At 44.3% G+C, this 144,179-nt stretch overlaps 2 protein-coding genes across 3 annotated transcripts; both read right to left on the bottom strand.

Moving 5' to 3' along the window:
• Positions 1–26,380: 26,380 nt before the first annotated feature.
• On the bottom strand, positions 26,381–30,984 carry TNFSF14 (TNF superfamily member 14; the record flags this gene model as incomplete). 2 transcript variants are annotated; one of them, XM_080673399.1, is made up of 4 exons in its annotated part: positions 26,381–27,731; positions 28,961–29,002; positions 29,250–29,286; positions 30,764–30,984. In XM_080673399.1, the coding sequence occupies 4 exons, from the start codon at positions 30,980–30,982 to the stop codon at positions 27,304–27,306; spliced, it is 726 nt and encodes a 241-aa protein (XP_080529525.1). The 2 variants fall into 2 exon arrangements, with proteins under 2 accessions (XP_080529525.1, XP_080529526.1); XM_080673400.1 differs by having other exon boundaries at positions 27,304–27,731; positions 30,872–30,982.
• A 14,832-nt stretch (positions 30,985–45,816) lies between these two features.
• On the bottom strand, positions 45,817–116,499 carry LOC308251570 (complement C3-like). Its single transcript, XM_080675226.1, has 41 exons — positions 116,360–116,499; positions 115,439–115,631; positions 114,443–114,608; positions 114,276–114,346; positions 109,369–109,463; positions 109,186–109,268; positions 108,994–109,084; positions 108,616–108,718; positions 108,367–108,496; positions 108,028–108,143; positions 107,788–107,937; positions 107,135–107,344; positions 106,802–107,005; positions 106,278–106,439; positions 105,763–105,892; positions 105,447–105,518; positions 105,106–105,306; positions 94,937–95,045; positions 94,605–94,690; positions 81,121–81,263; positions 80,819–81,031; positions 63,976–64,042; positions 63,795–63,881; positions 62,901–63,104; positions 62,338–62,413; positions 61,871–62,030; positions 60,751–60,849; positions 59,312–59,468; positions 53,527–53,690; positions 51,242–51,400; positions 51,037–51,096; positions 50,842–50,929; positions 50,679–50,730; positions 48,922–49,009; positions 48,725–48,817; positions 47,718–47,823; positions 47,411–47,500; positions 47,112–47,195; positions 46,338–46,421; positions 46,112–46,247; positions 45,817–46,023 (listed from the first exon to the last, which is right to left on the bottom strand). The coding sequence occupies exons 1-41, from the start codon at positions 116,434–116,436 to the stop codon at positions 45,882–45,884; spliced, it is 5,001 nt and encodes a 1,666-aa protein (XP_080531352.1). The 5' UTR covers positions 116,437–116,499; the 3' UTR covers positions 45,817–45,881.
• Positions 116,500–144,179: the final 27,680 nt, after the last annotated feature.

Consider the following 144,179-nt stretch of genomic DNA (forward strand, 5'->3'; position numbering starts at 1 on the left):
CAAAATAAAAACAATACAAAAGATCAATAGAACCAAGAGTTGGTTCATTGAAAGGATAAACAAGATTGATGAACCTTTAGCCAGGCTCACCAAGAAACAAAGAGAGAGGACCCAAATAAAATCAGAAATGAAAGAGGTGAAGTAACAACCAACCCCACAGACATACAAAGGACTGTAAAAAAAAAATACTACGAACAACTGTATTCCAACAAACTGGACAACCTAGACAAAATGTACATATTTCTAGAGAAATACAATCTTCTAAAACTCAATCAGGAAGAATAAAAAAAACCTGAATAGGCGGATCACTACCAAGGAAATTAAAGCAGTAATCAAAAAACTTCTAGCAAACAAAAGCCCTGGTCTGAACGATTTCACAGGGGAGTTTTACCAAGTATTCAAAGCAGAACTAAAACCTATCCTCCTCAGACTATTCCAAAAAATACAAAAGGAAGGCACACTTCCAAGCTCTTTCTATGAAGCCAGCATTACCCTAATCTCAAAACCAGATAAAGACACATTCAATTATATTAGTTCCAGGTGTACAGCATAGTGGTTAGACATTTATAAACTTACAAAGTGATCGCCTCAATAAGTGTAGTACCCATCTGACACCACACACAGGTATTACATATTATTGACTATATTTCTTGTGCCAAACTTTACATCCCTGTGGCTATTTTGTAGCTGTCAGTTGTGCTTTTTAATCCATTCATTTCCCCGATCCCTAGCTTCCAACCCCCTTCTCTCTGGTTACTATCAGTTTGTTCTCTGTACCTATGAGTTTGTTTATTTTGTTCTTTAGATTCCACATATAAGTAAAATCATATGGTATTTTTCTCTCTGACTTATTTCACTTAGCATAATACCCTATAGCTCCATCCATGTTGTTGTAAATGGTAAGAATCCATTCTTTTTTTTAAAAAAATGTATTTTATTGATTTTTTTTACAGAGAGGAAGGGAGAGGGATAGAGAGTTAGAAACATCGATGAGAGAGAAACATTGATCAGCTGCCTCCTGCACACCTCCTACTGGGGATGTGCCCACAACCACAGTACATGCCCTTGACCGGAATCGAACCTGGGACCTTTCAGTCTGCAGGCTGATGCTCTATCCACTGAGCCAAACCGGTTAGGGCAGATTCCATTCTTTTTATGGGTGAGTAATATTCTATTGCATACACACTTTAACAGCTGATATTGCAGTTTTGAAAGTGAAATTTTAGTAAGCACTCTGCCTTTATAATTATTCAAAGTGTGTGTATACATATTTTGGGAACACCCTATATATGTACCACATCTTCTTTATCCAGTCACCTATTGATGGACTCTTAGGCTGCTTCCGTATCTTGGCTATTGTTCATGAAATGTCCTTCTTTGTTTCTCTTTTAAAAAATATTTATTTATTGAACGGAAAACTCACAGGAAAGAACCCTGATACCTAAGGACCGAAGGTGGAGACCGCATAGAGACTGGTAGGAGGGGCGGAGGCGCAAAAGGGCTGGCCAGGCACCCACAGACAGCAACTGAAATCCCGGAGAGATATCTCAGCTGTGTGTGTGTGTGTGGGGGGTGGTTTGACAATGGGAACTCTGGAATCTAATCCCGAGGCTGGGCTCCCCAGCAGAGAGCACCAAACCGAGGAGGGTACCTATATAACATCTAGCTGTGAAAAGCAGTGGGGTGCTGTCTGCCAGGAAGTGGCAGCTGAAAGTTTGGGCACTCTCTTAAAGGGCCAACACACAAAAATTCCCTGTGGAGCCACCCACCTTGTGCTCTGGTAGAGGGCGGGCGAAGTGGACTGGAGCTGTGAGAGCAGAACCCAGGACTGGGGATTCGGCAGGGCGGGGGGTGGAGATCAGAAGGCAGACACCCCAAGTTTCCTGGGCTGAGTCATGTCCTCACACAGCAGAGGACATCTTTCCCACATAGACATCTGCCTTGCCTGGGGGGCAGGGAGGGAAGACAGTTGACATACCCCATTGGAAAACACCTTGCCCTGAGGCCACTTAAGAGATTAAAAGTAACAATTAGCCTCCAGGCAGAAGCAACAGCCCCATCCTGTTGAAAAAACTCTCAAAACACCTGAGGGTGATTGCCTAGGGGCAATTCAAGTCAGAATCCTATTAGTCTGTAAACAGAGACAGTCTCTGGAGGCTTTGAGTCTTTGCCTAATTCAATTAGTCAGAAACAGCCTTTAACACTGTCCTGCACTACAGATTGAGAGCTGTAGAGGATCTACCTAAAACATAGTCACAAACCCAAACAGAAAACCAAAATGAGGAAACAAAGAAACAACCCCCAAATGAAAGAACTAGCAAATTCTCCAGAAGAAGAGATAAATGAAGCAGAGATAAGAAATGTATCTGAAAAAGAGTTCAGAGTAATGATGTTAAAAATGCTCAAAAGTATGAAAAAAGATATAGTAACTATGAAAAAAAGAACAGTGTGAGATAAAGAATGACATAACACAAATGAAGAACACATTGAAAGGAATACACAGCAGATTATGGGAAGCTGAGGATAGAATCAGTGAATTAGAAGACAGAGTTGAAAAATATTATTCAACTAGAGAACCAAAAAGAAAAACCAATTAAAAACCAGGAGGACAGCTTATGGGAGCTGTGGGACAATGTGAAATGTAACAATATTAGAATAGTAGGTGTGCCAGAGGAGGCAGAAAGGGAGACAGGAATAGAGAAGATGTTTGAAGAAATAATGGTAGAAAAGTTCCCTAACCTGGTAAAGGAAAAAGTCACACAAGTTAAGGAAGCACAGAGAACCCCAACAAGAAGAACACTAACAGACCCACGTCCAGACACATCATAATTAAAATGCCAAAAATTAAAGACAAAGAGAGAATTTTAAAGGCAGCGAGAGAAAAGAAAACTGTTACCTACAAAGGAGTTCCCATAAGGCTGACACCTGATTTCTCATCAGAAACTACAGGCCAGAAGGGAACTGTAGTTTGGAAAGTACTACAAGGTAATGGAAGGCAAGGATCTGAGACCAAGATTACTATAGGCAGCAAGGCTATCATTCAAAATAGATGGTCAAAAGAAGAGCTTCCCAGACAAAAAAATGGCTAAAGGAGTTAATCATCACCAAGCCAGCATTATAAGAAACTAGAAGCCCGATGCACAAAGATTCGTGCTAGAATGGTCTTTCCTTTCCCTGGCTGCCGGCACTGCCTTTCCACTCAGGCCCCGGAGCTGCCTCTTTCTGCTTCGGCCCCGCCTTCCCACACTGCCCAGAGGCCCTGAGAGACTGGGGTTGGAGCAGAATGCCTGTGTTGTTGCCATGGCGATGACGCAAGCGTTCCACCCCCATCACTTGGCGCCTGTGTATGCAAATTAACCGCCATCTTTGTTGGGTTAATTTGCATATCACTCCTGATTGGCTGGTGGCGTAGCAGAGGTACAGTCAATTTACATGTTTGTCTATTATTAGGTAAGATGCTATAAGGGATTGCTGAGAAGAAGAAACAGAGAGAGAAACCTAGCCATACAGAATTAAAATGGCTATAAATAAGTACCTCCCAATAATAACCCTATATGTAAATGGATTAAATGCTCCAATCAAAAGGTGTAGGGTAGCTGAATGGATACAAAAATATGACCCAACTATATGCTGTCTACAAGAGACCCACCTCAAAACAAAAGACACACAGGATGAAAGTGAAGGGATGGAAAAAAGTTTTCCATGAAAATGGAAAAGAAAAAAAAGCTGGAGTAGCAATACTCATATTTGACAAAATAGACTTTAAAAGCATCATGCTAAGAAAAATAAGCCAGTTGGAGAAAGATAAATATCAACTGATCTCACTCATTTGTGGAATATAATTAACAACATAAACTGATAAACAAAAATAGAGCCAGAGCGAAAAACAATATTCTAGAATATAATAGAAGTAATCCTGTTATTTGCATATTTTTAATATTTCCTACAACTTTTGTGATATCATACTATGTTAGTACAGTTTTGGTAATATTATTATACTTAAAATCCTCTTATTCTTGAAATATTAATGTTTATTGCATGTAATATTATTATATGTAAGATAATTTTTCTTGAACAATTGGTGTTTATTGCATGTAACATTATCATATTTAAAATAGTTTTTCTTGAAATAAAAAAACTGAAAAAAAGAAAGAAAAGAAAATAGAAATAATTACTGATTTAGAGATAAATTTTTACCAATGACTAATTAAGGTCAAAGACTTTAAAGATTTAAATAAGATTTGCTAAAGCATACTTCAGAAGCATAACCTGAATAATCTATATTATCACTGAAGACTGATAATAATGAATAAATAAAAGATAGTTTCTTCTAGCTCAAAAAATTTATTTATTAAATTGATTGGGGTGACGTTGGTCAATATGAACATATAGGTTTCAGGTGTGGGTTTCTATGTTATAAGATCTGTATATTGCACCATGTGCCCATCACCCAAAGTCAAATTTTCTCCTGCCATCTTACATTAGGACTACCTCCTCCCCCCAGCCCTTTCCCTCTGGCAACCACCATTTCTTTGTCTCTTGTTATAGGCTTTGTTTTAAAGTCTATTTTGTCTAATATAAATATTGCTAATCCAGATTTTTTCATTTCCATTTGCATGAAATATCTTTTTCCATCCTTTTATTTTTGGTCTGTGTCATTCAATATGAAGTAGATTCTTGTGGGCAGCATATATATGGGTCTTATTTTCTCCATTCAGTCATCCTATGTCTTTTGATTAGAGCATTTATCCATTTACATTTGAAGTAAATATTAATAATTAATATTTTATTATTACTCATATTTTGAATTTTTCCCCCTTCTTCTTAAAGAAGTCCCCTTTAACATTTCTTGTAATACTTGTTTGGTGGAGATGAACTCTAGCTTTTTCTTGTCTGGGATGACACATAGTGGATATAGAAGTCTTTCAGATCTGAATGTCACCACATAATTAGAGTTTAAAGAATTTATAACATATTTTTTTGTTCCTGTTGCCAAACTTAGCTTTCAAGACTTTTCTGTATGTGTGTCTAATGGGTTTTTATTTGTTTTTCTTGTTTATTCATTTGTTGCCTTCAGTTTTATATCCCAGATATGAGTGAAATCATATAGTTCTTAACTTATTCTGCCTGACTTATTTTGTTTAACATGATATTCTCAAGGCTCATTCATGTTGTTACAAGCTTGGCTAGTCAGTAATGTGTATTTAAGACCTAGTTTTCTTACATAGGCAACAAAATCTCTGGTATTTCTCATAGCAATTTTTTCCTGACATATCTCCTCAGGCAAAGGAAACAAAACAACAACAACAAAAAATGGGACCACATCAAACTAAAAAGCATCTGCACAGCAAAGGAAACCATCAATAAATGAAAAGACAAAACATACTGAATGGGTGAAGACATTCGCCAGTGATACACCTGACAAGGGCTAATATGCAAAATCTGTAAAGAACTCATACATCTCAATGCCCAAAAAATACAATCCAATTTAAAAATGGACAGAGGACCCAGACAGACTCTTCTCCAAAGAGGACACACAGACAGCCAATAGACACACGAAAAGATGCTCAACGTCACCAACCATCAGAGAAATGCAAATCAAAACTACAAAGAGATATCACCCCACACCCATCAGAATGGCTGTCATCAACAAATCCACAAACAACAAGCATTGGCTAAGATGCAGAGAAAGGGAGCCCCCATGCACTGCTAGTGGGAATGCAGATTGGTGCAGCCACTTTGTAAAACAGCATGAAGAGTCCTCAGAGAGTTAAAAATAGAACTGCCCCATGACCCAGCAACTCCACCTTTGGGCATATAGCTGAAGAAACCCAAAACACCAACTTGAAAGCATAAATGCACCCCCATGCTCATCGCAGCACCACTTATAACAGCCAAGGTATAGAAGTAACCCAAGTGCCCATCAATGGACAAGTGGATAAGAAAGTGGTGGTGCATTTATGTAATTGAATATTACTTGGCCATAACAAAATGAAATCCTACCATTTGTGATAGCATGGATGGATCTAGAAGGCATTATGTTAAATGAAATAAATCAGTCAGAGAAAGAAAAATACCACATGATTTCATTTATATGTGGAATCTAGAGAACAATATGAATGAACAAACAAAACAGAAACAAACTCATAGATACAGAGAATAGACTGATGGTTGCCAGAGGGAGGGTGGTTGGGTGACTGAGTGAAAGAGGTGAAGGGATTGAGAAGTACAAATTAGTGGTTACAGAGATGTAAAGTACAGCATAGGAATCCTATATAATAAGAGCCTAATATGCAAATTGACTGAACGGCAGAATGACAGGTGGAACAACTGCTCACTATGATGTGCACTGACCACCAGGGGGCAGATGCTCAATGCAGGAGCTGCCTCCAGCCCACAGGCTCCAGGCCAGCCAAGGCGGGTGCCAGTGGCCTCTCCTCCCTGTCCCCGCTCACCCTGCCTTGGTCATCCACTGGGAGCAGCCCAAGAAGGATGGCCTTGCTGTAGACATGGTGATGGATTTTGGAGCATAGCAGTTGGGTCTCCAGGCCAGTAATGTTCCCTGTGGGTAGAGGTCTGTGAGAAGCAGCATTCTCATGGCTGCTACAATAAAGGACTCTGTGGATTAAGTATGCAACTGCCTGCACATAAGTAGAACTATTTCTACCAAGGTTGGAGAAGAGAGATGCTAGGTTTCTGGCACAATGGAAGAGGGGCTTTTTCCCGTCAAATGAAAGAGAAGGCAGTCTCATCTTCCAGAACTTTCTGCTTGGGAACAAAATACAGCATTGGATGCTGAGCTCCAGGAAATGGGAAAGGGGTAAGGAACACACTGAGTAAGGGAAGCTTTCTCCCAGCACCCAGCACAGAGCCAGCAGAGCAAGCATATCAAACTCAAAGGCTAACACGGGCCAAATAAACAAGGTTTAAGTTTATGTGGGCCGCAAAAAAAAAAAAAAAAGCTTGAATTTTCATAGAAACGTAGGTTTATTTCAATAGAGACATGCTGAATACAAAGGGCTGGAACAAATGAGTAATCTACACTAATAAAAGAGAAAGATGCAAATTGACCGTACCTTCGTGATGCCCACCAGCCAATCAGGAGTGAGTATGCAAATTAACCCAACAAAGATGGAAGGTTAGTTTGCATACTCAGGCACTGAGCCATGGTTACTACGCAGCAGGCGTTCTGCCCCGCCCCCAGTCGCTCAGGGCCTCTGGGCAGCATGGAAAGGCGGGGCTGGAGTGGAAAGAGGCAGCTCCCGGCTGGAGCGGAAAGATGGTGCCGGCAGCCAGGGAAAGGAAGGCCCATTCTAGCATGAATCTTCGTGCATTGGGCTTTTAGTTGTTAACATAAAATAATAGAACATTTTAATAAAAATTAATATTTTTTCTTGAACATGAACTTACCAGACACTTAATAACTACACAAATTAATAAGCATCACACAAATAAACCTATTTTTCTTGTTCTCCAAAAGTGAAATATTTCCTGTTGCACACACGAAACAAGTCAGTTCAAAACTAATGATGTGGCAATTGGCTGCTAAAATATTCGCTGCTAGTATTAGTGGAGAGATATGGTGCACCTGCGTGTAAGATGCATAAGGGAAATTAATGCAACACGATTATAGTAATTAGTCATTAGCGAATGTTGTAGTTCCTTATTAATAATGATGTATACAGGATATTGTAAAAATTAAGTTACAAAATGTTTATTAAAATGTTTCCTACATACCGTTATATTGTCTGGGCCACAAAATTATTCATTGTGGGCTGCATGCGGCCCACAGGCCGTGAGTTTGACACGCTTGCAGCAGAGAATAGCAACAAACCAGTACTGGGCTTGGTAGTAGCAAAGCCACAATGGAAAAGATAATGGATGGAAGAGGTGATTGCCCTTCTTCTTCTCCTCCTTCTCCTCCTTCCTCTCCTCACCCAAGGATATGTTTCCCATTGATTCTTTTTTTCTTTCTCCTTGGACTCTTGCAGAGGGAAGGCTGAGTGGACTGGAGCTGTGTGAGCAGAAGCCTGTATTGAGTAATTCCTCCACACCGCCAGCTTTTAAGATGATTGCCTTGAGCCTGACTGGTGTGACTTGGTGGTTGAGCATGACCTATGAACCAGGAGTTCGCAGGCTCAATTCCTAGTAGGGGGTGTGCAGGAGGCAGCTGATCAATGATTCTTTGTCATCATTGATGTATCTCTCTCTCTCTCCCTCTCCATACCACTCTGAAATATATATATATATATATATATATATATATATATATATATATATATATATAGAGAGAGAGAGAGAGAGAGAGAGAGAGAGAGAGAGAGAGACTACTGCCTTGATAGGAGCTAAAAAATCTTGAATTTCAGTGTCAAAGCTGATATTTTCTCCTTCTCCTGAAGCTTGTGTGCTGGTCAGGGTGGGCTAGGATAGGTTATGCCGTAATAACAACCATCCCTGAAATGTACTCATGCAATACATGTTTATTACTTGCTCCTGCTATGTGCAGATCAGTGAGGGGCTCAGATCTGCTTATGGTAGCTGAAATGTCAGTATCATTCACTTTCCACTGGCCAAGGCATGTTGTGCTGCTCGTCCAGCTTTGGAGAACGCAGGGAAGTGGCACACTTCCATAAGCCTAGAAGAAGAAAAGCTGAAAATATTAGGTGGGAAACACCAACCACTATCAAAATCCACCCATCAAGTCACCAAAAACTTAGCTCATTCTTCCTGCATGCAAAATGCAGTCACCACTCCCTGAGAGAGATGGCCCCAAAGCCCTGCCTGTTACAGCAGCAAGCTGTAAAGTCAGGATACCTGAGTGAGGTGGAATAGTCTCTGCATCTGGGGTAAAGTGTAGATCTCAGTAGCAAGCCCATAGAACCAAAGACTGGAATGATCTGCCTCCTTCCATGTCTAACCTAGTGTGGCTCCTCAGGGACCTCCTCTGGGAAGGGGAAGACTAGCAATTTTGAACTCCGATCTGGGAGTGAGGGTGGACTCTAATTCCAGTGTTTATAACAGTGCCTGGAACACAGTAGGTGCTTAATAAATAGTTATTGACTGAATGTCCATGAAGACAAGATTTGTCCATCACACTCTAACTCACAGGAACTCTTACTTGCAGGCCCTGTGCTTACCACCAGTTGTACCCCTTTATTCAGATACAAGCTCCTCTGCTCTATCTTAATTATATGTGCACAGACCCTATTTCCAAAGAAGGTTATGTTCACAAGTACTAGGGCTCAGAACTCTGTTCTGTTCTCTCTTCCCATCTTCAGGTTCCTAGTCTCTGGTCTACAGAATATCAGAGGCCGCCCGCTGTGATATTGTGATTTAATAAGGAATCTATATTTGATCTTCATCACTGGTTCTTAGCACAAGAGCTAAAACCATTGGAATTTCTTGGTGATGGGGGTGAGAGGAGTATCTTTTGTTATTCAGGACAATTCTCTTTCAAACATCCCTGAGTTTATGCATTGAGGCGACTCTTGGTGGGCCCATGGATAACTTCAGGCTAGGGGCTATCCCAGAAAAAACAACATGTGATTGCAGGGTTGGAACTTTCAGCCCTCCCGCCCCCCTCCCCTCTGATTTCAAGTGAGGGGGGAAGAGATTGAGTTCATCACCAATGGCCAAGGATTTAAATCAGTTACATTGATGTCAGCCTAAAAATAAAAGCTCTTTCAAAGTGAGAGGCAAACAAGCGTTCATCGGAGAGAATAAGAATAGCTATTTGGGTGAGCAGTGATTCAGGCAGAAGCTCAAATAGTGTTCCAAATAGGAGACAAAGGCAAAGGGTATTTGTGAGAAAGGGAAGGGGAACAATTCTATCAATAGAAGGAAGGCATTTCTATTGATGCAGATAACATAGCGATGCTAATTCTAAAGAATGTTTTTAACTTTCAGTCTGGTCATCATCATTGCAAACAGTTGTTTGGGACACAGGTTGCTGTAGTCCCAGTCCAACGGTTATTTTGCCCTGCTATAACCTTCCAAAGGCCTGAAGCATAAGATGTGCAAAGCAGTTCCTCTGGGATGGCAGCTCCAGCTCCATTTATAATATTTATTATTATTGTTGATTTTTAGAGAGAGAGGAAAGGAGATGGAGAAAGATGGATGTGAGAGCAAAATATTGATTAGCTGCTTCCTGCACACCCCCTACTGGGGATCAAGCTCACAACCCTGGCCTGGGCCCTTCCCAGAATTGAACCTGCAACCTTTTTTAAATTTTTGTTTATCCTCACCTGAGGATATTTTTCCCATTGATTTTCAGAGAGAGAGAGAGAGAGAGAGAGAGAGAGAGAGAGAGAGAGGGATGGGGGAGGGAGAGGAAGGGAAGGAGGGAGGGGGAGAGAAAGAGAGAGAGAAACATTGATGTGAGAGAGACCCATCAATTGGTTGCCTTCAGCCCACGCCCTAACCGGGGCCAGGGAGCAAACCCACAACCGCGGTACATGTCCTCGACAGGGAATTGAACCTGGGACCTTTCAATGCATGGGCTGATGCTTCAACCACGGAGCCAACCGGCCAGGGCTCCAGCTTCATTTTAAAGTGGTTCCATTTATATTATTGTTTATACCTATGTAATGAAACGTGCACAAAAGCTTCCATTCCCAGACCCTGAGAGCCACTAACCTACTTTGTCTCTATGGGTTTACCTATTCTGGACATTTCGTACAAACGGAATCATGCAATATGTGGCCTTTTGTGTCTGCCTTCTTTCAGTAAGAATCATGTTTTCAAAGCCCATCATGTTGTAGTGTGTGTCAGGACATTATTCATTTTCATATGTATGTCAGGAGTCATTATCAGGCTCTTTATGAAAAGTCCTCCAAAGAAGGGAGGCACCTTGGCTACAAATGCAGCTATGCACAGGAGTGTGGCCGGCCAGGGGCGTCTCCACTGCAACATCCTTGAACAACTGCAATGCACTGGCTGTGCACCAAGTGTGGTGTGAAGAGGGCAACTTTCCCCATGAAGCCACTTCTGCTCAGCTGTTTTTTGGACATCTAATCACTGGTGCGGGTGATTACTATGATTCCTTACTTTGCGTGCTGTGAGAGTATAGATCACTTCAATTGCTTGTAGCTTCAGTATCCTTCCAAATTTAGGGTAAACTGTGAATAACCAAACCAATGCATATTAGTTAGACATAGATGACCTCCCAAAATAGTAAGTTTTAGAATTAATTAAATTAAAAAAAATTTTTTTAAAGTTCACCCATTTCTCCCACCCCATGCCCTTTTTTTGAAATAACCAATCTCTTTTCCGTATCTATGAGCTTTTTTTTTTTTTTTAAAGATTCCACATATAAGAGTGATCAGACGGTATTTGTCTTTCTCTATCTGACTTATTTTACTTAGCATGTGAATATGGTTTTGAATTTTGTCAAAAGCTTTTGCTGCACTAAGTGGAATGATAATATGTTTTATCCCTTTATTTTCTTAATGTGGTGTATTACATTTTAAAATCATTTTTATTTTTCTATTACAATTGACATATAATATTATACTAGTTTCAGGTGTACACTCCAGTGATTAGACATTAAATAACTTACTAAGTGATCATCCTGATAAATCTCATACCCATCTGACATCATACATAGTTATTAGAATATTATGGACTATATTCTCTATGCTGTACTTTACATCCCCATGACTATTTTGTAACTACCAATTTGTACTTCTTTTTAAAAATATATATTTTTATTGATTTCAGAGAGGGAGGGAGAGGGAGAGATAGAAATCAATGATGAGAGAAAATCATTAATTGGCTGCCTCCTGCATGACTCCCAGTGGAGAATGAGCCCACAACCCAGGCATGTGCCCTGACTGGGAATCAAACCATGACCTCCTGGTTTATAGGTCAATGCTCAATCATTGAACCACACTGGTCCAGCTAATTTATACTTATTGATCCCTTCACCTTTTATAACCATACTCAACTCCCTTCCCATCTGGCAACCATCAAAATGTTTTCTGTATCTATGAATCTGTTTCTGTTCTGCTTATTTGTTTATCTTAATTTTTAAATTCAATTGTTGACATATATGTATTTATTGTCATTTTATTGTTCATATTTTTTCTTTCCTTCTTCTTCTTCTTAAACAAGACCATTTAACATTTCATGTAATTCTGGTTTGGTGGTGATGAACGTTAGCTTTTTCTTGTCTGGGAAGCTCTTTACCTGTCCTTTAAGTCTAAATGATAGCTTTGCTGGGTAGAGTAATCTTGGTTGTAGGTCCTTGCTTTTCATCACTTTGAATATTTCTTGCCACTCCCTCTGACGTGCAAAGTTTCTGTTGAGAAATCAGCTGACAGTTTTATGGGAGCTCCCATTGTAGGTAACTAATTGCTTTTCTCTTGCTGCTTTTAAGATTCTCACCCTGTTTTTAACCTTTGTCATTTTAATTATGATGTATATTTGTGTGGGCTTGTTTGGGACTCTCTGTGCTTCCTGGATTTGTATGTCTATTTTCTTCCCCAAAATAAGGGACATTTTCTGTCGTTATTTTTTCAAAAAGGTTTCCAATTTCTCTCTCTCTCTCTCTCTCTCTCTCTCTCTCTCTCTCTCTCTCCTTCTGGCACCCTCATGATGAGAATGTTGGTACGCTTGAAGCTGTCTCAGAGGTTCCTTACACTATCTTCATATTTTTTGGATTCTTTTTTTCTTTTTGCTGTTCTGTTTGGGTGTTTTTTGCTTCCTTATATTCCAAATCACCGATTTGATTCTCAGTGTCATCTACTCTATTGTTGATTCCTTTTTTTAAAAAAAAATATTTTTATTGATTTCAGAAAGGAAAGGAGAGGGAGAGAGAGATAGAAACATCAATGATGAGAGAGAATCATTGATCGGCTGCCTCCTGCACACCCCCTACTGGGGGTCGAGCCTGCAACCCAGGCATGTGCCCTTGACTGGAATCGAATCTGGGACCCTTCAGTCCACAGGCCAACGCTCTATCCACTGAGCCAAACCAGCTAGGGCTGTTGATTCCTTTTTGATGCTGTTGAAATTCTTACTAAATTCCTTGAACATCCTTATAAGCATTGTTTTGAACTCTGTATCTGGTGGTTTGCTAGCCTCCATTTCATTTAGTTCTTTTTTTGGATATTACTCCTGTTCTTTCATTTGGAACCTGGCTTTTTGTCTTTGCATTTTGGCTGCTTCCCTATGTTTGTTTGTATGCATTAATTAGAGCTGCTACATCTCCCAGTCTTGGTACAGTGGCCTTGTGTAATAGGTGTCTTGTAGGGCCCAGTGGCACAGCCTCCCCAGTCACCTGAGCTGTGTGCTCCAGGTGTGCCCCTGTGTGGACTGTGTACACTGTCCTGTTGTAGTTGAGCCTTGATTTCTGTTGGCACTGCTCGGAGGGATTGACCTCCCAGGCCAACTGGTTATGAGGATTAACTGCAATTATAGCAAAGGAGTGGCTGTTCAGTAGTCCACCCTACAGAGCAGGATTTGTTTCAGTGGGGCTTTGGTGCTCACTGAGTCTTCCCCTTGAATATATTGCTCATGGAGGTGGTAGGGTTGTAATCTGGCATGGTCTGAAGCTGTCCACTGGGTGCACTGGCTCTGGGGCCTCCTGGGAGGTGCAAAGTCAGCCACTGCCTAAGTGCTGCCTGGAGTCAACTGGCATGAGCTACAGAGCAATCTGCAGATGGCTGCTACTTATGTTGGGCTTGGAGGTGCCCAGGAGAGGCCAAGCTGTGAACCAAGGTGGGCTGCTGCTAATGCTGGGCCTGGGGCCACTTATCAGGAAGTAGGGGTTACACAGTGTCCAGATGCTGCTTGTTTGAGAGATTTTAGGAAAGTATGAAGCATGAGGCAAGAGAGGGCAGTTGGGTAAAGCCTTTGGAAAAAGGTTGGATGAGCCCAGAAGTTGGGTGAGGTGGGGTCTTAGGGAATCACCAGGGTGGGTCAAATAGTGTAAGCCAGGTTGATGGAGACTTAGATATGGTGCCTGCTTGTCAGATGTGTGTGTGCGTGTGTGTGTGTGTGTGTGTGCACGTGTGTGTGTGTGTGTGCACGTGTGTGTCTGAAAAGGAACAATTACCTCTGCCAGCACTTCTGTCTGGCTTTAAGCTGCTCCCCCAGCTCTCAACCTGATGCCAGACAAATCAATTTCTCCCTGTATGTCCTTGGTTCCTTTCAAGCTGCTGCCCCAGCACTGGAACTGAGGGAGTGAGTCCAAGTAAGTCTATGCATGGGCCCTTTAAGAGGAACTACCTGGGACTCCAGCACCCTCTGTCTCACTCAGCCACAATACACACTGTTTTTTATAGCCAGAAGTTATGTGGATTTCTCTTCCTAGCACTGGAACCCTGGGCTGGGAGGTCTGGTGTGGGGCTGACACCCCTCACTCTCTGGGGGAACCTCTGCAGCCAAGATATCCCTCCTGATTTTAAACTGCCACACATGGTCCTGGGACTAGCCCATTCCTCCTCTCTGCCCCTCCTACCAGTCTGGATGTGGCTTCTTTAAACCCAGAGCTGTAGGATTGCCATTCAGCTAGATTTCAGGCAGTTCTGAAGGATGGTTGTTCTGTAGTTTCATTGTCTTTTTTGATGTGGTTGTAGGAGGATTCGAGTCCTGCATTTACCACCACCATCTTGACTGGAAGTCAATGTGGTGTATTATATTGACTGACTTTTGTATGTTGAACCATCCTTGCATTCTATCTCAAGCAGTCATGATATGTGACCCTTTTCACATATTGCTGGACTGGGCTTCCTAGTATTTTGTTGGCAGATTTCTGCATCTATATTCATAAGTGATATTTACCTGTAGTTTTCTTGTGATGCCATTGTCTTGCTTTGGCAACAAGGTAACATTGTCCTCAGAACTAGTTAGAAGTGTTCCTTCCTATTCGGTATTTTTTTTGGGGGGTGGGGGGAGGAAAGAGTTCAAGAGAGATTGGTGTTAATTCTTCATTAAATCTTTGGGGAAATCACCATAGAAGCCATCTATCCTGGGCTTTTCTTTCTTGGGAGCTTTTTTGATTAGTGCTTTACTCTTCTTCCTTATTATAAGTCTATTCAAATTTTTTATTTCATCTTGAATCAGTTTTGGTAGATTTTGTATTTTTTAAGAATTCGTCCTTTTATCTAGATTATCTAATTTGTTGGCATAGAACTTTTTAAAAAATAAATCTTTATTGTTCAGATTATTACAGATGTTTTTCTCCCCCCCCCCCCCATAGCTCCCCTCCACCCGGTTCCCTTCCCCCATCCCATGCCCTTACCCCTCACCACTGTCCTAATCCATAGGTGTAAGATTTTTGTCCAATCTCTTCCCACACCCCTCACATCCCCTTCCCCCCGAGAATTGTCAGTCCACTCCCTTTCTATGCCCCAATTCTATTATATTCACCAGTTTATTCTGTTCATCAGATTTTTTATTCACTTGATTTTTAGATTCACTTGTTGATAGATAGGTATTTGTTGTCACTTTGTTGTTTATAATTTTTATCTTTACCTTTTTCTTCTTCTTCTCTTCTTAAAGAATACCCTTCAGCATTTCATATAATCCTGGTTTGGTGGCAATGAACTCCTTTAGCTTTTTCTTGTCTGTGAAGCTCTTTATCTGAACTTCAATTCTAAATGATAGCTTTGCTGGATAGAGTAATCTTGGTTGTAGGTTCTTGCTATTCATCAATTTGAATATTTCTTGCCACTCCCTTCTGACCTGCATAGTTTCTGTTGAGAAATCAGCTGACAGTCATATGGGTACTTTCTTATAGGTAACTAACTGTTTTTCTCTTGCTGCTTTTAAGATTCTCTCTTTGTCTTTTGCCCTTGGCATTTTAATTATGATGTGTCTTGGTGTGGTCCTCTTTGGATTCCTCTTGTTTGGTGTTCTCTGTGCTTCCTGGACTTGTAAGTATATTTCTTTTACCATGTAGGGGAAGTTTTCTGTCATTATTTCTTCAAATAGGTTTTCAATATCTTGCTCTCTCTCTTCTTCTGGCACCCCCATAATTCAGATGTTGGTACATTTGAAGTTGTCCCAGAGGCTCCTTATACTATCTTCATATTTTTGGATTCTTTTTGCTTTTCTGATTGGGTGTTTTTTTGCTTCTTTGTATTTCAAATCTTTGATTTGATTCTTGGGATCCTCTAGTCTACTGTTGAATTTCTGTATATTATTCTTTATTTCAGACAGTGTATGCTTAATTTCTGACTGGTCCTTTTCCATTTTTTTTTTTGGCATTCTCATTAAGATCCTTGAAGGTCTCACTAAGTTTCTCGGAGGTTTCTAGAAGATTCTTGAGTAACCTTATAATTGTAGTTTTGAACTCTATATCCAGTAGTTTGCTTTCCTCCATTTCTTTCATTCGTGACATGTTTCTTTGTCTCTGCATTTTGGCTGCTTCCCTGTGTTGATAGAGTGGTCTTGTGTGGTAGGTGTCCTATAGGGCCCAGTGGTTCAGCCTCCCCAATTATCTGAGGTAGACACTCTTGGTGCACCCCTTTGTGGGCTGGGTGCACATTCTTGTTGTAGTTAAGCCAGGATTGCTGTTGGTATCACTGGGAGGAATTGACTCCAGGCCAATTGGCTGTGAGGATCCACTATATCTATAATGGAAGAACTGCTGTGCTGGAGACACCCTTATGGGGCAGAACTTGCTTCAGTGGGGCTTTGGTGCTCACTGAGTCTGCCTCTTGAGTGTGTCACATATGGATGTGAGGAGTTGAAATCTGGTATCGTCTCACACTGACCACTAGGTACACTGGCTCCTGGATCTCCAAGGAGGTGCAAAGCCAACCACTGCCTGAGGCCACCCAGCAGGAGCTACAGTGAGATCTGCAAATTTCTCCACTTTGTTTGGGGTTTGGAAGTTTTGGAGCTCTCTGACCCAGCTGCAGTTTGTTAGGTTAGGCTGCGAAAGGACAGGCCATTCATATGCAAAAGCTGCTGTGCACTGCTTGGGTGGAGTTGTAAATTGGGTGGAGCGGGGTCTCAGGGAATCACCAGGGTAGAGCAAACAGCAATGGCTGCCAGTCAGCCGTCTCCGTGTCTCCGTGTCTCCGTGTCTCCACGTCCCACGTCCCGCGCCCCCAGGCAGTAACAATGATCTCTGTGAATACCTCTGTGAGAAAGCCACCCTCGCTTTCCAACCTGATGCCAGACAGTCCAGTTTCTCCCCATAGGAGTTTGGGTCCCCAGAATCTTCCTGGAAACTGGAGTTCAGAGCAGTTGGGAGCTTGTATCTCCCTTCCGATTGGAAAAAAACAGCGTACCCAGTTACCAGCCTGTTTCGTGCATCTCAGTACCTCTGCTCTTCATGCCTCTGCACCTCCTACCCAGTCTCAATGCGCTTTTTTCTTTCCTTCTTGTTGTAGAACTTCTACTCAGCCAGCTTTCCCGTGGTTCTGGATGATAGCTGTTTTGTCTTTTAGTTGTAGTTTTGGTGTGGTTGTGAGAGGCAGCACGTACAGGTGTATACCTTATTCCGCCATCTTGGTTTCTCCGGCATAGAACTTTTAATAGTATTTGAAAGATCAGACAGAGGCCGAAAACCAGGACTACAGGCTTTATTAGAGGAGAAGGACCTGCCGGGCTGTCTCGCAAGGGGAGAACAGCAACACGTGCAGAGGTGAACACACCTTTTGAGGGGAGGAATGGGAAGGGATGGGGCTTAGGGTACTTGGTGGGCTGATTGGTGGTTTCATATAAGGCACATGGTTAGGCACTTAGGTACTTAGGAATCAAGGGCTTAGGGTATTTGGCAGGTGCTGATTGGCGGTTCAATATATAGTCCATATAAGGTGCCTGGTTAGGTACTCAGGTATGTCCAGGCCACAGGTTATGTTATACTCTGCCCACCAGTTAGGGGAAGGGAGCATCTATCAGTATTCTCTTATAATCCATTTTTGTTTTTTTTTAAAAAAATCATTAGTAATGTCCTCATTTTCATTTCTGATTTTAGTAATTTGAGTTCTCTCTCTTTCTGCCCCCACATCTTTCTTTCTCTCTTGCTTTCTCCCACCCTCCCTCTCTTTATTAGATACTACCAGTTTCCAAAGCAGTTGTCATGATCTCATCTCCACAAGTCAAACATGAGAATTTCTGTTGCTCTATTTTATAGCAGTCTTAAATTTTAGCTGTTCTATAATGAGATCCCCATGTGATTTTAATTGCATTTTCTTGATGGTTAGTATGGTTGAGCACTCTTTCATGTTTGCTGTTTGCTTATTGTTTTATGTGAAGTATTGTTTTGCATTTTTTCCTTTTTGATTTATAGAAATTCTTTTTTAAAAATATATTTTTATTGATTTCTGAGAAGAAGGGAGAGGGAGATAGAAAACATTAATGATGAGAGAGAGTCATTGATAGTCTGTCTCCTGCACCCGTCCCCCCCCCCCCCCCCCCCCCGGGATTAGGTCCGAAACCTGGGCATGTGCCCTGACCAGGAATCAAATCGTGACCAGGGAGGAAGGTCGATGCTCAACCACTGAGACATGCCAGCCAGGCTATAGAAATTCTTTATATACTCTGGAAGTGAGCCCTTTGTCATTTATATTTTTGCAAAATATCTTCTCTCATCCTGTGGATTACTTTTTCATTCACTGAACTGGTGCCTTTTGTAAAACAGATCTTAATTTTAATGTAATCTAGCAATAATATTTAATTTAATAATATGTTTCTTTATATTTAGTATTTTTATGATAAAATATTTGTTTACCATAACATAAATAAATATTCTCTTATCTTTCATTTGTACATTTACATTCTAAAACCACACTTTCTAAATTACTGTATATAACAGGTCTTCACATCTCGAAGAGTAACTATATTTTTTATTTTATTTTTTTGTTAATCATCACCTGAGGATATTTTTTCCATTGATTTTTAGAGAGACTGGAAGGGAGGGAAGGGGAGGGGCGGAGAGAGAGGGAAACTTCTATTTGAGAGACACAGCGATTGGTTACCTTCTGTATGCTTCCCGACCAGAGTCAGGGATCGTCCTTGCAACCCAGGTACGTGCCCTTGATTGGGAATCAAACCCGCGACCTTTCAGTGTGTAGATCGACACTCTAACCATTGAGCAACAACAGCCAGTGCAAGAGTAACTCTGTTTTGTCCTTCTTCTTGAAGATTGAACGTAGGCAAATGCACCCCTAGATATATACCCAACATAAATGCACTGTCAGATGCAGAGGGGAGGAGGTGGAGGTGGGGAAAATGGGAAGAGATTAACCAAAAAACATATATGCATATACACACAACCAATGAACACAGACAATAATATGATGAAGGCCTGGGATGAGGTGGGGTCTGAGTGGAACAGGGCAAAGTGTGTGTGTGTGGGACATTTGTAATACTGTCAACACTTTAAAAATTATTAGGAAGCCTTGCAGTTTTCAAGGATGTGAGGCCATTTTGTTCATTGGCACCAAGAGATAATAAACAGGCACGAGAAACTCAAGATTTATACTATGGAAAAGGAAAAAGACAGATAAAATTCATTAACAAAGCAGAACACAGGAATGCAATGTTTTAATCTCTAGAACTGAAAATCATTACATATCAAACTTCTAACGTGTAACTAGAGTAACACTTAGCGGGAAATTTATAGCCTTAAATGAAAATCAATGAGCCAGGTATTGAATTCTGGGTATTCAAAAAGAATAACAGAGTAAAGCCATATATAGAAAACATAAGGAAGGAAATAGTCAATATAAGGGCAGAAAATTTAGAAAAAAAATACATTATAAGAAGGGCAAGTATAGTTTTCTTGAAAAGAAGAAAAAAGATAAACTTCTAGTGACATTGGTCAAGGAAAAACAAAGAGAAGGTGAAAATTAGAAATATCAATGATGAAAAGGGGAGCATAATTATGGAGCCTGCAAAGGTTGAAATAACAATACATAAAAAATGATTTTTTTCAGGCCGATGTGGCTCAGTGGTTGAATGTTGACTCATGCACCAATAGGTCACAGGTTTGATTCCTGGTCTGGGCACATGCCCAATTGTGGCTTGATCCCCTGTAGGGTCATGCAGGAGGTAGACGATAGACGTTTCTATCTCTTTCTCCCTCTCCCTTCCTCTCTATCTAAAATGAATAAAAACGTATTTTAAAAAAGAATGATTTTATTCAGCAATGTGGCATCTATTCGCCCATAATTGTGAAAATGTAGTTAAAATATTCAAACTTCTAGAAAAATGTAGTTTAAAAACCCAAATCAAGAAAAAACACAGTCTGAACAATTTAAAACTCATTAAAGAAATTGAATAATAACTTAAAAACCTTCCTCCACAAAAAAAAAACAACCCTTCCCACAAATAAGACACCAGATCTAGATGTGTTTACCAATGAATTCTACTAAATATCTGCTAACCATATACAAACTGTTTCTGAATATAGAAAACTAGAGGCCCGGTGCACGAAATTTGTGCACAGGGGAGGTGTCCCTCAGCCCAGCCTGCACCCTCTCCAATCTGGGACCCCTTCAGGGATGTCCGACTGCCCATTTAGGCCTGATCCCACCTAAACATGCAGTTGGACATCCCTCTCACAATCCAGGACTGGTGGCTCCCAACTACTCACCTGCCTGCCAGCCTGATCACCCCTAACCACTCCCCTGCCAGCCTAATTGACGCCTAACCGCTCTCCTGCCAGCCTGGTTGCCCCTAACTGTCCTCCTCTGCAGGCCTGGTCGCCTCCAACTGCCCTCCCTGCAGGCCTGGTTTTCCCCAACTGCCATCTCCTGCAGGCCTGGTCCTCCCAGCTGCCCTCCCCTGCAGGCCTGGTTGCCCCTAACTGCCCTCCCTTGCCATCCTGGTTGCCCCTAACTGCCCTCCCCTGCAGGCCTGGTTGCCCCCAACTGCCCTCCCCTGCAGGCCTGGTTCCCCCCAACTGCCATCCCCTGCAGGCCTGGTCCTCCCAGCTGCCCTTCCCTGCAGGCCTGGTCACCCCTAACTGCCCCCTCCCTTCTGGCCTGGTTGCCCCCAACTGCCCTCCCCTGCAGGCCTGGTTCCCCCCAACTGCCATCCCCTGCAGGCCTGGTCCTCCCAGCTGCCATCCCCTGCAGGCCTGGTCCTCCCAGCTGCCCTTCCCTGCAGGCCTGGTCACCCCTAACTGCCCTCCCCTTCTGGCCTGGTCACCCCTAACTCCTCTCCCCTGCTGGCCTGGTTCCCCCCAGCTGCCTTCCCCTGCAGGCCTGGTCCCCTCCAACTGCCCTCCCCTGCAGGCCTGGTCCTCCCCAACTGCCCTCCCCTGCAGGCCTGGTCCCCCCTAACTGCCCTCCCCTGCAGGCCTGGTTCCCCCCCAACTGCCGTCCCCTGCTGGCCTGATCGCCCACAACAGCCCTCCCTTGCTGGCTGTCTTGTGGCGGCCATCTTTGACCACATGGGGGTGGCCATCTTATGTGTTGGAGTGATGGTCAATTTGCATATTACTCTTTTATTAGATAGGATAGTATCCACACCCAGTTCCTTTCATGAAGCCTGCACTGCCTTAATACCAAACCCTGAAATAAAGACTATGAGTCAGAAAAACCTTCCTCCAAAACACAAATGCAAACATCAGCAAATCAAATATGGTAATCTATTAAAAAATACATCATGATCAAATTGGATTTATTCCAGGAATAAAGGCTGAATTAACATTAGAATATTGAGGAACATAATTTACCACATTATCAGTCTAAGGGAGGGGGATCATGCAATACTCTTAAGAGATACAGAGAAACTATTTAATAACATACAGCACATTCATGATTTAAAAAAATTGCTTAGCAAACTAGGACTGGAGGGGACTTCCTTAATCTGATAAGGATTACCTAAAAATCTTATCACAGATTCATCTTAATGGTGAAACATTGAAAGCCTTCACTTAAAGATCAGAAACAAGAGAAGAATGTCCATTTCTAACATCTGTTGCTAGTGTATACAATGCAATAGATGTTTGTACAACATGTTTGCATTGTATACACTAGCAACAGATGTTAGAAAATATAATTTTAAAAAGATGCCATTTATAACAGCACCAGTACATGTAAAACACTTAGAAATAAATCTAAAAATGGTTCAAATTATTTGTGAAGAAAGGTATGAAACATTATTGAGACACATTAAAAGGAGAATCATACCATGTTCATTGACTGGAAGATTCAATGTTATAAAGATATCCATACCCTCCAATTTGACCTACAGATTCAATGCTCCTGTAACAAGTTACTGCAAACTTAGAAGCTTGAAACAACGCAAATCGGTTATCTTCCAGTCCTAGAGGTCAGAGTCCAAATCAGTTTTGTTGGGCTAACATCAAGGTGTCAGCAGGCTGTATTCTTTCCAGAAGATCTAGGGATGAGTCTATTTCCTTGCCTTTTCCAACTTCCAGAGGCCACCTGCATTCCTGGCCAGTGGATCCCCCTCCCTCGGCAATTGCATCTATCACTCCAACCTCTGCTTCCACTGCACAACTTCTCTGACTCTGCCTCTCTCTTTCGCTTATAAAGATCCCACTTCCAATGCCTCTCCCTACCCTCTCAGTCAAGAACAAGATGACCTGGGACTTGTGGAAAGAGGAGAAGTCTTGTATTATTTTGCTAGGGCTGCCATAGTAAAGTACCACAAACTAGAGGGCTTACACAAGAGAAATTAGCCTCTCACAGTTCCGGAGGCTGGAAGTCTGAGAACAAAGTGTGGGCAGGGCTGGTTCCTTCTGAAGTCTTGGCTTGTGGGTGGCCACCTTCTCCCTGAGTCTTTGCATGGCCTTCCCTCTGTGTGTGTGACCTAATCTCTTTTTATAAGGACACCAGTCATATTGGATTAGGGACAACTCTAATGACCTCATTTTATCTTAATTTTCCCTTTAAAGGCACTATTTCCAGCTACAGTCACATTCGGAGATATTGGGGCTTAGAGTTTCAATATATAAATTTTAGGGGGGCACAGTCCAGCACCCATAACAGGGAGGAAGTTCCCTGCATTTTTGGGGGGTCAGGGGGGAAAGAGCACTGGAAACATGGAAAGTTCCCCAGAGAAGTGCTAGGAGGGACCCCATTGCAGAGCCCAGAGGTGCTGCAGGTCCCCAAAAAGGAAATGACTCAATGGTTTCTCTGGGCAGTTGAAACCACAGGCTGCTTCAGTTTCCTGGCCCCAAATCAGCCTTATCATCAACTATAGCAGCGGTTCTCAACCTGTGGGTCGCGACCCCTTTGGGGGTCGAATGACCCTTTCACAGGGGTCGCCTAAGACTATCGGAAAACACAGATATTTATATAACGATTCATAACAGTAGCAAAATTACAGTTATGAAGTAGCAACGAAAATAATTTTATGGTTGGGGTCACCACAACATGAGGAACTGTATTAAAGGGTCGCGGCATTAGGAAGTTTGAGAACCACTGAACTATAGGGAGGAGCAGAAATTGCACCCTTCTTGACAGGTCACAAGTTCCAAGTGGAGGGCTGATGGATCAGAAGCAGGTTGAGCCCTAGCTGTCTTGGCTCAGTAGATAGATAGTCGGCCATGCAGACTGAAGGGTCCCGGCTCAAGGGCACATGCCTGGGTTGTGGGCTCCATCCCAGTAGAGGGCGCGCAGGAGGCAGCTGATCAATGATGCTCTCTCATCATTGATGTTTCTATCTCTCCCTGTCCCATTCCTCTCTGAAATCAATAATATATATACATTTTAAAAAAAGAAGAAGAAGCAGATTGATGCTGGGCACATGTGTGGATGTGTAGATCAGAGATCAGCTTGACCCCTCCTTCACCCTGAATGCCTTGGCATATCCTGAGCTCCCTGGAATTTTGACAGTCTTGGGAAAGGAAGATGTGGGAAGGGATGGTTCCCAGTTGACGGCTATCAACTTCCCAGCACCCTGGTGCAAAGGGATCTTTGCATAAATTAAATTATATTGGGAACAAAAAGAAAGTTACATTATTTGCATTCCTGGTTTGTTGAGATTTATGTGTCCTATACATGTGTCCATTGGGCTTCCACAGAATCAGACCCAGGAAAAAGATTTGGGGATAAATTTTTCCTGCCAACATCTCGTTTTTAATCCTATATACTCACGTCTGACTTCTGACTTCCAGAACTGTAAGATAATAAATTCGTATTGCTTTAAGTTACTAAGTTGGTGGGAATTTGTTACAGCAGCAATAGGAAACTAATACAACTATACACTCACATTTTCTTGAAACTCATGGTCATCTCAGGTTGCCATCTATTTTCTCACCTCTAAGTCTCATCTTTTCTAACATCTTTGTGTCTGGACTTCACCGTCCATAAAATAGGCATCATAACAGGGTGATTGTGAGAATGAAATGAGTTACTGCGAATTAATGCACTTAGCACAGTGTCTGGCACCCAGTGAGTACGTTAGAAGCGTGACCTATAATTAATGATCATTATTACTTTAAGAAAAACAACTGCACCTGGCTGGTGTTGCTCAGTTGGTTGGGCATCATTCACTGCACAGAAAGGTTGCCAGTTTGATTCCCAGTCAGGGCAAGTGCCCGGGTTGTAGGCTTGATCCCCAGCAAGGGGCATGCAGGAGGCAGCCAGTCCATGTCTTGCTCTCACATTGATGTTTCTCTCTCTCTCTCTCAAAAAAAAAAATCAATAAATAATTTTTAAAAAGAATAAGAAAAAGAAAACAACCTCATACCCTACTGAGGAAAGGCAACTGACATTCAGCCTCCATGTGAGAGACAACTGGGAGTGGTGGAGACTGCGGTGAGCTGGTGAGCTCATGACTTCTCCAAAGGGGACAGCCACCACCTGCCCCAACCGGGGTCATTGTCACAGTTTCCAACTTTCCAAGTAAATCCAGAAATCTGTATTTGTCCACTTGCCAAGTTTCGTAATGTTTAAATATCTGCTACCAATTCCCATTTTAAAAACACCCAATGACTACATGTGGCCTATGGGTGAAAGGTCACCTTTGACATAACAGCTGAAAAGAATTCAAAATGTAAATGTATGTGTGATTACAAGCATGCTTACAAAATCCTCAGTCTACCAAGAATTAAAGAGCTCCCTATGGGCCCAGCTCTGGAAAAATGCTTAAAGACTCAAGTCATTTCATCTCACAACAATCAGAGTAACGTATTTACTGTGCCTCCTGTTTTACAAACGAGGAAACTGAGGCCCAGAGAAGCCAAGAATAGATGCATTTCAAGATCACACAGCCCAGAAGTGTCAGAGTGGGGCTTTAAACCCCGGCGCTGTGGGTCTGGCCTAAGAACCATTCTGTCTCTCAAAGAAAAGGCATTTCCGTGTTTGACTGCAGTGATATGTAGCAGGAGGGGCACAGTCTTATAATAGGAAATTAATAAGTGATTTTATCATCATTATTTTCACTTCTACCACCTTTAAAATCTTGACAAGAGATGAAAAGAAGTGGGGGGGGGGGGAGGGTTTCCTGCCCAGGGGCTGAGAGGTCTTGAGGAAGAGTTTATTGGGGTGGAGGAGAGGTTGAAATTGATAAAGACCGGAGCCCAGGAGGTAAAAGCAGAAATCAAGATTAACTTCTACTGAAAAGTAGGTTAGTGGCTTGAGCTAGGGACTTCCTGCCCCCACACATTATCTGAAACTGGTCTAGGTGTCCTGCTGCAGCAGCCTGTGCACCCACAGGGCTGTCTCAGACTTTCCCTCCTCCTTCCCCTCGGTCCTTCCTTTTCCATATCCCTCCCACTCTTACCCATCCTCCTTACCCACCCTTTCTCTTCCTCTCCTTCACCTTAAGGCTGGGAGCCCCCTCCGAGGAATGATCTTTGGAGGTTAAATTTAGTGAGAGTTCCATCCCCAAGCGGAAGTTGGTGGCTGAGATAAATACATTGGCCCCACACCTTGGTCTCCTCACCAAAGCCACGGAAACAGAAAGACCATGATGAGAGTAAAGGAAACTCCAGCGGGGGCTGGGGCCCAGCATTTGGGGCTGTCCCACCTCCCACCAGCCCAGTAAGGGCAGAGAGGCATGAAGCCCTGCGTCCTTAATAGGAGTGGAGGTGGAGGTGGGGGCAGCATCCCTGCCTCTGTCTCTCCATCAGGAACATGGAGACAGCAATGGCTCCTGCCCAGGTATGTGACAGGAGATGTCTGGCGTAGGCAAAGTGCCCGAGAAATGCTCTTCGTATTTCTAACTCACTTACGGCACTCACCCACTTATGGAGCTCTGACTGTGTACCAGGCACCATACTAAATGGCTTCTTCTAAGCCTGATCTGGTTTCATCTTTACAACAAACCTAGGAGGCAAGGACTGCTGTGATCTCCCATTTTGCAGAAGAGAAAACTGAGGCACTGAGGGGTGATAGGACTTGCTCAAAGACACACAGCCAGGAAGTGGTGGAGTGAAATTGGAACCCAGGATTATCAGGTTGCAAAGCCTGTTTCCTTCACCCCTATACCAGACAACAATGACAATAACAATAATAATTTATTCACCTCTGGGTCCCAGCCCTCATCCTAGGGTCCTTGTAAATAAGATTTCCCTCCAATCACAACAAAGTATATGTTCATTTGCACAGACCATCTATGCGTATCATCACTTCCTCTTCCCGCACACTCTTCCCATGCCCCCAGTCACTCCGAGCTTCCACAATGCCGAGAGTATGCCACTCTGTACCGATGCCTGCAATAAGGGTGCTGGGCGGAAGGTAGTCTTCACATCCTCAGGAGTCGTGGATTGGAGGGCAAGGCAGACTCAGGCATGCGGTCTCTGCTTCTCCCAAGCTTCCTGCATGGAGCTGAGCCAGCTGGGTTCAGGGTTCTTATCCATAAAGTGACGTCTGTGAGTCATTCCATCGATTCCTCTGTCTCTACAAGCCACTCTTGCCTTACGACGAGGTTGACCAAGATGCAGCATTTGCCATTTATTCCAAGACCAGCGGTCAGGGGCCCAGGGTTACAGACAACATCTGGTCCTCACCCAGGATGTGTTCGTCTTGGCTGAGAGGAACCTCAGGCTGTGTGTGTGTGTGTGTGTGTGTGTGTGTGTGTGTGTGTGTGTGATCATGATGCTGTGTGTGTGTGTGATGAGTCTGACTGTGATGTGGCATGTGGAAGTCTGATGTGATTGATGATCATGTGTGTGACTGTACGGCCTGTGTGGGTGTCTGGGGTTGTGTTGATAACTTGTGTTGTGTCACACGTGGTTATCAGGCAATGTCTCCAGCCTCTAGGGGTGGCTGGATTTTTGGCCCCTTGTGGTGCCTGCTGACTCCCCAAGTGCTGAGTTCTGGGGTCCCTGGGATACTTCCAAGGTCTCCACTTGCTGAATTGTCTGTCTCCTGAGGCACCTCTCCAGTCAGACCCCCTGTCAATCGGACACTACTCTGTTCTTCACACCATGAAAGCCCCGAAGTAGGACCGTGTACCATCCCGAAGCCGGATCAGGCGCTCCTCCAGCACCCGGACGACCACCTCCTCCCCTGCGTCCAGGTGCACCACGCCGCCCAGGAAGCTGCTGTCCCACCAGATGCGGGAGCCGGTCCCTTGCTCACAGGGTGACTGCCTGCTGACCAGCAGCTCCAGCTCCTTGGGATAGCGAGGTGTGCGCTTGTAGAGGCCGTGGGTGATGGGCAGGCCTCTGGCCAGCCCCTGCGGGCAGCCCACACCCCCTAGCTGCACCTTGGAGTAGATGTAATAGTAGCCAGCTTGGACAACCACCAGGGCACCCTCTTGGTAGCGGAGGTTCCTCAAGAAGGCCAGGCCCAGCTTCGACTCCCATAGCAGTGGGCCCCCGCTGCTGGTCAAGCTGAAGTTGGCCCCTGGGGAGGGAGACGAAGGGAACTGCTCAGCACATGCCCCAAACTTGCTGTGTGAACTTAGGCCAGTCCCCGCCCTTCTCTGAGCCTCCGCCTCTGTGCTAGGCTGTTTGAGAACTTTCTGTGTATGAATTCACTTCATCCTCTCTGGCAGGCTGGGAAACCGAGGCATAGAGAAGTGAAGTCACTTGCTTCTTATACACATTAACTCATCTTGTTGCCCTCTGATAGGCAGGAAAACTGAGGTATGGAGCAATTACGTGACTTGAGAAAAGCACCAAAACGGTAGTGGTTGCCTTGGCAAGTGTTTCTCAGTGGTTAGAGCATCCACCCCAAGCACTGAAGGGTCATGGGTTCGATTCCCAGTCAAGGGCAGGTTGGGCCCCAGACCTGGTTGGTCTGGGCTCATGCAGGAGGCAACCAATTGATCTCTCTCTCTCTCTCCCTTCTGTCCTCCTTCTCCCCCTTCCTCCTTTCCTTGCACTCTCTCTAAAAATCAATGGGAAAAAATATCCTCTGGTGAGGATTACAAAAATAAATAAATAAATAAATAAATAAATAAATAAATAAAACACCACACACAGAAACCTTGTAGTGGCCTGGCCAGCGTAGCTCAGTGGTTGAGCATCGACCTATGAACCAGGAGGTCATGGTTTGCTTCCCAGTCAGGGCACATGCCTGGGTTGCGGGCTCGATCCCCAGTATGGGTGTGCAGGAGGCAGCCAATCAATGATGTTTCTATCTCTCTCTCCCTCTCCCTTCCTCTCTGAAATCAGTAAAAAAAATATAAAAAAAAACACCACAACAAAACACACGCACACACACACACACACACACACACAAACACAAGAGAAAACACCTTGTACTGGCAGAATTGGGGAATGGAGGCAGAACCCACCCTGGCCTAGCAGCCTTAAAACCTCTGTGTGTCTCAGTTTCTGTCTCAATAAAATGGAGTTGTGGAGAGTACCTGCTTAGGAGTTAACGAATTAATATGTATAAAGTGTATTATGGTGCATGACGTGTAATGAGCCCTGTTTACAGGTTTACTCAATGAATAAAATTAGAAATACATGGACCCAGGCAGTGCCTGTACTCTGGGCAACTCTGTGAATAAATATTGAGTGAATGAATGAATGAATGAATGAATACTCTGACATGTTGTGTGTCTGTCTGGTCTCCCCAGGACACCCTGACCCTCACCCCTTGCTAGGACTCGGGGTCCCCCTCACCTGTCAGATGTGCTGCCGGGTTGGCCTTGTGGGACCTTGGCTCTGGAGAGAGAGAGTCAGAGGTCAGAGGTGAAGGCAGGTAAGGGCCAGTCTCCCAGAGGTCATCAAGTCCACTTACTGGTGTCAACCCCACCCTTTCCGGAGTGACCCAAACTTCTGCTTCTCAGGGTTGGGGGAGGGGCACCTGTGGGACTTTCTGTCCCTTGTGCAAATCCCCTTGGGCAATGGGGGTGGGGACAGCGTGGGAACCATCCGATGCCCCTCCCCGGGGACCAGCACCCTGACTCACCTGGCATCAGCTGCTCCCAGGATCCTGCATCTCTCTCCTGAAAATGCAGAGGAGCCAAGAGTAAGGACCTGTGGGGCCCCTCCCCTGGCATCACTCAGACTCACATGCAGATCATGGGTCCAGCATCACCCTCAGATACTAGTACACACCCAGGGCCACATGCACACACCCCACAGGAACCTCATCACCACATGGTACCTCAGTTTTCCTCTCTGTAAATGGACATATGAAGAGTGCCTGCCAAGGATTCAATGAATTCGTATGTGTAAAGTGTATCACAGCCCCTGGCACGCAGTAAGCACTCTACAAGTGTTTATTCAATAAATAATGTTCAAGATACATAGACATGTGGACATAAATGCCAACCTGTGGATATGGGCACGTGACATTGGACACTTAGGTGTCACTGACAAGACACTCATGGATGCAGACACATGGATGCCTGGTTTATGGACCCAGGTGGGTCTGTGACACACAGAGACCCCAAAACAAAGACAATATCAACCCATGGGCTGTGGACCGGCAGGTGCATGGACATGTGGATGTGTGTGTGTACACAGGACAGCAGCACAGTCCACATGAACATGTGGCCACCAGATCCAGACACAAAGAGAAATGACCTGGAGACACAGGACACAAGGTCTTAACCACATGGGCATGACATAGGACACACAGACCTACAGGCATGGCCAGCAGACAGACAGTCACATCCACGCACGGCCAACTGGAAACTGATGCAGAGAGATTCTCAGCGATCTGGACAACTGGATTAGCGGCAATCCCAATAATAGTGATCAGGAATGGCTAATAAATAATATGCAAGTCATGTTGATTCCAGGGGCTACAGACAGCAAAACTGTTTTATAAACATTAAACTTGCTAAGAGACTAGATCTGAATTATTCCCAAACTAAGAGAAATGATAATGAAGTGACACCATACAGATGCTAGCTAACACCACAATAGCAATCATATTGTAATATAAACGTATCAAATCAATATGTTGTACACTTTAAACTTCCACAATGTGGTATATCAGTTATATCTTAATTTTATCTTTTAAAATATGTATTTATTGATTGTAGAGAGAGAGGAAGGGAGAGGGAGAGAGAGAGAAACATCGATCCACTGCAGCACGGGGATCGAGCCTGAAACCTGGGCATGTGCCCCTGACTGGGAATTGAACCAGCGACCTTTTGGTGCACGGGACAATGTTCAACCAAATGAGGCACACTGACCAGGGCAGTTATAGCTTACTTTTTTAAGAAAAGGAAGAATGGTTTCCATTGGTTGAACACTTGCTATATGCCAGCCACCAGCACGTATTTTATTCCCTCTGAGGTAGACACTCTTATTTTCATGCCCATTTCACAGATAAAGAAATTGAGGTTCAGGGAGATGAATGAACTTCCTTGGGCTGCTCTGAGTCTGTCCCCCACCCTGCACACCCATGCACAGAGAGATACACAGGGACATAGGAGACCTGCCTACCTCTGGCCCCTAGCCCCCACTCACCGGCAATGAGGTGACTATTTGTCCCAGGCGCCAGTGCAGGTGCAGCAGAAACCAGCCCTGTAGGGCCAGCCCGGCCATGAGCAGCAGCAGCAGGAGGACCAGACTCAGCCTGGCAGCACTGCAGGCCTGTCTCCGGGGCTTGCGCTCCAGCTTCCTGAACGGGATGTCCGTCTGTCCATCCACCACGAACACTGAGGGCCGCACCACTGTCTCCTCCATGCCTGTGTGGATGAGGCCCCAGATGCCCAGGCTAGGCTTGCACTGCTGGGTCCTGCGGACTGGGAGGAAAACCACAATTGCCCAATGCTCCTGGGCTTCGCACGCTACAGACAGGCACCCGTGGGTCCTGGGGCTGCCTTTAGAGCTGTGGTTCAGCCCCTCCTCTTTCCCCCTTGCCCTCCTCTCCTTCCTGTCACCCCACCCCCGCTGGCCCCATCTCACTCTCACTCATGCAGTCGCTCATACTTTCCAGAGGCAGCTGAAGATGTGACTCAGGTGGGGATCAGAGAACAGAGGTCCCAGCTTTCCCTTCTGGCTGCTTCATTCACTTGGTTGCCAAATATTAACTGAGCATCTCCTATGTGCCACTGTTCCAGGTGTCGGGCACCACCATGAACAAGACAGACAAAAGTCCCTGGTCCTACAGAGCTCCTATTATAGTCTTGTGAGAAAGACAGTGAGCCCAATAAATAAGAGAATAATATATAGTATTTTAGACCTTGATAAGAGACATGGAAAATACAAGAGTGGTTTTTGTGTGTGCACACGTAGATGGGTGTGTATATGCTTGAGTGTACATGCATATTGTGTGTGAGTGTGTGCATGTATGTGTATGCTATGTATATATGTACATGCATGAGTGCGGATGGAGGTGTGTGCAAGTGGAAGCACACATGTGTGTGCGTGTTCACACATGTGGGTGTTTGCATGTGTGTACATATGTGTGTGCAGGTGTGGTGTCTGCATGCGTGTATTTATGTGTGCGTTTTAAGTTTTAATTGGAATGCAAAGTCATGGGGTGGAACCACTGTCCATACAGTTAAATAAGCTCGTGGCCTGGGAGTCATTCTGGACCCTCCCTTTATCTTGTCCCCAAATCCCACCTTTCAGGGAGCCCTGACAATGCAACCTCCAACCAGGTCTCAGATTCAGCCACCTGTTTCCATCCCCACGGCTCCTGATACCAGCTAGAGAACGATGAGACCTCAGATCTTGTCTTCTTGAAGGAAAGATTTTGGCCAAGAGGCAAATATGGCAAAGCAAGCAAGCATTTATTGACTGCAGCAAAAGCATACTCAGGACAGTGAAACGTGGACGAGCTTAGCATGGGGGATGCATGCCTGTGAGGGACGGAGAGGAGGAGGCGAAGGCCCGGACCTGTTGCCCAGAAGGAGAGTGCACACTGGGTCCTTTGTATTGAGGGTATTTCTCTTTCTCTTGCAGGGAAATTTAAGGCAGGAGGGTCTTAGGGGAGGGTTAGCAGAATAGTCATCAGTTTTCCAGGTGTGCTCTTCCAGGGGCGTGCTCTCCACTGACGGTGCAGCTGGTCCCAAAGCAGCCACAGCGTCACTTGTCTGGTTGTGCTGCTTTTCTGGGCCTGGAGCTGAAACACAACTGAGTCCTAGATATTATCTTTTTTTTTTTAAAAAAATATTTTTTATTGATTTTTTACAGAAAGGAAGGGAGAGGGATAGAGAGTCAGAAACATCGATGAGAGAGAAACATCAATCAGCTGCCTCCTGCACTCCCCCCACTGGGGATGTGCCCGCAACCAAGGCACATGCCCTTGACTGGAATCGAACCTGGGACCTTTCAGGCCACAGGCCGATGCTCTATCCACTGAGCCAAACCGGTTAGGGCCTAGATGTTATCTTTAGGGAGGAAAGTCAGGGGTCTAAACTGCATGAATAATAATCTCTCTCAGACATGACATTCTAGTCAAAGTTTTGGTTAATAAAACTACAATTGGAAACTGGTCTTATTGAATTCATGCAAAGAAATGTATTACCATGGCTCACTCAATAAGAATTGCCAAATTCTGGAGGAATGAGGTAGGGAGAAAATATATAATTTACCAAACTGCTTTTAAAAATAAGTCTTCTTATATCTAGAAAGCAAGAGGAACATCCTTGTACTTTTAACAAAGTAGAAAAGAACAAAACTTTAATTCTGTATTAGTTTTCTTTTGATCTTTTTTTTTAAATTTAATAAATCTTTATTGTTCAGATTATTACAATTGTTCCTCTTTTTTCCCCATAGCTCCCCTCCACCCGGTTCCCACCCCATCTTCTGCTCTTACCCCCCCACCCCCACTGTCCTCATCCGTAGGTGTACGATTTTTGTCCAGTCTCTTCCCACCCCCCCACACCCCTTTCCCCCCAAGAATTGTCAGTCCACTCCCTTTCTATACCTCTGATTCTATTATATTCACCAGTTTATTCTGTTCATCAGAGTTTTTTATTCACTTGATTTTTAGATTCACTTGTTGATAGATATGTATTTGTTGTTCATAATTTTTATCTTTACCTTTTTCTTCTTCTTCCTCTTCTTAAAGAATACCTTTCAGCATTTCATATAATACTGGTTTGGTGGTGATGAACTCTTTTAGCTTTTTCTTATCTGTGAAGCTCTTTATCTGCCCTTCAATTCTGAATGATAGCTTTGCTGGGTAGAGTAATCTTGGTTGTAGGTTCTTGCTCTTCATCACTTTGAATATTTCTTGCCACTCCCGTCTGGCCTGCATTGTTTCTGTTGAGAAATCTGCTGACAGTATGGGTGCTCCCTTGTAGGTAACAAACTGTTTTTCTCTTGCTGCTTTTAATATTCTCTCTTTGTCTTTTGCTCTTGGCATTTTAATTATGATGTGTCTTGGTGTGGTCCTCTTTGGATTCCTTTTGTTTGGGGTTCTGTGCTCTTCCTGGACTTGTAAGTCTATTTCTTTCACCAGGTGGGGGAAGTTTTCGGTCATTATTTCTTCAAATATGTTTTCAGTATCTTGCTCTCTCTCTTCTGGCACCCCCATAATTCGGATGTTGGTACATTTGAAGTTGTCCCAGAGGCTCCTTACACTATCTTCATATTTTTTTTATTCTTTTTTCTTTTCTGGTTGAGTGTTTTTTGCTTCTTTGTATTTCAAATCTTTGACTTGTTTCTTGCAATCCTCTAGTCTGCTGTTAGGTCTCTGTATAATATTTTTTATTTCAGTCAGTGTATGCTTAATTTCTACTTGGTCCTTTTCATATCCTCAAGGGTCTTGCTAAATTTATCGGCCTTTTCTAGGAAATTCTTGAAAAAACCTTATAACTGTGGTTTTGAACTCTATATCCAGTAGTTTACTTTCCTCCATTTCTTTCATTTGTGACCTGTTTCTTTGTCTCCGCATTTTTATGCTTCCCTGTGTTGATAGAGTGGCTTTGTGTGCTAGGTGTCCTATAGGGCCCAGTGGCTCAGCCTCCCCAGTTCCCTGAGGAGGACACTCTTGGTGCACCCCTTTGTGGGCTGTGTGCACAGTCTTATTGTAGTTAAGCCTTGATTGTTGTTGGTATCACTGGGAGGAATTGACCTCCAGGCCAATTGGCTGTGAGGATCAGCTGTGTCTATACTGGGAGAACTTCTGTGCTGGAGACACCCTTATGAACAAGACTCGCAAAAGCCTCTGTGCTCAGCTTGGATGCGGTGGAGTCTCAGGGTGGAGCAGACAGCAATGGATTCCCATCATCCCTGCCCTAAGAGGCCCCTGGGTCTCAGTGTCCCATGGTAATTGCTACAAGCACCTCTGAGAGAAAGCCACCTTCGAGTTTTGCCCACTGCCAGACAGTCCAGTTTCTCCCCGAATGAGTCTGGGTCCCCAGAGTCTTGCCCGGAACTGGAGTTCAGTGCAGTCAGGAGCTTTTGTCTCCCTCCCAATTGAGAAAGCCAGCCGCGTACTCAGTTGCCTGCCCTCTCCGCACGCCTCTGTACCTCTGCTTTCCTCAGTTCCTCTGAGTCTCAGTGTGCTTTTCTCTTTCCTGACAGTCCAGTTTCACCCTGTATGAGTCTGGGTCCCCAGAGTCTCACCCGGAACTGGAGTTCAGTGCAGTTGGGAGCTTTTGTCTCCCTCCTGCTTGAGAAAGCCAGCCGCGCACTCAGTTGCCAGTCCTCTCCAGGTGCGTCTCAGTACCTCTGCCTCCTGCAGCTCCTCTGAGTCTCAGTGTGCTTTTCTCTTTCCTTCTAGTTGTAGAATTTCCACTCAGCCAGACTTCCTGTGGTTCTGGATGATGTTTGTTTTGTCTTTTAGTTGTAGTTTTGAAGTTGTTGTGCGAGGCAGCAGTTTAGGTGTTTACCTACCTACCATCTTGGTTTCTCCTCTTCTTTTGATCTTTAAATTCATTTATATAATTAAGTTCATCATTCAGCTTGCCTATATAATTTGTTTTCAAGATTTCTCTTCACAAACATTCTACAACTTTCACAAACCTTCTTACCCATTCAGAAATAACCAACTTTAGAACAACTAACTTTCTTCCTTTTCCTTCAAAATGTATCTCCATACTTTATACCTTCTATTATCAAACCATACAATTTCTTTCTAATTTAATTTGAATTATTAACTCTTAGGAAACTTAATTTGTAGTGATTACTAAAAAGTAAGCAATTGGCATTCTTTAAATTAGCAAATGTATTTCATATTGGACTTCTCCATTGGCAAACACACTCAAACTTTTTTAAAAGTATATTTTTATTGATTTCAGAGAGGAAGGGAGAGGGAGAAAGAGAATGATGAGAGAGATTCATTGATTATCTGCCTCTGCATACCCACAACTGGGGGCCGAGCCCGCAACCCAAACATGTGCCCCTGACCAGAAATGAACCCGGGACCTTTCAGTATGTAGGCAGATACTATCCACTGAGCCAAACCAGCTAGGGCCACACTCAAACTTTTAAGAGACATATTTCTAATCAAATATAAGATATTTATTAAAAACATCAAATCTATTTTCTAGCCTTTTTTGTAATAAAACACCAAAAGTAGGTGAAATTCAGACTTGTCTAGCAATTAATGTTTAACATCTGATATACATTAATTAGATCCACTCAAATGGCTAAGGTGGTTTCTTTTCCTTTCAATAAGGATTACCTCCCAGAAACTTGCATTTAAAAGATGGCTCAAATAAGATTTGGTGGGAGAAACCAAGATGGCGGCATAGGTAAACACCTAAACTGCTGCCTCGCACAACAATTTCAAAACTACAACTAAAAGACAGAACGGACACCATCCAGAACCACAGGAAAGCTGGCTGAGTGAAAATTCTACAACTAGAAGGAAAGAGGAAAGCTCACAGAGAATTGGAGGTACGGCAAAGGGGCTTTGTGCGCGCAGAGAGGAAGGGCGGCTGAGAGCCTGGCTGACTTTCTCTGGCGGAAGGGGGAAGGAAGCTTCTGACTGCACTGAACCGCAGTTCTGACAGCACTGAACCCCAGTTCCAGGTGAACCCCTGGGGAACCACGCTCTTACGGGGGGAGTCTGGACTCTCGGGCGGAGACTCGGGAGCCGGGGAAGGTGGAGGACTGAAAGTGCCCGCGAGCGCGCGCCAGTGAGCACAAAGGCTGCGGAAGTTGCCACAGGCTTTCCCTAGTGAAAGGGAGTCAGAGGCTCCTGACGGCACTGAGCCCCAGTTCTGACTGCAGTGAACCCCAGTTCCAGGCGAGCCCCTGGGGACCCACGCTCTTACGGGGGGAGTCTGGACTCTCGGGCGGAGACTCGGGAGCCGGGGAAGGCGGAGGACTGAAAGCGCGCGTGCGCGTGCCAGTGCTCACAAAGGCTGCGGAGGTTGCCACAGGCTTTCCCTAGTGAAAGGGAGTCAGAGGCTCCTGACGGCACTGAGCCCCAGTTCTGACTGCACTGAACCCCAGTTCCAGGCAAGCCCCTGGGGACCCACGCTCTTGTGGGGGGAGTCTGGAATCTCAGGCGGAGACTCGAGCTGGGGAAGGCGGAGGACTGAAAGCGCACATGCGCGCAAGGGCAAGGCTGACAGGAAGCCAAAACTGAGACTCCACCCCATCCAAGCTGAGCACAGAGGCTATTGCAATTTCGCAAGTCTAATCCTATAAGGCTGTCTCCAGCACCGGGCTTCTCCCAGCATAGACACAGCTGATCCTTACAGCCAACTGGCCCGGAGGTCAATTCTTCCCAGTGATACCAACAACAATAAAGACTTAATTACAACAAGGCTGTACACACAGTCCACAAAGGGGTGCACCAAGAGTGTCCACCTCAGGTTAACTGGGGAAGCAGACCCACTGGGCCATATTGGAAACCTAGCACAAATATCTACCTTACCAACTCAGGGAATCAGTGAAAATGCGGGGTCAAAGAATCAGATCACAAACGAAAGAAATGGAGGAAAACAAACGACTGGATATAGAATTCAAAACCACGGTTATAAGACTTTTTAAGAATATCCTAGAAAAGGCCGATAAATATAACGAGACCCTCGAAGATATGAAAAAGGACCAACTAGAAATTAAACATACACTGACTGAAATAAAAAATATTATACAGAGACCCAGAAACAGAATAGAGGAACCCAAGAATCAAGTCAAAGAATTGAAATACAAAGAAGCAAAAAACACTCAACCGAAAAAGCAAAAAGCAAAAAAAAAAATCCAAAAAGTTGAAGATAATGTAAGAAGACTCTGGGACAACTTCAAGCGTACCAACATCAGAATTATGGGGGTGCCAGAAGAAGAGAGAGAGCAAGATACTGAAAACCTATTGGAAGAAATAATGACCGAAAACTTCCCCCACCTGGTGAAAGAAATAGACTTACAAGTCCAGGAAGCCCACAGAACCCCAAACAAAAGGAATCCAAAGAGGACCACACCAAGACACATCATAATTAAAATGCCAAGAGCAAAAGACAAAGAGAGAATATTAAAAGCAGCAAGAGAAAAACAGTTAATTACCTACAAGGGAGCACCCATACGACTGTCAGCTGACTTCTCAACAGAAACTATGCAGGCCAGACGGGAGTGGCAAGAAATTTTCAATGTGATGAATAGCAAGAACCTACAACCAAGATTACTCTACCCAGCAAAGCTATCATTCAGAATTGAAGGGCAGATAAAGAGCTTCACAGATAAGAAAAAGCTGAAGGAGTTCATCACCACCAAACCAGTATTATATGAAATGCTGAAAGGTATTCTTAAAGAAGAGGAAGAAGAAAAAAGTAAAGAGAAAAATTATGAACAACAAATACATATCTATCAACAAGCGAACCTAAAAATCAAGTGAATTAAAAACCTGAGGAACAGAATAATCTGGTGAATATAATAGAATCAGGGGCATAGAAAGGGAGTGGACTGATAATTCTCAGGGGGAAAGGGGTATGGGGGGGTTCATGAAGAGAATGGACAAAAATCATACACCTATGGATGAGGACAGTGGGGGGGAGGTAAGGGCAGAAGGTGGGGTGGGAAATGGGTGGAGGGGAGCTATGGGGGGAAAAAGAAATAATTGTAATAATCTGAATAAAGATTTATTTAAAAAAAAAAAAAAAAAAAAGATTTGGTGGACTTTGAATTGTTTCTGGAACCATACTGCTGGCCCTGTAAAGATTTCTTTTGTTAAAAAAAAGGGAGAGTGATTCTTTTTTCTTTTTAAAATATATATTTTTATTGATTTCAGAGAGGAAGGGAGAGGGAGAGAGACACAGAAACATCAATGATGAGAGAGAATCATCTATCAGCTGCCTCCTGCACACCCTCACTGGGGATTGAGCCTGCACCCTGGGCATGTACCCTGACTGGAAATTGAACTTAGACCTCCTGATTTATTTATAGGTTGATGCTCAACCACTGAGCAACACTGGCTGGGGAGGACAGTAATTTTTAATATCTCAAGAATTGGGTTGCCAACCAATGTTGTCAAAAGACTGATAAAATAATCCACCCATTTTTTGCCTGGCCAGTGAGATGCCAGGTTTAATCCCCAGTCGGGGCACATGTGGGAGGCAACCAATTGATGTTTTTCTCTCACACATTGATGTTTCTCTCCTCCCCCTCCTCTTCCTCCTCCTCCTCCTCCTCCTCTTCTCTATTATCAATAAAAATAATTTTTGAAAAGCATTCCCCCATTTTTAGAATGTTTCCTTTTCATGTGGGTAGTTTTCTTCTGGCCTTGTAGCACTTACAGAGAGATCTAGTTTACAGGTAGTATATAACTTAGGGTCATCCCTGGGAGCCATAAGGACTTGGGTATAAGGGACCTTCATCCATTTCCCTGGGACCGGCAAAGCAGGTCTAGCTGCAAGTCTTACAAAGGTCTTGGTTGTTCCTTAAGGCCATAGAGGCTTGGACATATGGGACTTCAGTCCATTGGCTCTGGTGATGGCAGAAAAAATCTAGCTGGAGAATGGTGTTATAATGAAGGCTTCCATTCTTTGGCCAGGCCTCCTGGTTCCCAGTTTGTACTGGGGCCATGCTGTATTGCAAAAGAAGGCTAATCTCTTTTTCCTTAGGGTTTGGGGATCAAATTTTGACCAGTTCTTCAGGATCCATTCTAGGGGTGAGTCCTGGGGAATGGAATAGAATAGAGGGGGCAAATAGGAGAAACAAGCACCCCCATTCCTCCCCTCCACTCCCATAGTGGGCTTGAAAGAGAGCATCCTTCCCGCATTGTGCCCAGGTTTGGGGACTCAGCTAGCCTTATCATGTAACCTGCCCCACCCCCACTCACCTGTCTCATGCTAGAGCCCATCTATTCCTAAAGTCATCGATGGAATCTCTTTCCTCTCTGACCCCTTGTTGCTGGGGTTCAGGTGCACACACTAACTTGAACAACTGAGCTCACCAGTGCATCTCTTGTCTTTCCCATTTCATATGAGTTGCCAGCAAAGCAGATCTGAAAGAGGATATATGATCAATTGCTATTCTTGTGTTCATACAAATAATCAGGCCAAATGGAAACTGGACTTAATATGTAAATAAATTGGTCTTAATTTGGCTCCTTAATAAAAATAAGGATGATTTTAGAGGAAAAATTATATTTCAATAGCCTCCATAATACATAGTTGTGGATATCAGACTTTAGTTCAGTTAAAAGCTTTATTGTTCACCTGTGAACTAAACTGGATCCTGAATTTTTCTAGTATTCTCAAGTATTTGACTACAAGCCTCCAAACTCATGTTTTATTTTTCTCCCATTCTTTGACTTGGAATTATTGGGAACTAAAACTTTTTTATCCTATCAGACCATTCATTACAATTCTTGCCCCAATAATACTGAGATTTGTAACACAGTTTGTTTCCACTAGGTTACAAGCACTACTCTACTCAGGGAATACCGCCCCTAGACACCATCACAACCTCCTTCCCTGCCCAGGCCTCATCACCCCTCTGACAGAGATCAAGGATCTCTGGGCTCTGAAGGAAAGCCTCAGCTCTCTGCAGCAGAAGTAGCTACAGAAGCGACCCTGTGCCCCATTTCTCTGAAAGGATTCAGAGCCAAGATCCTTGAGGGGGGAATGTAATAGGCAGTTAGACAGACATGAGCAGAGCAAGGATGATGGGCCATTCAGAAGGTCACCAGGGCAGAAAGCTCCAGGTGCCTCCCAAGGAGCAAAACTGGGAAAACAAGGACCTTGACCCCAGGGTAACCTTTCCTCCCTAGCGTATTGCTGGTCATGCAGTTTGGATCTCCTGACTTTTCCTCCCTAAAGGTAACATATAGGCCTCAGTTATATTCTAGGCACAGAAAAGCAGCAAAAGCAGACAGGTGATGTTGTGGCTGCCTCAAGACCAGCTGCAATGACTAATGACTTCCTGCCCTGGCCCCTCCTCCTTTCCTTGTCCCACAGGCACGCATCCCTTAAACTCTAAGGGACCCCATGAGACTTGCAACCAGGGGAGCAATGGGCAGCAGCAGCTCATCCCAGGCTAATCCCTGGACCCTGACTCCAAGGCCCCCTTTTGTCTGACTTCACAGTCAGCTAAAGAAACCCAGCCTAGGCTCTCCTGTTGCTTCTTCTATGCGAGGCCTTTCCTTGTTTCACTGAGCGTGCTTTTGTTGAAGTCAATAAATTCTTTCTTGCTTTGCTGCCTTTGTCTCTTGGCTAAAACCTTTGCTTCAAGAAGACAAGAACCGAGGGCTTGTTGCCTCCTTGATAACATGACCACCTGAGCTACTAGTAAGTGCTATGGACTGAATGCTTGTGTCCCTTAAAATTCATATGTAGAAGTCTTAACTCCCCAATATGATGGTTATGGAAGTGGAACTTTTGGGAAGTTATTAGGTCATGAAGGTGAAATCCTAGCGATGGGATTAGTGCCTTTATAAGATGACACGCGAGAGAGATTCTCTCTCTCATGTGAGCACACAGTGAGCAGGTGCCATCTGCAAGCCAGGAAGAGAGCTCTCTCCAGAACCCCACCAAGCTGGCCCCCTCATCTTGGCTTCCAGCTCCCAGACTGTGCGAGATAAAGGTCTGTGGTTTAAACCATTCAGTCTAGGGTATCTTGTTCTAGTAGCCCGAAGGGATTGACACATTAAGGCACCCATCATTTCTTGCGTGGACGGTTGCAGTGGCTTTCCAGCTGGATGTCCTGCTTTACCTCCTGTCACCTTACAATTCACCCTCTATCCTCTAGTTAGTGTGACCTTCCTTAGTTATTTATATTTTATTTTATTGAGGTGAAATTCATATATCCTAAAACTAGTCATTTCAAAGCAGGCTGCTCAGTGGCATTTAATACATTGACAATGTTGTGCAACTCTATCTAGTTCCAAGACATTTTCAATGCCCCCAAAGGAAACCCCATAGCCATTAAGCAGTTACTTCCCATTCCCCAATCTTCCCAGCCCCGGGCAACCGCTACCTGTTCTGAATATTTCATAAAAATGGAAATATGCGATGTGTGGTCTTTGTTCTCTGAGTATAATGTTTTCAAGGTTCATCCACATGATACTGAGTGTCAGTGCTTTGATCCTCTGTTATGGCTGAATAGTATTCCATTGTGTGGAAGGACCACATTTGTGAATCCATTCATCTGTTGATGTGCATTAAGTTGTTTCCACCTCTTGGCTACTGTGCATCATGCTGCTGTGAGCCTGCATGCGCGTATATTTGTCAGGGTGCCAGGTTTCAATTCTTTGGGGGTACGTAACTAGAATGGAAATGGACTGCATTAGCTTTTCAAACACTTAAGGCAGCTCTCATCTCCTCCCTGATTAAAATCTTTCAATGGCCCTTCCGGCATGGCTCAGTGGTTGAGCATTGACCTATGAACCAGGAGGTTATGGTTCTATTCCCAGTCAACGTCACATGCCCGGGTTGCAGGCTCGATCCCCAGTGGGGGCGTGCTGGTGGCAGCCAGTCAATGATTCTCTCTCATTATTGATATTTTTATCCCTCTCTCCCTCTCTCTTCCTCTCTGAAATCAATAAAAATATATTTACAAAACTAAAAAATATATAAAATCTTTCAGTGGCCTCCCATGGAGCTTATTAGCAAAAATAAGCAGGCCAATCCGGTGGACCTCCTGCTTCTGACAGCTACAGGAGCAGTTCTCAGGGATGGGACTTTAGTGAGCTGTAGAGACACAGCTGGGTGTTCTCCTCTGCCCCTAAACCCACTCTGCCTCCTTGACCAGCAGCCCAAACCTGACCACTGTCCACACTCTGTGATGGTCACACTGACCACCCCAACATGTTGGAATGTCCTCTGTTGGTGACTGGAAGGCACTGAGTGGATGAATCTCATTCTGGGGGTGGGTCACTCAACATGTCGCCTTGCACCTGGCCAGCTATCCAGATGAGAGAGCTGGGCCTTGAAGGGACACGCTGGCTGAGATCTGGAGCAGAGAGAGAACCTGGCCTTGGGGGTCGCCTACCCCTGCTTAGATTGCCAAGCCTCAGATTGATCACTCTTCATCCAGAGAATGTCTCCAGCAGTGGGCTGCAAGTCACACCCATCACTCCAGCGGCCCATCCCAAGCAAACGGTGTGGCAGGGTGGAAGTATCTTAATAGTAGCTTCCATTTTATCTCTCACTCCTCAAAGCCTGAGATATTGACTATCTCGCCCTTTAGAGAAAAAGCTTGCCATCCCCTGAGCTTAGACACTAAGTGGGTGTCACTATCTTGAAGTCCTTGTACCCTTGCTCACATTGCAACAGGCATCTCAGGGCCTTTGCATGTACTGTTCCCTCTGCCTGAGATAGTCTTTCCCACATCTTCCTTGTTATCTATGTCTTGACTCAAGAACCCCCCTTTCACAGGAGACTTCCCTGATCCTCTGCATTAGGCAGGGGTTTCTGTATCTAATTTATATCTTTATTTAATCTGTATCATCTATCTATTTGTATATAGAAAGACAGAGAAACAGATGTTTATTTTAAGGAGTTGGCCCATGCAATTGTGTGGCTCAGCAAGTTTGAAATCTCCAGTGGGCTAGAGATTCAGTTGAGTTGATGCAGCCTTTTAGTCTGAAGGCTAGAATTTCTAGACTGCTGTCTTGAATCCCTTTTTCTTCAGGAAACTTGTTTTTTTTTCTCTTCATCCCTTCAGTAGATTGGATGAGACCCACCCACATTATCAAAGGTAAACTGCTTTTTCAAATATATATATTTTTATTTATTTCAGAGAGGAAGGGAGAAGGAGAAATAGAAACATCAAAGATGAGAATCACTGATCAGCTACTTCCCACACCACCCTACTGGGAATTGAGCTGCATGTGCCCTGACTGGAATCAAGCTGTGACTTCCTGGTTCAAAGGGCAATGCCCAAGCACTGAGCCACACTGGCTGGGCTAAGGTAAACTGCTTTTAAAGTCAACTGACAATAGATGTGAATCCCATTTTTAAAATACCTTCCTAGCTACATTTAGCTGGTGTTTCACCAAAGGGCTGGTCTCCATGGCCTGGCTAAGTTCACACAGGACATGAACCATCACTCATGTAAAGGACCTTTACTGGTGGCCCCATCACAGGCAGGCCTGCTCACGTTGCCCTGCTCTCCTTTCCTTGCTGTCTGAAATCAACCCTCTGCTGTCTTCAGAATGTTCACAGCCTAGAACCATAGGTGCTCAAGCAACACTCAACCCCAGGTGTTAAAGAAATGAGGACAGTGGACGCAGGGCAGGAGAAAGGGGAAACAGGCAAGAAAAGAAATGAGAAGATGGACATCGGGGGAGGGGGCAGCAGGCAGATGACAGCTGGGACACCTAGTGAGTGATGAGGGTCTTTGAGTCTCCCCTCCATGGAAGTCTCTGGCAAGTGGGGGTTGGAGGAAGCAGGGCTGGGCTGTGAATGTGTTCCCCCACAATCCTGGAACTGGGAGGTGGTTTCTAGGACCAGGGGCTCTAGGGCCAGGGGGCTGTGCTGGGGTGACTTCCAGGCTGTAGGGTTTTTTCCATGACGATCGGATCCAGAACCCTGCACTTGGGTCCCACCCTCAACAGTCTTCGAGGATCTAGAGACTAGGTGAGGCCTTTGGAGTCCCAGTTTCACTTTGCAACCAGTAGTTCCACTCAACCTGGTGGCTGTCATCCCCACCCGCCACCCCACTCACTTCTGGTGATGCTATGACCACAACAGCCCCAGCACTCTCTCCTCAACTGCTGACTCATGCCTTCCCCTCACTTGCTCCGGCTCCCCCAGCGGATATATCACCCTGCCTGCCCCTTACCGCCCCCTCCTGGGCACAGCCTCCCGACTGGGTCCTCCAGAAGCATAGAGGAGTCTGCTCAGGCCCATCTAGAAAGTGGTGACTGGGAGGGTGAGCCTAGAGAACAAAAGGGAATGCAGGTGAGAACGCCATTGGAGATAGTGAGCTGCGAATGAGGAGTATGAGAACAGGGGAGGCTGCAGGTGTGGATGCAGGTGAGAAAGGAGAGGAGACTGTAAGGTTATGATGCTGATGAGGACATAGGTAAAGATGCAGCAGAAGGTGCAGCTGAAAAGGCACGTAACTGAGTAGATAGAATGTAGGTAAGGATGCTGATAAGAAAACAGGAAGAGATCCAGATTAGGATTTAAAGATGCAGGTGAGGTACCCGATGAGGATGCAGGTGGAAAGACAGGTGAAAATATAAGTAAAGATACAGGTAAGTTTACGGACAGACATGTAGGTGGGGGGCCAGGTGAGGATGCAAAAATGCAGGTGGATGTAGTCAAGGATGCAGGGAAGAGAAGAGGTACAGATTCCAATGAGAATGTGGAAAAAATTTAGGATGCAGTAAGAAGGCAAGTAAGCAAGTAGGTGAGAACCCAGGTGAGGGGGAAAGGAGCTGCAGGTGAGGATGGTGAGGGCATCAGTGCACAGGAAAGAATGCAAGATTCTTGGGGATTTCAAGTAAGGATGGAGCTGAGATGCAGGTGAGGCAGCTAGGGACCATAACTGTTGCTTTCCCTCTGGCACAGACCTCCAGACTTTGGGAGATCACATGAAATACAACTTACGGATGAAAAAAAAAAAAGGTCACATGCTAACCTGACTAGTTCAGGGAAGACCTGCATGGCAGTTTTGCAAACTCAAAGACCTAACGTAGCCACAGAAGATGGTCTGAAATGAAACCTTTAACTAAAAGCAGTTGATAGTGAATAGTCATGTCCTAGGTCAGTATCTTCCCTGACAAAGGTCAATTTTTACCTTAAATGAGCTTATTGTCTTTTTACATCTACGATAATATATCGTTGGAATGTCAAAACAATTTCCCTTTCTCCCGGCCCCCTGAAAGCACAGGCACCACTCTGCGGAGACCAGAAATTCCCTCATTGTTACTGAGTTCATTGTTGACAGTTAATTATCTTGCACCGACTTAAGTAAAAGAAGTGTTTGTCTATCATTTTACTTTTTATCCAATCCCAGAGGTTCCCTGCTTTGCCTTCTCCCACCTCCCTAATCTATCACCCATGGATTTCATGTAACCCACTTATGTCTTCTCCTTCTGCTGTAAAGAATAAAACAAGGTGAAAAACGGCCATTCACTGGAGCATTATCCCAATACCCAGTACGATGAGATTCTGCTTCCCTGCAATTGTCAACAGTTCGGCTCAAATAAACTCACAAAATTTTTTTGCAGGTTTCAATGTTTTTATGTTAACAAATTGAAGCTTTATTGGGGGAGGGGCCCGATGAGGGCTCAGTTGGGACAACCAAAGACGACCATGTTCTCTGTGAAGCTGGCCAGGTCCCTGCACAGCTTCTTGTTCTCATCGTCTTGGCATTCGTCTGCTTCAGGCCACAGCTCTACCCAGGTGTCCTTCCCAATGATGTACTTAATGCTGGGGAGGAGGGACACATGGAAGGTCAGGAGGGGTCCTGGAAGGGTGGGTGGGGCGACTACACACAATGTGCAGGGTGGGCACTCACTTGGATTTCTCTCCCCACAGGTCCGAGGACAGGCCCCATATGAGGTAGTGTTTCCCCTCCTGCATCTGCAGGGCTGCTCTGCACTTGACGTGGCTGATGAACCTGCGCTCCTGTTCAGGCTGCACCTCGTCAGTGCCTGGAGGGGAGAGAAGGACGCTGAGCTGGGGTGGAGGAGGCAGGAGAAGGGAGGGGAAGGCAGCAAGACAGAAGGCAGCCCAGGGCTGACCTGATTTGATGATCTGCTTGATGACCATTATGTACTCGTCAAAATCATCTGACAGCTCCTTCCTGAGCAGGCTGGTCTTGTACACTGCGGGGGTAGGGGGGGGCAAAGGAGGGCCAGCATGGGTCATGGGCAGGCTGGACAGCGGGGCACCCTACCTGTAAGGGCACCTGGGCACATGGCTTCCCAAGCAGCCACATGCAGTCACACAGGGTCACACAACCACTATCTCACATAGTCACCCACAGCCATGTGCACAGTTACAGCCGCCCAAAACTCATCCCATTCACAAGGACAGTTACTCCTGTCCACTGTCACCCGCAACCACCATCTCTTACACACAGCCACATATGGTCACAGTCCCTCACAACACCATCTCACACATAGTCACCTACAGCCATGCACACAATTATAGCCACTCACAACTCATCATATACACAGGGACAGCTCTGCCTATCCACTGCCACCATCACACAATCATGGCTATTTACAAACACACTCTCAGAGACACACACAACGACATCTATTCACAACCACCTTTTTTCACACTCTTGTACATACCCAGCCCAGTCATAATCATGGTTCCCCAGCAATCATGGCCTCTAATAACACACACACTAGTCACCCACAACCATAGCCTGAAACACATGAACCTGTGGCCACTCACAGCCAGTCACACACCTGCCATCACATAGTCTCACCCACACAACCGCAGCCACACACACCATCACTCACACACAATCAACTTGCACATGCATCTCTGCACCCCCTCCTCACCATAGTCCACTCCTGGCTCACAGGCCTTGTCCAATCGGTCATCTGGGGTGACCTGGTCCTCTGAATGGTGCATGAAGCAGCTCTCTGCAGGGTGGGTGGGCAGGGGACATGATCTAAGCTCCAATTCTCACCCAGGGCCTGCCACCCATGGGTGTGGTCAGCCCCAGGCCCATCCCTCTTAGTGTCCCCTGAGTGTGGGCTTTGGGGCCCCTTGCATCACCATCATGGAAAGGGGTGGGTTGGGGGGACGGGGTATCAAGTGGGCGTGGCCTGCCACTTCCTGGCTCTTGTGCACCCACCCTCAGCACAGCGGCATATTTCATTGTGGCAGAGTTTGCTCAGCAGTCCTTCTTCCTTTTCTGGGTGGTAGAACTGGGTACAAGTCTCATCTGTGGGCAGAGGGAGTAGGAGGCGTCAGAGAGCTAAGGCCTCCACCCAAGACCATGCCTGTGGGGCTCAGTTTACCCAACTCCAGTCCCTCAGACCTGGAGATGCCAGGTCTGGAACCCTGGGACTCTCAGGTCCCCAATCACCAAGCCCTGGGACCCCATCTTATAGAACCTTGGGACCCTCAGATCCCAGGCCCGACTGAGGTTGGCTGCTCACCCAGGTTGTAATAGGAGTACACCTTGACTGCCCCTGGCTGGATAAGCCCCACATTAAAGTACTGGTGAACTTTGAAGGCTATACAGTCCTCTTGATTGTGTGAGATCTGGGAAAAGGAGGAGGTGAGTCAGTGGGGTGACATGGGAGGGAGTCCAGCATAAGGAGAAACGGGGGACCAAGGAGGGATCTGCGTGGAGAGGATGGCGGGGGGTGAGGAGTGGCAAAGATTAATGAGCAGGTCAAAAAATCTATTTTCTTTTTCTCCAAGGCTCATGGCTAGATTACACTTCTCAGCCTTGCTTTCCATTTGGTGTGACCATAAAATTGAATTCTGGCCATGGATTGCTATCTGTGCCCCTACAAACATCCCATGGTTATCAATACTGCACTGTGTATTTGAAAGCTGCTTAGATAGTAAATCTTTTTAAAAAAGATTTTTATTGATTTCAGAGAGGAAAGGAGAAGAAGAGAGAGATAGAAACATCATTGATGAGAGAGCATCACCGATTGGCTGCCTCCTGCACGCCCCACACTGGGGACAGAGCCCAAAATCTAGGCACGTGCCCCTGACTGGAATGAAACCTGGGACCCTTCAGTCTGCAGGCTGATGCTCTTTCTACTGAGCTAATCTGGCCAGGGCATAAGATAGTAAATCTTAAAAGTTATCACCACACACACACAGGTTATAATTGTGAGGTGGTACATGTGCTAACTAACCTTATTATGGTCATCATTTTCCAATATACATATATCCAATCATTGCATTGTATACCTTAAACTCACACAGTGTTATATGCCAATTATATCTCAATAAAGCTGGGAAAATAAATGAGAAAGAAAAAAAGGAAGGAAGGAAGGAACAGATTAGGCAGAGGACTCTAAGACCAATAGAGAAGGGGATGAGAACAAATATGTAATACCTTAATCAATAAAGAAATTTTAAAAAAGACCAATAGAGAAGGAAAAGGCCAGCCACATTTGGGTCAAGGTGTCAATGGAAGCCTCACCCCATCCAGGTAGATGATGAGGGTGTTCTTGTTGGAGAAGGCCTTGTTTTCCAACTCGAACTTCGAGATGTACCTGTCAGTGCCACTGGTCAGCTGGAGGAGGGAAGAGCTTGTGAAAATCCCTTCCTTCCCTCATCCCCTTCCAGACCCAGGCTCCTTCCCTCTAATCTTAGCCCCTGAGCCCAGGATTTTCACACCTGCTTGAGGTCAGCAGTGTCGGGAGCAAAGCCAGTCATCATGGATATATCCAGGATGGACATAGTGGCATCCTGGTCTCCCAGGTACCTGGATGGGGCAGGGAGAGAGGGTTTGAGTCCCAGGTGGGGTTAGCCCTAGGGGTCAGTGCCTGGACAAGGGGTCTGATCAGTGACAGAGGATTCTGGTTCCCACACAGCAGCATAGAGGATGTCAGATCTTACGAAACATCCCCCCAAGGGGAATAAAGGAAAGATGTGTAATGGTTAAGGCGACTAACTGCTCAGCCTCTGAAGCCCAACTACATGGGTTCTCATCCCAGCTCTATGTGACATTTGATGAGTCATCTCACCTCTTTGGGCCCAGTTCTTCTAGAAAATGAAGACAAGAGTATAGGCAGGTCTCACTTTGCATGATTCCATTACCACGGTCTAGTTCAATAACACCATTCCCTCAGCAACATGGTCTAATTCCAGTACCACAATATATTAATGGACAAATCTAGTTGCCAGCTCTTCAGACCACCCATCACTACGTAAACAAATGAGCATTACAATCAATGACCAATCACATCACTTCTTTCAAAGTCTGTCAATGATGGGTCACCGAGCACCTGTCATTCTAGCCAAGTCAGAGGTTATATTACTTCCTTCTCTCTCAGTAAAAAAAATCATGTGAGATTTTATCAAAACGGATCATTGAAAGGGAATCGCCAGCAAAGATGGAAGTGCAGGACAGCAATGAGAGTGGTAACACCGGGAGTGAAATTTCAGCAGCACCTAAATGGAGCCAGAGAAGAAACAGCAGATGGTGGGAATGTTGACCTGCTGCCCTTGGAGAGACTGCCATGGGGCCAGAGGCACTTAGTAAAGGCAAGGGCATCAACATAAATGAAGAAAGTGGTTGTGGCCAAAAATGATGTCCCAGAGGAAGTGACGCTGACAAAACACTTGACCATGAAGGAACCCTTAAATACCTGGTGACATCGAAAGCTCAGAGGATTACATGTGGGAAGTTGACCTAAACTTAGAAGGGAACATGACACTTCACAGCGTCATAGAACAGATGCTGGCTCCATATCGTAAGTGCTACGGAGAAGAAAGGAGGCACTGATCAAACCACAGGGCTTTGGATAAGTGCTTCACAAAAAGTCAAAACCAACTTCAATCTCAATGTTCTGACGTTTTAAATTACAGTGCACTAAACAAATACTCGTCTTACTACACTTTTCATTATTCTATACTTTTAAAGCTGTCAGTACAAGAGTTTTGGATGTTGTGATAAAAAGATAATGTAAGCCCGGCCGGTGTTACTCAGTGGTGGAGCTTCCATCTATGAACCAGGTCACAGTTTGATTCCCGGTCAGGGCACATGCCCTGGTTGAGGGCTCTATCCCCAGTAGAGGGTGTACAGGAGGCAGCCAATCAATGATTCTCATCATTGATGTTTCTATCTCTCTCCCCGTCTCCCTTCCTCTCTGGAAGAAATAAAAATTTAAAAATAATGATAATGTAAAATTCCTGTAACACTTGTTATCTCCCTCGTTGATTATCAACATCACTTTTCACAGTCTCAGCTTATGTGGTCACGGCTAGTCTCACACCACCATGCCATGCTGTCTACCTCCTCGAGGGCGCTCAGCACAGCACTACGTACACAACACATTCCCAGAGAGTAGTAGGTACCTCGGATGTTATTTATAGGAAGTCTTGCTAGAGAGAGGGATGAGCGAGATGAACCCCAGTGACCCATCTCTTACCTGGTACAGATGTTGAGTAACATGGTGCTCTTAGCTTCCTGAGGCTTCTTCGCTAGAAACATAGAAGACAGAAGGATGGAGGGCTAGGTCCTGATTCAGGAGTGGGACAGACACTAGAATGGCAGTGGGGAAGGGTGCCAGATAGGGTCTTTATTCCTTTTACCTTCAGGGGCTGGTTGCAGGGTAACACTGAGACTGAACTTATTGCAAGTGGTTCTGCCTTTGACCTTGGCGTGGTACGATGTCACCACCTGGAGAGATAGGAGGGGAGACTTGACTTGGGAAGGAGATAGTCCCAATGGGGCAGCGGGGCTGAGAGAAGGTAGTGAACAAAGCAGGTGTGGGCTCCGGTCCTTACCGACAAGGTGCCTTTTCCTTTCCCTTTAGCTGTTAATGTGAACTTCTCATTTTCCTTGGTCTGCAGGGAGTGGGGAGAGAAGAGAAGGTGTTGGGAGCCAAGCCTTTCCCCGGCTGCAATGGTCACCTTCCCTCCCTCCTGCCTCCTGCAGACTCTGACTGGCATGGAGGATGAGAGCGAGGAGGGTTTGGCCAAGCAGCTGTACCATTTCTGATCGCAGGAGGCTAGCAGATTCCCAGAGGATGCGGTGTGTGACTGCAGAGCTGCGGCTGGGCAGGTTAATGGACACATCCAGATTCAGATCCTCATGGTCAGGGACATCCTTCTGGTATTGGGCCAAGGCTTGGAACACCATGAAAGTGGCCTAGAACCCATGAGAGAAAAAGAGGGTGGTCTGAGAGACTGAGAAAGCAGTCAGAACGTGCTGGGGGATAAAAAGTTTCAGCTTCGAGAAGGGCCACTAAGACTGTGACCTAAAATGCACCAGCGGGGGTGCGGATAAGAATGGGGGTTTTTATATACTGAGGACATGTTCTAGAACTCTCTCAGTGAGAGAGGCTCAGTCTAGGGCTTGTTGACACTAAGACTGTGACCTAGAAGGGACTAGAGGGCTCAAGGGTAAGACTGGGAGTCATTAGACACTGAGGACATCTCCTAGAATTCTCTAAGGATCAGAGGCTTACACCAGAGTGTGGAGACACTAACATGTCTAGATACATGAGAAAATGCAGGTATAAGACTGAAGGTCTGATATGTCTAGCCCATGGACACTGGCAATAATGTCTTGAAGACCTGAGGGGAGGGGATGGAAGGAGCTGGAAGGAGTGAGGTGGGGTGGGGATGGAAGATATGTGTAATACCATCAACAATAAAAAATATATTTAAAAAAAAAATAAATACAATAAAAACATGCCAACAGCTGCCAAAAAAAAAAAAAAGAAGGTCTAGCAACACTGAGAATGTGGTCTAGACCCATCCAGAGAAGAGTCTAACACAGGGGTTTGGAGACACTGAGAAGGTATCTAGAACCCATTTGTGAGTAAATAATAAAATTGGAACCTGGGGATAACTGAGCATATAATCTAGAATCCAAAAGTGACACTGAGCCCAGGCCAGGTGGCTGAGTTGGTTGAATCATTGTCTCATGCATCAAAAGGTTGCAGGTTCCATCCCCAGTCAGGACACATATGGGAAGCAATCCATTGATGTTTCTCTCTCACATCAATGTGTTGTTTCTCTCTCTCTCTCTCTCTCTCTCTCTCTCTCTCTCTCTCTCTCTCCCCCCCCTTCCTCTCTCTCTAAATCAGTGGTTCTCAACCTTCCTAATGCCGCGACCCTTTAATACAGTTCCTCATGTTGTGGTGACCCCCCAACCATAAAATTATTTTCGTTGCTACTTCATAACTGTAATTTTGCTACTGTTATGAATCGTAATGTAAATATCTGTGTTTTCCGATGGTCTTAGGCTCTACAGCAGCGGTTCTCTGTAGAACCACTAGCAGGGTCGCCTAAGACCATCGGAAAACACAGATATTTACATTATGATTCATAACAGTAGCAAAATTACAGTTATGAAGTAGCAACGAAAATAATTTTATGGTTGGGGGTCACCACAACATGAGGAACTGTATTAAAGGGTCGCGGCATTAGGAAGGTTGAGAACCACTGCTCTAAATCAATAAACATCACTGGATGAAGATGTTTTAAAAAATCTGAGAATGCCACCAGAGAGAAAGGGGATCAAACTGAAGCCTGAGGTTGCTAGACTTGAGTTTGCTGAAACCATGGTCTAGAACAGGGGTGGGCAAACTTTTGACTCGAGGGCCACAATGGGTTCTTAAACTGGACCGGAGGGCCGGAACAAAAGCATGGATGGAGTGTTTGTGTGAACTAATATAAATTCAAAGTAAAGGAGTGGAGGGGAGAGCAAGAGAACCGGATAGAACAGCCGGATCCGGCCCGCGGGCCGTAGTTTGCCCATGGCTGGTCTAGAATCCAGCAGGGAGAGATGCAGGTTTTGATAATTCTCTAGAAATCTGAGAACATTGTCTAGAACCCACAGTAAGACAAGGTAACACTGGGAGCCTCGTGGAACTGAGTGCATGGTCTAAAACCTGCCAGAGGGAGAGATGGACTTGATGATTCCCTATAATAATTGAGAATTGGTCTAGAACCCACCAGTGGAACAGAAAAAGATGGGAGGCCTGGTGGAACTGGAAACATGGTCTAGAACCCATCAGAGAGAGGCTCACCCCTGAATCTGGGCCTTGAGAACATGATCTGGACACCAGGAGGGAAAGGGAGTCTCAAAACGCAGCTTGAGGCACCCAGAATTTAGTCTAGAATCCATAGACAGATTTGCAACAAAAACCTGATTTCTCAACTTCATTCCAATCAACTGTTTCTCTTGGTCTCAGCATCTTACCTGGGAGGCCAGTCAGGCCAGAGGAGGTAAGGATGCATTTGCCTGGGGGATGTGGGACCACTTGCCTGGGTGGACCCATAGCCTCCATCGTAGTATCTCTGCTCGTTGAGCCAGCGCACGACAGGAGGTACAGAGTCAAAGTCTTTGAGTAGCAGCAGAGCCAACAGGGCATAGGATGTGGCCTCCACACTGTAGAGTCGTTGGCCAGGCTCCTCCCAGCGGTTCTTATCTACAAGAGAGAACACCAGCCCCCATGCTCACTGCTCTGTCCAGCCTGGAGGTAGTTTAGAGAAAGCTCAGAAAAAAGGCTTGTACTAGACCTCTTGGTGCTCAGGTGTCCTGGCCCACATTTGTGGCTTTAAGTCTGCTGGTTCCTGCCTTACTCTCTTCCCTCTTCCATTTGAATTCTGAACTGCAGCCCCTCTGACCTATCGGAGCTGATTCCCTAAGTTTGCCATGCTCATTCTTACTTCTGAGCCTTTGCATATTCTGTTCTCCCGTCTTGGAGCACCTTTTCCTCCACCTACCCCTGGTTATTCTTATCCACCTGCACAATTCAGCTTCAATGGCACCCAAGACAAAGTGAAACCCTTCCTTCTGTCTCTTAAAGCATCCTGTGCTTCTCCTGTCCCAGCACTATGACGCTCTACAGAAATCTATTAACTCATTTCTTTCCTCAACTGGAACGTGAAGCCATGATGGCAGGAGCTGTGCCATATTCACTGTGATGTCCCAAATGCCTAAGAAAGTACTCATGACAACTGAAAAAAAGAGTTAGAGTAAGACATGAACAGATGGAAGAACATACCGTGTTCATGGATTGGTAGAATCAACATCATCAAAATGTCCATACTACCCAAAGCAATCTATAAATTCAATGCACTTCCCATTAAAATACCAACGACATATTTCACAGACCTAGAACGAACTTTCCAAAAATTTATCAGTAATAAAAAAAGACCCTGAATAGCTGCAGCAATCCTGAGAAAGAAGAACAAAGTAGGTGGGATTTCAATACCAGATATCAAGCTGTATTACAAAGCCACTGTTCTTAAAACAGCCTGGTACTGGCACAAGAACAGACATATAGATCAATGGAATAGAATAGAGAAACCAGAAATTGACCCAAATTACTATGCTCAATTAATATTTGATAAAGGAGGCACAAACATACAATGGAGTCAAGACAGTCTCTTCAACAAATGGTGTTGGGAAAATTGGACAGATACATGCAAAAAAATGAAGCTAGATCACCAACTTACACCATACACAAAAATAAACTCAAAATGGATAAAGGATTTAAACATAAGACGGGAAACCATAAAAATACTAGAGGAATCCACAGGCAGAAAAATCTCAGACATATGCCGAAGGAACTTCTTCACTGATACTGCCCCTAGGGCAACGGAAACTAAAGAGAAAATAAACAAATGGGACTACATGAAAATAAAAAGCTTTTGCACAGCAAAGGAAACCATCAATAAAACAACAAGAAAGCCCACTGCATGGGAGAACATATTTGCCAATGATATCAACGATAAGCGTTTAATCTCCAACATTTACAGGGAACTTATGCAGCTTAACAAAAAGAAGATAAACAACCCAATCAAAAAATGGGCAACTGATCTAAATAGACACTTTTCGAAAGAAGACAGAAGGAAAGCCAAGAGACATATGAAAACCTGCTCAAAGTCACTAATCATCAGAGAGATGCAAATCAAAACAACAATGCGGTACCATCTCACACCTGTCAGAATGGCTATTATCAACAAATAAACAAATGACAAGTGCTGGTGAGGATGTGGAGAAAAAGGAACTCTCTTGCACTGCTGGTGGGAATGCAAACTGGTGCAGCCACTGTGGAGAACAGTATGGAGTTTTCTCAAAAAACTAAAAATGGAACTCCCATTTAACCCAGTGATCCCACTTCTAGGCATATATCCCAAGAAACTAGAAACACGAATCAGAAAGGATATATGCACCCCTATGTTCATAGCAGCACAATTCACCATAGCTAAGATTTGGAAACAGCCTAAATGTCCATCAGCAGATGAGTGGATTAAAAAACTGTGGTATATCTACACAATGGAATACTACACTGCGGTAAAAAATGAGTTCCTACCATTTGCAACAACATGGATGGAGATGGAGAGTATTATGTTAAGTGAAATAAGCCAGGCAGAGAAAGATAAATATCACATGATCTCACTCATTTGTGGGATAGAATGAACGGCATAGACTGATGAACAAGAACAGATCCAGAGACTGAGAAACGTCGAATAGCCCGTCATACCTCAGGGAAGGTAGGGGAGGGTGGGGGTAAGGTGGAGAGATCAACCAAGGGACTTGTGTGCATACATATGAACCTAATCAATGGACACAGACAACAAGGGGGTGGGGCATAAGTGGGGGCTGGAGGGTTATGGGGGAATAAGAACACATATGTAAAAAATAACAATTTAAAAAATTATAAAAAATAAAATAAAATAAAAATAAAATATTAAATCTAATCCATACTAGTGGTCACCATAACCTTAAGAGAAATTGTTTCATGTGACAAAGATTTTTAAATGAAACTCTCTGTAGCCCGAAAATTATTTTGGAAGGAAACAAAGAGAAGTTTCCTTCAAAAGTCATAAGGATTGTAATTGAAAGTCAATATATTTGGCCTCTTGAACTAAAGTAAGTAATTTGTGTTTTTGCCTCCCTGACAAAGTTTATATAAAGTTACAAAAAGAAATTGACAGCCAGTTTGAAATTGAATTGCCATGGCTTAAAGCAAAGAATATCCTTACATGACTTTATTCTACAATGTCATTATAATTTTAGATATTTTACAACAGCATATTGTACAATTATCCCAAACAAACTTACAAACTAATTCTTTGAATGTTTGGCAGCAATTTTTAAAAAAAAGACATGAAAGGATTTAATCCCTTTCAGAAGGAATTAAGGCACTGGGAAGGCACTTGAGCATTCTATATTGGCCCCTCTTGCCTTTTGTGCCAAGAGGGACCCTCTTCTCACAATCCAATTGCCCTCAGCTGTTGCCTGAGCTTTCTGTTCATGCTGAGCCTGAAGCCTCGTGGTGGCTGGTACCATGGATCTGTCTCTCGCCCAATCGTGTGAGCTGGGCCCTCCCTGGAGAAGAAACCTGAGTTCCCTGAGATATGTGATCAGTGCTGGGGCCCCACCAGCAGGCCAGGGGATCCCAAGGCTGGTGCTGGGCATGGAGGCCACGGGGGCATAGGCTACCAAGGAGACAGAACTGAACCTCACATCACCCTACTTGGCCCTGGAGGATGACTGGTTAGCCAGAGACGGGTAAGATTCCTCAGGGAAGGAACAACCTAAGATAGGCACAGTCGCAGAGGGGCCATCAGGAGAGAACTTGGGGGTCAACAGAGGTGGGGCACAGACCCTCACCGCCCCAACCTTGCAGGGGCCTGAACCCTCTACCCCTTCTGAGGGAGGTCTCCTGCCCCCATGGCTGCTTTGCTTCCCATGCCCAGCTCAGATCGGGACACAGGTGACAGACAGTGAGTTGGCCCAGCTCAGATTGGGACCCAGGTAACAGACAGAGACTTGGCCGACAGCAGCTACCCTATATCTAAATCCAACCTAGCACCAGGAATGCTCAGGGCCTACTCAAGAATGCAAATAATCCTTTCCACTAATATTTACGGGGTAAACTAAGATTGTTGGTAGAGTATTAAATTTGACAGTAAAATAATAATCAAGTTTCCAGATTACTTTAAATAGGCTAATTGAAATAAGTGAATATTCAAGAAAATTTAATTGTACTGGACAAAAAGCTGTTCCTAAAGTGGTAACTAAAATTTCTATTGGTAGTTTATCTCATGGTAAAATTCCTAAACATGCAATGAAACTAAAGCAGTCATATTTTTGTGCAAAAAATTAAAAGTTATCAAGACTGCATTATAAAATTTACAAAAGCCTCCATTAATCAAAAAAAGGGGGGAGAGTAGGGTAATATCATGTAAGGAAAAATATCCTATAAGTAAATTACATCTAGAAAATTTTTACTTTACAAAATTAATTTTCATTTGTAATGCTAACAGCAAGACACCCATGAAAAACACACATGATGTCTAAATAAGACAAAGGAAAATCGTTTGGGCAAAAATAAAAAAGATCCCAAATCAATTACATAGAAAAGATTCCTTTATTAACTTTTGGTTGAGAATATGTTTGTATATTTTCAGAAAACAACTCCAAGACCATGTGGATTCCTGCAACAGAGAGGAATTGACGGGTCTGCTCCAACCACTAAGACAAGAGGAGAAACAGTCCAGAGATGGAAGACGCTGACGACGCCTTGCCACGATAGCAGTCAGCAGCTGTGCGTCGCAGCAGGTTGCCTAGGACCAAACCAGAGAGGGTCGGACCTGCGTTGCCACCATGTGCCCACCATCCAGATATCATTGCTGACGTGTACACATAAAGAACTGTTTGACATTGAAACGGGGACTCAGAACTGTTGGACATTGAAATTGGGACTCAAACATTTTTTGTTATTATATGTTTATTTCTAGTCTGCAGAGGCAAGATTTTTTAGAGGAAAGAAATGGGGGAAAAATAGATACAGAGGCAAAGAAGCATTGAACAGACTGTAAAACTACAGCGGGAAGGCAGGGGAGGTTGGTGTGGGTGCTGTAAGAGATCAACCGAAGACTTGTAAGCATGCATATAAGCATAACCAATGGATACAAGACACTGGGGGCGGGGCAGGTAAAGGCATGTACTGGGGGGTAGGGGAGGCCGGGGGGGGGAAGGTCAATGGGGAAAAAAAAAAAAGGAGACATATGTACTACTATTTGTAATACTTCAAACAAAACAAAACAAAACAAAACAAAAAAAAAGAAGAAAGTACTCATGACAGAGACTGTCACCAAGAACCATTCCCTCCTCTTCCTGGGCACAGAGTTGGACTACATCTCCCAGAGGCCTTTGTAGGTAGGTCTAAGCCACATAACTGAGCTCTGGCTGATGGAAGGTGCAGAGCAATTGGCAGGGCCCCTTCCATGGCTGGTCTACCTCCCTTGCACAGTCTTCCTGACTGTTTCCCCTTCTGCTTTAATAGAAGGGATTCCAAGGCCCTGAGGTGGCAGAGCCATGAGAAGATAGAGCCTGGATCCCTGCATCACTGTATAGAGGAGAGCTGTCCACCAACGTGGGACACCCACACTGCGCTGCTTCTTACACAGCAAGACACCAGCTTCTCTGTGTTCAACTACTTCAGTACACACTCAGATATGTTACAGAGGTGAGCATAAACCTGATAAGGTGTCATCACTTGAACCAGTGATTAAGTGCTCACGATATGCTACTTATTGTGCTAAAATTCCTATGTCATTATCTTATCTAATCCTAATAACCCTTGAAATAATGGTAATGTTATTAATAACACTAAAGGCAATAACAACATTAGTGACAGATCTTTTACTATGTGCTAGACCTTCTTCTATCCACATCACTCTTTTAATCTTCGCACCAATGTTGTGTTGTCGGTATCGTTTTATACACAATGTCCAAGAGGTTAAGTGGATTGCATAAGATCACACAGTGAGAATGTGGCTGAGGATGATTTGATTTTGAACTTAAATCTGTCTGATGTCAGAGCCCATGTCCTTGCTCCTGTGTCATATCAAGTACTCAAAAATACTGGTTGAATCATGCAATGGACCTTTCTTGTCATTTACAATGAGGACTTTTCACACCCAGACCCAGTCATCCCAGCTCAGTTTGGAGCCATGCAGCCCAGCTTAAGATGGCCACCCTCACCCCCCAGCCACCTATCTCTCCTTAGCCTGCCAGGCTGCCTCTCACCTGTGGCTGCTTTCAGAAATGTGTCGAGGAGAGGGCCCTCCAGCTTGCCCAACTGGGCCAGGGCATAGCCAGCAATGGCCACAGCATATGGTCTCTTCAAGTTCCTATAGTGTGCTTGAAGGAAGTCTCCGGCCTTATTGATGCTGCCCCCAAGGCTCTATGAGAAAAAGATTGGGTACTCTGGTCAGGTGGGCGCTGCTGCCCCATAGAGCTGGCAGGGATCACATAATCACCACTTCCTGGGCACAATGTTTCTGGCCTTGGTACATATTTGTCTTGGATCTGTTTATTTTTAAGGGTTCCCCAGACAGTTTAGCCACTGTGCACTGCTCTGTTACTGAGTACCTATTATGTTCCTGGTGCAGTCTGTATACCAATGGTGTGCTAGTAAATATTTCATAACCAGTTGTCTTGTCAGTGCAGGAGGTCAGGGTTAGGGAAGCTGGTTTATTGATTGCCAATGACTGTGGTGTAAATACCTCCGCCATGGCCAATTTCAAGCTACCAGTGTGACATACCTTAACACAGAGAGGGAAAGAGATGCCCCAAATAGGCACCAGGGTTAGCACACCACTAGGTCCACCTATTATCTAATCATCATCATCACTGTAGCTAACACTTACTATGTGCCAGTCACATACCCACTCATTTCATCTCAAAATCCTATGAGGTAGGTTTTATTTTCATCATCATCCCTACTGCACAGAGTAGAATACTGAGACCCATGAGATGAGGTGCAGAGGCAGATATGCTCTGTAGAGTTTGCTGGTTTTTATAGTGTAAATACAACCATGGCTGATTTCAACCTACCAGCATGGAGTCACTGACTGTAAAATTGGGAAGAGATTATGTAGTATGTCCACCATATAGGTACGACAGACACAACCTCAAGAGCATGGATAATGATAAAAGGTAGTAAAATAATTAAGAAGTGATGAGTTTTTAGTGTTTACTACCCATGTTGTTGTTTTTTTTCTTAATTGATTTGCCTCAACCTGTGTTTTTACATAATGTAACTCACACGTGTGTTACATCTAGAACTCAGAGAGTCCTAAAAAATACAAAGATTATTACACCCATTTAACAGATGCACACACTGAGGCCCAGTAATGGGAAGTGCCTGAGAGTAATGATCTAAATTTAGATCTGTCTGACCCCACTCCCCTAGAGCTGTCTCTTTTCTATCATAATTTCTTTCAAATCTGCAAGGATTAAACCAAGGTTCCTAATAGCCTTTCTCTCCTCCCTCTCTTTTCTGGGGTCCTGAAGAGGGAGAAGCAGCTGGTGAAGTTGGGATCCTGGAGTCCCCCGTTGGAAAGCTAAAAGTCAAACAACCAACTCTCAGAACCACAGGACAAAGCAGATGCCGTGATTATAGAACCTCCACGATGGCTGTGCCTGCGTGGGGGGTGGGTGGGGGAGGGGGAGGGCACACTTACGTTGACCTGTCCCTCGCAAATATCCTTAGCCTCCTGCAGCGCAATGAGAATGAAGGCTGTTAGGGACACATCTTTCTCCTCAGCATCATTCAAGCCACCCTAGGATGTGGAGCAGGAAGTAAGGATGGGGTCACCCGTGCGTCCCTCATGCCAACACCCCTCTCCCCGCCCCCCTCGCCGCCTGTAGGATCAGCGGGGCAGGGCAGGGCAGCGGTGGGTCTCTCCCTAGTGTCTCACAGAAGGGCCATACTCTAGTAGTCATTCATTCACTCACTCATTCTGTAAATGTTGCTGGTGTTGTGGGTAAGATGGCTCCAGCCCTCATGGAGCTCCCCGTCTCACAGGGAGACAGGAATGAGCCAACCAGCTCATCAACACATATATCGTTACAAACTGATGAGTGCTGTGCAGTGAGAATGGATAGCGGGGGTGTGTCTTGGTCAGGGCAGTTGGAAAGCTGTCCCCGAGGGATGACAGGTGGAGCCACAATCTGAAGAGTGAGTAGGACTCAACCATCAAAGAGGGCAGTGGTAACATGCCAGGCAGTGGGAACAGCATGTGCAAAGGCCCTGTGCCCGGGAGCAAGGCGCCAGGCAGTATAGATGGAGTGTGGAGAGGGAAGGCTCTGAGGCTGGAAGCCCAAAAGGTCAGGCTGAGACCATGGTTTGCCTACGTGAGCACACGTCAACATTACCTGGAGTCAGGGGCTTATTAAAACCCCAATTCCTAGGCCCCACCCCCAAAGTTTCTGATTTGTGCATCTGGGATCCAGCCCAAGAATATTCATTTCTAACCAACTTGCAGCTGATGCTGATGCTGTTGGCCTGGAGACCAGAGTTTGAGAACCACATTCTAAGGACTTCTCAGGTGTTGTTGTTGTTTTTTATTTATTATTTTTTTTTTCCCCCCAAAGCAATGCGGGGCTAGGGAACTTCCATTTTGCACTGGACTCTGAGGTCTCTGGTTTTTGCAAAGTAGAAGTGACCATCGTGCCTCCTTTATTTCTCTGTCCATCCCACGCTGGGAATTGGGCAAATGGCAGATGGAGCCTGTCTCCTGTCCATGCTGGGGCACTCAGGCACTCCTCTCCCCCAGCCTGCCCTGAATCCCGGCCTCCTACAGTCATTGCTGGTTGTGCTACGGGGGAATCCTCCTGGAAGACTCCATCAGGCCTCTGCTTCTCCAGGATCAGCCACTTGACAGCCCCACAGATGACTTCGGATTCGATGGCAATGAGGTTGGTGGCCAGAGAGAAGACCTTGACTACGTAGGCTGTCAGCCTGGGGGTGGGCACAGAGCATAAGCCAATTGGCTCTGGGATCCAGAGACTGCCATCCCAGCCAAACAAGGAGCAGAGAGGGGCAGGCCTTCTCAGGTGTGCCCAGTTTCCTGTGCCAGGTCTCAGGACCCAACGTTGCATGTAGGCAGTGCTTAGTGGCAGTAGGTCACTCAGCTAGTGGGCACCTGGACTCTGAAGGTGGAGGGGTCCAGAGGCACAAGGCTGTGTTGGGGAGGCCAGCCTAGGTCACCCCAGGCCAGGGTCCAGGGCCTGCTCAGGGGTGCAGGGCCAAGGATGGGCAGGCTCACCAGGTACTTGACTTCCGGTGCTGGTAGGCTGCAAAGGCCTTGTTGGGTTGTCTGTAGGTCAGTTGGGTCGTGTACCCTGCAAGGAAGACAGAAGTGTCGCTGGAGGAGCGAGGGCTGAGTGGAGGCAGTGGCTGGTGTGGGTATGCCGGGAAGGAGAGAGGCTTAGAGAGGGAACAAGGATTCTGTGAAGGGGGAAGGTAAGGTTCAGAGAGGAAAGAGGGGGCTCAGGACTAGGAGGAATGTCTGGAGGGGAGGGGAGCTTATAGGGTGGAAGGATTTTGAAAGGGTGCAGGGATCAGAGTGAGGAGGAGTATGGGCTTCTCAGAGGAGAGGGGGTTCAGAGAGAGAAGGTTCTCAAGGGAGTTCAGTGGGGGGAGGGAACTCTGAGGGACCAGGGTCTCAAAGAGGGGATAGCAGGAGGTCTCAGGGAAGAGGCGGGGCCTCAAGAAGTGGTGAGGCCTTAAGAGGGGGTGGGGCCTCAAGAGCGGGTAGAGGCTCAGAGGAGGAAAGAGCTCAGAGAGGGGCCTCAGAGTGGGGGCATCCAATAGGGGAAGGGGACATACCCTTCTTGATGAGTTCCAGGGCCTCCTGCCGCTTGTCAAGGCCAAGCTTGCCCCACTGCTCCGTGTGGTCCAGGTAGTGCACCGCGATGACCGTGGGCGTCATGCGGAACATGTTCTGCTCTCCACAGCCCCCGGGTGTCACAATGAGGTGCTTCAGGCGCTGCCCATCGATGGCATCCTCTGCCATCTGGGCCACTGGGGTCCCTGTAGCCAAGAGGAAGGATGGCGTTCAGGCAACAAGACCCACTGTGGGGTGAAGAGGGCTGGGGCTTCCCCAGACTTCCCAGGCTCCTACCAGCCAGGGCCAAAGAGTCAGGGACAGCTGGCAGCTGGAGGCCTGTGACTGAAGGGGACCAGGGGGGTTGTCCCCGGGTCCTCATGCTCTACCAGTGGTAACATAATTCCAGGATCAATGGTCATGAATACGTCTATCATGCTTAATGCCATTTGCCAAGCTCTCTTCTAAGAGAACACTATATAGTATTTCATTTAATTTTCCCAACGACCCTTCAAAACAGGTACCACTATTTGTCTTCATCACAGATCAGGAAACCAAGAGTCTCTATCTCACACCTAAGATCTCAGAGCTTGCAAGGTGCTTTGCTAGCTCCTTCCTGTGCCTTCTAGCCCCAGTCCTCTATCCTGGGCAATTTGTTCCAGAATTTCTGTTGTTGAACTCTACCACTTCTCATTTAAGCTTCTTTACCAGCAGAAGCTAAGTACTGCCTGGAGCCTTCTGCAAACACACCAAGGAGAGGCAGTTCTAGCACACGAGAAGGAGAGAGGCGCCATGGTTCAATATTCCCGGAAGTTGATGGAACCGGGAGCCCTCTTCGGGGGTCATGGCTCCCACACCTTCCTGGGCCCCATGGGGTTGGACCAAGGGCATCTCACCCTGCAGGAGGATTTTGGTTTCCGACTCTGTGTCAGGGACTTGGTCACTGAGGTCTGCAGCCTCGACCTCCACTCGCTGCACACCATCTGTGGTGGAATGGGAGACACTCTTAGCACCAGCCTCCTTTCACCAGACCCTGCACACCACCCAGGCCTCACCCCCACTCCTGCGCTGACTCACTCTGGCCCAGGTGCTGTGGATCCAGTGTCTCAATGGCCACAGTTTTGTTCATTCTGATTCCTTCAGGCTGGACAGTTTTGAGGGAAGGGGGAGTTGGGTGAATAAAAGGACAGACAGAGTCACAGCTGGTCAGCAGGGCACTGTTCTGGGAATTACTGTAGCCTAGATGGCATCTGCCAGTCCTAGCTGTGTGACTGGGAGCCAGTTACTTAACCTCTCTGTGTCTCAGCTTCCTTCCTTATTGGGAGGAGGCAATATAAGCATCTACTTAATACTATTGTATGATATAATAATAAAATTATAAATAAATAATAATAAAACAAGGAAGCCTTTAAAATCTTCCTATGTGCCTAGAAGCTTTCTTTATTCAGGTTAACTCATTTAATCTTTATAATAAGTTACCACTATTATCATTCCCATTTCAAAGATGGGGAAACTGGCCCTGATCAGTATGGTTCAGCCGGTTGGGCATTGTCCCATACACAGAAAGGTTACTGGTTTGATTCCATGCCAGGGCACATGCCCAGGTTTTGGGCTTGATCCCCAGTAGAGGCATGCAGGAGGCAGCCGATGGATGTATCACTCTCACATTAATGTTTCTCTCTCTCTCTTACTCTCCTTTTCTCTCTCTCTCTCAAAATCAATAAAAAGTCTTAAAAACAACAACAACACATAAATTGGGGAAATTGGAGAACAGAGAGCGGAAGTAACTTGGCCAGAGCCACACAGCTAGTAGAATAGAACTGGAATATGAGCCTGGTAGTCAGGCTCTAGAGCAGCCGTGGGCAAACTACGGCCCGCGGGCCGGATCCGGCTGTTCTATCCGGTTCTCTTGCTCTCCCCTCCGCTCCTTTACTTTGAATTTATATTAGTTCACACAAACACTCCATCCATGCTTTTGTTCTGGCCCTCCGGTCCAGTTTAAGAACCCATTGTGGCCTTCAAGTCAAAAAGTTTGCCCACCCCTGCTAGAGTCTGTTTTCAACCCAGTGCCTCTCAATGGGTTAATAAAAATAAAATAGAAATTTAAAAATTAAATTAAACTAAAAAATAAAATGTAATAATTAATTTAAAATAAGTGAAATAAAATAAATACAAAAAAGTAAACACATCAAATTAAAATTTTAATTAATTAATTAATACTTGTTTTAATTCTTCCCTGTGAATGTTTTTATTGATTTTTAGAGAGAGAGGAAAGGAGAGAAAGAGAGATATTGATGTGAGAGAGAAACTTTGGTTGCCTCCGGTATGTACCCTGACTGGGGATAGAACTTGCAACCTGGGTATCTGCCCTGACCAGGAATGATGCTCTAGCTACTTGGGCCAGGGCTAAAATTAATTTTTTAAACAAATGATTAAAATAAATAATAAAATAAAAGACTGTGCTTAAGTACTTAGCAGTGTATGGGGCTATCTTAATTAGCATCAAAGACCCAACTCAAGTTCTCGGATGTCTTCAGATAAGCCTTTACTCTGGATACACCTTTTTGCCTTCCAGAACCCATTCTCCTTTCGCCTGGTAATAAATCCCAGATTTTCCTTTGCAGACTTTCTTCCCAAAGTGTGCTGGTAAATATTTAAATCCAGCTGTCCAGGAAGAAAAAATCCTGATTTGCAGAGCTACCAATTTCCTTGGTATAAATATCCCCACCACGATGGATTTCAAGCTACCAATCAGTGAATACAGAATTGGGAAGAGCTGGCCATGCAGGTTTCGGCACTATTTGGTTTTTCTTTCCCACCAGTGCCTATGCTCGGCCATATTGGGATCCAAGCAAAAGAAAAAAATGTGTGCCCCTAAATATATACTTTAATGTATTTTTAAATGGTAATATTTTTCCAGAACATTAAAGTAATTGAAAAAATATGAAATTTATGTTCCTTAAAGCCAGGAAAGAAAAAGTATAACAAATTCTGGTTTGGGTGTGAATAAAACATCTCAACATGCAATCACACTGTTAGTTTTAACATATTTGTATTTCACTGATTCAAGGCTTTTCTCAACTACTTTAACAATTTGAGGGAAAATTAATCATTAAAGAAAATCCACAGGCACGTCTGTGGGGGCACTCACTTTTCCTTCTACTTCGCACTCCAATATGGCTTTGCTAGACACTGTCAGATTCTGTTTCTATTTAAAACTTTGATATTTTGTTCATCACAGATATTTTTGGCATTAATTTTGACTTCTTAAACTATTGCATTAAAATGTTAGTGATCTGATGCTATAAATGCAGCTGCTGAGCACAAACTCAAGGCCCCGCAGTCCTCACTGAGAGGGCCGAGTCCGGGGGGAGAAGAAATTCTTCAGCTCAAGTCCAGGGTCAATCATCTCTTAGTGGTGACCTTGCACAAGTTACTATCTCCTCTGTACCTGTTTCTGTGTAAAATGAATTGCACCATGTCCCAGGCACCTTCTATATAGGTAGAGCCTACCACGCCAGCCCTTCTGAGATGTATTATATTCTCAGAAAATGATTGGCCAGTACAACCATTCTGAGACTGACAGCCAAGCATCTGGTGGACACGTTTAGATTCATCTATTAACTCGGCAGGTATTTATTGATCACCTACTTTGTGCAAGAAATGCGAGAGCTGAGGTTTTTGCCTTCAGAGAAACAACATCCTGGTGGCTGGATCAGGTCTTTATAACTGAGACAGTGCTTTACATAAATCTAGCTGTAAATTACATAATTGCATGTGTACCCATTTGTGCTGAGTGCAGTTTTGTAAAACTGCTCAAGTTCTAAGTCATAAGATGAAGTGGAGTGAGGCGAGAGAGAACAATATGGGTTTACACATCTTCACGTCAATGTCTGTGAGGTGCTGCACATGGGTTAGCTGGGGGCTGGCGGGAGACGGAGAAGCAGAGACAGTGGCATTGAAAGGTCGTGGCCATGTCAAAAGTTCGTGGCCACATTTTTTAGCATCTTGTTAACTCACTCATCCTTGTCTGAACTGGGCTCTGCTTTCTCACACAAGACCAGTTTTCCCACCTAGCACTAAAAGAATATTAAATCCTGTCAGCATTTTGAAGCTTTTATTGGATGCCAAATATCTTCATATAAATCAGTGGTTCTCAACCTTCCTAATGCCGCGACCCTTTAATACAGTTCCTCATGTTGTGGTGACCCCCCAACCATAAAATTATTTTCGTTGCTACTTCATAACTGTAATTTTGCTACTGTTATGAATCGTAATGTAAATATCTGATATGCAGGATGTCTTAAGTGACCCCTGTGAAAGGGTCGTTCGACCCCCAAAGGGGTTGCGACCCACAGGTTGAGAACCACTGATATAAACCAAACACATGGATCAATTTTAAACTAGAGAGAATCCCCAGGTGAAAATGGAAGAAGAAAAAAGGGAACCAGGAATGTTAGAATTCAAAGGTGTCCCCCGATCCAGGTCAAAAGGCTGAGTGCCCCAATGAGGCACGAACATCAGTTACCTCTCACCTGCGTGCACCCCACCCTCCAACTGTCTTCTCAGCCCTCAGAGGGTGTGGGAGCACTTGGCTCCTTCCAGGTCCCACTTCTCCAAAGCTGCATGGGCCACTGCATGGCCAGCATGCTCCTGACCTGGGAACGTCTTCCCCTCTCCCCCTTCACCTCTAATTAAAACAGATGTGAAGACTGGCTGAGTTGTCTGCAAAGAGCTCTTTAACCAGTCAGCTGCCAAGATGCCAGGTGGGTCCTGGTCTGGAGAGAGCTTGTAAGCCTCGCAAATGTTATTAAAAAATTTTACTTTAAAATTATAAAAATAGTAAATAAATAAAATATTAGTGATCTTGTTTATGATCTTGTTTTGCTTTAAAATATTAGAAAAGATGACAAAAGCATTTTATTAATGATTCTATCTGTTATTATATTTGAAAGTGTTCCAAACTGTGAGTAAAAGTAGGAATGTAACTGTTAATATATATTGTAAGGCAAAAAATCTCAGGTAATGGAACATTTGAGATCTTGTTCCCCAGCACATGTCGTGAGTTTGGCTCAAATAAGTTCATAAGAATTCAACAACAACAAAATCACAGGTAAAAACAGAACTTTCCTGCCTAATCGGTATAACTCAGTGTTTGAGCCTCTACCCATGAACCAGGATATCAGGGTTTCATTTTAGGTCTGTGTTGCAGGCTGGATCCCCAGTAGAGGTTGTACAAGAGGCAGCCAATTGATGATTCTCTCTCATCAATGTTTCTAGCTCTCTCTCCCTCTTCCTTCCTTTCTCTGAAATCAATAAAAACACATATTTAAAAAATTAGAAAATTTCTATATTCTAGCATTATATATTATTGCTTTATAAAATTTGGTTGTGAAATATGTTTGCCCAAAATTTTTAAAGTCAAGGAGATTAAAAATGGAGGTGGAGTAAGTGGATGCTGCACAGACACGCTCCCAGGACCAAACTGGAATTACAACTATAATGCAGAAAAACTTCCTGAATAATCAATAAAAGAATTACTAAAGAGAACCCTGATAACTGAGGACAGAAAGTGGAGACTGAATAGAGACTGGTAAGAGGGGCAGAGGTGCAAAAGGGCTGGCCATATTCCTACAGAAAGCAACTGAAGTTCCAGAGAAATATCTCAGCTCTGGGGGGTTGCCACTGAGAACTCTGGGGTCTAATCCTCAAGTTGGGCTGCCCAACAGAGAGCATCAGAACTGAGAAGTGGAGCCACACAACATCAGGCTGTGAAAAGCAGTGGTTTTGCTATCTGCCGGGGAAAGGTGGCTGAAATGCAGGCACCCTTGTAAAGGGTCAACACACAAAATTTTCTGTGGAGCCACTCACCTTGTGCTCCAGCAGAGAGAGAGCAGAGTGGACTGGAGCTGTGTGAGCAGAAGCTAGGACTGAGGTCACTGGGATTAGAAGTCATAAAGCAGATACCCTGATTTCCTGTGCAGAATTATTCCCTCACACTGCAGAGGTCACCTTTTTCATGTAGATATTTGCCATACAGCTGGTTTTGCCTGGAGGGAAGACAGTTGACCCACCCTATTGGAAAACACCTCACCCCATGGTGTGGAGTTTCTGAGGTCCATTAAGAGGCTGAGAATAACAAGTAGCCTCCAGGTAGAAGCAATTGCCCCACCGTGTTGGGAAAAACACGCACCATACTTGTAGATGATTGCTTGAGGGCCAGTCAAGACAGAATCCTATCAGTCTGTAGGCATCTCTGGAGGCTTTGAGTCTTTGACTGATCTAATTAATCAGAAACAGCTTTTGACACTGTCCTACACTAGAGATTGAGAGGCATAGCAAATCTACCTAATACATAGTCACAAACCATAAGAGGCAGCCAAAATGAGGACACAAAGAAACAACACCCAAATGAAAGAACAAGCGAATTCTCCAGAAGAAGAGATAAATGAAATGGAGATAAGAAATTTATCTGATACAGAACTGGATAGTCAGAATATCGATGGTAATGATGCTCAACAGCATGAGAAAAGATATAGTAACTATGAAAACAGAAATAAAGACTGACATAGCACAAATAAAGAACTCTGTAGAGAGCACCTGGGAAGGCACATGAGCTATTCGACAGCTGAGTTCAGTGGTGTCGGCAGAGCCAAGTCCTGGAAACATACCGTGCCAGAGGCAGGTATGTTGTCAGCCTGACCCTTAGCTCAGTTGCCAGGGGGTGGATTTCATTATCTAAGTTCAGCCAGGTGCAAGGAATGGACACAATTATCCAGGATCAGCCAGAAGTGACAATTACAAAAAAGCCACAAGAATGAAGAATTGCAGCTTGATCTTTAACCATAATTTCATATACTTTCCTTTGTCTTAAACTCTAGTAAAACTTCCTGGAATCATGCTGTATATAATAAACATGCTGCACCAGCTCTGGGTCACAATCCCTCCATCAGAGGGCAGTGTCCCACCTGGCCCCAGCTTTCCCTACTGTCTCTGTGTCTGTCTCTTTCTTTTTCTCAATCCCCTGTCACCCCTACTCAGGACTCATCCGCTCTCTAACCGTGCTGGTCACGGTTCAAGAGAAAAATACTTATATCTGGCACCCGGAGCAGGGATCTGAATACTGGGGAACTCTTAGCCAGGCAAGGGGAACACTCCAGGAGTGCACATGCAATGAACTTAAGAAGTAAGGTAAGAAGCATAAGGTAAGAACTGGGTGTAAAACATGGGAAATTCAGGGTCTCAGGAAAGAGATCTCTACTCTCAAATGCATAAAACTATGCTCAAAGCTCGAGGATGCTCTGTTAAGCATAGCCAAATTCTTGATTTCTTAAGTTTTGTTAATGAAACTTGCCCTTGGTTTTCTGAAGAGGGGACCATCAACTTTCAAACCTGGGAAAATGTTGGAAAGCAGTTGCGTGACCGATACACAGCAGAAGGTCCAGAGAAGATTCCTATTCCTACATTCACACTATGGTCTCCAATTTTTGATTGCCTTCATCCAGAGCAGGAGAGTTTAAGAATTTCTAAGCAGGGTGTGGACATGGCTTTACAGCCTACAGTAGAGGGGTGCGAATCTCTAAAAACACCACTTCCCCCCTCTGAGCCACCTCCTCCTCTGCCCATTGTGATAAAGTTTTAGCTCCTAATTATGAGCAGGAGATAGAGTTTGAGGCAGAGTGGGACAAGCATCACTGTGATCGGGGTGACTCAGATGATAAGAAAGGTTTTGCTCGCAGCCACCTAGCCATTGTGGCTGGATGCAGGTGCTTGGCCAAAAGTGAAAGCGACTTCATATTTCATTTTGCTGGAGGCTCAAGCTACTTGTAGTGGGCTGACCCAAGTAGAAAGGATTAAAGGAATTTCCCAGCAGCTGCCAAGAATTCTTTATCTTAAAGACCTTTTTATTTCTCTCCCAGCCCACCAGAAATTCTTAACTAGTTAGATTTCTGTCTGTATGTCTATATTGTAACTTTAATTTGCTTTTCTATGATTTTACTGTGCTGTATTAACATTTTAAGATTCTAAGATTAATTTAAAAGTGTAAAATTTGTGAAAATTGCAACCCAGGAAAGTTTAAACAAAGGCCAGCTAATACCAAGCCTGCCTGTGATGACACAAACCCATGTAGGCCAGCCCTGGGGATGCAAAGCATTGGAATGGATGGGTGCTAGGTGTGTCCTCCCAGCGTTTTATCTACAATTCAAAGTATATCGTAGAATTATTAAAATATAAAAATTTAATGGCCAAATTGAAAATAAATTAATTCTGTGGTCAAGATTAAATCTTTAATATTAAAACCAGTTTAAGTTTTAGTAATCTTTAAATTGGATATATTTGACAGCTTTTCCAAATGTAACATTTCAAGAATTTAACTGAGAGACAGCTTTGTGCCATCTCGAGGGCCATGAGGTGACACAAAGATTTATTCTCTCTCCTAAAAAGAAATATTTTGAACTAAATTAGACCAATATAATATACTTGAAATTAACGTAAGGAAGTACAAAATTGGTCAAGAAAGTATTTTAAGTAATAATTGGCTTAAAAATCTCAAAGTTGTTAAGATATAATAAAAAGATGTAACTAAAATAAAGAATTTGTGATAAAGTCTTTTCAGTAATAGTTACAAATATGTTAATAATAAAAGTCCAGTCATTCAAGAGAAGACTGACTGTGCTCTCTGTTAGAGGAACAGGCCAGTCACCCTCCTCCCTGTAAAAATAAAAAGGCATAAAAAGGAACAAGGGTAGACAAAAAACAATAAAAATAAAATAAAATCCCTTGTTCTGCCTCTCCCTCCCTATGCAACCGGGGGGAGAATCTAAGGGAACAGCCAAGATGACGATTTACAATCTCAGCCTCCCTCTCAGACTCCCAGCCCTTTGGCCACTGAGCCACCAGAAACCAGCTTTTCTAGGCTGTGAAAGAAGTTGGAGCCACAGCATGTTACCTTAGCATGTTACCTCTAAGGAAAATCTGGCATTTTAAATCCAAGGGGCTCCAGCCTCATATACCTATACATAATTTTCCAAAGTCTTCGATAACTTAAAGACTTTGGAGCATTGCTGGGTTAAATAATAAACATCTAAATATTTTAAAATAACATAAAATACTAAAACATTAATTGCTAGACAAGTTTTAATTCACCTGCTCTTAGCTTTTATTACAGAAGGTCTCTTGTACTTTGTTAAAGGTATATTTTCTTAAAAGTAAGAGTACATGTAAAGTGTGATCATAAATGTCAATCTAAGAAATATTGGCTGTTTACTTTTTGGTTATCATTAAAAAATTAAGGTTTTTGCATGTTGCCTCCTTAAACAGAGGGTAAATAGCTTATAGCAAAAATCCAATTAGTGTCATTTGAGGAAGACTTATAGCAAAAATCCAATTAGTGTCATTTGCTGTCCATATCTAAGGACAAATAAAGTTAAAAAATAAGCCTTATTTTGATTAATTCTTCTCTAGTAAAATAATCATTTTAATCAGGTATTTAATAAATAAAAACACCATCTTTTAATCATAGGAACTAAAGTTTGTTAGCCTATGTTCCTGTCTAATACACTTTAATATATAATCCTTTAGTAAAATCAAGTTTGACAATCCTTCAAGGGTTTGAATTTTAAGAAACTTTCTTTAGTCTAGAATTGACTTTAGATCATCCCAATAGACTATAAAATGCCTCAAATGTTTCTTTTCTTTCTCATGAAGGAAAGCTCAAAACATGTAATTAACCACTGCCTAGCGGCTTTTCCAGTCATGGGATGGCCCCTAGAAATAAAGACAATGGACCTGCTTATACTAGCTCCTCCTTTCAGCGGTTTTGCAAGCAATACCAAATAATGCACAAAACAGGAATTCCCTGTAAACCCAGGGACAGGCAATTATGGAAAGAGCCCATCAAACCTTAAAGACTCAGTAACAAAAGCAAAAAGGGGGAGATGGGTATTATCCTACTCCACAGAATCAGTTAAATCATGCTCTTTACACTTTAAATATTTTAAATTGTGACAATGAGGGTTGCACAGCAGCCAAGAGGCATCAAGCTCCTGGTGCCATGGCATCTGCCAGTATGGCACGGTGGAAGAATTTACAAACAGAGCAGTGGAGAAGGCCAGATCCAGTAATGATGTGGGGAAGAGGGCACATTTGTTATCTTTCCAGAAGGTGCTTCTAACCCCATCTGGGTGCCAGAGCGAGTGGTGCGTCACGACCATGGACCTGGAAGAACAGCTCATCCTGCCGTTCAAGAAGCTGAAGATCATACCTCCCGTGATGATGCCAGCTCAGCCCACAGGCCCCCAAGAATAAAGAGAGCAGCAGGCAGGTGACCAAGGCCATCCAAGAAGCTAGTGTCCCCACATGGGGCCAACTGAAGAAGCTGACCATTGATGCTCGGCAAGTGGTGAAAGAACAGGGGGTTCAGGTAACCCCCTCCACCCTTTTTGTTGCTATGATGGCACTTGTCAGCTGGCCAGGTAAGTATGGCTGCAGCAGAAACTTACTGGACATATGTTCCAGACCCCCTTGTGGTCAATCCAGCCACCTGGACCGGGGAATCAGTGCCAGTGTTACTAACAATACCAATATGGTTGGAGGTAGCTCCGACAAGCACATAACTCCTTCTTCCCAAGGTAATTATACTTATAATGGCTTTAGAGGGAAGCTCCTTATTTCTTTATCTAAAAAGGGAACTTCAGGATGTTTACAGTTTGGCCAAGAAAATAAGACATCCTGTGGAGTTGCAAATGTTGCTAACGTCACAGATCCCTGGGATACAGGAAAATATATTCAGACAGTTACTAAACTGGGATTTCCTAAGGCCACACAATGGCTGTCTGATAAGCATCCCCCACTTCCCCACTGTCCTAATAGCACCGCTATTGAGCTGGGAGCATTTCCTCAATGGCAAGATTGTGCCAACCCTGTACTAGTGAGACATAATACTTCTGGCTCTGACTTGTATGTATTGGATTGTTCTCACAGGCTTGATGCTAAACATCCCCATCACGAGCCTATGTCACCAGGAAGGTTTGTGGGTAATGCCCTGACCATGGAAACAGGAAATTTGCAGAAAGATCTTTGGCATTTAGCCACTGCCCTTGACTTTCTTAATTTTATTGGCTCTTCCTTAGCTGATATTAAAGGAGCATGTTCATCAAGTCCTTGCTATGGCTTATGAGCCTGTGTCCCACCCCATATGTATTGGTGACTGGAAATGTGAACATCACCAGATTAGACACCCATTATGCTGTCCAATGCCATCACTGTAACCTTACCAGCTGTATTTCCAGGCATAATCTGAATGAAGATATATTAATTTTAAAGCAGCCTTCTTTTATTATGCTTCCTACCAATATAACAGGAAAATGGTATCATGATGTGGGCCTCTAGGCATTGCAGGAATTACACAATCCCGGGAAAAGTGTGCTTTGTGATTTATTATTTTTGGTATTGTTACCCTAGTTACTGTTATTACATCTGCTGTGACTGCTTCTCTTGCATTGACCCAAAGCATCCAGAATGTGAAGTTTGTCAATGAATTGGCTCAGAACACTACATTTGATGATAAAGAAGATTTAGACAAAAAGCTGGAAACAAAGTTAAATGCTTTGGAAGCTGTAGTAATAGGACTAGGCAATAAATTAGAAAGTGTCAAGATTAGACAGTAGTTGCAACGCAATTCTGATTTTACATATATTTGTGTGACTTCAGCCCATAATAACAGTTCTCTATGGGATTGGAGTAAAATCAAGATGCACCTACAGGGAATATGGCATCATCATAATATTAGTATAGACCTAGTGCAGCTACACAAACATGTGCAAGCCATTCAGAATAGTCATGATGAGATTATATCTCCTGCAAAACTGGCAAAAAGAATTGCTGGATGATTTAAAAGTATTTAATCCATGGAATATATTAAAATACACCCCTGGTACCTAATAGGATTCCTCTGTGTACTACTAACTTTATCCTGCTTTTTTCCAGTCAGCATCAAGCTCCTGTGATCTCAAGTCCGAAGGCTGTAATTAGATGTCCATAAACTGCATTTAAAAATAAAAAGGGGGAGATGTAGAGAGTGCATGAGAAGGCACATGAGCTGATTGTCAGCTGAGTTCAGTGGCATCAGCAAAGCCACATCCTGGAAACATACCGTGCCAGAGGCAGGTATGTTGTCAGCCTGACCCTTAGCTCAGTTGCCAGGGGGTGGATTTCATTATCTAAGTTCAGCCAGGCACAAGGAATGGACACAATTATCTGGGCTCAGCCAGGAGTGACAATTACAAAGAAGCCACAGGAATGAAGAATTGCAGCTTGATCTTTAACCATAATTTCACATAATTTCCTTTGTCTTAAACTCTAGTAAAACTTCCTGGAACAATGCTGTATATAATAAACACACTGCACCAGCTCTGGGTCACAATCCCTCCATCAGAGGGCAGTGTCCCACCTGGTCCCAGCTTTCCCTACTGTCTGTGTCTGCCTCTTTCTTTTTCTCAATCCCCTGTCACCCCTACTCAGGACTCATCCTCTCTCTACCTGTGCTGGTCACAGTCCAAGAGAAAAACACTTATAGAACACATTGGAGGAATACATAGCATATTATGGGAAGCTGAGGATTGAATCAGTGAATTAGAAGACAGGGTAGAAAAACATCACTCAATCAGAGAACCAAAAAGAAAAAAAAAAACAGGGGGACAGCATAAGGGAGCTGTGGGACAATGTGAAATGTAACAATATTTGAATAGCAGGTGTGCCAGAAAAGACAGAAAGGGAGAAACGAATAGAGAATGTCTTTGAGGGAATAATGGCAGAAAACTTCCCTACCTGGTAAAGAAAAAAGTCACACAATTCAGGAGGCACAGAGAACCCCAAGCAAGAAGAACCCAAAAAAGCCCATGCCCAGACACAATGTAATTAAAATACCAAAAATTAAAGTCAAAGAGAGAATCTTAAAGTCAACAAGAGAAAAGCAAACTGTTACCTACAAAGGAGCTCCCAAAAGGTTGACATCTGATTTCTCATCAGAAACTCTACAGGCCAGAAGGAAATGGCATGGAGTACTCAAAGTAATGGAAAGCAAAGATCTGAAACCAAGATTACTATAGCCAGCAAGACTATCGTTGAAAATAGACAGTGAAATAAAGAGCTTCCCAGACAAAAACACGGCTAGAGGAGTTTATCAACACCAAGCCAGCATTACAAGATATGCTAAAAGGACTGCTGTAATAATAAGAAGAAACAGAGAGAGAAACCTAGCCATACAGAATTAAAATGGCAATAAATAAATACCTATCAATAATAACCTTAAATGTAAATAGATTAAATGCTCCAATCAAAAGGCATAGGGTAGCTGAATGGACACAAAAACATTACCCAACTATATGCTATCTACAAGAGACCTACCTCAGAACAAAAGATTCACACAGGATGAGGGTGAAAGGATGGGAAAAATTTTCCATTCAAATGGAAAAGAAAAAAACTGGAGTAGCAATACTCATATATGACAAAATAGACTTCAAAATGAAGGCCATCACAAGAGACAACAAAAGTCACTACATAATATATAAAATATATATATCCTAAATATATAACAAATAATTTTAGAGGACTTTAAGGGAGAGATAAAAAACAATATAGTCATTGTAGGGGACTTTAACACCCCACTGATGTCACTGGATAGATCTTCCAGAAAAAAATTAACAAGGAAACAGTGACTCTAAAGGACACACTGAATCAATAGATTTAATTGACATATATAGACCATTTCACCCCAAATTGGCAAAATATACCTTCTTCTCAAGTGCACATGGATCATTCACAAAGAAAGACCACATATTAGGACACAAAACAAGCCTCTACAAGTTCAAGAAGATTGAAATCATATCAAGCCATCTTCTAAGATCACAGTGAGATGAAATTAGAAATCAGCTACAGTAAAAACACCCAATAACATTCAAACTCGTGGAGGCTAAATAGCATGTTATTAAACAATGAATCAGTTACCAATGAGATAAAAAAAAGAAATAAAAAACTTCCTGGAAACAAATGAAATTGAAGACACCACAACCCAAAATCTCTGGAACACAGCAAAAGCAGTCCTGAGAGGAAAGTTGATAGCACTACAGGCCTATCTCAAAAAACAAGAAAAATTAATAATAAATTATTTAACCCTATCACTTAAAGAACTAGAAAGAGAACAACAAGAAAAGGCCAGAGTAAGTGGAATGAAGGGAATAATAAAGATTATGGCAGAAATAAATGACATGGAGACCAAAAAAAAAAAACAAACAAAAAATCAATGAAACCAAGAGCTGATTCTTTGAAAGGATAAACAGGATTGATGAACCGTTAACCAGACTCATCAAGAAACAAAAATAGAGGACCCAAACAAAATGAAATGAAATAGGGAAGTAACCACTGACACCACAGAAATACAAAGGATTGTAAGAAAATACTATGAACAATTATATGTCAATAAGCTGGACAATGTAGATGAAATGGACAAATTCCTAGAAAAATACAATCTCCCAAAACTAAATCAGGAAGAATCAGAAAACCTGAATAGGCCAATAACAACTTAGGAAATAGAAACAGTAATTAAAAAACTCCATCAAACAAAAGCCTGGGTCCGGATGTCTTCATAGGGGAGTTTTACCAAACACTCAAAGAAGAACTAATACCTACCCTCCTCAAACTATTCCAAAAAATCCAAGAGGAAGGAACACTCCTAAGCTCTTTTTATAAGGCCAGCATTATCCTAATTCCAAAACCATATAAAGACACTACAGAGAAAGAATTAGAGGCCGATATCCCTAATGAACATAGATGCTAAAATCCTCAACAAAATATTAGCAAATCAGATCCAGCTGTATATTAAAAAGGCCATACACCATGACCAAGTGGGATTTATTCCAGGGATGCAATGCTGGTACAACAGTAACAAATCAATAAATGTGGTACATCATATAAACAAATTGAAAGACAAAAATCACACAATCTATCCATAGATACAGAAGAAGCATTTGACAAAATTCAGCACCCATTTTTGATAAAAACTCTCAACAAAGTGGGAATAGAGAGAGCATATCTCAACATGATAAAGGCCATATATGACAAATCTACAGCCAACATCATACTCAATGGACAAAAGCTAAAACCATTTTCCCTAAGAACAGGAACAAGATAGGGATGTCTGCTTTCACCATTCTTATTCAACATAGTACTCGAAGTCCTAGCCACCATGATTAGACAAGAAGAAGAAATAAAAGGCATCCAAATTGGAAAGGAGGAAGTAAAACTCTCATTATTTGCAGATGACATGATATTGTATATAGAAAACCATAAAGACTCCACCAAAAAACAACTAGATTTAATAAATAAATTTGGCAATGTAGCAGGATACAAAATCAACATCCAAAAATCAATGGCTTCTTTTATACACTGATAATAAATTCTCAGAAAGAGAAACTAAACAAACAATCCTATTTACCATTGCAACAAAGAATTTAAGATACTTAGGAATATACTTAACCAAGGGAGTAAAAGACATGTATACAGAAAACTATAGGACATTGAAAAAAAGAGATAGAAAAAGTTATAAACAAATGGAAGAATATTCTGTGTTCATGGATTGTAGAATAAACATCAGTAAAATGTCCATTGCTACCTAAAGGAATCTATAGGTTCAATGCAATTCCCATTAAAATACCAATGGCATACTTCACAGATCTAGAGCAAATACTCTAGAAATTTATATGGAACCAAAAAAGACCCCCGAATAGCTGCAGCAATCTTGAGAAAGAAGAACAAAGTTGGAGGAACCACAATACCAGATTTCAAGTTATGCTACAAAGTCACCTTAATCAAAACAGCCTGGTACTGGCACAAGAACAGGCATACAGATCAATGGATCAAAACAAAGACCCTAGAAATTGACCTAACCTATTATGCTCAATTAATATTTGACAAAGGAGACAAGAGCATACAATGGAGTCAAGACAGTCTCTTCAATAAATGGTGTTGGGAAAACTGGACAGATACATGCAAAAAAGTGAAACTAGACCACCAACTTACACCCTTTATAAGAATAAACTAAAAATGGATAAAAGACTTAAATGTAAGTTGGGAAACCATAAATATCCTAGAAGAAACCATAGGCAGCAAAATCTCAGACATCTCTCATAGCAATATGTTTACTGATACATCTGCTAGGGCAAAGGAAGCTAAGGAGAAAATAAATAAATGGGACTACATCAAAATAAAAAGCTTCTGCACAGCAAAAGAGACCATCAACAAAACGAAAAGGGAGCCCACTGTATGGAAGAACATATTTGGCAATGATACATCTGGTAAAGGGTTAATATCCAAAATATATAAGGAATTCATACAACTTAACAGAAGGAAAACTAGCAATCCAATTAAAAAATGGGCAAATGATCTAAATAGAGGCATCACCTCAAACCTGTCAGAATGGCTACAACAAATCAACAAATGACAAGTGCTGGTGAGGATGTGGAGAAAAGGGAACCCTAGTACACTGCTGGTGGGAATGCAGACTGGTGCAGCCACTATGGAAAACAGTATGGAGTTTCCTCAAAAAATTAAATATGGATCTGTCATTTGACCCATTGATCCCACTTCTAAGAATATGTCCTAAGAAACCCAAAATACCAACAGAAAGAATGTATGTATCCCTGTGTTCATAGCAGCACAATTTACAATAGCTAAGATCTGGAAACAGCCCAAGTGCCCATCAGTCGATGAGTAGATAAAAAAGCTGTGGTACATTTACCATGGAATACTATGTAGCAGTAAAAAAGAAGAATCTCTTACCCTTTGAGCATGGAGGGAACTGCAGAGTATCATGCCAAGTGAAATAAACCAATCAAAGGAAGACAAGTATCACATGATCTCACTCATATGAGGAATCTAAGTAACAAAATAAACAGAGGGGATCCAGAATGGAAGCATGGAAGAGAATGTGGAATCTTGGAGGGAAGGTGTGGAAGGGTGGGTGGGTGGAAGGTAACCTATCAAAGACCTTGTATGCATATATGCATGGCCCATGGACACAGACAGTGGGGCTGTAAGGTCCCGTGGCGGGCATGGGGACAGTCTGGATGTGGTCAATGGGTGAAAAAAGGAGACATATGTAATACTTTCAACAATAAGGACTTTTTAAAAAAAAGCTGGGTACATTTATACCATGGAATACTATGCAACAGTAAAAAAGAAAAATCTCTTATCCTTTGAGACAACATGGAGGGACCTGGAGAGCATGATGCTAAGTGAATTCAGTCAGTCAGGGAAAGACAAGTATCAAATGATCTCACTCATATATGGAATCTAATTAACAAAATAAACTGATGAAAAGAGTGGATTCAGAGTCAAAGACGCATGGGAAAAAGTGTAGAATCTTTGAGGAAAAGCAGGGGAGGGTGGGAGGTTGAGGGGTAATCAGTCAAAGACCTTGTATGCATATATGCATAACCCATGGACTCAGATGGTGGGAGGGGTTGGGGAGGTCTTGAATGGGTGGATGGGAAAAAGAAGGGACATATGTAATACTTTCAACAATAAAGATTTTTAAAAAAAATTTTTAAAAGTCAAGACAAAACTCTTATACTGAAATGTGTTACAAAATATCATATTTGATATTAAAATATACTTTAATGAAAATTGTTTTTATCTTTATTGCTGAGGTTTGGGGCACCCCCTTAGAACTTTATGTGCAGAAGAATGTCTCCCCTGCCTCACACAGCCCTGCTTTCACACTTCTGGGACTCCTAACTTTCCTAAGATGAGCACGGACAGTATTAGTATCTCAGAGCCTGGGGCTCGAAACTGAGTTGACAGCACAGGGAGAGCAAGAGTCCCTCCTGAAGGACAAGAGGCAGCAGGTGCCCCAAGGACTCACCATGACCTTCAGGGTCTTCCTTACACCGTCAGTGATGAAGTACTGATAGACAGTAGCCTTGACCTCTACCTCCTGCAGGCCGACCATCAGGGGCACAATGACATAAGGCACGGCCAGCGAGGACTTGGGCGGGATGTATACAGTCTGCTGGTGACGCTTCTTGGCAGTGGCCATGCTGCAGAAGGCTGGATTGTAGAGCATTTCTACTCTCACCTGCCAGGGAGAGAGTATCAGGTCAGGGGCATGCACCATGGTCCCCTCTCCAGGTCTCCCCTCGTGCCTCTCCTGCTCCAAGGACCCACCGTGAGCGTATCTGCTTCCCGGTAGTTGTAGAGGACGGCTCGGATCTCCACCTGCTCGTTACGAACCACAGAGTAGGGCAGCCGCAGGTCAATGAAGAAATCTTGCACCACCCTCACCTCATAGGGGTCAGCCACACAGATGCCTGCCCAGGGGAATAGAACGTGAGTGTCAGGGGTAGGGGATGGGCAGGGTGGACAGGGTCCAAGTTCAGCTCCAAGTCCCTGCCTCTCAAGGCTTACCCCTGACACGGGAGCTGTTCCGAGCTCAGCTTGTTTTGGTAGAAGCCCATAGACTAGAGAATATTGATGGTGATGAATTACAAATGATAGTGGTAGCTGGGAGTTGCCAGGATTTAGTGATTTCTTTGGAATTTTACTCAGAGATAGAGGTGGAGGAGGAAAGCGAGTCAGCCTCACTGAAGGGTCCATCTGTGCTCCCCAAAGTGGTAGCCCCAAAGCCTTTGTAGTCACTGGGGACTGCAAGGTGGTTAGCTTGAATGGGAACTGGATTTCTATTTTCATTTCATTTTAGTTACTTCAGATTTAAACTTCCAAACTAGTGCTTGTGAATATACTGAAATCATATACTTTCCAAGGGTGACTTTTATGTAATTTAAATTATATCTCGATTTAAAAATGCCCATGGACACAGACAATAAAAGGCCTGAAAGGGACGGGTGAGGGATGGAGGTGGTCAATGGGGAAAAGACAAACAAACAAACAAACAAACAAACAAAGGGAACATCTGTAATACCTTCAACAATAAAGATAAATTAAAAAAAAATGATGCGTGGCCCTGGCCAGTGTGGCTCAGTTGGTTGGGCATCATCCTGTGCACCAAAAGTTGCTGGTTCAATTCTGGTCAGAGCACATGCCCATTTGAGAGCTTCCCCAGTGGGGGGCATGTGGAGACCGCCAATTGATGTTTTACTCTCACGTCCCGCTCTTTCTCTCCCTCTCCCTCTCCCTCTAAAAATTGATTTTAAAAATCTTAAAAAACACACAATAAAAATGATGCTTGATTTAGTGTTGGAAAACTTTTAAGAGTATGTTTGGAACAACTTGAATATGTCAATCTGCTTTGTCAACTGCAAATTTTTTGAATCCTAAAATAGACATCAAAATGTTTCCAATGAAAAGCTCACATCCTGAGAACCAACATGGCTGCATAGGTAAACACCTGTACTTGTTGCCACTCACAACCACATCAAAATTACAAATAAAAGACAGAACAACTATCACCCAGAACTGTGGGAAAGCTGGCTGAGTAGAAGTTCTACAACTAGAGGTAAAGAAGAAAGTGCATTGAGACTGGAAGGAGGTGTGGAGGTGTGCACAGAACAGGCTGGCAATGGGGTACGCTGCTTTTTTTTAATTGGGAAGGAGATACAAGCTCTCAATTGCTCTGAACTCCAGTTCTGGGCGAGACTCTGGGGAACCAGACACACACGGGGAGAAACTGGGCTGTCTGGCTTTGGGCTGGAATGCAAGGGCGGCTTTCTATCAGGAGAAAGGTGCTCACAGTGGTCATTGTTCCTGTGCCGGGACCTCTCTGGTGCAGGGCTGACTGGCAGCCATTGCTGTTTGCTCTGCCCTGGTGAGTCCCTGAGACCCTGCCCCATCCAATTTACAACCCCACCCTGTGCGCAGCGGCTTTTGCATGTGAGTGGTCTATCCTTTCTCAGCCTAAAACCTGTCAAACAGGCAGCAGCGGGGTCAGGGAGACCCAAAGCTACCAAAAGAAGGCCGAAGGCCCGGCAGCAGCAGCCTGCCTTGCTTCACTCCCAAACCCGATACAAAGAGGAGGAATCTGCAGATCTCTCTGTAGCTCCTGCTAGGCAGTCCCAGACAGTGGCGGACTTTGCACCTCCTTGGAGATCCAAGAGCCAGTGTACCCAGTGGTCAGTGTGAGACCATCCAGATTACAACTCTTCAGATCCATAAGCAACACACTCAAGGGGCAGACTCAGTGAGCACCAAAGCCCCCAATGAAGCAAGTCCTGCCCCATAAGGGTGTCTCCTGCAGAGCAGCCCTTCCATTGTAGACACAGCTGATCCTCACAGCCAACTGGCCTGGAGGTCAATTCCTCACAGTGATACCAACAGCAATCAAGGCTTAACTACAACAAGACTGTGCACACAGCCCACAAAGGGGTGCACCAAGAGTGTCTACCCCAGGTAACTGGGGAGGCCGACCCACTGGGCCATATAGGAAACCTAGCACACAAAGCCACTCTATCAACACAGGGAAGCAGCCAAAATGCAAAGACAAAGAAACATGTCACAAATGAAAGAAATGGAAGAAAGCAAAATACTGGATATAGAGTTCAAAACCACAGTTATAAGGTTACTCAAGAATCTTCTAGAAACCTCTGAGGAACTTAGTGAAACCTTCAATAATCTTAGTGAGAATGCCAAAAATAATGGAAAAGAACCAGTCAGAAATTAAGCATACACTGACTGAAATAAAGAATAATATACAGAGATTCAACAGTAGCCTAGAGGATCCTAAGAATCAAGTCAAAGATTTGAAATATAAGGAAGCAAAAACACCCAATGGGAAGAGAAAGAAGAAAAAAGAATCCAAAATTATGAAGATAGTGTAAGAAGCCTCTGAGACAACTTCAAGTGTACCAACATCCAAATTATGGGGTGCCAGAAGAGAGAGAGAAAGATATTGAAAAACTATTTGAAGAAATAATGACAGAAAACTTCCTTCACCTGGTAAAAGAAATAGACTTACAAGTCCAGAAACTGCAGAGAACCCCAAACAAGAGGAATCCAAAGAGGACCACACCAAGATACATCATAATTAAAATGCCAAGGGCAAAAGACAAAGAGAGAATCTTAAAAGCAGCAAGAGAAAAAGTTAGTTACCTATAAGGGAGCACCCATACGACTGTCAACTGATTTCTCAACAGAAACTATTCAGCTAGAAGGGAGTGGCAAGAAATATTCAAAGTGATGAATAGCAAGAACTTACAACCAAGATTACTCTAACCAGCAAAGCTATTATTTAGAATTGAAGGTCAGATAAAGAACTTCACAGACAAGAAATGGCTAAATGAGTTCATCACCACCAAACCAGTATTATATGAAATGCTGAAGGGTATTCTTTAATAAGAAGAGGAAGAAGAAAAAGATAAAGATAAAAAATTATGAACAACAAAGTGACAACAAATACATATATCTATCAACAAGTGAATCTAAAAATCAAATGAATAAAAATTCTGAGGAACAGAGTAATTTGGTGAATGTAATAGAATCAGGGGCATGGAAAGGGATCAGACTGACAATTCTCAGGGGGAAGGTGGTGTGGGGGGTGAGGGAAGAGATTGGACAAAAATTTTACACCTATGGACGAGGACAGTGCGGGGGAGGGGGCAGGGCGAGGGCAAGGGGTGTGGTGGGAACCGGGTGGAGGGGAGCTATGAGGGAAAAAAGAGGAACATCTGTAATAATCTGAACAATAAAGATGAAAGAAAGAAAGAAAGAAATAGAGAAAGAAAGAAAAAGAAAGAAAGAAAAGCTCACATCCTAATTGAGATGCACTCTAAGTATAAAAGGCATACCGGATTCAAAAGCTTATAAATAGAAGTAAAATAAGTCATTAAAAATTTTGATATCTTGCCTGGCCAATGTTGCTCAGTGGTTCAGTGTAAACCCATGAACCAGGAAATCATGATTTTATTCCTGGTCAGGGCACATGCCGGGGTTGTGGGCTTGATCCCCAGGAGGGGACGTGCAGGAGGCAGCCAATTGATGATTCTCTCTCATTGATGTGTCTAACTCTTCCTCTCTCTGAAATTATTAAAAACATATTTCTGGAGACTGGGGATAATGGCGGCGGAATAGACAGACGTGTTCTGAGCCTTGTCCCGGAGCAGAAAGAAAGAACAGCTGAGGGTCGCACAAGGAGTGTTTGTTGGCTGGTTGGGAGACAGCTGAATTCCAGAAGGAGGCGGGGGACTGCTGAACGGGGTTCCCCTGACCTGGCAGCACCCACTGCGGCTGGGTCCCCTCCCGGAGCTGCGGGCTTGGACGCGGAGTCTGCGCCATCTTGATCCGGAAAGTGGAGCTTATCTGAAGCCTGAGAATCCACAACTGCGGCACCCCAGGAACAGCTGCGAGCCCCAGAACAACGCTCCCCAACTGGCGCAAGCACACGGGTTCAGAGGAGCTCTACACTCCACCACGGAAAGGTCAGATTTCGCCTGAGATAAGGTGAGGTCTCTGGTCCCGGCGGGAGAGAGGAACGCGCGTTTTGCGGGAGCTGGAGGACCAGGGAAGTCTGTGCCTAGAAAAATCCGTGGCTGTAGGGGCTGGCGTGATCTGTGAATGTGGAAAGGGGTCCTCAGAGCTGCTAAGAGAAGGGCACTCTAAAAAGCAACCCATTTTGATCTGAAGTGCAGGGACACCCTAAGAATTTCAGGCAGTCCAGACTTACGCGCAGCCCCTGCGTTCCCTGGGTGCCTGGGTTTACGCGCAGCCACGGAGTGCGCACACTTGGGCTTTTTCCTCTTGAAATTCTGGCTTCTGATTACTAAGCCCAATACATAGGATCACCCAGTTGGGGACACCCTGGGAGACTGCAGGGGAAGGTTGTTTTTCTGGAACCCGGGGATCGGAGCGGGGAGTGAACATCAGAGAGTCAGCTCTGAGGCAGACCACTCCCACAGGCCGGTGGGAAAGAGTGCCACAGGGAAAGAAGGCTCTAACACTGCCTAGAGAGGCCATAGATAGACCCGGAAGTCAATCTAGAAACACTGCCACCCAGGGGCTGAATCACAAATTGACTCTTGTGCAATCAAAAATAAAGGAATACGAGAAATTAAGACACACCGCCTGCTTAAAATCAGGACTGGCTTACAACACCGAAGAGCAGTGGATCGCAGGGAACTGCAATACTGTCTGGACTGAGAAACAGGCGTGCCAAACAGAAAAACAGAGGAAGTGAATGACCTTCACTACTTCACATTTTATTTTTACCTTTTATTTATTTATTTATTTATTTATTTTTTTATTTTCATTTTTTGCATCTTTTAATCAAGAAACTTTTTTTTTCTTTTTTCATCACTTGATTTTACCTTTTTAATGATTACATTTTTATTTTCAATCCGTATTATTACTACTGCTATTTTATTTTATTTTATTTTTTTAAGTGTCATTTTACTTTCTCTTCATTTTATTTTGGGATTAGGGTTCTACATTCTATTTTTATCTTTCCTTTAGCATCGTTTTACTCTATCTCAACTCTACCTTTAGGCCATCACTCTCTTCCTAACCTCCCCCTTTTCAGTGTCCTGTTTATCTTACCCTTTTACTGCTTTAGATTTTCCCTATTCTTTCTGTTTACCCCTTGTTAAAATTTCACCCTACTTACATATCTAATCTCCAATCCCCTGCTCCAAGTCCACATACACCTCTCCCTTCACTGTCTGAGCTATCCATAAACTTGTCCTTCTCTCTGTCCTTTTGTTGTTGTTTGCTTGAATGTAGATTATACCCAATTTTTATGCTTTTTTGTGAGATTGTTTTGCTTATTCTTCTTTTATTTATTTTTTTGTTTGTTTTGTGCTTCAGCTTTCCCTTGCCTCACTCCGTATTAGTTGGTGTTGTAGTTTGTACTAATCCCCAGGCACTTGTTGCTGGCATTTGCTGGGATTAGTGATTGTTCTATTGGAGTTTTATCCCCAATATATATAGTCTGTTCCCCTTTCTCTCTTAGTCACTTTCTTGTCTCTCTTACTTTTTTTTTTCTTTTTTCTTTTTCTCTTTACTTTCCCTTTTCCCAATTTCATTTTCACACTCCTTTTTTCTTTTTTTCTTTCTTTCTTTCTTTTTTCCTCTTCTTCTTTCTCTCCTATCACCTAATTTGCCTTTCTCTGGTGGTCACCTTTATTGGAGGTTATTAATATCGTGAATACATTCCTGTTCAGTGCCTTGTGAGTTGTACCTGGTAGTGCTGTATTTTGTGCCTTTAAATCAACCCAGGAGAGAGAGAACTACATAACCAGACACCCAGAGAAGAGAGACCATGGGGAGACAAAGAAGCAGCCCGCATATGAAAGAAAAACAGGCATCACCAGAAAAGGAAGTAAACGAAATGGAGGCAAGCAACCTTCCAGAAAAAGAATTCAGAGAAATGGTCATAAGGTGGCTGAAAAGAATGGAAGACAAATTCGACAATATGAGCAAGAACCAAGAGGAAATGAAGAAGAACCAAGAAGAAATGAAAAATGACATCGCTGCTGTAAAGAACTCAATAGAAAGCATCAAGAGTAGACTAGAAGAAGCAGAGGACCGTATCAGTGAGCTAGAAGACAAGATGGAAAAAAATACCCAAGAAAAGCAACTTCTAGAAAAAAAAATTAAAAGGCAGGAGGAGAGTCTAAGGGAACTTTGGGACAACACGAAACAAAACAACATCCGCATAATAGGGGTTCCAGAAGGAAAGGAAGCTGAGCAAGGAATAGAAAACCTCTTTGAAGAAATAATGACAGAAAATTTCCCAGATATAGGGAAGAAAAAACCCACACAAATCCAAGAAGCTCACAGAGTCCCAAGCAAAATGAACCCCAAAAGACCGACGCCAAGGCACATTATAATTAAATTGGCAAACACCAACGACAAAGTAAGAATCTTAAAAGCAGCAAGAGAGAGACAGAAAGTTACATACAAAGGAACCCCCATCAGACTAACAACTGATTTCTCAACAGAAACTCATCAGGCCAGAAGGGAATGGAATGAAATATACAAAGTCATGCAAAGGAAGGGTCTGAATCCAAGAATACTGTACCCAGCAAGGCTGTCAATCAAAATTGAAGGTGAAATCAGGAGCTTCACAGACAAAAAAGGACTAAGGGAATTTATTACCACCAAACCAGCAATGCAAGAAATGCTAAAGGGTCTGCTGTAAAAAAAAAAAGAAAGAAAGAAACAGGAAGCGAAGAAATAACACAGGGTTAAAGAATAGGAATGGCGACAAATAAGTACCTATCAATAATAACTTTAAATGTAAATGGATTAAATGCCCCAATCAAAAGACATAGGGTAACGGATTGGATAAGAAAACACGACCCATATATCTGCTGTCTACAAGAAACCCACCTCAGAAAAAAAGACGCACACAGACTGAGGGTGAAGGGATGGAAAAAGGTTTTCCAGGCAAATGGAACTGAAAAAAAAGCTGGGGTAGCAATACTTATTTCTGACAAATTAGATCTCAAACTGAAAGACATAACAAGAGATAAGGAAGGCCATTTCATAATACTAAAGGGAGCAATCCAACAAGAAGAAATAACTCTGGTAAACATATATGCACCCAATACAGGAGCACCCAAATACATAAAAAAACTCCTGGAGGATATCAAGGGAGAGATTGACAGCAATACAATCATAGTAGGAGACTTTAATACCCCACTATCACCACTGGACAAATCCTCTAAACAAAACATCAGCAAAGAAACATCAATCCTAAATGACTCACTAGACCAGATGGAATTAATTGACATCTTCAGAACATTTCACCCCAAAGCCACAGAATATACATTCTTCTCAAGTGCACATGGGTCATTTTCAAAGATAGACCATATGTTGGGACATAGGCAAAGTCTCTTCAAATTCAAGAAGATAGAAATCATATCAAGCATCTTCTCAGACCACAGTGGCATAAAACTGGAAATCAACTACAATAAAAACAACCCAAAGAAATCAAACACATGGAGACTAAACAGCATGCTATTAAACCATGACTGGGTTACCAGAGAGATCAAAGAAGAAATAAAAAACATCATGACAACAAATGACAATGAAAACACTACAATCCAAAATCTATGGGACACAGCGAAAGCAGTCCTGAGAGGGAAGTTCATAGCTCTACAAGCCTACTGCAAAAAACAAGAAACAGGGGTAATAAATTACCTAACCCAACAACTCAAAGAGTTAGAAAAAGAGCAACAAGAAAAGCCCAGTGTAAGCAGAAGGAAGGAAATAATAAAGATCAGAGCACAGATAAACGACATAGAGATCAAAGAAACAATACAAAAGATCAACAAAACCAAGAGCTGGTTCTTTGAAAGGATAAACAAGATTGATGAACCTCTAGCCAGGCTCACCAAGAAGCAAAGAGAGAGGACCCAAATAAACAAGATCAGAAATGAAAGAGGTGAAATAACAACAGATCCCGCCAAAATACAAAGGATTGTTAAAAAATACTACGAACAACTCTATTCCAACAAACTGGACAACTTGGAGGAAATGGACAGATTCCTAGAAAAATATAACCTTCCAAAACTCAATCAGGAAGAATCTAAACAGCTCAACATGCCAGTAACTATGGAAGAAATTGAAGCAGTCATCAAAGAGCTTCCGGCAAACAAAAGCCCGGGGCCAGATGGCTTCACAGGAGAGTTCTTCCAAACATTCAAGGAAGAACTAAAACCTATCCTCCTCAGACTATTCCAAAAAATTCAAGAGGAAGGAACACTTCCAAGCTCCTTCTATGAAGCCAGCATCACCCTCATACCAAAACCAGATAAAGACAACACAATGAAGGAGAATTACAGGCCAATATCCCTCATGAATGTAGATGCCAAAATCCTCAATAAAATTCTAGCAAATAGGATCCAGCAGTACATCAGAAAGATCATACACCATGACCAAGTAGGATTTATCCCAGGAATGCAAGGATGGTTCAATATCCGCAAATCAATAAATGTGATACATCACATAAACAAATTGAGAGATAAAAATCACATAGTCATATCAATTGATGCAGAAAAAGCATTTGACAAAATCCAACACCCTTTCTTGATAAAAACTCTCAACAAGGTGGGAATAGAAGGATCATACCTCAACATAATAAAAGCTATATATGATAAACCCACAGCTAACATCATACTCAATGGGCAAAAACTAAAACCATTTCCCCTAAGAACAGGAACAAGACAGGGATGCCCACTCTCACCACTCCTGTTTGACATAGTACTGGAAGTATTAGCCACTGCAATTAGACAAGAAGAAGAAATAAAAGGCATCCAAATTGGAAAAGAAGAAGTAAAGCTGTCCTTATTTGCAGATGACATGATATTGTACATAAAAAACCCGAAAGACTCCATCAAAAAACTAACAGACTTAATAAATGAATTCGGCAATGTAGCAGGATACAAAATTAACGCCAAGAAATCTATGGCATTTCTATACACCAACAATGAACTTACAGAAAGAGAGACTAAAAAAGCAATCCCATTTTCCATCGCACCAAAAAAATTAAGATACTTAGGAATAAACCTAACCAAGGAGGTAAAAGACCTATATGCGGAAAACTACAGGACCCTGAAAAAAGAGATAGAGGAAGATATAAACAGATGGAAGAACATACCATGTTCATGGATTGGTAGAATCAACATCATTAAAATGTCCATACTACCCAAAGCAATCTATAGATTCAATGCACTCCCCATTAAAATACCAACGGCGTATTTCACAGACCTAGAAAGAACTCTCCAAAAATTCATCTGGAATAAAAAAAGACCCCGAATAGCCACAGCAATCCTGAGAAAGAAGAATAAAGTAGGAGGGATCTCAATACCAGATTTCAAGCTGTATTACAAAGCCACTGTCCTCAAAACAGCCTGGTACTGGCACAAGAACAGACATATAGATCAATGGAACAGAATAGAGAATCCAGATATCGACCCAAACCAATATGCGCATTTAATATTTGACAAAGGAGGCATGAGCATACAATGGAGTCAAGACAGTCTCTTTAATAAATGGTGTTGGGAAAATTGGACAGATACATGCAAAAAAATGAAACTAGATCACCAACTTACACCATACACAAAAATAAACTCAAAATGGGTACAGGACTTAAATATAAGACGGGAAACCATAAAAATACTAGAGGAATCCACAGGCAGCAAAATCTCAGACATATGCCAAATGAACTTTTTCAGTGATACTGCCCCTAGGGCAATGGAAGCCAAACAGAAAATAAACAAATGGGACTACATCAAAATAAAAAGCTTTTGCACAGCAAAAGAAACCATCAACAAAACAACAAGAAACCCCACTGTATGGGAGAACATATTTGCAAATGGTATCACTGATAAAGGTTTAATTTCCAACATCTACAGGCAGCTTATACAACTTAATAAAAGGAAGATAAAGGATCCAATAAAAAAATGGGCAACGGACCTAAATAGAATCTTCTCGAAAGAAGACAGAAGGAAGGCCAAGAGACACATGAAAACATGCTCAAAGTCACTAATTATCCGAGAGATGCAAATCAAAACAACAATGCGATACCATCTCACACCTGTCAGAATGGCTATCATCAACAAATCAACAAACGACAAGTGCTGGCGAGGATGCGGAGAAAAAGGAACCCTCGTGCACTGCTGGTGGGAATGCAGACTGGTGCAGCCACTGTGGAGAACAGTATGGAGTTTCCTCAAAAAACTGAAAATGGAACTCCCATTTGACCCAGTAATCCCACTCCTAGGAATATATCCTAAGAAACCAGAAACACCAATCAGAAAGGATATATGCACCCCTATGTTCATAGCAGCACAATTTACAATAGCTAAGATTTGGAAACAGCCTAGGTGCCCATCAGCAGATGACTGGATCAGAAAACTATGGTACATCTACACAATGGAATACTATGCTGCCGTAAAAAAGAAGGAATTACTACCATTTGTAGGCACTTGGATGGAATTAGAGAACATTATGCTAAGTGAAATAAGCCAGTCAATGAAAGAAAAATACCACATGATCCCACTCATTTGGGGATAATGAAAAACATTATAAACTGATGAACAAAAAGATAGTTACAGAGGCAGTAAAGCATCAAACAGACTGTCAAATTACAGTGGTAAGGTTAGGGAGAGGTGGGGGAAATAAGAGATCAACTGAAGGACTTATATGCATGTATATAAGAGTAACCAACGGATGCAAAACATTGGGGGGTGAGGGCATGTATGGGAGTGGGGTGGGGGGGGCAATGGTAAGATATGTACACATATAATACCTTAATAAAAATTTGAAAAAAAAAAACATATTTCTTATAAATAAGGCTTAAAAAGGAATAAACAAAAATTTTAATATCTTAATAGTTTATGCTTAAATAGTAATGAATTTATTGTTGTAACATTATTATTAGTGTGATAGTGGTTTTGCAAACTTTTATAAAATGTGGGAATGATAACATTTTGGATATATTTGGGTGAAATAAAATGTATTTCTGAAATAGGGTTCATCATACTCTTTTTTTCATGGGACTATCAGAAATATAAAATAACACACCAGCCCACATTACATCTTTCCTTCCTTTCTTCCTTCCTTCCTTCCTTCCTTCCTTCCTTCCTTCCTTCCTTCCTTCCTTCCTTCCTTTCTTCCTTCCTTCTTCCCTCCTTCCTTTTTTTAAAGGCACTAATATAAGGGCTTTACATGTATTAACTCATAACAATCCTCTCAATAATGCTTTGAGTACGTGCTATTTCTATCATGTCCATTTTATGGAGAAGCACAGAGAGGCTGAGTAACTTGATTAAGGCCACACAGTGGCTTGTGCTGAGTCATACTGGAGTCGCAGGCAAAAGGAAACTGTGTGCCCCTGTGTAAATGATTTCATTTGAGATCATCACTTGTTCAAGAGAAAATGCCATAGCTCTGGCTGGTGTGGCTCAGCTGGTGGAGCATTGTCCCATGCACTGAAATTCCATTCCAGGTCAGGGCACATACCCAGGTTATGAGCTCCATCCCCATGGATGTTTTTCTCTTATGAATCTCAATCTCTTTCTCTCCTCCCTCTTTCTAAAACCAATAAACACATATTTTTCTTAAATAAGAGAAATTGGCAGAAAATTTCAATTCCTTCAATTAAAAATGAGATCAGCAAAGAAGCAGATTTTTTAAATCTTGAAGTCAGGAATGTAAAATGATACTAAAGTATAATAAACAAAATGAGAATATAGCCTAAGTAAGTCTGGCTCTGGTATAAATAAAATATTTACACTTAATATTGTGAGTTTGAATACACCTGCCTTTTAATGTTTTAATATTGTTTGACAAATTTTACCTTTAAAGTATACAAAAAATATGCATATGGGTCACACATTTTTTCTCTTGCGTCAAACTCCTTTGTGGTTTGTCATCGCTCTGGTCTCTGTTTAAAATTTAAATATTTTGTTCATCATAGATTTTTTTTTGTACTCACTTTTATTTTGAAAACTACTGCAGTGGGATATTATTTATCTTGATGACTGACTTTTTGGCACCCACTTATATTTTGCACTAAAAGTTGGGGTCTTCTTTCCCTCACCCCTCCCGGCCCTGCTGTAAACCATCCCCATTTAGCTAGAGCTCCTCAGGTCTTCAGGGACAGGTAACCTTTTTGTTACACTTTACAATCTGACCACGATGTTTCAATCCCCCATTTCATCTGCTTCCTCCTTTTTCTTCATCACTTTACCTACTATCATGTCAACAGCACCTCCTTAAAAGTTTTTGTGGTTGTGAATTATTCTGTATGATACTACAATGGTGGACTCATGTCATGAAATATTAGACGAAACCCATAGAATGTACAACATCAAGAGTGAATTCCTACTGTCAAGCTATGAACTTGGAGTCTTCACGACAGATTGTAACAAATGCACCGCTCTGGTGGGGGATGTTGACAGTGGGGGTGGCTGTGCATGGGGTGGGGAGTGGCAGAGGGTATGTACAGGAAATCTCTGTACTTTTTGCTCAATTTTTTAATAGAATATTTTTGTTTTTGTTCATGTTCACCCGAGGATATTTTTTTCCCATTGATTTTTTAGAGAGAATGCAAGGGAGGGGGAGAGACAGAGAGAGAAACATTGTTGTGAGAGAGACACATTGATTGGTTGCCTCCAGCACAGACCCCAGTTACCCGAAAGCTGGGTATGTGCGCTGGCCAGGAGTTGAACCCGCCACCTTTTGGTGTACAGGATGATGCTCCAACCAACTGAACCAAACTGGCCAGGGCCTTTCTGCTCAATTTTGCAAAGTGTGAAATTAAAACTGCTCTAAAAATAAAATCAATTTAAAAAATAAAAAGCATTGCCCAGCCAGTGTGCCTCAGTGATTGAGCATCAACCCATGCACCACGAGGTCACTGGTTCGATTCCCAGTGAGGGCACATGCCTGGGTTTGAGTTCAGTCCCCAACAGGAGGCATGCAGGAGGCAGCCAGTTGATGCTGATGTTTCTCTCTCATCGATGTTTCTGTATCTCTCCGTCTCCCTTCCTCTCTCTCTAAAAAATCAATAAGAACATATTAAAAAAAAAAAAAAAAAAAAAAAGCACTGACACCCACGATCTAGACTCTGATGCACCCGCCCCACCCAGTAACCAGGGGGTAGAGTGTCAGCCACCAAGAAGCAGATGAGCTTTGGGATGGAGGAGAAACGGAGAATGCCCAGGGCCCCGGGGCCTGCAAAACCACCATCTCACCTTTCCTGTCAGACAAGCTCACAGCCATGATCTCCCAGGTGGTGATGGAGTCTTTCAAAAACTCCTTTATGGTCTTGGAGGAGATTCTAGAAGGAGGAGAAATGGGGGCCTTAGGAAAAGATGTGGTGGAGGGGAGAGCAGGTAATGAGGGGCCCCAAGGGGTAGGTTGGAGGGCGCAGGTGTGGGCACCTCTTGGGTTTCTAGGTTGGGTTGTGGAGTTCCACTATGATCCCAGAAAACAGAGGGGATTGGGGTGCATGCAAATTAAATGTTCTGGTCCTGAGTGTGGAAGTGCCTGGGGGTGGGTTGGAATGAGGGGTGCCCAGCCTTACCCATTTTTCTCTGGCTCCTTTAACTCCTCGATGGTCCACAGCCAGCTCTCAGGGAACTGGCTTCTGGAAACGATGTCTTCTTCCTGAACAATGTCCTCATCCAGGTCACCTGGGCAGGTGGGGGGCAATCTGGGTTTAGAGCAGACCCACTTCCCCTGCTGTCCCCTTAGATACTCATCTCTACAGCCCTGGAGGGGTTCCTGGCAGCAAAACACATCCACGGACAAATGACGACTTCTCTGTAAGTTAAAGGCTGTTCCCCTTTGAGGGCTCCTGCCTCCATAAAAATGTTAAAAGTCATATTTTACAACGGCGTTGGTATAAAGGCAAGGATAACCCAGGCTAGGAGAAATCATTTCCCCTGATTTCCAAGAAACAAAAGCATTTTCATAAGCTTCTAAAGGTACCCTGACCGCTGGCACGGTGCCTGCTGCGTCAGAAGTGACGTTGGTCCTGAGAGCAACCAGGTGAGCGGAGATTCCGGACTGATGGAGACCCTGGAGGCCTCTACAGCCAGCTGGGCACCACCAGCAAGTAAACACCACTGGGCAGGGTTAGGGCTCACCCCCGGCTGGGCTCTCCTCAAGAAATGGTGGACAGACTTTAACTTGGCTCTGGGTGTGTCTAACAACAAAGTAGGTGCAACTGCACAGATGCCTAAATTCATTCCTGCTCTGGGATAATCCATCAAAGTGCCTTTGGTGATACTAACGTTTAAGCCATCTTCTGTCTCACCTCCAGTTGACTAAGAAACATACACAATACTGAGAAATAAATCTCCCCGTGGGTGTAAAACACAGCCCAGCAGATCAGTTAGGTCTAACTGCCTCAGTAGCCTTATCTTCTCTTTGCAGAAGGAAGTCTCTGTCAGGAGTAGAAAGCAGCCTGTGTAGTTGTCATCATTTGCAAAGAGAGTGAAGATAGACAGTCATTTGCTCACGTGTGTTGGGAATCTTTGTGTCTTTTGTGGGTGGAGGGGTGAAGGGGATTTGAGCTTTCCAGATAAAAGAATTTAGAAATATTTCTTCACTTTGACAACAGCTGCCTTTGACAGGTGGCTGCTAAGCCCCGCCCCCCCCCAAAGTACACTTGTACACAAAAATCATGTGTTACCAGATAAGGGGTCCATCCATATCTGTTATTTTAAAGGCTAAGTGATATTGATCTTTAGGAACATCTCTCTTGACTTAAATTTTAAAAAGATGTTAAAAAAAAACACATAAAAGGAGTAAAGAGGAACTTTACAATGGAAAAACAGGGCAGATACCACCTTAATCAAGGATCAAGATTTATATCACTGAGGTCGGAGAAAAATGGCGGCGGAATAGACAGATGTGCTCTGAGCCTTGTCCCGGAGCAGAAAGAAAGAACAGCTGAGGGTCGCACGAGGAGTGTTTGTTGGCAAGTTAAGGGACAGCTAAACTCCAGGAGGAGGTGGGGGACTGCTAGACAGGGTTCCCCTGACTGGGCATCCCCCACTGTGGCTGGTTCCCCTCCTGGAGCTATGGGCTCTGACGCGGAGACTGCACCATCTTGAAAGGGAAAGTGGAGCTTATTGGAAGCCTGAGAATCCACAACTGCAGCACCCACCGAACAGTTGCAAGCCCCAGAACACCGGTCCCCAATTGGCACAAACATGCGGATTCAGAGGAGCTCTACACTCCACCACGGAAAGGTCAGATTTTGCCTGGGATAAGGTGAGGTCTCTGGTCCCGGCAGGAGAGAGGAACCTGCATTTTGTGGGAGCTGGAGGACCAGGGAAGTCTGTGTCTAGAAAAATCTGTGGCTGTTTGGGCTGGCGTGATCTGTGAATGTGGAAGGGGGTCCTCAGAGCTGCTAACAGAAGGGATCTCTAAAAAGCAACCCATTTTGATCTGACGTGCAGGGACAGCCTAAGAATTTCAAAGGGGTGCCGGCTGCTTAGACTTGTGTGCAGACCCATTGTTCGCACACTTGGGCTTTTTCCTATTCAAATTCTTGCTTCTGATTACTAAGCCCAATACATAGGATCACCCAGTTGGGGACACCCTGGGAGACTGCAGGGGAAAGTTGTTTTTCTGGAACCTGGGGATCGGAGCGGGGAGTGACCATCAGAGAGCCAGCTCTGAGGCAGTCCACTTCCACAAACCGGTATTAAGTGCTACAGGGAAAGAAGGATCTAAATACAGGCTAGAGAGGCCAAATAGATCTGGAAGTCAATCCAGGAACACTACCACCCAGGGGCTGAATCACAAATTGACTCTTGTGTAATCAAAAATAAAGAAATATGAGAAATTAAGACATCCTGCCTGCTTAAAAATCAGGACTGGCTTACAACACTGAGGAGCAGTGGAACGCAGGGAACTGAAATACTGTCCGGAATGAGAAACAGGCATGCCAAACAGAACAATAGAGGAAGTGAATGACCTTCACTACTGCACATTTTATTTATTTTATTTTTTATTTTTATTTTTTTATTTTCATTTTTTGCATCTTTTACTCAAGAAACTATTTTTTTTCTTTTTTCCTCACTTGATTTTACCTTTTTAATCATTACATTTTTATTTTCAATCAGTATTATTACTACTATTTTACCTTTTTTTTAAAGTATCATTTTATTTTCTCTTTATTTTACTTTGGGATTAGTGTTCTACATTCTATTTTCATCTTTTCTTTAGCATCGTTTTACTCTATCTCAACTCTATCTTTATGCCATCACTCTCTTCCTAACCTTTCCCCTTTTGGTGTCCTGTTTATCTTACCCTTTCCTGCTTTAGATTTTCCCTATTCTTTCTGTTTACCCCCTGTTAAATTTCACCCTACTTATATATCTAATCTCCAATCCCCTGCTCCAAGTCCATACACACCTCTCTCTTCACTGTCTTAACTATGCAAAAAATTGTTTTTCTCTCTGTCCTTTTGTTGTTGTTTGCTTGAATGTTGATTATATCGAATTTTTATGCTTTTTTGTGAGATTGTTTTGCTTATTCTTTTTTTTGTTTGCTTTTTTTTTTTTTTTGCTTCTGTTTTCCCTTGCCTCACTTGATATTAGTTAGTGTTGTAGTTTGTATTAATCCCCAGGTACTTGTTGCTGGCATTTGCTGGGATTAGTGGTTGTTCTATTGGAGTTTTCTCCTCATATATATAGTTTGTTCCCCTTTCTCTCTTAGTCTCTTTCTTGTCTCTCTTACTTTTTTTTCCTTTTCCCAATTTCATTTTGACACTCCTTTTTTTTTTCTTCTTTCTTTTTCTTCTTCTTCTTTCTCTCCTGTCCCCTAATTTGCCTTTCTCTGGTGGTCACCTTTATTGGAGGTTATTAATATCATGAGTACATTTCTGTTCAGGGCTTGTGTGTTGTTCCCTGGTTGTGTTGTATTTTGTGCCTTTAAATCAACACAGGAGAGAGAGAACTACATAACCAGACACCCAGAGTATAAAGACCATGGGGAGACAAAGAAACAGCCTGCATATGAAAGAAAAGCAGGCATCACCAGAACAGTAAGTAAATGAAATGGAGGCAAGCAACCTTCCAGAGAAAGAATTCAGAGAAATGGTTATAAGGTGGCTGAAAAGAATGGAAGACAAATTCGACAATATGAGTAATAACCAAGAAGAAAGGAAAAATGACATCGCTGCTATAAAGAACACAATAGAAAGCATCAAGAGTAGACTAGAAGAAGCAGAGGACTGCATCAGTGAGCTAGAAAACAAGGTGGGAAAAAATACCCAAGTAGAGCAGCTTCTAGAAAAAAAATTAAAAAGCAGGAGGAGATCCTAAAGGAACTTTGGGACAACATAAAACAAAACAACATCCACATAACAGGGGTTCCAGAAGGAAAGGAAACTGAGCAAGGAATAGAAAACCTGTTTGAAGAAATAACAGAAAATTTCCCTGATATAGGGAAGAAAAACCCCACAAATATCCAAGAAGCTCACAGAGTCCCAAGCAAAATGAACCCCAAAAGACCAATTCCAAGGCACATTATAATTAAATTGGCAAACACCAATGACAAAGTAAGAATCTTAAAAGCAGCAAGAGAGAGACAGAAAGTTACATACAAAGGAACCCCCATCAGACTAGCAACTGATTTCTCAACAGAAACTCATCAGGCTAGAAGGGAATGGAATGAAATATACAAAGTCATGCAAAGGATGGGTCTGAATCCAAGAATACTGTACCCAGCAAGGCTATCAATCAAAATTGAAGGTGAAATCAGGAGCTTCACAGACAAAAAAAGGACTAAGGGAATTTATTACCACCAAACCAGCAATGCAAGAAATGCTAAAGGGTCTGCTGTAAAAAAAAGAAATAGGAAGCGAAGAAGGAACACAGGGGTAAAAAATAAAAATGGCGACAAACAAGTACCTATCAATAATAACTTTAAATGTAAATGGATTAAATGCCTTAATCAAAAGACATAGGGTAACGGATTGGATAAGAAAACAAGACCAATATATCTGCTGTCTACAAGAAACCCACCTCAGAAAAAAAGACGCACACAGACTAAGGTTGTAGGGATGGAAAAAGGTTTTCCAGGCGAATGGAAATGAAAAAAAAGCTGGGGTAGCAATACTTATATCTGACAAATTAGATCTCAAAGTAAAGGACATAATAAGAGATAAGGAAGGCCACTTCATAATACTAAAGGGAGCAATCCAACAAGAAGAAATAACTCTGGTAAACATATACGCACCCAATACAGGAGCACCCAAATACATAAAAAAACTCCTGGAGGATATCAAGGGAGAGATTGACAGCAATACAATCATAGTAGGAGACTTTAATACCCCACTATCACCATTGGACAAATCCTCTAAACAAAAAATCAGCAAAGAAACATCAATCCTAAATGACTCACTAGACCAGATGGAATTAATTGACATCTTCAGAACATTTCACCCTAAAGCCACAGAATATACATTCTTCTCAAGTGCACATGGGTCATTTTCAAAGATAGACCATATGTTGGGACATAGGCAAAGTCTCTTCAAATTCAAGAAGATAGAAATCATATCAAGCATCTTTTCAGACCACAGTGGCATAAAACTGGAAATCAACTACAATAACAACAACACAAAGAAATCAAACACATGGAGACCAAACAGCATGCTATTAAACAATGACTGGGTTACCAGAGAGATCAAGAAAGAAATAAAAAACATCATGGCAACAAATGACAATGAAAACACTACAATCCAAAATCTATGGGACACAGCAGAAACAGTCTTGAGAGGGAAGTTCATAGTGCTACAAGCCTACTGCAAAAAACAAGAAACAATGGTAATAAATTACCTAACCCTACAACTCAAAGAGTTAGAAAAAGAGCAACAAGAAAAGCCCAGTGTAAGCAGAAGGAAGGAAATAATAAAGATCAGAGCGGAGGTAAATGATATAGAGACCAAAGAAACAATACAAAAGATCAACAAAACCAAGAGCTGGTTCTTTGAGAGGATAAACATGATTGATGAACCTCTAGCCAGGCTCGCCAAGAAGCAAAGAGAGAGGACCCAAATAAACAAAATCAGAAATGAAAGAGGTGAAATAACAACAGATCCCACCGAAATACAAAGGATTGTTAAAAAGTACTATGAACAACTCTATTCCAACAAACTGGACAACCTGGAGGAAATAGAAATATTCCTAGAAAAATATAACCTTCCAAAACTCAATCAGGAAGAATCTAAACAGCTCAATATGCCAGTAACTATGGAAGAAATTGAAGCAGCCATCAAAAAGCTTCTGGCAAACAAAAGCCTGGGGCCAGATGGCTTCACAGGAGAGTTTTACCAAACATTCAAGGAAGAACTAAAACCTATCCTCCTCAGACTATTCCAAAAAATTCAGGAGGAAGGAACACTTCCAAGCTCCTTCTATGAAACCAGCATCACCCTAATACCAAAACCAGATAAAGACAACACAATGAAAGAGAATTATAGGCCAATATCCCTCATGAACATAGATGCAAAAATCCTCAACAAAATTCTAGCAAATCGGATCCAGCAGTACATCAGAAAGATCATACACCATGACCAAGTAGGATTTATCCCAGGAATGCAAGGATGGTACAATATCCACAAATTAATAAATGTGATATATCACACAAACAAACTGAGAGATAAAAATCACATAGTCATATCAATTAATGCAGAAAAAGCATTTGACAAAATCCAACACCCTTTCTTGATAAAAACTCGTAACAAGGTGGGAATAGAAGGATCATACCTCAACATAATAAATGCTATATATGACAAACCCACAGTTAACATCATACTCAATAGGCAAAAACTAAAATCATTTCCCCAAAGAACAGGAACAAGACAGGGATGCCCACTCTCACCACTCCTGTTTGACATAGTACTGGAAGAATTAGCCATTGCAATTAGACAAGAAGAAGAAATAAAAGGCATCCAAATTGAAAAAGAAGAAGTAAAGCTGTCCTTATTTGCAGATGACATGATATTGTACATAAAAAACCCAAAAGACTCCATCAAAAAACTAACAGACTTAATAAATGAATTCGGCAATGTAGCAGGATAAAAAATTAATGCCAAGAAATCTATGGCATTTCTATACACCAATAGTGAACTTACAGAAAGAGAGACTAAAAACGCAATCCCATTTACCATTGAACCAAAAAAATTAAGATACCTAAGAATAAACTTAACCAAGGAGGTAAAAGACCTATATTCGGAAAACTATAGGACACTGAAAAAAGAGATAGAGGAAGATGTAAACAGATGGAAAAACATACCATGTTCATGGATTGGTAAAATCAACATCATTAAAATGTCCATACTACCCAAAGCAATCTATAGATTCAATGCAGTCCCCATTAAAATACCAATGGCATATTTCACAGACCTAGAACGAACTCTCCAAAAATTCATCTGGAATAAAAAAAGACCCCGAATAGCCACAGCAATCCTGAGAAAGAAGAATAAAGTAGGAGGGATCTCAATACCAGATTTCAAGCTGTATTACAAAGCCACTGTTCTCAAAACAGCCTGGTACTGGCACTAGAATAGACATATAGATCAATGGAATAGAATAGAAAATCCAGCTATCAACCCAAACCACTATGCACAATTAATATTTGACAAAGGAGGCATGAACATACAATGGAGTCAAGACAGTCTCTTCAACAAATGGTGCTGGGAAAATTGGACAGATACATGCAAAAAAAATGAAACTAGATCACCAACTTACACCATACACAAAAATAAACTCAAAATGGATACAGGACTTAAACATAAGATGGGAAACTATAAAAATACTAGAGGAATCCACAGGCAGAAAAATCTCAGACATACGCTGAAAGAACTTCTTCACTGATTCTGCCCCTAGGGCAATGTAAACTAAAGAGAAAATAAACAAATGGGACTACATCAAAATAAAAAGCTTTTGCATAGCAAAAGAAACCATCAACAAAACAACAAGAAACCCCACTGTATGGGAGAACATATTTGCAAATGTTATCACTGATAAAGGTTTAATCTCCAACATCTACAGGCAGCTTATACAACTTAATAAAAGGAAGATAAATGATCCAATAAAAAAATGGGCAATGGACCTAAATAGAATCTTTTCAAAAGAAGACAGAAGGAAGGCCAAGAGACACATGAAAACATGCTCAGTCACTAATTATCCAAGAGATGCAAATCAAAACAACAATGCGATACCATCTCACACCTGTCAGAATGGCTATCATCAACAAATCAACAATCAACAAGTGTTGGCGAGGATGCAGAGAAAAAGGAACCCTCATGCACTGCTGGCGGGAATGCAGACTGGTGCAGCCACTGTGGAGAACAGTATGGAGTTTCCTCAAAAATCTGAAAATGGAACTCCCATTTGACCCAGTAATCCCACTCCTAGGATTATATCCTAAGAAACTAGAAACACCAATCAGAAAGGATATATGCACCCTTATGTTCATAGCAGCACAATTTACAATAGCTAAGATTTGGAAACAGCCTAGGTGCCCATCAGCAGATGACTGGGTCAGAAACTATGGTACATTTACACAATAGAATACTATGCTGCCATAAAAAAGAAGGAATTCTTACCATTTGTAGCAACCTGGGTGGAATTGGAGAACATTATGCTAAGTAAAATAAGGCAGGTAATGAAAGAAAAATACCACATGATCACACTCATTTGTGGATAATAAAAAACATTATAAACTGATGAACAAATAGATAGATACAGAGGCAGTAAAGCATCAAACAGACTGTCAAATTACAGCGGGAAGGTTCGGGAGAGGTGGGGGAAATAAGAGATCAACCGAAGGACTTACATACATGCATATAAGAGTAACCAACGGATGCAAAACATTGGGGGTGAGGGCATGTATGGGAGTGGGGTGGGGGGGGGCAATGGTAAGATATGTACACATATAATACCTTAATAAAAAAAAAAGATTCATATCACCAATGATGGGACAAGTCAATGTAATAGAGACCTACAACCTGATAGATAGAGTATCCGAATTAATCTGAAAAGTAATTATATTATTTTAAATCTTAGAACACATATCCTTATGTGCATATGGGATTAAGTTTCTTATATGTAAACTAGAGGAGTGGTGCATGGATTTGTGCACATTGAAAGTAAATTAATTAGAAAAAATATTTTAGAGGCCGGGGAGGGACTGTGGGAAGTTGGTTCCAGACCATGCCCGCCCATCTCGCCTGAACCCCAGCAGCAAGCTAACCTACCGGTCCGAGCGTCTGCCCTCTGGTGGTCAGTGCACATCATAGTGACTGGTCGAATGGTTGAATGGTGGGACACTTAGCATATTAGGCTTTTATATATATAGATAGGGGGCTAAGTTTTTTTTTAAGGTTTCTTTTCAAGGCCTGCAAAGTGATTGAGGAGGTGACTCAGCTGTGAATCCAGCAAGCAGAACTGATAGGTATGGTCAGGCCGACCCACCAGGAGTCAAAACATCATCACATCAACATCATCTCATTGCCTGATGACTGATTACAATAGCTGATGTCTACGGACCCCCAGGCCTGCTCATAGCTGCATCCTGTACCCCAAACCCTTTCCTGCTTATGCCCTTGAAAAACCTGTTTCCCTGAATACTTATCTTGCAGGGCCATAAACCATACACAACCCCCAAAAAGGCGGCTGACTGCAGACACCAGCCAGGGCCTCTCTGCTCCCCCTTACCACCATCATGGGGGGGGGCTGCAAAAGCCCGTGAAAAGCCTGGGTACTAGAAACAAAGAACTTAATGCTCTTTATAAAGAGAAAGCCCCCTACAATTAGCGCTCAGCTTTGGGAACCAATTCCCCTGAGCCACAGCACTGTGCTCCTGCAATAAAGTGCATTTTCTGAATCTTCTGAATGCCTCGTTCTCTGTCTTCCCACTGCCTAGAAATTTTGCCGTAACAAATGCTACCTGCCTCCTGATCCAGGGCACCAAGGAGGGCACAATATCTCCTCTGGGACAGCCCTGCCCAAAATGCAAAACCTGAATGTGAGCAGGAGAAACATCAGGCAGACTCAGGGGGCGGAACAACTTCCAAATGACCTGGCCTGTGTACCTCCTGTAGGTGAAGAACGTGAGAGTCACAGAAAGACCGCTGGGGGTTGGGCAGATACAAGGAGGCTAAAGAGACACAACCAGACACACCAATGCAATGTGTGATTCTGAACTGGGTCCTTTTCCTACAGAGAACTAAAAAAATTTAAAAAGTGGCAACATTTGAGTGGAGTCTGTGAATTAGATGGTGGGAAGGAATGCACAGTATTGTCCCGATGCTGAGCATTGTGCTGTGGTGCTTAGGAGAATATCTTTGCTGCCAAAAAATCCATACTAAATATTCAGAACTCTGGGGGCATCAAACAGCTCAGGGGAGGGGGTGTGTTTTTAACCCACACAACGTTGTCTGTAAGTTACAGGCTGTTTAAAGAAAAAAAGATCATTATTTTTGTGTTGGTCAACCAGCCAGCCACTGGGCAAGTTTCCCAATCTTCCTTGGGTTTTAAGCAGAAGCATCTTTTTGTTACTTTTCATCCTGTAATTGATAAGGTAATTATCCTCAATTTCACAAGCCGCTCACACTTGCCTTTGCTCTTGGAACCAAATTTGATCCACACATTTCCCATCCCCAGTGACAGGCGCCTCCCTGTCCCACCACCAGCCCCCAGGCAGGGCCCCCCAGGCCGCAGCACTCACTCCTGGCCAGGCCCAGGTCGCTGTCCCGGCTGTGCTCCAGCCGCAGCTGGGTGATGTAGTTGCAGCAGTCCAGGAAGGCGTCCACGCAGGCCTTGTCCTGGAGGATGAACTGCGCCCTGCGCTGGCACGGGTACTGCATGGGGTTCTCCCGCATACCGTCCTCACAGCACTTGCGCAGCTCCTTGCTGGGGTACTCACCCGCTGTGGGAACACACACCCCAGGCAAGTCCCCACAGGGCCTCACAGGGAGGACCTGACCAGGTCCAGGCCGTCCCCTCCTGTTTTGCTGGGATCTCAGTGGACAAGGTGCAAGGGTGGGGGAGGCGGATGAGGGCTCCCACCTTTGCCCTTCCTCTTCTCCATGAGCTGCACAGAGCGGCGTCGCCGGGTGGCTGGTTTCGGGCATGCCAAATCTGAGGGGCAGGTGGACGAACAAGATGGGTTAGGCACTGACTGCCTGTCCTTGGTGTAGTCCTCACAGTAGCTACGAGGTGGGAGTGTTATTGCTCCCATTTAACAGAGGTAGACACGGAGGCTCAGAGAGGAGAGCGATTTGCTAGTTGGTGGTAGAGGCAGGACTTGAAACCAGGGTCCCGGATCCTATCTGGGAGATAGAAGCACTGCCCCTCCCTGGGTGTCCACTGGCCGACTCCTCACCTGACCGCTGCTCGGTCTGCAGACCTTTGCTGGTCTGGAAGGCCAGTCCGGCATCCGTAAAGACACCTGCATAGTTCTTTCCACTGCCCGGCGTGCAGCCAATGTCTGCCTTCTCCACTGTGTCCCAGATCTGCAGGGTGGGGAGGGGGTCAAGGGCAGGCTGAGGCCAGGCCACCAGGGCCTACGTCAATACACCAACACATCCACCCAACCTCACTACTGTCCTCATCCCGGGCTCCAAACATTCCACAGTGGGTGATCGGAGTGTGCTGCGGTGGGACTCAGAGCTGTGCCCATTACAATGACCGTCCCCAACATAGACCCTGTCCATCCACATTTCCATCTGCAACTTGAACTTCAACCCTTCCCCATGTCTGTGTCCATTTCGACCTCTGCACTCAACCCACACTCAACTTCACATCACTGGTTGTCCCCACCGCCATTCCCACCTCAACCCAACGCCATCTCTCTGCCTCTGCCATCTTTTACCCAACCTCAGTGACATGGGGACATACCTTTTTCTGAGTCAACCTGTTCTTCTTGTTCAGCACAAACACGCCCTTGTCCACGGCCACCAGCCCGACTCGAGCCCCCTGGTTACCCTCGATCTTGAGCGATATCTGTTGTCCAGGTAGATGCTGATGCTTTTCCTCCTTCATAGCACTTTTCACCACCAGCTGTGAGGAGGTGGGAGGGGTAGGAGGGAGAAGTCAGCCCAGTGGGGCCCCAGCCTTGGTTGGTAGAGGACAGAGGGGTTCTGTTCTGGTCTGGAAGGAGAGAAAGGTGAAGACAGAGAGAAGAAGGGAGACACACAAAACCAGCATTGGGTAGAAAGTCAAGGAAAGAGAAAACTGGGGGCAAGAGAGATACTGAGACTAAAACAGGGAAGAAAACAAGATGGAAAAGGGGAAGAGAGAGGCAGGAACTCTACAAGCAGTGGAGAGAAATGGGTTCAGAAGTACAGAGAGAGGCAGAGACAGAGAAAGCCATGGCCAGGCTGAGAGTCACAAGATGGGCACAGAGACTAAGCAACGCTTACCGTGCCCACACACGAATCCTTGACATCCAGCCACACAGAATCAGCCACCACCTCCCTCTGGCCTCTGTTGATCAGTGTGTAATAGGCCACCAGGCGGAAGGAAGGAATAAACTCTGTCGTGATGGTCAGAGGCAGCACCACCAGGACCTGGCCGGCTTCTCGCACCTGGCGTCCCACCTTCAACAGCTTCCCCTTGTTCATGACCTTGGGAGATAGGTTGGCATAAGGATCAGGACAGCAGGAAGGAGGATGGGGGATGGGGAATGGGCTAGGGCTCTGGAGAGCTGGAGAAGTGAGGAGGGGGGAGACCTGGGGTTGTAGGAAGCCACGCACCAGGTAGGTGAAGTATCGGACATTGGCATCCTGGCCAGGGTCCATTTGCAGGACAAAGTTGACATTGAGCTTGTCCCCTGGCTTGAGCTCCGTGGCGGGCACGGAGAGGTGCAGGTAGTTGTTGGAGTTGCCCATCGTACTGTAGGGTAGGGCCTGCATTTGATTGGTAGCCTGTCGCCCCTCCGGGAGGCCCTCCTTCATTGTGCGGACCTGAGCAGGGAGACAGGGAGGCATGCTGCCTACCTGGGATGTCCATGTCCTAACCCCCGGCACCTGGCAATATGGCAGCTTGTGTGACAAGAAGGACTTTGCAGGTGGGATGGAGTTAAGGATCTGGACATGGGCAGACTATTCTAGGTTACCCAGATGCGCTAATGTCATCACAAGGGTCCTTATAAGACATCCATGCAGTTGACAGGACGCCCTGTATAAATGGCAGGAGGACCCTCTACCCAGAAGGCAGGACTCCAATATGGAGATAAGACTCCTCTATGCGAATGAAATATCTCTATGTGAATGGCAAGACCCACTTATGCAAATGAAAGGACCCCCGCTATGCACATGACAAGACCCCTTTGTACAATCATTAGAAGCCTGTTGTACGAATAAAGTCCTCTGTTTCCCTGGGTGGGGTGCTGCTGGTGCCGACTCACAGTGATCAACAGGGGCTTCTGGCTCCTGTGTGTGTTGATGGTTAGCTTAGCCAGGCCATCATCCCTAGTCACAGAAATCTCTTCGTTGGAGCCCTGAATTGCCACAGGGATGCCGCCAGCCGGGGAGCCATCGGGGTTCGTCACATACACCTGTGGGGCAGGGAAAGGTGGAGGGGTTCAGCAGACCCAGAGACATGGCCAGTGCTCAGGAGTGGGGTTCAACCTTGCCCTGGGTCTCACCATGAGGTCAAAGGGCATGGCGGGTTTGAAGAACCTGGGCGTCTTGGTGAAGTGGATCTGGTAGGGGGAGGTTACGATGGGGATCCCACTTCGCTCCGCCTCCACCATGTCACTGCCTGAGGGGGCCAACAGTGAGTATATGCTCCTGGGCCATCCTTCAGGGCCATGCTTCCCCCGCATTGGACCCTGCTGCCTTCATATCGGACCTCCCTCCTCAGACCGGGCTTCTATCATAGGTCTGATCCCATCTTCATTCTGGGCCTCCTCCCTCACTTGGGCCTCCCCTCTCAGACTAGACTGAGTGGTGGTACTGAGCCTCCACCTTCGGCCCAGGCTCACCTGAGTGTAGGATGACGGTGACAGAAACATACAATGACTTTCCCACTAGGGCAGCTTCTCGCGGGGGCTGCGGGGCCGCACTCAGCAGGACCTCTCGGCTCAGCACAGCCTCTCCAGTGCCATCCTCGATCTGGGATAGGGAATGAGGGTTCAGAGGGGGAGGGACTCCGGGGGGAGGGGGGAGGGAATTCAGAGAGTGAGAAGGAAGGGTTCAAAGTGGAGGAAGCTCTGGGGGCCCCTGGTAGGTACCACAACACGGGTGAGTGACTGGGACAGTGAAATCCTCTGGTCACCATCCTGGACCCCAAAGATGACGAAGGCCATTCCATCCACATTCTTCCCGTACAAGAACCTGTGCAGAGAGGAGAGTCTCAGATTTTCCCTCCTGAAAAGCTGAGTCTCCCCCAAACTTCCACTGGCCATGGAGAGGACCCAGAATCCCCAGCCCCTCACCTCACCCTGAGCAGGCCCTCACCCGGCCCCTCATCTGGTCCCACCCGATTCCTTACCTGGTCCTCACATGACCCCTCACCTAGCCTCTCACCTGGTCCTCACCTGACCCCTCACCTGGCCCCTCACCTGGTCCTCACCTGACCCCTTTACCTGATCCCTCACCTGGCCCCTCACCTGGCTGTAATGGTGACCTCCAGGCCCTTAGGGTCATCAATGTAGTAGAATTTCTCTGCAGGCTCCACTTGGACCTCAAAACTAGGCAGCACTGGGGGCAGGGGGCGGTGGGGAGACAGCACTGGTGAGGGGCCAGCACTGGTGAGGGGCCAGCATTATGGGGCCCACAACCTGGCTCCCTCCTTCTCTTACCATATTCCTTCACCTCAAACTCAGCCGAGAAGACCTGCTGTGGCGAATCTTCATAGTGGGCTCGTATCTTCCACTGCCCCATGCTGTGGGGAAGGCAGGTGAGTGATCTGCTCAGACCTGGCAGCCCCCCACTCCTTCTGAGATAGGGGAGCCCCAAACCCACTCCTGGAGGGCCTGACGTACTTGACCAGCTCCGGGATATTCCAAGACAAGGGCAAGATGCCAAAGTGATTTTGAGAAGAGAGGGGGTCCCGCTTGATGGGAATGCCTTCAGGCGTCTGTAGATAGACAGGGAGGGGTTTGGTTCTTCAGAGCAGCTTAGCCCCTTGGCCTCCTCTCCCCCTCTGTGTCTGGACACTCTCTCTGTCATGTCTACAGCAGCAGCGGCTAAGAACGTGGACCCGTGTTGGTCAGCCTGCTTTTAGATCCCACTGTGCCACCTACAAGCTGTGTGACCTTGGGCAGGTTACTTAACTTCTCTGTGCTCAATGTGCACATCTAAAAACAGGAGATAAATACATCCCCTCTGGCTTGGGACAGATTTCATGTAAGCAGCATCTCATCATTATGAGTGTCCCCCTGATATTAAAAATCCCTGGAATGTATTACCTCCTTTTGTGCAAGGCCCTGGGCTGAGCATTTGATCTGTGCTAAGCCATACATAATTGCTCTGTTCAACCTTTTGTTCTGCAAGAATAGCAATCTCCTGTACTCATTACTTCATTTCTGTCAACAGTAAAACATCGGGAGACACCACATAGAAATCTGGTTTTTCAGCCTTCTCTTGGAAACCAGGGTAACTGTGGATAATGCCCTCCTGTTGGCACAGGTGACATTTTGCTTCTTCCTTTCTCCCTCCCTGCCTCCTTTCTCCCAGTTACTTTGTGTTAAGCCCCACTATATGCCAAGCACTTTGTTGAATTCAGAAAATAAGACCCTGAACAAACAGATAAAACCTCTTTTCTGTAGCCCTGGCTGGTTTGGCTCAGTGGATAGAGCATTGGCCTGCGGACTGAAGGTCCTGCGTTTGATTCTGGTCAAGGGCACATGCCCGGGTTGCGGGCTCCGTCCCCAATAGGGGACATGCAGTAGGCAGCTGATCAATTATTCTCTCTCATCATTGATGTTTCTATCTCTCTCCCTCTCCCTTTCTCTCTGAAATCAATAAAAATACATTAAAAAACAAACAAAACTCTGTCCTGTAGTGAATTAAGGTTCCACAGAGGTTGGTGGAGGGGGCAATTAAAAATAAATGAATAAATCCAATTTACAAGATGCCATAAGCAGGAAGAGAGAGTGGAGTGCATGTGTGAATGGGAGGGGGTTGAAAATTTACTGGTGCTCAGAAAGGCCTCACTGTACCATTGGGGCATTGGTGACATCTGAGCAAAGTCTTGAAGGAGATAAGGGGCAAGTCATGTGCAAATTTGGAGGAAGATTGTTTTCTGTGCAGAAGGAACAACCAGTGCAAAGGCCCTGGGCCAGGAGACTCTGCCTCGTGTGTCAGAAGAACAGGGAAGAGGCCTGTGTGGCTGGAATAGAGTGAGTGAGAGGGAGAGTGGGAGGAGGTAAGGGCAGGAAAGAGACACAGGAGGTCATTCAGGGCCTTACAGGTCATGGGGAGGACTTGAGGGTTTTTTTTTTTGAAATATATATATTATTGATTTCAGAGAGGAAGGGATAGGGAGAGAGAGATAGAAACATCAATAATGAGAGAATCGGAGAAACCAAGATGGTGGCATAGGTAAGCACCTAAACTGCTGCCCATCACAACAATTTCAAAAGTACAACTAAAAGACAGAACGGACACCATCCAGAATGACAGGAAAGCTGGCTGAGTGGAAATTCTACAACTAGAAGGAAAGAGGAAAGCTCACAGAGAAGGAGCGGCAAAGAGCTGAGGTACGGAGACAGGCGTGCAGAGAGGAAGGGTGTCGGAGTGCCTGGCTGGCTTTCTCTGGCAGGAGGGGGAAGGAAGCCCCTGACTGCACTGAACCCCAGTTCCGACTGCACTGAACCTCAGTTCCGGGTGAAACCCTGTGGACCCAGGCTCATACAGGGGGAGTTTGGACTGTCAGGTAGAGAGAAAGGCACACGGAGACTCGGAGACTCAGGGTAGCCGCGGCAGCAGAGGTCTGGAGGCGCCAGTGCGCACAAAGACTGACTGCGGAGGTTACCACAGGCTATCCCTAGCGAAGGGAGTTGGAAGCTCCTGACTGCACTGAACCCCAGTTCCGACTGCACTGAACCGCAGTTCCGGGCGAGCCCCTGGAGACCCACACTGTTAAGGGGGAATCTGGACTGTAAGGCGGAAACTTGGGAACCGCGGAAGGCAGAGGTCTGGAGACTCGTGAGCAAGGGCAGGGCTGACGGGAAGCCAAGACTGTCTGCTCCGCCCTGAGACTCTGACCCATCCAAGCTGAGCACAGAGGCTTTTGCAATCTGGCAAGGCTAATTTTACAAGGCTGTCTCCAGCACCGAAAATCTCCCAGTGTAGACACAGCTGATCCTTACAGCCAATTGGCCTGCAGGTCAATTCCTCCCAGTGATACCAACAACAATCAAGACTTAACTACAACAAGGCTGTACACACAGTCCACAAAGGGGTGCACCAAGAGTGTCCACCTCAGGTTAACTGGGGAGGCCGACCCACTGGGCCATATAGGAAACCTAGCACACAAAGCCACTCTATCAACACAGGGAAGCAGTGAAAAATGGGGAGACGAAGAAACAGATCACAAACGAAAGAAATGGAGGAAAACAAACGACTGGATATAGAATTCAAAACCACGGTTATAAGGCTTTTCAAGAATATCCTAGAAAAGACCGATAAATATAACGAAACCCTTGAAGATATGAAAAAGGACCAACTAGAAATTAAACATACACTGACGGAAATAAAGAATATTATACAGAGACCCAACAGCAGACTAGAAGAACGCAAGAATCAAGTCAAAGATTTGAAATACAAAGAAGCAAAAAACACTCAACCGGAAAAGCAAAAAAAGAAAGAAGAATCCAAAAAGTTGAAGATAGTGTAAGAAGCCTCTGGGACAACTTCAAGCGTACGAACATCAGAATTATGGGGGTACCAGAAGAAGAGAGAGAGCAAGATACTGAAAACCTATTGGAAGAAATAAGGACAGAAAACTTCCCGTACATGGTGAAAGAAATAGACTTACAAGTCCAGGAAGTGCACAGAACCCCAAACAAAAGGAATCCAAGAAGGACCACACCAAGACACATCATAATTAAAATGCCAAGAGCAAAAGACAAAGAGAGAATATTAAAAGTAGCAAGACAAAAACAGTTAATTACCTACAAGGGAGCACCCATACGATTGTCAGCTGATTTTTCAACAGAAAGTATGCAGGCCAGAAGGGAGTGGCAAGAAATATTCAAAGTGATGAATAGCAAGAACCTACAACCAAGACTACTCTACCCAGCAAAGTTATTATTCAGAATGGAAGGCAGATAAAGAGCTTCACAGATAAGAAAAAGCTAAAGGAGTTCATCACCACCAAACCAGTATTATATGAAATGCTGAAAGGTATTCTTTAAGAAGAGGAAGAAGAAAAAAGTAAAGAGAAAAATTATGAACAACAAATACATATCTATCAACAAGTGAACCTAAAAATCAAGTGGATTAAAAATCTGAGGAACAGAATAAACTGGTGAATATAACAAAATCAGGGGCATAGAAAGGGAGTGCACTGATAATTCTCAGGGGGAAAGGGGTATGGGGGGTTCAGGAAGAGACTGGACAAAAATCGTACACCTATGGATGAGGACAGTGTGGGGGGAGGTAAGGGCAAAGGGTGGGGTGGGAAGCGGGTGGAGGGGAGCTATGGGGGGAAAAAGGAGAAACAATTGTAATAATCTGAACAATAAAGATTTATTAAATTTAAAAAAAATAATGAGAGAGAATCACTGATTGGCTGCCTCCTGCATGCCCCACACTGGGGATCTAGCCTGCAACCTATTCATGTGCCCTGACTGGAATCCAACCTTGACCTCTTGGTTCATAAGTAGACACTCAACCACTGAGCCAGGCCTTGAGCTTTTATCTGGAGGGAGGGAGGAGTCCTGGAGAGCTGTGAGCAGAGGAGGGGCTGGCCCAGACTCAGGTGCTCACAGGCGCCTCCTGGCTACAGTAGGCAGAACAGACTACTACACAGCATTATGGAATTACTCCAATCTTCAGAAGAGAAAACTTAGGCTCGGGAAGGTGAGAGACCTGGCCAGAGTCACAGGCACCAGCGTTTTATCTGGAGGTGGAATTCACAGGTGCCAGCATTGCCCCATGGGTCCCCGCCCACCTCTAGGCCTCTGTGTTTGTGCCTCACTATATTTCTTTGCTTTAGGGCAAGCATGTCAAACTCGCAGACTGTGGGCCACGTGCGGCCAACAAGGAATATTTTTGTGGCCCAGCCAATATAACGGTATGTAAGAAACTTTTTAATAACAATTTCGTAACTTAATTTTTACAATATCCTGTTACACATAATTGTTAATAATGAACTGCAACATTTGCTAATGACTGATTACTATAATCCTGTTGCATTCATTTCCCTTGCTTGTCTTTTTTTGCAGGCCACCATTTCTCCCCACTAATACTGGCAGCGAATATTTTAGCAGCTGATTGCCACGTCGTTAGTCTTGTACTGACTTCTTTGGTGTGCGCAACAGGAAATATTTTGCTTTTGGAGAACAAGAGAAATAGGTTTATTTGTGTTGCTCTTATTAATTTGTGCAGTTTTTCAGTGTCTGGTAAGTTCATGTTCAAGAAAAAATATTAATTTTTATTAAAATGTTCTCTTATTTTATGTTAACTATTACTCATTTATTTCAGCCCTTTGTAGTCAGCATGTCTCTATCGAAATAAACCTACGTTTCTATGAAAGTTGAAGCTTTTGTTTTTTTGCGGCCCACATAAACTTAAACTTGTTTATTTGGCCCGTGTTAGCCTTTGAGTTTGACATGCTTGCCTTAGGGTCTTTCCTGGTGTCTCTTTCTCTGTCTCAAACTCTCTCTTAGTCTCTCCTTGGGTCTCTGCCCCTCGTGTGTCTGGGGGCCCGGCTGCCTGGTACCTCAATGCTGACGATAACCGTCCGGCCCACAGGCAGCAGCTCATTGTCCACAGTGAAGATCCGATAGAGGACTGGGAGGTGGCGGGAGAGAAAGGGACAGCTCAGTGAGGCCCTGCCCCTCCCAATGACCCAGCCCCAGCCCTCGGAGCCACCCACCAGCCCCTTACCCGTGGAGCCTGGGGTGTAGATGGTCTTGTCCGTCTGGATGAAGAGATAGCCGCTCTGAAAGCTGACTAGCACCACCTTCTCCACTGGCGGAGCATTCCCAAAGACCGCCTGGACAGTCACAAACTTGTTCCCCTTCTGTGATTTTAACTCCTTGCTGGCCGGGATCTAGGCATGGATCGGGGAGGGCGTGAGGAGGGGTCTGCCCCAGGGCCCCTTGCCCACCGTCCAACCTCTGGGCCTTCAGCTGGGTCCACATCTGCCCCTCCTCACAACAGAGCCTGCCCCTCACTCCTGCCTGGTCTCTCTGGTTTGCCCGGGTTTGGGGAGAGTGGAGAACTCAGCGAGGGGCAAGGGCAAGAGACAAGCTAGGGGTCAGAGAGAGGAATGGAAAGGGGGATCAGAGAGGGGGCTCAGAGGCTGGAGGGCTCCGTAGTAGACTGGGCTCAGAAAGGGGAGGAGACTCAGAGAGGAGAGGGGCTTGAAGGAAGAGAGGGCTTGGAGGGGAAAGGGCATGGAAAGGAGGGGCACAGATTGTTGGCTTGTAAGGGAAGGGACTCAGGATGAGGGAGGGCCTTAGAAGGGGCGGGGCCAATAAAAGGAGGGGCCCAAATGGGGAGGAGAATTAAAGAGGGGAAGGGCTGCCCTGGCTGCTGTGGCTCAGTTGGTTGGAGCTTGGACCTGTGCAACAAAAGGTCACCAGGTTTAACTCCTGATCAGGGCATATACCCGGGTTTCGGGTTTGATTCCCCAACCTGGGTGTGTACTGGAGGCAAATGATCATGTTTCTCTCTCACATCTATGTTTCTCTCTCTCTCTCTCTCTCTCTCTCTCTCTCTCTCTCTCTCTCCTTTCCTCTTGGTGAAAGCATATTCTCATGAGGATTAAAAAAAGGGGAAGGGTTGAGGAAGGGGCAGGGCTCATATGCGAGGTGCTGGAATGGGGAGAAGACCCATAGGGGGCGGGGCATTCGCGGGGCGGCTCCAGTGAGCACCCACCTTGATGGTGACGGTGCTCAGGTAGCGATTGGTGCTGTTCAGAATGGTGTCCTCGCTGGACAGCACCTGCTTCTTGACTGGGAAGTCGTATACCGTAACCTTAACAGGAATGTTACCTGTCCCATCGTGGGCCTCCAGCACCACCGTCTCCTTGTTCTCCAGCCGCAGGATGTTGGGGGTGATTATGGAGAACCTGTGGGAGGAGTGCGCAGGGTCATCCCAGGGACCTGACATTCCAGCCCCCGCTGGGGTCTCCCCAGTCCCTGGTCCTGGAGGGGACCCAGGAACCAGCAATGGCTCAGGAGCTATAGGTCTCATCAACCCCTGAACCTCCAAACCAGAACCAGCAAGACCCCCAATTATCTAGACTTCCAAACCCACAGTTGGGGAACCCACATACATACTCCTGAAACCATGATCCCTAAATCTTCAAACACCCAAACTCTCAGGCACTCCAAATATATATAGCCAAACTCACATATACCAAATCTTTGAACCCCAAATCCTTGAACACTCCAAGCCTCTACCTAAACCTTTATCACCCACGCCTATAAATACAACTAAATCCACGCCACAGCTCTACACACACTGAAACCCGTAAATCCTAAAACTGCAAACTCCCAAATCATGTAAAGTCAAACCACCGCATCTACAGAATCAGCAAACACCATATGCACCCTAAACCTGCAGACCCCCAGTTTCATAAACATCCACACACACCCTCTGCACAATGCCTGAATTTCACAAACACCCAACCCATAAACTCTCAAAGTCACAGGCAGCCCCATTTATGAGTATTCCTCCCCACTAACTCCTCCTCCTCCGGCATGATGCACCCTGAATTCTACAAGGACCTGAACCCACAAATGCCCACCCCACCTCAGAATTTGCCTCGCTTGGGGTAGGGTCATGACTACTCACATGGGGTCCCCCAGGGCCAGGGGGAGACTGCTCAGCAGCAGCACGAACAGGAGGCTGGGACCTGAGGCAGGCCCCATGGTACAGGGACAGTGGAGGGACAGAGGGACAGAGGGACTGAGGGTTGGAGGGAGAGGACAGGGAGGACTGAGCAGAGGCTGCTGGAGGCCTCCTTTTATCTGGCTCCCGCCTTTCCCCCACTCAGCCCTGCCCTCTGCTCCCCATGGCCTCTCCCCTCCCTGGGGCTGCCCCAGATTTCTCAATAATGTTTCCTAAGTTTTTAATTCCCTGGGCCAGCAAGTCCTGGGGTAAATAACCTGAGGGCATGTCCTCCTCCAACAGGAGCACAAGTGCCCCCTGCCCTGGCCTTCCTCAGGGGTAAGGCCAGGGGTGAACAGGGAGATTTCCTGTTACACACACATTGTAGTGGAGGAACTCTGAGGGCAAAGGACCTCCCCACCCTCCACCTCAGACATCTGGGCCTGGCCCAGTCCAGTTTCGTCCATGCACTTATTAACCAAACCCTTCCTAGGAGTCTACTTCCAGAGTCTTCCATGCTGAGGTAGAGTGGGGGACAGACTCCAGCGCAGACACTGCTAGTCCTCTGCAGTGTGATCTCAAATGGAGAAGAAGAACTCTGCTTCTTGGAGGGTCAGAGAAGGCTTTTTGGGGGGATGGAACATTTCAGCTGGGCTTTGAAGTATGCATAGTAGTTCACTGTCCAGGTGAGCATGTTTTATAGGGCAATAGGAGCATGGAGCTCCCTTCACCTACTCTTGTCAGGATGTCTGAATAGCTATGATGATTTAAAAAGTAATTTTTGTGGACCATTGCTAGCTTTTGTATTTGTCTTATATCAGCATCCTCTTAGGATATTATTATTAAACAGCATATTTTTTTTTGTGTTAATAGGTAATATATTCATATGATTTAACATCTAAAATGTAGAAATATGTATAGGGAAAATATAATTTTCATCCTGGGCCTGTTACCAGCCATCCAGGTCACAGACATGACCATGTAATAAAGGATCATGATTTCTTTCCACAGATATCGTTTGCATTTATAAACTTCCACATGTTGTCAGAACTAATATTGGCATGCTCTACATACAGTCCTTCCTAGTCTCCCTGAGTCAGACCTTGTTTTTTTTTTTATAAACAGCTAGATACTGTTGATTAGTAGTGCACAGAGAACTTCTTAAAAAAACTGCCTCATATTACATTGTGTGAAAGTCAATAGACTCCAACTGATGGACAGACGTTCTTGGATTGCAAACCATACTCTTGCCACTTAGATTAAAAATGGTGGTGGAGTAAGTGGATGCTGCACTGACAAGCTCCCAGGATCAAACTGGAATTACAACTAAAATACGGAAAAACTTCCTGAATAATCAACAAAAGACTCACTGAAGAGAACCCTGATAACCGAGCGTGGAAACTGGAGACCACATAGAGAATGGTAGGAGGGTGGAGGCGCAAAAGGGCTGGCCAGGCTCCCACAGACAGCAACTGAAGTTCCACAGAGATATCTCAGCTGGGGGTGAGGGGGCGGTCTAATCCCCAAGCTGGGCCGCCCAACAGAGAGCACCACAACTGAGAAGGGTACCTATAGAACATCTGGCTGTGAAAAGCAATGGAGTTGCTGTCTGACAACGAGAGAGGGCTGGAAATTCAGGCACCCTCTTAAAGGGCCAATCATGAAATTCCCTGTAGACCACTCACCTTGTGCTCTGGAAGAGGGAGGGCGGAGTGAACTAGAACTGTGGGAGCAGAAGCCAGGGTTTGGAGCTCTGGGTTTAGAGGTCAGAAGTCAGACACCCCAGTTTTCTGTGCTGAGTCATTACCTTATGCTGTGGAGATGATCTTTCTCATGTAGGCAACTGCTATCTAGGTGGTTTGGCATGGGGGGAAACTATTGGAAAATACCTAGCCCCACAATGTGGTGTTTCTGAGGCTCATTAAAAGATTGAGGATAACAAGTATCCTCCAGGCAGAAGCAATTGCCCCACTCTGTTGGAAAAAAACTCTCGCTAAACCTGTGGACAATTGCCTGAGGGCTAGTCAAGACTAAATCCAATCAGTCTGTAGGCAGAGGCCATCTCTGGAGGCTTTGAGTCTTTGCCTGATCTAATTAGTTAGAAACAGCTTTTGACACTGTACTGCACTAGCAATTGAGAGGCATAGAAAATCTACTTAATATACAGTCACAAACCCAAACAGGCAGCCAAACTGAGGACACAAAGAAATACCACCCAAATGAAAGAACAAGAGAATTCTCCAGAAGAAGAGATAAATGAAGTGGAGATAAGAAATTTATCTGATACAGAACTGGATAGTTCAGAATATTGATGGTAAAGATGCTCAACAGCATGAGAGAAGACATAGTAACTATGAAAACAGAAATAAAGAATGACATAGCACAAATAAAGGACACATTGGAGGAATACACAGCAGATTAGGGGAAGCTGAGAATCAAATCAGTGAATTAGAAGACAGGGTAGAAAAAAATCACTCAATCAGAGAACCAAACAGAAAAAAATAATAAAAATACAGGAGGACAACATAAGGGAGCTGTGGGACAATGTGAAACAACATTATTTGAATAGCAGGTGTGGCAAAGAGGCAGAAAGGAAGAAAGGGATAGAGAACGTGTTTGAAGAAATAATGGCAGAAAACTTCCCTACCTGGTAAAGAAAAAAGTCACACAATTCAGGAGGCACAGAGAACCCCAAGCAAAAAGAACCCAAAAAGGCCCAAGCCCAGACACAACATAATTAAAATGCCAAAAAATTAAACTCAAAGAGAGAATCTTAAAGGCAACAAAAGTAAAGCAAACTGTTACCTACAAAGGATCTCCCATAAAGCTGACACTTGATTCCTCAGAAACTCTACAGGCCAGAAGGAAATGGCACGAAGTACTCAAGACAATGGAAAGCAAGGATCTGAAACCAAGATTACTATAGCCAGCAAGGCTATCACTGAATATAGACAGTGAAATAAAGAGCTTTCCAGACAAAAACACGGCCAGAGGAATTCATCAACACCAAGCCAGCATTACAAGAAATACCAAAGGGACTGCTGTAATGAGAAAAAGAAAAGAGGGAGAAACCTAGCCATACAGAATTAAAATGGCAATAAATAAATACTTATCAATAATAACCTTAAGTGTAAATGAATTAAATGCTCCAATCAAAAGACATAGGGTAGCTGAATGGATACAAAAATATGACCCAACTATATGCTGTCTACAGGAGACCTACCTCAGAACAAAAGACTCAGATAGGATAAAAGTGAAAGAATGGAAAAAAGCTGGGATAGCAATACTCATACCTTACAAAATAGACTTCAAAATGAAGGCCATCACAAGAGACAACAAAGGTCACCACATAATACCAAAGTGATCCATCCAACAAGAGAATATAACCGCCCTAACAGGTTTGGCTCAGTGGATAGAGCATTGGCCTTCAGACTGAAGGGTCCCAGGTTCGATTCCAGTCAAGGGCATGTACCTTGGTTGCAGGCACATACTCAGTAGGGGGTGTGCAGGAGGCAGCTGATTGATGTTTCTAACTCTCTATCCCTCTCCCTTCCTCTGTAAAAAATCAATAAAATATATTTTTTTAAAAAGAGGATATAACCTCCATAAACACATATCCACCCAATAATGGAGCACCTAAATATATAAAAAATCTTCTGGAGGATTGTAAGGAAGAGAACGACAATAATACAGTCATAGTAGGGGACCTTAACACCCCACTGACTTCACTGGATAGATCTTCCAGCCAAAAAATTAACAAGGAAACAGTGACTCTAAAGGACACACGGGGTCAGATGGAATTAATTGACAATTATAGAACATTTCACCCCAAATTTGCAGAATATACATTTTTCTCAAGTACAGATGGGCCATTCTCAAAGATGGACCACATGTGAGGACAAAAAACAAGTCTCTACAAGTTCAAGAAGATAGAAATCATATCAAGCATCTTCTCAGATCATGGTGGAATGAAATTAGAAATCAACTACAGTAAAAACACCCAATAACATTCAAACCCATGGAGGCTACAAGCATGTTATTAAACAATGAATGGGTTACCAACAAGATCAAGAAACAAATAAAACCTTCCTAGAAACAAATGCAAATGAACATACAACAACCCAAAATCTCTGGGACACAGCAAAAGCAGTCTCCTGAGGGAAGTTCATAGCACTACAGCCTACCTCAAAAAAACAAGAAAAATTAATAATAAATTATTTAACCCTACCACTTAAAGAACTAGAAAGAGAACAACAAGAAAAGCCCAGAGTAAGTAGAAAGAAGGAATTAATAAAAATAAGAGCAGAAATAAATAACATAGAGACTAAAAAAGCAATATAAAAAATTCAAAGAAACCAAGAGCTGGTTATTTGAAAAGATAAACAAAATTGATAAACTGTTAGCCAGACTCATCAAGAAACAAAAAAAGAGGACCCAAATAAATAAAATCATAAATGAAAGTGGAGAAGTGACAACTGACACTACAGAAATACAAAGAATTGTAAGAAAATACTATGAAAAACCATATGACAACAAGAAGGACAATGTAGATGAAATGGAAAAATTCCTAGAAAAATACAATCTCCCAAAACTGAATCAGGAAGAATGAGAAAAGCTGAATAGGCCAATAACAACTTAGGAAATAGAAGTAATAATAATAATAATAATAATAATAATAAAAACTCCCAGCAAACAAAAGCCAACATCTGGATGTCTTCACAAGGGATTTTACCAAACACTCAAAGAAGAAATAACACCTATCCTCCTCAAACTATTTCAAAAAATCCAAGAGGAAGGAGTACTTCCAAGCTCCTTTTATGAGGCCAGCATTATTCTAAATCTGAAACCAGATAAAGACACTACAAAGAAAGAGAATTACAGGCCAATATCCCTGATGAACATAGATGCTAAATTCCTCAACAAAATATTAGCAATTCAGATCCAGCAGTATATTAAAAGATCATATACCATGACCCAGTGGAATTTATTCCAGGGATGTAAGGCTGGTACAATATTTGCAAATCAATAAATGTGGTACATCATATAAACAAATTGAAAGACAAAAATTACATGATCATATCAATAGACACAGAAAAAGCATTTGACAAAATTCAACACCCATTTTTGATAAAAACTCTCAACAAAATGGGAATAGAGAGAGCATATCTCAACATGATAAAGGCCATATATGACAAATCTACATCATACTCAATGGGCAAAAGCTAAAAACATTTCCCCTAAGAACAGGGACAAATCAGGGATGTCTGCTTTCACCACTCTTATTCAACATAGTACTCAAAGTCCTAGCCCAAACAATCAGACAAAAAGAAGAAATAAAAGGCATTTAAATTGGAAAGGAGGAAGTAAAACTCTCATTATTTGCAGATGACATGATATTGTACATAGAAAACCCTAAAGACTCCACCAAAAATCAACTAGATTTAATAAATAAATTTGGCAATGTAGCAGGATACAAAATCAACACCCAAAAATCCATGGCTTTTTTGATACACTGATAATGAATTCTCAGAAAGAGAAACTAAACAAACAATCCCATTTACAATTGCAACAAAGAATGTAAGATACTTAAGGAGGTAAAAGACATGTACTCAAAAAACTACAGGACGTTAAAAAAAAAAGAGATAAAAGAAGATATAAACAAATGGAAGAATATTCTGTGTTCATGGATTAGTAGAATCGACATCAGTAAAATATCCATACTACCCAAAGGAATCTATAGATTCAATGCAATCCCCATTAAAATACTAATGCACACTTCACAGATCTAGAGCAAATACTCTAGAAATTTATATGGAACCAAAAAAGACCCCGAATAGCTGCAGCAAACTTGACAAAGAAAAACAAAGTTGGAGGAATCACAATACCAAATTTCAAGTTATACTACCAAGCCACCTTAATCAAAACAGCCTGGTACTGACACAAGAACAGGCATACAGACCAATGGGACAGAACAGAGACCCCAGAAATGGACCCCAACCATTACACTCAATTAATATTTGACAAAGGAGGCAAGAGCATACAATGGAGTCAAGACAGTCTCTTCAATAAATGGTGTTGGGAAAATTGGACAGATACATGCAAAAAAGTGAAACTTGACCACCAACTTATACCATACACAAGAATAAACTCAAAATGGATAAAAGACTTAAATGTAAGTTGAGAAACCATAAGTAACCTAGAAGAAACCATAGGCAGCAAAATCTCAGAGGTCTCTTACAACAATATGTCTATAGGTACATCTGCTAGGGCAAAGGAAACTAAAGAGAAAATAAACAAATGGGACTACATCAAAATAAAAAGCTTCTGCACAGCAAAAGAGACCATCAACAAAACACAAAGGGAGCCCACTGTGTGGGAGAACATATTTGGCAATGATACATCTGGTAAAGGGTTAATATTCAAAATATATAAGGAACTCATACATCTTACCAGAAGGAAGACAAACAATTCAATTAAGAAATGGGCAATAGACCTAAATAGACATTTTTCCAAAGTGGCCATACAGGTGACCAAGAGACATAAAAAATGTTCCAAGACACAGATCATCAGAGAGATGCAAATTAAAACGACTATGAGGTATCACCTCACACCTGTCTGAATGGCTACCATCAACAAATCAACCAAAGACAGGTGCTGGCTCAGATGTGGAGAAAAGGGAACCCTAGTGCACTGCTGGTGGGAATGCAGACTGGTACACCCATTATGGAAAACAGTATGGAGTTTCCTCAAAAAATTAAATATGGAACTGTCATTTGACCCAATGATCCCACTTCTAGGAAAATATCCCAAGAAACTTAGAAACACCAATCAGAAAGAATGTAGGCTCCCCTATGTTCGTTGCAACACAATTTACAATAGCTAAGATCTGGAAACAAGTGCCCATCAGTAGATGAGTGGATAAAAAAGCTGTGGTACTTTTATACCATGGGAAACTATGCAGCAGTAAAATAGAAGAATCTCTTGCCCTTTGAGACAGCATGGAGGGACCTGGAGAGTATCATGCTAAGTGAAATAAATCAGTTAGAAAAAGACAAGTATCACATGATCTCACTCATATGTGGAATCTAAGTAACAAAATAAACTGATGAACAGAGGAGATCCAGAGACTGGAAGCATGGAAGAGAGTGGGGAATCTTGGGAGGGTGGGAGGGTGGAAGGTAATCAACCAAAGACCTTGTATGCATATATGCATGGCCCAAGGACACAGGCAGTGCGGTGGAGAGGGCCTGGGGTGGAGCAGGGATAGGGGCAGGGGAGAGCTCGATTGGGGGTCAATGGGGGAAATAGGAGGACATATGTAATACCTTCAACAGTAAAGATTTATTTAAAAAACAAAACAGAAAGAAAAATAAACCATACTCTTGCCAGTGAGCTATGAGCCTGCGTCACTTTCCAGCTGTGTCACTTAGTGGTGATCTCAAGCCCCTGAGAACCACCCTACCTCTCAGCTTCCCCATGTGAAATGGGCTTATCACATTGCCCACTTTATGAGTTTGTTTTATAAGGAAAGGAGATAACACAGATCAAAGGCTACAGGCATTGGTAATCCTACTAGATAGCGCTGAATTCCCCTCTATAATTGTACTGATTTACATACTAACTGGCCCCACAGAAAACTGTCAGTTGCCCCACTGCACACCACCCCCCAGCCCCCACCATGAGATCATGTTGACAAAGCTTTGAATATTTGCCTCAGTATCATTTTAACCTGCATCTTTCTGATTCCCGGCAAGGTTGTATCTGGGGTCAGGGCTGTATGTTAAGTCTGGGCACAGTGGGGTGGGGATCCTGATTCCTGGATGGCTGGTTTCCAAAGCCCCATTGAAGGGGAACTGATTCTGAGTTCCTGTAAACCAAGCTCTTGCTCTTTTCCTGGCTGTGCCCAGAGTGGGGGAGGCACAGAGAAACAGAATAAACCTGGCCTCTGTCTGCTGCGATTGTGACACCCTTTCTTTAGAAGAGGAGGGAGTACAAACAAACCTGCTTATTCTCCAAAATTTAGATTGAACTTCTGAAACTGGGGTGGGATGCCTGCTAGGATTCCCCAGACCCCAATACTGCCCTTGTTCCCTCCCCTGGTGCCCCCAAACTCCCACCCCACTTCCCGATGTTATTAGAGCCTTGAGCTTTCAGGCTTTGTGGTTGGACAGCTTTGAGGAGTTCCTGGCCTGGCCTCTGTTTCCCTGCAAGGCCTGGTTCCTCCTTTCTCAGCTCCTCAGTGAATCCGTCTGAAGGACGACAGCGAGGCACCCATTGGGAGGACAGAGGTGACAGGAGGAAGGCTTCTTGACTTTTGGGTGAAGTTTGGGGGGGGGGGGGGCGCAAGATAAGCCAGAAGGGAGGGGGTAGGGAAGGTGGCTTGTGAGGGGACTTCCACCTGGCCCAGCATTCAGGCACCAAGGGTGGTGAAGCCAGGCTGCCTGATGACCTAGGTGGCCATCTGGGGACGAACTTTTCCTAGCAAAGTACCTGTTATTTACCTGAAACGTGAATTTAACTGGGCGCCCTGTATTTTGCCTGACAACGCTAGCTGGGATGCAAGGAGAGAAGAGGAAGAAAGGGGGGAGGCCTGGGACACCCCTCCCCACCTGCCTGGGTGCAGTGACCTCTCTGCTGCAGCCCACCCTTTCCCCACAGACACTATCAGGCCTGGAAATAGCAAGAAGCCCCCCTCGCTCCTGGCCCCCCATTTCCAAGAAGGGTCCTTACTACACTGCTTTCTGAGGAGTTTCCCTCCTCAACCCACAGCCAGGCCTCTCCCACCACCTGCAGCCTTGTCTTCCCACACACTCCATTCATTACTCATTAACTCATAGGTAACCTTGACCTGATTGAATTAACCCATCTGCCCTATGGCTCCTTCCCCCATGCTTCCATGCACACTCAGCAGAGACCTGGGCACCAGGGACCCGCATCCTGGGAGGACATGGTGGGCAGATTTTGATTCTAACTTTGACTTCTCCCAGCCTGTTCCTGATCTGCTCACTGGACATTCACAATCATGCACCTCCCCTCAGGGCATCCGGCAAGCAGAATGCTGAGCGTGGCATCCCACATGTAGTGACTGCTGTATGTGCTTGAAACACATATGTAATTTTGGTTATACCTCCTCCTCCTCCCTCTTGCCTGATGTCTTTGATAGCCCAACAGGCCTCCCAGCCAGGGTCCTCCCTTCCTCCTTCTCCCTCGCCTCTGTGTCCAGCCCTCACCGACCCCTGGACTGTCTCTCTGAGCCCATCCCTTCTCTTCACCCTGTGCTCCCTGGCTTCCCTGCTGTAGACTCACCTCTTCCAGTTCATTTACATCACATTAATGGGGGCTTTTCCCCTAGAACACACCTTTGTATTCCCTCTACAAAGTTTTGATGTATAATGCATGAAGACATGCAACCAACAGCAAATGTCTCCATCAGGTTCAGCTGGCAGCATCTTGCCTATTTCATGCATCTGGTTTATTTCACATGCCATCGGTGCTATTTCTAGCCCCACGTTATGAATGAAGAAACTGAAGGCTTTGGCCACTTGCCCAAGATTCTCTAGCTGGTAAGAGCTGGGATTTGAACCCAGGCAGCTGGACTCCAGAGCTCATGCCCCTAAACACTGTGAATTTCTGACTGGTGCTGTAACAAATGACCACAGGTGAGGTGGCTTAAAACAACATTTATTTATTATCTCACTAGTGGCCCAGTGTGGGAAATCGCACTTAGTATGCCTCCCGCCACCCACTGCAGGAGCCACACCTCTTCCGCAGGAGTCCACGGGAGCTGCCACCTCCCACGAGAGCCGGGGGGAGGGACCGAGAGTTGCTCCATGCATCTCCTGGTGACCTGTCGTGCAGGCAGCCCTGCCCACCCGTGCACGCCTACCGCTTACTGCAGCCTCCTCCTGATTGGTTGTTAACACGTGATGGCATGATGACCATTTGCATATTAGCTCTTTATTATACAGGATAGTTCTGGAGGCAGAAGTCTGAAATTGAGAGGTCAGCAGGGCTAGTTTCATCTGGAGGCTGTAGGAAAGAATCCGTTCCCTGCTCTTTCCAGCTTCTGGAAGCTGCCTGTGTTCCTTGGCTCATGGCTCCTTCCTCCATCTACCAAGCACATACTCCAGGCTGTTTCCATCATCACATCTCATTCTCTGACCCTCATCCTTCTGCCTCCTTATCAAGACCCTTGTGATGACATTGGGCCCACCTGAAGCATCCAGAATAAGGCCCCAATCTAAGACCCTTAACTTAATCATCTCTGCAAAGTGTCTTCTGTCATGAAATGTAACATATTCACAGGTTCTGGGGATTAGGATGTGGACATCTTTGGGGAGCCATGGCTGTGCCTACCCAGAGTGCATGTGGATAAAATATTGACCCTGTATGGCATGTCCCTTCCAGCTTAAAATTCTTCCCTGATGCCTATGGGTCCCAGCACAAAGTCCCAGTTGTCTGCCTGTCTTTAGGTTCCTGCCAGCTGCTCTTGCCCTCCCACTGGCCCCTGACAACCTTGCAGCAGGACTTACAGGCTATTCTGGGCTTCTCCATCTTGCTCACCCAACTTCCTCACTCTGCAATGCCTTCCCACTTCCTTCTTTGTCTGGCTGGGCTATTTACTCAGCTGGGCCCCAGTTACACTTGTTTCCACCTGCAGGAAGCCTGGACCCCAACATGTTCCCTAATCCTGTCCCATGCCTGTGGTCCTCACTGGCCCTTTGGCAAGAAGAACAAGGTGGGGCCTTGGGCTCTTGGGGAGAGGGTGTGAGTGAGTGGGGATAGCGGTGTGTGTGTGGGAGGGAACACTGAGTCAGCCCCGGCAACTGTAATGCTGAGTCCTGGGCAGGAATTTCCTCTTGGCTATCAGCCCAAGCTAGAGGGAAAGCTGTGATTGGCCTGTGAGTCCCCTGAGGCTGACAGGGGGCCAGGAAGGGAGGGTGGGTGGCTGTGGTGTGTGTCTGCTGCTTCTCGGGATGCTAGGAGGAGACCTGCTTGTGGAATTTAGGGCTGGGTGAGGCCTCCAATGCTGGCTGTGGGGACTCCCCCAGTCTCTTTTCATCCCACCCATGCAGCTGGGTCCTGACCTTCAGACTGTTTTTTCTTGGGATTTTTGGCTTCCAATGTCAAGCACATACTTGGACACTCCTGGTTTATAGCTGCTACAATTGTGCTTTCCCTAGTTTATACGTCTGGCCCTTGTTACCCCACTTCAATGTATAAATTGTGTCCCCCTACCCAGCGCCCCCCCCCCCCCCCGCAACTTGTAACTCTCTCATATTTCACGCCTTTGACCCTTCTCTCAGCTTGCCCTTGACTCCTGTGGCCCCATACCTGTATGAGACCTTGATTTCTGCATGCACCTCCCTCCGTGTTGTGGACTGTGAGCCCAGAAAGCTGGGGGTGGGGGGCAGACACATGGGCTTCCCTGCGCCCTCAGACCCCATCCTAGGTACTGGGCATGGGATGCAGGGGCTGTGGAGACATTGGGGGAAGGAGGGGTCTGGCCTTCTGGCTCACAGTCTAATGCCCCCCCGCCACCACCTCCCAGATTTTTGTGTTGTTCTTTGCATGCATTTTCTGTGTGTGATTGTGCATCTTGAGTTGTGGTTTTCTTACCGTTTTTTTTTCTTTTTTCCATTTCGTTTTTTCCTTTATTGCATCCCTCCATCGGTCCATATTGTACTCGTTCTCTATATTCTACACCCCCCCCCACCCTACCCCACCACACACCTCCTCCATGGTCCTCACCGGTAGCCGCATCCCCCACCCCTCTCCCCCCTGGGGGGCCCCCTGCCCTCGGCATTGCCTAATGGATCCCCATCCCCCCGCTCCGGCCTCGACCCCTTGGCCATACTGAGTGAGATCAGTAAGTCAGTCAAACCGCGGCTAGCATCCTTCCGCAGCCTTCGAGGCAGCCGTGGGGTAAGTGAGGCCTCCCAGGGAGGAGGAGGGGCTCCCCCAGCCTGCCCAATGGCCGGGAGGCAGGACCCTGGGCTCGCTTCCTGCTGCAGGCTGGACCCACTCCTCCCATTGCGTGACTCGGACCTGCTTTGCTCAGTGCATGGCCTTGCCCCCAGGAACCTTGGGTGGGGAGAAGGTGGACTTGGTGTGCCTTATGAGTGTCCTAGGGCCTGGAAGTTCACACTCCACAATCCCAAACTCAGTTCTCTTTCTACCTGCAAATAGTGGCGACTGGGGATTTTAACCACTTGCCCCTGGAGCAGCAGAGAAAGCGGCTTCAGCAGCAGCTGGAGGAGCGTAATCGTGAGCTACAGAAAGAGAATGACCAGAGGTAAGGTGAGAGGGAGGCAGGCAAAGTGAAAGATCAGTTGGGAGCCAAAAACCAGGTATTACAGGCTTTATTAGGAGAAAGACCTGCTGGGCTGTCTCGCAAGGGGAGAGCAGCAACCTGTGCAGAGATGAGCACTCCTTTTGAGGGGAGGGATGGGGCTTAGGGTACTCAGCAGGCGCTGATTGGTGGCTTAATGTATGGTCCATATAAGGTACATAGTTAGGTACTCAGGTACTTAGGAACCAGGGCTTAGGGTATTTGGCAGGTGCTGATTGGTGGCTTAATGTATAGTCCATATAAGGTACATGGTTAAGCTCTCAGGTATTTCCAGGATGCAGGTTACGTCATGTTTACTGTTACTCCACCCACCAGTTGGGGGAAAGAAGGATCTATCATTCCAGGCTTTTGGTAATAGTAAAAAAAAGTTGAGAGTCCAGGCAAGGTCAGGGCGCGAAGGCCTGTCTTCTGTAGCTGCTTCCTGCTGAGAGGGGGCGTCATCAGGGGCATCTACCTGGGATCTCAAAGATTCAGGTGACATAGGTGTCTCTAGGTTCTGAATTCAAGGCCAGATAGATCTCTCCCACCTTCTGGTTGGCGATCGCCTGCATTCTGTTCTGTAAGAAACTAGTGAAACAGCGCATGAGACAGGGGCCAAAGAGCAAAATTAAAAGAATAAATACCAGTGGGACTCATAGTGGGAGGAGCCATGGGGCAAGGGAGCCAAAAATGGCATACCCCCTTCTTGCTGGTTACATCATCTTTGGTCAATCCTTTCTCAGAGGGATTTAATGTGATCTTTGACAATTCCTGATTCATTAACATAGTAGCAGCATTCTTCCCCAAGAAAGACACAGGTACCCCCTTTTTCTGCTGTCAAGAGATCCAAAGCACACCGGTTCTGTAGGGCTACCACTGGTAAGGAGTCTACCTGCCTTTGAAGGGATTCAAGGGAATTGCTAATGATGGAGATATCTTCTGAAAATTCAGCAGACAATTTGTGGTAGAAATGAACAGAGGAGGAATTGCCTCCTACTCCTGTCCCTACTGCAGTGAGGACTCCCGTACCCACTAAGAGGGGAACAAGGGCCGCCCTTTTGTGGTGAGGTCTGAGAAGACCAAGAGAGGATTGGAGTTCTCCCTCTGTTCTGACAGAAAGATTGGGGGTTAGGAAGACATAAACGCAGAGAGAGTATGACAGGTCCTGGGGAACACAGGTGTATGCTGTAGTCCCACAGAGGAGAAGAATACCCTGTGGATGGCAGGCTAAGGGAGGGGGCAAATTTATAGATTGTGTACAGTTGTAAGGTGCAGGGGTAGTTGAGGTAGTAGTTTGAGAAGTATTTGTTAAATAGGTGGTATTTTCTATATTAAAGAGAGAGATGTTGTATAGGGTGTGTTGAGGATTAATATAGGTAAGAGTTAAGTTAGTGGTCCAATGGGTTGGGATTGGAGTGGCTATGATGAGGGTTCCAGCCAGTGACAGACAAATCCAGCAGGATGTAGAGAAGGAGGGATTGATGTCAGAGAGTAGATGGAAAGTTGTGTTGATGAGGGTGGGCAAAGGAGTAGGTCCAGAGTTCGTAGGGTGAGAGATAATGTCCTTTAGTTGGGGAGGTATAGGTAAGGGATTAATATAGGTTTTGATAAAGACAATTATAGCCCTGGGATCTCTGCCCCCTTCATCTATTCTAATTCCTGCTGGCTGAGCCTGGTTACAGAGTGGGTCTGCTGGGCTTGATATGATAAAGTTGACAGGATTACACCTAAGGGGATCACAATCCAGAGGGAGTCTGATGTTTACTAGTGGGCTACGTAATGCACCAGAGTGGTAGTGGGGGCACTGCCAATATGGACAGTAAAACTCCCCTATGTTGTCACAGTCCCCTTGCTGGCGGTATTTCATACATCGATATTTGTGGTTGGTGGCATAGCTCCGATGCCACCCACTGCAGCTAGACCACAGCGGGGCCGTGGCCGCACAGGCATCGAAATAGAGAGTGACACTAGAGGATTTCCCATCCCAGATGGTAGAATTGATGACTCCCTTATCATCCTAAGTTGTTTCACCTGAAAAGACCAAAAACTTTCATTGGTGCACTCATTGTTAGCTGCCTGTAGGAGGATTATGGTGAGGAGATGAGACATATAAAAAGGAATTAGAAAACCTGAGCTTCTCTGGAGTAAAAAGTCAGAGGGTCCCTTTCCAGGTAAGATCTACTATCCATGAGTGTAAGTCTTCTGGGGAAGCAGATCGTGGTCACCACCAGGACCAGTCCTCCAGGGTGCACTGTGGGAAATAGTAGAATTTAGCCTCTGAGGAATAATGGGTCATCAGGTCCTGGATGGTGCCGCTGAGTCCTCTTCGGGGATGGTGGAGAGACATTTGGTGAGCCTGAGAGAGGTAGGTCCTGTGGGGGTAGAAGCGTAGGAAGGTAGTGTTTTGTGTAGAGGTTTGTATGGCTTAATGTGTGAGAGGTGATACCAGTAGTGTATTCCTTGTACCTTTGCTGCTGTAGGGGTAGATAGTATGACTGGGAAAGGCCCCTCCCATGTGTGTATTAAGGATGCGTTTCCTTTTTTCTTGACATAAACCAAGTCCTCAGGGAGGACTGAGAGATGAGTAAAAGTTGTAGGAAAGGGATGGGGGAGAAGATTATCAGCGTGTTGTTTTAAGAGTGTCCTCATATGAGCAAAAGCAGGGAAGTAGTCTCCCCGGGAGGGGGAATTGTCCTCAGGGGTTTGGAGGGCAAAATGCCGCCCATACATGATCTCGAAGGGGCTTAGAAGTAGTGGTTGTCATGGTATGGCCCTCGGTCTCATTAGTGCCAGGGGGAGTAGTTCAGTCCAAGGCATATGGAGCTCTAAGGATAGCTTGGTTAGATGTGTTTTTAAGAGATGATTGGCCTTTTCTACTTTACCTGAAGACTGAGGGTGGTAGGGGATGTGGAGGCTCCATTTGATGTTTAGCGTTTGAGAGACCAGCTGCGTCATCTGAGAGATGAAAGCGGGGCCATTATCAGATTGAAGAGACATGGGAAAGTAACATCCAGGGACGATGTGGTGGGTGAGAGGCAGATGAGAGTACAGGTTCCTGTCCAGCTGATGGGGAGACAGATGTATGTGTTTTTCCCACATAGGAAGAAAAATCCCTGATCATGGAGACAAGCTGAAAGGTGTAAAGAGAAGAGGTGGACTAAAGGGTATGAGATTCCATTTCCCAGTTGACGCTCCAAGCTGAGAGGGTAGTCACCATGGCGCTACCACTAAGGGGTGACAGATGAGTGATTGAGATTGTATTGCTGTGAAAGTGGGAGGGAATGCTAGAATGGGCTGTTATCCAAGGGAAAAGAGAAAGGGAAGGAAAGGAGCAGTGGAAGCCAGGGACCTGATGGTTGGATAAGAAGTCAGACACTGTGCTGGCTTAACTTCTTATTTTTACTGAGCCTTAATCCTTGCTGTTTTTCTGAATCTTCTGGTTTAGCTTAAGAAGTATCCAGCAACCTTGTCCTGCCAGGCTTGGAGGCTGAAACCTCACTTTCTTGCTCAGAGTAAAATGTCCCTTTTATAATTATTATAATAGTTAATTTAGAACTTCTTTCTTTCTTTCAACATTTCTCTTTTCCTTCTCATCACATACACAACCTTCATAAATATCACACTTTTAAATTAGCCATCAAACCTTCTTTCTATGTCCTTCAAAAATGCACAACCATGCCTCAGACCTTCCATTAAGTATTTCTCTTACTTTCAAGAAAATATACATTCAACAAAGTACAAGACCTTCTGTAATAAAAACTAAAAGCAGGCAAATTAAAACATGTCTAGCAATCAATGTTTCAGTATTGCATGCTATTTAAAAATATTTAGATGTTTATCATTTAACCCAGCAATGCTCTAAAGTCTTTAAGTTAACACTTTGGAAAATTATGTATAGGTATATGAGGCTGGAGAAAAGGCGGGGGGGGGGGGGAGGGGAGGGAGCAGGCCTCACAGCCTGTTCCCAGGCCTCTAGCCGCTTGGATTCAAAACTGCAGAATTTTTCCTTAGAGATAACATACTAAGGTTTGGGTGATAATGAGCTCCGATTCTGATAATAGCCAGACTGTTAAGTAAGCCTATGCAGTCAAGAAAGTTGTCCTTTGGGAAGGGTGGAGTGGGGGGTAGGGGGACAGGGTGAGAAGGCACTGAATTCAGAGCAGTTTTCAGAGCATTAAAGGGGTGAGAATGTTGGCCTTGGGATCTAAAGGCACAGTGATGGGGTCCCTTCTCCATGTCATGTCATAGAGGAGCTTTGCAAGAAGACTAAAGTTGTGAACCCAGAGGTGAGAGTACCCGGTGAGCCTGAGAAAGGAGAAAGTTTCTTGTTCAGAGGAGGGGGCAGTCATGGAGGAGATAAGGAGATAAGGCATTTACAGTCCCAGGAATGGCTCGGCCTTGTGGGGTGAGAGAGTGAAACTGAGGTAGGTGACTGTTTGGGACAACTGGGCTTTAAGTGGAGATGCATGGTAGCTCTGGCCGCGCACCGAGGTAGAATGAGAAAAGAGTGAATGGGGAATTTAGTAAGATGCAGTGTAGAGGTGAGGTGGCTAATGGCTGTGAGACTAATCCTTCAACCCCCATAATAGAGACTGAGGAGTGGACAAGGGTCCCAGTGAATTCGGAGAGGGCAGCATAAGTGGCCCCAGTGTCAATTAAAAAGACGATCAGCTTACCTGCCACCACAGTTGTTACCTGAGGCTCTGTCCTGGTGATGTAAGTCTGGGGCCCTGTCAGGGCCTGGGCAGCTTCTTTGGTGGCCAGTCCCATGAGGTCTGGGAGCTCCGAACCGGATCCAGAGGGCGGCTGTGCTGGACTGGCTGAGGCCCAACCCAGAGGGGCCAGACTGCAGTCTGATTTCCAGTGGCCTTCCCTTCCACACCTTGGGCAGGGCCCAGGCAGGGGTCATGGGTTTGAGCAGGACTTGGCTCAGTGTCCTTCCTTGTTGCATTTGAAGCATGGGCCCAGAGGAGGCTTAGCCTCTGACTTACCTGCAGTTGGACGACCAGCACTTCGTTTGGAGTTCCTGAGAGTGGTGGCTAGGAGCTGAAGGTCTCCTTCTGGACCTCAGCATTGGCCTGATCGCACCTTTGTTTTTGGATTTGGGTTTTCTCGTCTCTATTATTAAAGACCTTAAAGCAGCGGTTCTCAACCTGTGGGTTGCAACCTCTTTGTGGGTCGAACGACCCTTTCACAGGAGTCACCTAAGACCATCGGAAAACACAGATATTTACATTATGATTCATAACAGTAGCAAACTTATAAAGTAGAAAAGAAAATAATTTTATGGTTGGGGGTCACCACACATGAGGAACTGTATTAAAAGGTCGCGGCATTAGGAAGGTTGAGAACGACTGCTTTAAAGGTCAGGTTAGCAAGGTCTTTTCGAGGGGTTTGTGTACCTGTATCTATTTTTTGAAGATACATGTCGGGGACTGATTGGGATATAAAATGGGTGTTTAGAAGAAGGGCTCCCTCTGGGGAGGTGGGGTTTAAGGTGGTAAATTTCTATAGAGGAGGACAGGGGGACATAGATGTCATGCCACGTCAGGACATAGGACTGGGTCAGGCTCCTTAGTAAAGATGGTCGGATTACTGGAAAAAAACCTGAGATGCCTCTCAATCTGTGTGAGACTGGACATAGAGAATGGGACGTGGACTCAGACTATGCCCTCTGTTCCTGCTGCCTTCCTCAGCGGTAGAATGGAGGCGGGAATAGAAGAGGCTGTTGAGGAAGGCAGTCTTTGGGTGGCCTGAGAATCAGTGTTAGATGGAAAGGCTGTTTTGGACTCAGGTTCTCAGGATTTGGGCTCTCAGGGACTGGGGAGAAGGCGGCTGCTGGTTAAGAGGGTCTGAAGAGAAAGAGCCGAGGTGTTTTCAATTTGAGAAAGATCAGAGAGTGAGAAGGGAATGGCTACCCGAATGATACCCTCGCCCCTGTAAAGCGCGCAAAGGGAACTCCCAGCCACCTGTGAATTCAGTTGCTGGCAGTCACAGGGGCAGAGATTCTGTGGAGAGCATGCAGGGGAAGGCTGGCAGTTAGAATTCTCAGAGGGTGGAGCCTGGTGAGCGGATTCTGGGGCAGGGTTGTAAGGGGGTGGCGGGAGTTGGAGAGGTGGAGATGAATGATCAGCTGGATCGAAAGAGCAGTCAGAGGACAGAGAAAGGGGCTGAGGACCGGTTTTGAGAGGGTGGAGAGGACTTCGCAAGGAGGATCTGATGAGTGGAACATGAGGAGTAAAGCGAGGGGCGAGAGTGGGGGAAAAAGAAAGCCAGCACGTAGAGGATTTTGGAAGCTTTCCCTGTCCAGTGGCAAAAATTATCAAGGTTTCCAAGGATATTGAAGTCGAAAGTGCCATTTTCAGGCTATTGAGAGGCATTATTGAGTTTATATTGTAGCCAGGCAGTGTTACAGAAAAAATGAGCTTCTTTGGTTTGATGTAGCCAGAAAGACCACGGGCCGAGAGATTGGCGAGGAGACACCCGAAGGGTGTGCTTCGAGGGGGTTTGGATTGAGAGGTCCCCATGACTGGAGGGAAGGGCTATCGGAAGTTGGGGAAGGAACAAGGAGCGTCGTCCTGTTCCCTCACCCAACCTGAGAGAGAGAGCCGAGAAAAGGTTCTGAGATCGTCACCCCGAGACACTTTTCCCATGGAGCGGAAGAGAGTATTCCCAGCCAGGCACCTGGGATTTGAGTATGAGTAGCCGAGTAGGTGGGAAACTCTGAGGCCCCAAAGCCCCTCCAGGTCACAGGGAGCAAGAAAAAAAAAAGGGGTGGGGGTGGGGGTGCGTAAGTTGGGTCCGAAGGCCTACCGGAGGGCAGGAGGTGAAGAGATCCCCATGGGTCCTGGTTCGGCAGGGTTCGAGAGGGGACCAAAAGTCAAAATGCATTTAGTACTACAGTGCATAGTGCCAGCTGTTTGCCTCCATGACTGGCTGACTGGGAGCTCTGGCTCTCTGCTGCTGCCAGCATCATGACAGAGTATCACACTGCCTATCACTGGCCCGAGCAAAGGTCAAAGTTCGAAGTATGGTTTTTGCTGAATGGATATAGTTTTTGCACGATCGTCTGTACATGGAAATGGTACTCAAACATCCCCATCAAGCCCCAATCTCTGGTGGTTATACAGGTGATTCCTACCCCGCTCATAAGAAACCGTTCCTTCCCATCTTATACAACTCATTCCAGCACACAGAAAGTGAGTGAATGCCACCAGTACATTTTGGAGTCTGGTGGAATCTCTATTGTAAAATCACTTAGCAAGAATTCAAGAAAATAGAAGTGTGGGCTCATTTTAATTCACTTCTGATCTTCGATGCAAAATCCTAGCCAAGCAAATACAATGGCCATGGTTGTACAACAGTGTGAATGTACTTTATGCCATTTGGCATAAATGAGCCAAAAATGGCTCAAATGAGAATTTTTATATTCTGTATATCTTATCATAATAAAACATATAAATGTTTTTTAATCTTTATTGTTGAGGGTATTATATCTGTCCCTGTTTTCCCTGCCAGTTCCTCCCTCAACCAGTACCCACCCATTGTCTCTGTCCATAGATAATGCATATATGCACTTAAGATCTTTGGTTAACCTCTTCCTAGACCCCCCCCAACCCCCTTCTCTCTGAGATTCATCAGTCTGTTCCATGTTTCCATGCCTCTGATTCATCAGTTTATTTAGTTCGTTAGATTTCTTGTTCATTTATTTTGATTTTTAGATTTAATTGTTGATAGATATATATTTATTGCCATTTTATTGTTCATATTTTAAATTTTCTTTTCTTCTTCTTCTTCTTCTTCTTCTTTTTCTTCTTCTTCTTCTTCTTCTTCTTCTTCTTCTTCTTCTTCTTCTTCTTCTTCTTCTTCTTCTTCTTCTTCTCTCCCCCCTCCTCCTCCTCCTCCTCCTTTTCCTCTTCCTCTTCCTCTTCTTAAAGAATAGGTTTCAGCATTTCATGTAGTACTGCTTCAGTGGTAATGAATTCCTTTAGTTTTTTCTTGTCTGTGAAGCTCTTTATCTGACCTTCAATTCTAAATGATAGCTTTGCTGGGTAGAGTAATCTTGGTTGTAGGTTCTTGCTATTCATCACTTTAAATATTTCTTGCCACTCCCTTCTGGCCTGCAATGTTTCTGTTGAGAAATCAGCTAAGAGTTATATGGGTGCTCCCTTGTAGGTAACTAACTGCTTTTCTCTTGCTGTTTTTAAGATTCTTGCCTGTCTTTAACCTTTGGCATTTAAATTATGATGTGTCTTGGTGTGGGCCTCTTTGAGACTCATCTTGTTTGGGACTCTCTGTGCTTCCTGGACGTGTATGTCTATTTCCTTCACCAAATCAGGGAAGTTTTCTGTCATATTTTTTTAAACAGGTTTCCAATTTCTTTCTCTCTTCTCCTTCCAGCACCCTCATGATGAGAATGTTGGTATGCTTGAAGCTGTCCCAGAGACTCCGTACACCATCTTCATATTTTTTGGATTCTTTTTTCTTTCTGCTATTCTGATTGGGTGTTTTTTGCTACCTTATATTCCAAATCACTGATATGATTCTCAGCGTCATCTACTCCACTGTTGATTCCTTTTTCATGATGTTGAAGCTCTTACTGACTTCCTTGAGCATCCTTATAAGCATTGTTTTGAACTCTGTATCTGGTAGTTTGCTTACCTCCATTTCATATAGTTCTTTATCTGAGTATTTCTCCTGTTCTTTCATTTGGAACCCATTATTTTTTGTCTCCACATTTTGGCTGCTTCCCTATGTTTGTTTCCCTATATTAGGTAGAGCTGCTACATCTCCCAGCCTTGGTAGAGTGGCCTGTGTAGTAGGTGTCCTGTAGGTCCCAGGGGTGCAGCCTCCTCAGTCACCTGAACTGGGTGCTCCAGGTGTGACCCTGTGTAGGCTGTGTACACTGTCCTGTGGTAGTTGAGGCTTGATTGCTGTTGGCATCACTTGTAGGGATTGAGCGAGTATGAACTGTGACTACAGCAAAGGAACTGCTGTGCAGGTAGAGCTTTGGTGCTCACTGAGTCTGCCCCTTGAATGTGCTGCTTGTGGATGTGGTAGGGTTGTAATCTGGCATGGTCTGAAGCTGTCCACTGGGTGCACTGGCTCTGGGGCCTCAGGGAAGATGCAAAGTCAGGCACTGCCTGTGCCCTGCCTGGGGCCACCTAGCATGAGCTACAGAGCAATCTGCAGATGGCTGCTACTTGTGTTGGGCTTGGAGGTACCCAGGAGAAACCAAGCTGTGAACCAAGGTGGGCTGCTGCTAATGCTGCACCTGGGGCCACTTAGCAAGCGGTAGGGGATACACAGAGGCCAGGTGCTGCTTGTTTGAGCAATTTTAGGAAAGTCTGAAGCATGAGGCAAGAGAGGCCATTTGTATGGTAAAGCCACTGGAAACAGGTTAGATGAGCCCAGAATTGGGTGAAGTAGGGTCTTAGGGAATGAGCAGGGTGGGGCAAACAGTGTAAGCCAGGTTGATGGAGACTCAGATATGGTGCCTGCTTGTCATCTCTCTCTCTGTGTGTGTGTGTGTGTGTGTTTGTGTGTGTGTATATGTGTATGTCTGAAAAGGTACAATGACCTCTGTCAGCACTTCTGTCTGCGTATAAGCAGCTCCCCCAGCTTTCACCCTGATGCCAGACAATTCAGTTCCTCCTTGTATGTCCCTTGTTCCTTTCAAGCTGCTGCCTCAGAACTGGAACTCAGAGGGGATGAGTCCAAGTGAGTCCTTGCATGGGTCCTTTAAGAGGAAATATCTGGGACTCCAGTGACCTCTGTCTCACTCAGCCACAATCCACACTGGTTTTTACAGTTATAAGTTATGAGGATTTCTCTTCCTGGTATTGGAACCATGGGCTGGGAGGTGTGGTGTGGGGCTGAGACCCCCTCACTCCTCTGGCGGAACCTCTGCAGCCAAGATATCCCTCCTGATTTTAAATTGCCACACATGGTCATGGGACTAGCCCATTCCTAATCTTTGCCCCTCCTACCAGTCTGGATCTGGCTTCTTTAAATCCCTAGCTGTAGGACTTCCATTCAGCTAGATTTCAGGTGGTTCTGAATGATGGTTGTTCTGTATTTTGTTGTATTTTTGATGTGGTTGTGGGAGGATTCAAGTCCTACATTTACCACCACCATTTTGACCAGAAGTCAATGACTGACTTTTGTATATTGAACCATCCTTGCACTCTGAAAATAAATCTCACACAGTCATGGTATATGACCCTTTTAACATGCTGTTGGGCTGGGTTTCCTGGTATCTTGCTGGCAGATTTCTGCATCTATATTCATAAGTGATATTTATCTATAGTTTTCTTTTCTTGTGATGCCATTGTCTTGCTTTGGTAACTAGGTAACACTCTCCTCAGAATAAGTTAGAAGTGTTTCTTCCTCTTTGGTATTTTTGGGGAGAAAAGTTTGAGAGAGAATGGTATTAGTTCTTAATTAATTCTTTGGTAGAATTCACCATTGAAGCTATCCATCCTGGGCTTTTCTTTCTTGGGAGGTGTTTGATTAGTGCTTTACTCTTCTTCCTTATAATAGATCTATTCAGATTTTTTATTTCATCTTGAATCAGTTTTGGTAGATTTTGTATTTCTAAGAATCTATCCCTTTTATCTAGGTTATCTAATTTGTTGGCACTGAGCTTTTAATAGTATTCTCTTATACTCCTTTTTTATTTTTTAAAATCAGTAGTAATGTCCTCATTTTCATTTCTGATTTTGGTAATTTGAGTTCTCTCTCTCCTCCTCCCCCTCTTTCTTGCTATCTCCTTCCCTCCCTCCCTCTTTTTATTAGATAATACCAGTTTCCAAGGCAGTTGTTATGATCTCATCTTCACAAGTCAAATGTGAGAATTTCTGTTGCTCTATATTATAGCAGTCTTAAATTTTAGCTGTTGTATAATGAGATCCCTGTGTGATTTAATTGCATTTTATTGATAGTTAGTATGGTTGAGCACTCTTTCATGTTTATTGTTTGCTTACTGTCTTAGGTGAAGTATTGTTTTGTGTCCTTTTCTTTTTGATTCATAGAAATTCTTTATTTACTCTGGAAGTGAGCCCTTTGTCAATTATATTGTTGCAAAATATCTTTTCTCACCCTGTGGATTACCTTTTCGTTCACTGAACTGGTGCCTTTTGTAAAACAGATCTTAATTGAAATGTAACCTAGCAATAATATTTAATTTAATAATACCATTTAATAATATTTTTCTTTATACTTAGTATTTTTATGTTAAAAATCTTTGCTTATCATAACATAGATAAATATTCTTTTACCTTTCACTTAAACATTCACATTCTACCTGGTTGTAGTCCCTTCTTGCACTAATACCACACTTTCTGCATTACTGTTTACAACAGGTCTTCATATCTGGAAGAGTAACTATATTTTTTATTTTTATTTTTTTTTTTAATCCTCACCTGAGGATATTTTTTCCATTGATTTTTTAGAGAGAGTGGAAGGGATGGAGGGAAGGGGAAGGAAGGAGAGAGAGAAAGAGAGAGAGAGAGAGAGAGAGAAAGAGAGAGAGAGAGAGAGAGAACATTGATTAGTTGCCTCCTCTATTCTCCCCAACCAGTTCTAGTGATCAGCCTTGCAACTCAGGTACATGCCCTTGACCAGGAATCAAACCTACCACCCTTTGGTGTGTAGATCCACACTCTAAACACTGAGAAACACCAGCCAGTGCCAGCGTAACTCTATTTTGTTCTTCTTCTTGAAGATTGAACATAGGCTAATGCACCCCTAATTATATACCCAACATAAATGCACAAAAAGGCACTTACAAGAAAGCCTCAATTTCCTTCACAAACTCATAAGCAAAAGTTATAATGAAAATATTAGCAAGAGGTGTGGGAGAAAGTAGAAGAGGGTAAAGAGAGGACAACTGGTGATGGAAGGAGACCTGACTTGGGGTGGTGAACACAATACAATATACGGATGATGTATTATAGATCTGTACAACTGAAACTTATGTAGTTTTATTAACCAATGTCTCCCCAATAAAGTAAATGATGAATAAATAAATAAATAATAAAGTAATAAAAAAAAGAAAATATTACCATGCACCCAAAAATATATTAAAGTGCCAGTAGGCATAGGAAAAGATGCTCAACATCACTAACCTTCAGGCAAATGCAAATCAAAACCACAGTGAGATATCACTTCACACCTGCTAGAATGGCTATTATTAAAAATAAAACAAAACACAACAGCCAGGCCTGCAGGCTTGGCTCAGTGGATGAGCATCAATCTAAGAACCAAGAAATCACAGTTTGATTCCTAGTCAGGGTATATGCCTGGGTTGCAGGCTTGATCCCCTGTGTGGGGCATGCTGGAAGCAGCCAATCAAAGATTCTCTCTCATCATTGATGTTTCTATCTCTTTCTCCCTCTCCCTTCCTCTGAAATATATATATATATATATTAAACACAAATATAACAGGTATTGTTGAGGATGTGGAGAGGTTAAAACTCTTGTGTGCTCTTGGTGGGAATGCAAAATGATGCAGCTACAATGGAAAACAGTATGTATATTCCTCAAACCTTACCATCAATCAATCCTTCTTCATGGTATAAACTCAAATAATTGAAACCAGGATCTTGATGAGATACCTGTACTTCCATGTTCACTGAAGCATTATTTATAAAAGCAAAGTCATGGTAAGAATCTAAATGCCAATCAAAAAATGAGTGAACAAAAAAAATGTAGTATATCCAGACAATGGAATATCATCCTAATATATAAAAATCCAGGGGCCGTCAAAACCAAAACAACCGGACAGAGGACTGAACAGCAGGCTGCATGGGGCGCAAAGGCTGGCAGGGGAGTTAGTGAGGGACGACCAAACAACTGAACAGCAGCTGCATGGGGCGACCAGGCCAGCAGTGGGGGGCAGTAAGGGGCAACCAGGCCGGTGGGAGACAGTTAGGGGCAACCAGGCCGGCAGATGGGGGCAGTTGGGAGCAATCAGGCTGGTAGGCAGAGGCAGTTAGGGGTGATCAGGCTGGCAGGGGGGGCAATTAGGGGTGATCAGGCAGGCAGGCAGGTGAGCAGTTAGGAGCCAGCAGTACTGCATTGTGAGAGGGATGTCCAACTGCCGGTTTAGGCACGATCCCGGTAGTCGGACATCCCCTGAGGGGTCCCGGATTGGAGAGGGTGCAGGCTGGGCTGAGGGGACGCCCCCTCCAGTGCACGAATTTCATGCACCAGGCCTCTAGTCTCTACTAATAATAGCCAAGGGCCGTCACGACTGGAGTGTTGACCGAACGTGAGGGGTGGGGGGTGCGGGCGCAGTGAGGTCATTAGCCTCCAGCCCAGGCCAGGTAGAGGCCTAATAACATTGCCTCTGCCTCCACGGTTGACTCCAGCAGGACCTGGGCCCTCTGTGGACCAGAGGCCCTTTTCCTGATACCATTTTCCCAGGATCTCTCAGACCCGTTTGTGGAAGTCAGGAAACACTGCATGTGGTAATCCAACCCTGGGGACTCCCAGGGCTGACAGCAAGGGTGGGCTTCTGTGGGGTCCCCTCTGTTATGCGATCCAGGGTCACTACATCCTAATATTGACTCTGGCAGGACTTGGGATGGTCCACTGTGTATCTGAGGTCCCACTCCCTATACCAAAGCCCCCGAGTCTTTGAGACCCAGATGCAGAAATCGCCTGTTGTCGTCATCCCACCCTGGGTGGGATGATTCTGTTCTAGGGTCCAGGGTCCCTCCCTTCTGCCTCATCTTCCTCACCTTGAGCCCTGGCAGGTCCTGGGATCCTCCCTCTGTTGACCCAAGACTGGACTCCTCAGATCAAGGCCTCACTGCCCTGAGGCCTCTGCAGGAAGTCAGTGTACATCACATCCGGTACCAAGCCCAGCAATTCCAAAGCCTGATGGCAGGGGCTGAGATGGATTCCATAGGGTCCTTTAGCCCTACCCTATCCATACTTTGACAGAGCCTGGGCCTCCTGTCCTCTATGAACCTGAGTCTGCAATCCTCAGACCAAGGGTCTGACTACCTGAGCTCCCTGACGAGGTGGGCGGGGGGAGGTGCAGTTTTCAACATACAAAAGGAAACCCAACTTTAGGAATTTAATTTCCTGCCTCATTCACCTTATACTGTGAAACCCCAAATCTATATACTATACCTACTATGATCACCCCCAAGATTTTAAACAAAGCTAAGATAACCAGTTGAGCAACTCTATTTATTAAAGACAGCCTAAAGGCAATGATTTCAACCTTGAAAACAGAAAGCTGGGGACAGCCACATGGACAGTGGAAAAGGGGGGGTGAGATGGAAAATTTCTCTGGTAGTAGCCAATAAGTGAATGGTTTCCAAGGTGCACAAGAGAAACCTGTACTAGGGAAGCAGGATGAGTCACATCTCCACAGAGACAGTCACATTACCTTGAAAAGATTTTAGGTCAATCTATGAAAACTAGCTAATGGTGAAGGATGAGAAAGGACAATGAACCACTAAAATGGGTGGCCTAGGGAAACATTTCAAGGAAGCGTCATCTCCCTACCATGTGACCCATCAGAATTGAACATGGGGTCAATAAGTTTAAGAAGGCTTAGGAGTGCTAAAGAAATGCCCCCTTTCCCTTACCGAAACATCTTGGCCTCCTCACCCCTCCCCATGGAAGTGTCAGGATGGTGCTTTATGATGTCTAAGTTTCACTCCCAGAGCTACCATTAGCTGGAGGAGAGGCTTCCTGATTAATTAAAGCCCAGGGGGTGTGGGCCCTCATTGTCCTAGAGAAAAGCATATGTTCAGGAGGCCTGGGGTAGGGCCCTGGGAAATTTTGACATGGTGAAGATGGCCAGGAAACCACAAACTCCTAGCACAGTTATGTAACAACCAACCCCATTCACCAAAAGAAGGTAAAAGAGGAAGAAACCCTGTTAACCCAGGTCCAGTGTCCAGGATGAAAGGACCACACCCAAACTTCTCCTCCTCTTCTTTAGTGGCATATGCCCAAGACTCCCTGGTCTTGCCTGGCAGATTCCATCCTCAACCCATACTTTTTCTCATGAAGACTTTTTTCCCTTTCATCCCAGCCATTCCTCACAAACCAATGTCCTTCTGTGCTCACTCTGTTGTCCTTCCAGGTACTAAAGACATCCATGGGGGTGAAAAGATGTCTTTAAGGGAGTTCAAGGAAAGGAGCCTTTCCAAAAATTCCTACCCCTTCAAGAAAACCTACAAAAGCTATAAAGCCAACAATATGTGGCCATTATCACAGGCCAAATGAGTAACTGAATAAAATTGATCCAGAAAAAGACTAAGACAATGTAGAATAATTCACCACCTTGAGTGATAACTTGGGCAGCCAGTAACTTCAGAGCAAGCCCGAAGACCTCAGAACTATCTATGAAGTCTCTGAAGTCTGGCCCCCAAAAGAAATGCTGACAGTGTGGAAGCCAAATTTTACGCCTACAGGGTACACCAATAG

Source organism: Plecotus auritus (genome assembly GCF_963455305.1).
Source record: "Plecotus auritus genome assembly, chromosome: 6".
In the NCBI taxonomy this organism is placed as follows: domain Eukaryota; kingdom Metazoa; phylum Chordata; class Mammalia; order Chiroptera; family Vespertilionidae; genus Plecotus; species Plecotus auritus.

Bases quoted from the DNA above. Each gene is read 5' to 3' on its own strand.
- LOC308251570 (XM_080675226.1), bottom strand. From the start codon at position 116,436: ATGGGGCCTGCCTCAGGTCCCAGCCTCCTGTTCGTGCTGCTGCTGAGC. The intron at 64,043-80,818 runs GTGAGTCCTTGG...AAAACTGTCCAG, and splicing joins GGAAGACCCTGAAGGTCATG to CCTGAAGGAATCAGAATGAA. The intron at 46,422-47,111 runs GTGAGGAGGGGG...CTACCCCCGCAG, and splicing joins TGAGCCAGGAGTGGACTATG to TGTACAAGACCAGCCTGCTC.